At 47.6% G+C, this 143,137-nt stretch overlaps 5 protein-coding genes across 8 annotated transcripts; 3 read left to right on the top strand and 2 right to left on the bottom strand.

The window, feature by feature from the left end:
• Window positions 1-10,053: 10,053 nt before the first annotated feature.
• Window positions 10,054-12,178, top strand: Vkor (Vitamin-K epoxide reductase). Its single transcript, XM_077677322.1, has 3 exons — window positions 10,054-10,417; window positions 10,667-10,776; window positions 11,782-12,178. The coding sequence occupies exons 1-3, from the start codon at window positions 10,230-10,232 to the stop codon at window positions 11,991-11,993; spliced, it is 510 nt and encodes a 169-aa protein (XP_077533448.1). The 5' UTR covers window positions 10,054-10,229; the 3' UTR covers window positions 11,994-12,178.
• Window positions 12,179-16,725: 4,547 nt separating this feature from the next.
• On the bottom strand, window positions 16,726-45,492 carry Tfb4 (transcription factor B4). 2 transcript variants are annotated; one of them, XM_077677320.1, is made up of 12 exons: window positions 45,303-45,492; window positions 45,108-45,178; window positions 44,784-44,890; window positions 44,552-44,676; window positions 38,088-38,150; window positions 37,915-37,973; window positions 37,767-37,841; window positions 37,394-37,447; window positions 37,043-37,111; window positions 29,557-29,692; window positions 26,400-26,436; window positions 16,726-17,248 (listed from the first exon to the last, which is right to left on the bottom strand). In XM_077677320.1, exons 1-12 carry the CDS (start codon window positions 45,310-45,312, stop codon window positions 17,173-17,175), a joined length of 882 nt encoding a protein of 293 aa, XP_077533446.1. In that variant the 5' UTR covers window positions 45,313-45,492; the 3' UTR covers window positions 16,726-17,172. The 2 variants fall into 2 exon arrangements, with proteins under 2 accessions (XP_077533446.1, XP_077533447.1); XM_077677321.1 differs by lacking the exon at window positions 45,108-45,178.
• A 182-nt stretch (window positions 45,493-45,674) lies between these two features.
• On the top strand, window positions 45,675-46,942 carry Ox (ubiquinol-cytochrome C reductase complex subunit oxen). The gene is made up of 2 exons (XM_077677323.1): window positions 45,675-45,934; window positions 46,772-46,942. Exons 1-2 carry the CDS (start codon window positions 45,788-45,790, stop codon window positions 46,805-46,807), a joined length of 183 nt encoding a protein of 60 aa, XP_077533449.1. The 5' UTR covers window positions 45,675-45,787; the 3' UTR covers window positions 46,808-46,942.
• Window positions 46,943-56,083: 9,141 nt separating this feature from the next.
• Snr1 (SWI/SNF related, matrix associated, actin dependent regulator of chromatin, subfamily b, member 1) lies at window positions 56,084-88,036 on the bottom strand. 3 transcript variants are annotated; one of them, XM_077677324.1, is made up of 10 exons: window positions 87,877-88,036; window positions 87,642-87,747; window positions 83,527-83,653; window positions 80,514-80,636; window positions 66,443-66,580; window positions 64,814-64,941; window positions 62,711-62,877; window positions 61,513-61,703; window positions 58,217-58,348; window positions 56,084-56,792 (listed from the first exon to the last, which is right to left on the bottom strand). In XM_077677324.1, the coding sequence occupies exons 1-10, from the start codon at window positions 87,955-87,957 to the stop codon at window positions 56,753-56,755; spliced, it is 1,233 nt and encodes a 410-aa protein (XP_077533450.1). In that variant the 5' UTR covers window positions 87,958-88,036; the 3' UTR covers window positions 56,084-56,752. The 3 variants fall into 3 exon arrangements, with proteins under 3 accessions (XP_077533450.1, XP_077533451.1, XP_077533452.1); XM_077677325.1 differs by lacking the exon at window positions 80,514-80,636 and having other exon boundaries at window positions 87,877-88,035; XM_077677326.1 differs by lacking the exons at window positions 80,514-80,636; window positions 83,527-83,653 and adding an exon at window positions 83,750-83,876 and having other exon boundaries at window positions 87,877-88,035.
• A 4,684-nt stretch (window positions 88,037-92,720) lies between these two features.
• On the top strand, window positions 92,721-100,145 carry LOC144144312 (carbonic anhydrase 7-like). The gene is made up of 5 exons (XM_077675695.1): window positions 92,721-92,814; window positions 94,054-94,202; window positions 95,256-95,345; window positions 96,840-97,064; window positions 99,709-100,145. The coding sequence occupies exons 1-5, from the start codon at window positions 92,772-92,774 to the stop codon at window positions 100,000-100,002; spliced, it is 801 nt and encodes a 266-aa protein (XP_077531821.1). The 5' UTR covers window positions 92,721-92,771; the 3' UTR covers window positions 100,003-100,145.
• Window positions 100,146-143,137: the final 42,992 nt, after the last annotated feature.

The raw sequence follows: 143,137 nt of genomic DNA on the forward strand, positions 1-143,137 counted from the left end.
TTTTCTCTGGAGTACCTGTTTAGTCTTTCAAGGACGGCTATGACGAACACTTTAATTCATAATCTATTCCCCGTGCCTCTTTATCGCCAGCCATACTTGCGGGACCATACGAATAATGTTTTAGACTGTGTCAAGCGTATGTGCGTGCCGCCAAATGCCAAAACGTTTTTCTTTAAGCTTCATTCGCAAACGCTTCCAGTTAAAACATGGCTGCGAGACAAAGGAATGTCGATCCCTTGGTCAGACAATTGCCGCTTGTGAAACTAACCAGAAACTATTGACCACTGTTTTGTGCTGTGCCGTGACGCGGTGTTTTTCTGGGACGTTTTGCAACGGACACTAAAAAAGGACATTGACATCACCCCATACACCATTCGCTTCTTGCCATTTGATCAGGACGTTAATCGGGTGCCGTATGACGTTTTTGTGCTCCTAGGTTTGTTTAGCTTGTGGAAGTGCCGCATGACTGATCGGCATGCTGAACCCCCTAGGCCGACCAAGGTCATTTTTAGGGAACAGGCGGCGTTGGTACGGAGCGTTTACGTTGCGCAGAGTGATCCACCAGAGTGGCTGCATCTTTTGGATGCGTGCGTTTGCTTGCCTGAGTTTTGAATTGGTGCCGACCTTTGTTAGACTGACGTGCTTACCCTTTGCTGTCTGTTAGTGTTTATATTGTGTGTCAATTGTCTTGGCTGACTTCTCTCTAAAATTTCCATGTATTAAAGAAAAAAATAGTGTGTATAATTCACTTGACCAAACACCTGACTCAGACTGGTCCTCTTTTGAACACTTGTGTGTGTTTGCCTGAATTTTGATGTAAATGTGGTTCTCATAACTTCAGTGTATTCTTTTGTTTGCTCGACAACTTAGTCCTCGTACTGTCACGTCTGAGCGTATTCTCCAAAGAAAAAAAGAATTACCGCGGCGCAGTGGTTGAGCCCCTGGTTTCTAATCGCGAAGTCGCACGTTCGAACCCACTTCCGCCAAATTTCGTTATTTTTTTTTCTTTGTTTGTTGTGATTTTCTAGGACGGATTCACTCTGTTCATTTATTCAGAAACTCGGTTATTTTGCGGCATTCCTTCGTTAATATTTATTCAAGACCTGCCTTTATGTGTTGGGTTAGGTTAGGTTGGGATGGGAAAGTGACTGCAGGTTGAGAACGTTTCATGCACGAGTTCCCCGAAAGCCAAACATTTTGGGGGGCGTGTCTTACTGCCAGTTTAGGTACGCCGTGGCGGCCGCTAGGAGGACCGGTACTGGAAAAGGGATAGGCGTTTCGCACTTGATCTCACCCCCAGTGCTCTCTGCGCATGCGCCCTGTTGCTATAGCAACGGAGGCGCGTCGTCTGCATGGAGTTTCTCAACTCAATGGTCGTCTGCTTCCGTCTTTGAAGGACCACAGAACCGAAAAAGGCGGACCCAGCCACCAACAGATGATACCAGAGCGGCAGTTAACGATCAGCAACGTACCAAGACCTCTTGGAGTGAGTTTACCAATATTCCTCACGCCAGTAACGATCAAGCGCAAGGCCCCGCCAAGCCGCTGCGCTAACCCTAACAAGTGTTCCACCGAGGAGCGTTCCTGCTCTCCTACTCCCGCCAGGTTTGTGAACACTTGCATGCCCGTGACCCTCCTCGCGCCGCATGAGCACGTGCCACGCTGAGCCGCCAGGCCCAACGGGCGCGAGCCAAGTTCCCCTCAGAATGGAAATTTCCGTGGAGGGATCAGCAATAGACCCCGCGGAGCTGCTCAAGCCCGACTGGCAGCAGATCCGCCACAAGATCAAGAACCTCTCCCGCCAACCGGCGACGCATAACGAGCTTGTCAAAGGACGACGCCTCCCGCAACAGAGGAGAAGACCAAGACCCCCGCCTCCAGAGAGCCCACTGCCTGACGATGATGTGAAGATCATCCTCCGCCCTCAAGGTGGACTGGACCTCCACACGATCCCGGTCGCCACGCTAGCGGACTACGTTTTGATGCAGGCCGGCGTAGAACTACCCAACGAGGACCAAGTGAGAATCCATCACAAATCAAACTTCATCATTGTCAGCACCCCCTCTGAGGAGAGAGCTCTCAAGTACCTCGGCATGACCCAACTTCAACTGCCCAACGGCACGTACACCCTGTGCAACCACATCCCCCCGCCATCCGATACCGCGGTTGGAGTAATATTTACCGTGCCAGAAAACGACACTCCAGAAGAAATTATGCGCAGCCTGACAGCCTACAACCACGACCTCCACATACTAGACGCCAAGCGGCTGCGGAACTCCACCCTAGTGCAAGTGCTATTCCAGGGACCCCATGTGCCATTCTGGGTCCGCTACAGGGCGGCCACCCTCCGCTTCTACCCGTTCAAGAGAAAATCAGAGGCGTGCTTCAACTGTTGGCAGCCGGGCCATCGAAAAGACGTCTGCCCCAATCAACCACCTACCCAAAGATGCGCCGCTTGCGGCCTAGCGCAAGCCCCGGAACAGCACTTGTGCAAACCGAACTGCATCTTGTGCGGAGAGGCCCACCCAACGGGAGCCGCGGGTTGCCCCCGCCGCTTCCAACCAAGGCGTCGACAACCACACACCAAGAGCGAGACACCGAATGTACCAACCAACAGTCAACAGAGCAGCAACAGCCAAGGAAAGCCACACCAGACGGAGGGGAACCGCAACCACAAGCCTACCAAACCCCCCGAGAAGACGACACAGGGGAAGCAGCTGCCGCCACTGGGGCAACCGCGGACTTACATCCAAGTTCTCCAAGGAACGACCGGCACCGCAACAATGGCAACACCAGCAAAGGCGAGTACCCAAGGCCTTTTCGCTCCCAACTTCACCCCTACTCCCATACATACTACATCTCCTACATCTCAGGACAGCAAACTGGATCTAATTCTAAAAGAGATGCAAAATATGCGAGCCGACATAGCGCTACTTAGAAGCGAGAACGCCCAACTTAGGGCAGAGAACAGCAACCTTAAAGCGCAGATAGCGAAGCTAACAACCCACAATGCCGCGGAGACAGAACCCACCCCGCCACCGCTTAAGCGCAAGAACACCAGAAAGCCGGCAACTAACCCCAAGTCCGACGACAACATGGGCAGTGTAGACATGCAAGAACTGAAACAAGAAATGCTTCAGTCACTCAACGCCACACTAAAAGAATCCATTACGGCCCTGCGAGCGGAACTATTTGGAAGCCTGTCGAGCGCGAAGGCACCGGCAAGCAACTTAACCAACCAGGCGAGCACGACCCCTGTACCAATAGATATCGAGCAAGATGCCGACTTCTAGACACATCACCATATAGCAATTGAATTGCAGAGGCTACAGAGCCAAGAGAAGCCAACTGCAAGCCCACTTGTCCACGCTAGATAATCAACCCGACGTCATAGCCTTACAGGAGACGGGATCCAACACCAAGCTTCTTAACTATACAGCGTACACACACCCGAACACCCACAGCTAGCTACACTGGTCAACAGAAACATATGCACATCCGCTAGCGAAATAACCAACACAAATATACCGCACGTATTTATAACTCTATTGCCAGTCAAGAAGAGACAGCAGCCTCTCCACGTGCTCAACATTTACAGCCCACCAAAACAGACGACCCACAACTTCAAACCGCTCTTGCTGGAAGCCTTGAAAATAGCCGGACGCCAACCCTTGATAATAGTAGGCGACTTCAACGCTCCACACGAGGCATGGGGATACCACAAGACAACAAGCAAGGGAAGGAAATTGGAAGAATCAATCCAGACTTTGGGTCTCACCCTACACAATACGCCAGGAACACCGACCCGCATCGGAAATAGCGTACAAAGAGACACAACCCCTGACCTAACCCTAACACACAACGTAATAGCGGGAAAATGGGGGGTCTCTTCTCAAAACTTTGGGAGCGACCATTATGTAATAGAATTCGAAGCCAACTACAAGACGCGGCTGGCACAAGAGCCACCCAGGAAATCCCTCACCAACTGGGATCTGTTTAGACAGAAATGTACGCAAGTGGAACCGCCCAAGGAAATTACAGAAAGCAACATCAGAGAATGGATGCAAACCATTTTGAAGTGCAAAGAAGACAGCGATGCACCAATAGACCCCATAGTCCCGGCGCCGTATGTTGATTCTAAGCTACAGCACATGTGGGACGCATATCGCAGTATCGAAGCGAGATGGAAAAAACACCGGCACAGGAAAACACTAAGAATAAAACTACAGAACCTCAAAACAGCAATAGCCAAACACGCAGACTACCTGACGCGAATGCAGTGGCTCCAAGCGTGCGACGAAATGCGCGGCACACTATCGATGAAGCGCACGTGGGCGATCCTACGGAAATTAATCGACCCCAGCAACAACAAGACAGAATCTGCTAAGAAGATCACCAAGCTTATACAAGATTACGAGGGCACGGAGCTGCAAATGCATGGTGAGCTCATAAAGCTATACGCAACCCGAAGTGATAATACGCGCTCCCCACCTGCGCATTATATGGGCGCGAGCAACGAAATACTAGACGCCGAATTCACATTCGAAGAGGTGCACGCCGCCATCAGAACGCTCAGAAGAGCGACCTCACCTGGAGAAGACAAGATATCCAACAAGATATTACGACATCTTGAAGAGACAGCGACTGAGACCCTGACAGCCTACTTTAACAAGGTGTGGCGAGAAGGGGAAGTGCCCCCCGATTGGAAGCACGCAAACATATCACTCATTCCCAAGCCAGGCAAGCCAATCAAAATTGAAAACCTCCGACCAATATCGCTTACGTCGTGTGTGGGGAAACTCATGGAGCAAGTCGTGAACGCCCGCATAGTAGACTACCTCGAGACGAACGACATGCTACCACACAACCAAGTCGGCTTCAGACCAAGGCTCTCCACTCAGGACGCACTTATACAGATTCAACACGATTTACTGCACCACCCACCGAAAAAAGACAACGCGGCCATTTTAGCCATTGACCTCCACAAAGCCTTTGATAACGTATCACACGAGGCAATACTATCAGAAATCTCGACGCTCGGGCTTGGAGCAAGAACATTCGCCTATGTAAAATCCTTCCTCACAGGCCGGACAGCCAAGATGAAACTAGGAACGTCCCAAACACAAATCTTCAAGATGCCAAACAAGGGGACGCCCCAGGGAGCCGTAATCTCGCCTTTACTCTTCAATCTCGCAATTCGACCGATGGCCAGCGCACTTTTCACCATCCCAAAACTAAGATCAACGATATACGCAGACGATATCACCCTCTGGGTCGACCGGGGCAGCGACGCCGACATCGAACAGACGCTAAGGAAAGGCGCCGAAGTAATCGCGGAACACGCAACCAAAGCGGGCCTCATGTACTCGACAACCAAATCCGAACTTATGATCCTTCATCCCCCCAGGACGAAACCGGCCACCCAACCGCCCATCAAAGTCGACATCGGAGGGCAAAGCATACCCATTGTCTCGACCTTAAAAATACTAGGACTGAGGATACAGGCCAATAGAGGGACAACCGAGACAGTACGCGTCCTAAGGTCACATACGCTACAAACAATTTCTATGCTAAAAAGAATCACCTCGAGGCAACATGGCCTCACAGAGGAAGAAAGGCTAAGGATCGTACAGGGCTTCGTAGTCAGCAGATTCAGTTACCACCTGCCTTATGTGAATCTAACCCAATCTACCAAAGACTCGCTCGACGCGCTACTTCGGAGAGCCCATCGCACGGCCCTGCACATTCCGCACTCCGCTCCAACAACCAGACTTACAAAACTGGGCATCCACAACACCGTAGACGAGATAATCGATGCCCATCGCACGGCACAGATACACAGGCTGGCGCAGACCACGACGGGAAGGTACATACTGCAGCGGATCCAAATAGAACCGCCCAACACCGACTCCGCTGCGGCCAGGATACCAATACACATACGAGCCCTAATCAAGGTCAGACCCATTCCAAGAAACATGCACCCGACCTTCCACGCGGGAAGAAGAGAGGCACGCGCGCATTACCACTCGCAGCACTATCCACCTGACAAACACACCGTGGATGCGGCACGGTACCCCGACAGAGCAGCCTTCGCAATCGCAGGCATTGCCTCCGCCACAGAACCGCAACCAGCAATCAAAGCCTCCGTCTGTACGGCAAACCCCACCACTGCAGAAGAAACAGCCCTGGCTCTCGCCATAACCAAGACGCCAACACCGACCTTCGTGCTATCGGATTCACAGCAGGCGCTTCGCAACTATGAGAAGGGCAACATCTCAGCCTCGGCACTAAAAATTCTTCTAAAAAAACCTCCCGACCAGCCCGTGATGTTGCTGTGGACCCCGGCTCACACTGGCGTGGGAACCAACGAGGTGGCTAATCAGCAGGCCCGAGCATTAATACCCCGGGCGAGCACTCCTCTTGGTCTTACGCGTGGAGCAGTCGACGTCACTGGGTACGCCCTCACCACATACCGAGACATCACACAACACTACCGCCTCACCCGCAGAACACTACCCCCACCCAACGCCGAACTTACGATAGAGGAAGCACAGATGTGGCGCACTCTACAAACCCACTCCTTCCCCCATCGCACGCAATTACAGCACTCCCACCCACACCTCTTCCTCTCCGCAGGGTGTCCGAGATGCCGCAGCCTCGACACGCTGTACCACTCTTTATGCGAGTGCCCCGCGGACCCCTACCCCCCCTTCCCCACCCCCACCCACTGGGAGCAGGCCTTGGGTAGCTCTTGCCTCGTGGATCAACGGACCCTGACGCAGCGGGCACTACAGGTCGCTTCGGCCATTTGGGCTGAGGCCACCCCCCCAACCTGAACCCGGTGTCTCACCAATAAAGTGTTTTTCTCTCTCTCTCTCCAGGCCGCCGCTCCGCGTGCCGCAGCCCCGAAGTCAAATGGGTGGGCGTGGCACGTCGCTCGTCCAAACGCGCCGTCGGCAACGAGAAGCCTTGCCGCCACATGCCCGATCGAGATGTATGTATAAATCTTTATTAAGAAAAGGGGCGGCCAGTGGCCTCAGAGGGAAGGGGGGGGGGGGTTGAAAGGAGGTGCAGGGCTCCTCTAGGCCCTAAATTCTTCGGGCTACGCCTGACTCTTTGGCGAACTCCCAAAGGGAAAGCAATCTCTCCTTGGCATGACTAGGATTCATGAGCGTAGTCCACTCTTCGTATGATGGCACCTGTTGGGCGTGTCGGGCTCGGAGTTCACGGAGGCCCCCACAGTCCCACAGGAGGTGTCGAATGTCCCGCTTGACTGTGGACTCCTTGCAGTACGGGCAGGGGTACGGTGGGTCGATGAGAGCGGCGGAGCCGTTGCGTCTGTCTGGATTACTACGTGCCGCCGCTTTAACGTAACAGGGCCACTTGTGCAGCACATACTCGGTAAGGGCGAACCCTGTTCGGGCCTTGTAGGTGAGAACTTGAGCCCCTCTGGGTAAGCCGTTTGGAAGAGGGTGCTCATTTTTGGGAGTCATGTCTCTCAGGTTTGCCTTCCTTCGTTTTCTCTCTTGTTCGACGAGGTTGGCCGGGTCGACGTCAATCAGTGGTGGCACCGGGTGCTCGGGAAGCGAGTGGAGCGTAGAGTTTTGCGCGCTCGCCATCGCGTGAGCAACCTCGTTTCCGAGGCTACCCGCGTGTCCCGGCACCCAGTCGATGCATACCTGGATGTTGTGGTTGTTCTTTAGTGCTCTGCACTCCTTCTTAATAAGGTGGCACACTGAACCGTCGATGCTTGGTCCTTGAAGTCGTTTGATGGCTTCTGTGTTGTAGCACATTACGGTGATTTTTTTGTCGGGCCGCCCACTGAGCGCGCCGCCTCGGTGCGTACCGCGAGTGTCGCCATACGCAAGACATGGGGCTCTAGTTGTGTGCTTCTAGGCTCGTGATATTTGTAGGCCTGTGACCCTCTGTGTGACCCAAGGGGTGTGACCACTGCACGGGTGGCCTCCCGTGTCTCCTCATTCCAAGCGGCATCTGTGTACACATTAGTTGCCTGAAGCTCGGGGTCGTTGAAAAAAAAGTTCGAACATGCAGCGCCAGGCATTTCGCGGATTTTGCTCAGCCTAGCGACGAACAGCTGATCTGACGATTGATGTCGTATTTCTATATGCGCAGTTCAGTCTGTATAGCTAGGCTACTCGGCGCTGGCGTGAGCTTTCATCGCGATGGTCGCTTGAGAGAGAGAGAGAGAGAGAGAGAGAGAGAGAGAGAGAGAGAGAGAGAGAGAGAGAGAGAGAGAGAGAGAGAGAGAGAGAGAGAGAGAGAGAGAGAGAGAGAGAGAGAGAGAGAAGCTCTTTATTAACGGAGGAAATGCACAGAGGTTTTGCAACACACGTCCGTCGACATGCTACTCTGCAGGGAGGGGAATGGGGAAAGGATAGATGAGTAGTAAAAGGAGGAGTAGTAGATGAAAGGAGAAAAAAAGAGACAGCGTCATATATAGGGACGTGGGATGTAGCGAGGACTGTCCGCCATTGACACCACTGACGCCCTCATCTGTGCGCCATATCTTTGTAGCGCGTGCTTCAGAAACCGACTCCACTATACAGTTGCGATTTTTTTTTTTATGGAAATGATGTCCTTGGTGTATTCTGATGTATTTTATGTTCTTCCTGCTTTGTCGGAAACGATGATGGTCTCGTGTTGCTTAGTTTTTTTTTTTTTTTTGTTGCCCCTCCTGCCTGGGAATAGCGGCCTACTGTACAAACAAACAAACCAGCACAGATAAATAAATAAATAAATAAATAAATAAATAAATAAATAAATAAATAAATAGATAGATAGACTGAATGATAAATACATATGAAACACAAAACACGGGAGAAAAAGGCAAACGTATACCTGCTACTGCAGGGTTCAAGACCTTGCGCGCGTTGCTCGCCATGCGCGCGTTCTTTTTTTTCTTTTCTTTTTCATTCGGCCAGGAAAGATGCTTGCGGGAAGCGAAATAATTTTGTTGTTGACAAGATACACTTCATCCCGCGGTTGTTTTTTGGCTCCTTCATAAAACCCACCAGGAAGCACGCGGCACCAATTAACGCGAGCGCTCTCAGCAGGCGCGTCCGCATAACGCACGTTTGCGTCGTAAATTTGAAGATGCCAAAAGCACGGAGTCATAAAAAATAGTATACGTGCTGCTATATTGTAAACAAAATAGTGAGGGGTCCTAGACATTTCTTGTTGGTTCAGGCACTCATTGAGCTGGATTATGCTAATCAATAACAAAATGCTTGAATGACAAAGAATGGCTGGTCCCAGAATTCATGAACTATACATTTATTAAACAATGTATTTGCACACAATGTATTTGCACAAGACTGTGATGTGGTCTCTGATAGTGTATGTCAGTGATCAAGAAACCATGCCATTGATGATTGCATAATTTCATTTTTCCTAATTTTGTATTGGCAACTCCGTGTTTGTGCTCTCCACCTAGCGGCCGTCGAGAGAATCTCCCTAATCAGGTCCGGTTGCGGACTTCCTCATGGCGCACTGCACTTGTTTATCGTCGTAACTGCGTAGTTGGCGTGATACCGCCGAAAGGAGACCCAAAGACGGTAAAGCGGACGTATAAGGAGTTTTTTTGCGTCCCCTTCGATGTGTCGGCACGATGGATGTACAGCAGTGGATATTCTCGCGCGTCGTCTGCTTGACACTAAATTTGACACTAATTGTCAAATTGTCTGCTTGAAGCTTGACACTAAGCTAAATGCGCCGAATGCCTGGCGCTTTACGTCCGCATTTATTTATCGCGATCGTATATGCGGCGACGACACTTTTCGCTGCCCACGGCGCATTTCGACGTGCGACACCACCACGCCCTCCTGTTTGAATTTGGCGCCTTCGCGTCATGGAAGCAGACGACGCGGCGGGGCGCATGCGCAGAGAGCAGTGGGAGGTGAGATCAAGTGTGAAAAACCGCTGCCACTGGAAAAAGGTCCATTGTAAAAGTTGTCCGCGCAGCGCGTGCGGGTAGGGAAAGCCAAAATAGAGCCGGATGGGACGCTCCCGCCACCTGGTGATAAGTTCAAGAAAGGGTGCCATTTGCTATGCCATTGGTTTCATACACTAAGACCGCCAGATCTGCCAGATGTTGGCGTTCGTCCCATTGAGCGTCACGTCGCTCAGAAAGCAGTAGATAGTTGTGTTTTCACATTTGCCGTCAGAAGTTCTTGTTGCCTTCCGGGAACGTCCGCTAATTCCTTCTGAAAATGTCTCCCACTGACGTGGCGAAAAGGCGAAGGCGCCTGAAGTTTTTCAACAGTGCTGTGTGTGTCTGTGGTGTTTTGATTTCGATCTATGCGTACGTTGTGGAAACGCGCTTCGAACGCGACCCCAAGTACCAGCCGATGTGCGATATTAGCCCCCACCTCAGCTGCACGAAGGCTTTCAATTCACGGTACGTGCCAGGTTGACGGCGCGTCATTTCCTCGTCCATTGGTATACGATGTGCGTTGTGCGCGACTTGGCCGGCTGCCAGTTGTCGTCGACGCCGCTTTAATGATTATCCACGAATGTCTATGTACGTTGTTGACCAGGACATAAACAGAATGCAGATGTTATTGGTAAAGAAAAAAGATGTTACTTGAGAGATCTCATTGGTGGGCATTATTCGCTGACATCTAGTACTTTCCTTTTTCTTTTCTAGATATGGCAAAGGATTGGGCCTTGTGCAACGCGTTGTTGGACCCGATTCCGTGCTTGTGCAGCCGAACAGCGTCTACGGGGTTCTTTTTTACAGCCTCGTTTTCCTGTGTGGTAAGGAGCGAAAGCCGTTTGGTTTCCGCTTTCTATTTTTTTCTCCGCTGAAGATCTGGAGGTCTCCACATCTTCAGTACTCGTGATGATTTGTTTATATCTCGAAGTCTGCGACGACCTCGAGCATTGATTTTAATAAATATCTTGTCATCTCCCGGGGAAAAAAAGGGGGCGGGGAAGGGCACATTGATCACTGATCATTATATGCCATATGGCTCAGCAAACTTGACCAGCATTTCATTGCAGGATCACAATATTGGCAAATCGTAAGGCTTGAACAGTCATCCTGTACCCTTCACCGTCATTCCTTGCATGTCGTGAGAGGTGAAATTTTCCGTAAGCCCCGACTACAGTCCTGAGCGATGCACCATGTGAATGAATCGACTGTTAGGTATTTTCAGGAAGCCATTTACTGCTTCAGCAACTTCTCATTGCTGCTGCAATCAGTGGCCATACCAGTGGGTGTGGGCAGAATGCGGGTGAGACTTTTGATGACGGATGTCCGCAGTAATGGTTACGGGATCCCAGCCAGTGACACAAACTAACATTTGGAGGCGGGGATTACATGCCGAATCTACACCTGGTGTACGAGGCGCACTGTAGTGGAGGGCTCCAGGTTAACTTCGGCCAAAATCTCAACACGTTGCACTTTAATTTTACACATTGTCAAGTCTCGATGCCGTTTATTTCTGAAGCGAGTCTGAGTCCAGCCGCTGGCTGCGGCTAAAACACGGGGTCGAAATGAGCATCCCGCTCTCGAGCCAGGGACGTGAGCGCGTGAACGCCGAGCCCGGCACATAGCGGTATGTAGCACACATCCATTCCAAAACGGCCGCTGTAACTTGACATCGTAGCCACCGAGCTACAGTAGTGTGTGCGACAGTAACAGCTTCGCTGCAAAAATGCTACTGCTACGTTGCAGTACTCATTAAGCCACGCTCTTTATCGCTTCAGCCAATGTGCGAATTCCTGAATGTGTCGCTGTTATCTCCTCCTCTTTTGCAGGCATGGCTGACGGAAAGCGCTGGAAAATGGTGCACTTGGGCCTGTGTGCACTCGCCACCATTATGTCCTTCTACCTGGCCTACATCCTCTACTTGCTCCGCGATATTTGCGTCGTGTGTGTTGCAACCTACGTCTGCAATTTCTTGCTCCTGGGTGGAAGCGTGCGTAGCTGGAAGTTGCCCGCCGCTGTGCGTGCGAAGAAAAAAGAGTAACTGGCGATTACCTGCATTTGTGACTGTACACTACGCTCGTTATGTGCCAGTTTATTAATCTCTCAGTGTGGCTGCTACGTGGCACGATACTTTTGGGGGTCGGAGCCAAGGGTGGCTGTATTTGCTCCTGAAATCGCGAATTGTGATACAGTTGTCATAAAAGGTGTTTGTGAAAGTTTGGCAAACACGTGTCCAACATGCAGAGTACAAATGCTTTTTACACTTCATAATCTTGAAACTGCAAAGGTATCTCTCAGAAAATATTTTTTCATAAGCAGAGCACTTGGCAAGCTGAGGGCCTCAAGATAATTTGATGCACCGAAGGATTAGAAATGTTCCTAACTAGAAACTTTTATTTCAGAGAATATGCTTTATAACCTGGTAGCATTCAATGTAACGGTGCATTCACAAATGAAATGGCGATGTTGACTGCAACGGTCATCATTATTATGTAGCTTTTGTACCACACTTATTAAATGCAGAAGTATTGGTTAACTCTGCACATAAAAAATCTGGCTTCCTGGAACAAAAGTAGCATACAAAAATTCCAATGGCTGCTTCATGAATGAAAAACAGGGTTACTGAGTTGGAAAGACAGTTGTGTAAGTTTGGGTGTGGGTGAGATTTACACCAGGGACTTTGGGAATGCAATAATAACATGCATCCCCAGCACCACTACAGCTCAGCAATTGATTGATTGTAGGGTATAACGAGCCGACACTACACAAGCAATGAGGCGCGCTGTAGTGGAGGGCTCCGGATTAATTCTGACTACCTAGGGATCTTCAACGTGCGCCGAAATCTCAAACACACGGGTATTTTTGCTTTTCCCTTACATCAGAAAAGCGGCCACCGCGGCCGGGAATACAGCTTAGCAACTCTAGCCGACTAACGGTCGACCTAGTGAATGCCTCGTAGCCTTCGAGTTATACAGGGTGTCCCAGCTATCATGCACCAAGATTTAAAAAAAGAGAAATTGCGTAACTCGAAGAAAACCTAGTGCATAATGTTTGCAGTACTGTGAAGAAGCGGAGAGTAATTTTTTCGTTAATGAGACTTAATTAATTAATTGTAATTAATTATCTAACTCGAGAAATACTGTTCTAATCACTAAAGTGTCAATGAGGCACTTGTAGGTAACCACGAGGGGCATCTAACTGTGCTATTTTCAGCGACGAACTAATTGCGTACTCATTTATTCTGACTGATAAAGGAAACCCGCGAAATATGAAAAATACCACGTGACGACGCTTACGCGCGCATTGTAAAGCAGCGTCCCCAAACAAAGCTGATTGAAAGCAACTGCTTCGCGTGTTACCCGCCCGAAGAGACAGCGCATCACCTTGATAATAGCATGCATGGAAGGAGCAGCAGCAGCAAGATTCGCGGGACGCGTGTGCAGATAAGGAACAAACTCGGTCGCGATTTCTTCTTTCTTTCTTTTGTCTATTTCATTCTGGCTAACTCAGAGGCAGCCTGTTTGAGGGCGTTGCTTTACGGTGCGCGCGGAGGCGCCGTCACGTGGTATTTTTCATATTTCGCGGGTTTCCTTTATCAGTCAGAATAAATGTGTACGCAATTAGTTCATCGCTGAAAATACCGCAGTTAGATGCCCCTCGTGGTTACCTACAAGTGCCTCATTGACACTTTAGTGATTAGGACAGTATTTCTCGAGTTAGATAATTAATTACAATTAGTTAATTAAGTCTCATTAAAGAAAAAAATATTGTGCGCTTCTTCACAGTACTGCAAACATTATGCACCTGGTTTCTTTCGAGTTACGCCTTTACTCTTTTTTTAAATCTTGGTGCATGATAGCTGGGACACCCTGTAGACATGTGATAAAGTCATGTACTGGGGCATACATGACTAAGTTGTGCTAATTACAGAAGTGGCAATTATGGGAGTAGCAAAATACGTCCCCACTAAACGTACACTTTACTTGGCGATGTGTGCGCAGGTATTTACTGTCAACAGAACAGGAGAAAGGCGCGCAACGATAATGATATAATATGAGAAGACATGTTCGGCAATTGGACAAGTTGGACACTAGTGCTATTGCAATCTTTACACCATAAAGAGTGCTTAGGTGTCCTTGCGTTATATTTTTACTAAATCACTGCAAATGCTTACAACATGGCATAAAATGCAGTCTTTAGCTGCAGTGGTAACAAGAAAAACTACTTAGATGAACAAAATTTAGAGATGTGGCATTTTATTACAATCCTTTGTAGCTAATACTGCAACTTTTCGCAGTTTGATGAGGGCATGAGCAGTGAAATGCATCGTTACATTTGCACAAGGTAGAGTTTTACATTTCATAAAAACTTGATGTTTGCTGTCTAGTCACTTAAAGAGATACATATTGACAAATAACTGTATAGCACAACCTTAGTCATGTGGACTACTTGGGCAGTATTACATTCTTATGTTTTCTCTAATATCATTATAATTTGTCCTGCGTTCAAGAAGCACACCCCATTCCTTGATATTTGTAACAGCCATTTCATAGAGCATGCCGACACCCGTGTGTGTTTTACCTTTCCAGTGTTTCAAAAAATGGCTTATTGTAAATTCTTTTAATCATGAATTGATCAAAAAGTGTGTTTGTCATGTATAAAATGTGCACAAAAATGTGGCGTACTGTGTGTTTGACACGCTCTGGTTGTTGCTGTAGGGGCGAAGCACCTTAGGGGCTCTGGCTGTCGGCGTCTCATGTCGTCGTCGTCGTCATATCCTTATGTGGTCACGGTACTAAAACAGCAGGACACTCATTTTCCAACACCTCGCGCTAGAACGATTCATCTCCATGGGCAAAAACACGTACTAAAAGAACACACTGGGACACTCATTTTTCGTTCGCGCTTGCTTGCTCCTATTTCGCCCCGTACTCGCTTTAACGTTAAAATTTCCAGTTCTTTGTTTCGAACTTCACTTCTCCTCCGTCTTCGTAATTGGGAAGTCGCGTATATGAGCGCACACCATGCAGCAAGAGAGAGACCTACAACCTTTGAACACACTTATGCACTGCATGCTTTGCCCCTCCCCAGATTTCACGTTAGTGGAGGTGACCCGGTTTTTTTTGTCTATTTAATGAGTGCAGTACTGCTCACAGGGCGTGGTTTTGAAACTGCAGAAGAGGGTTCGGGGGAAAAAATAAGGATTGGGGTTATTGTACTGAAGTATAGCAGGTGCGATTTGCCATCATAAAACAAAGAACATCCCAATGTTACAAGCCCTGTGTACAAAGGCCTTGGCGGCTTGCATTCCAACATGATCAACTGATAGTTTAAAAATGACTAGCCTGGCATGACCGCATTAAACTACTTAAAACTAGGATACCAAGCACACTTAATTTCTGACTGACAATTACTCATGTTTGAATGAGTGCTTTCAAATGCAGCTTTTCTCCTGAGGCTGTATCACAAATAGAAGCCTTTGAGCTTAAAAATTTGTAAAATACTCTTGCAAGTACATTAGTGTGTCATGCCATTACTTAGCAGCATGGTTCTTTTATAATTGTCCTCTTAGAAGAAGTGCAATCCTACGTGCTTTTGGTATGCTTGTCTTTTCGTTTCAAGTGTCACTTTTTTTTCTCACAATGAATTTCATTTTAGGTCTTGTTTAACACTAACAATTGCCTTGATACTGTATGAATTGTTCTTCGTGATGCTGCTTTACGCTGTCACATGTAGCCTGTGTTGCTTGGGTCCAAATTATCGACGTGCAGTGTGTACAAATAATAAATGAATGTTGTGCAGCTAAATGGTTCAATCTGTCAAGCTTTGAGGAAGCTCCTATTTCCCACAAAGCCTTTTCTTTTCTTTCTTAAAGGGGCCCTGCAACACTTACCATCGACTACTCGGAATGTATTTTGGGGTATAATCTATTGTCCCAGCAACCTCCTCCCGCAAGAATTATGAAAATCCGTTCACTATCACCGAAGCTACGCGCGATGAAAAATCGTGCATAAATGTTCCCTCTCAACTCAACCACGGACAACGCGACGAAAGCTGCGAGCTCTCTCCCGGAGAGGGGGGCGGCGCACAGTGTTCTGCTCGGCGGCCTTCGATATGTCACAGGCCGGGGAGTTTCGTCCTTTTCCCCGCAACGTGGACGGGTCTATTTCTGGTCTGGTGCAACAAAAAAGCAGGCATGGTGGCCTGCTCGCAAGCAAGCGCTCAGGCTGGTAGGGCGTTTATGGAACAATAAACGTTTGTTGTTGAGTGGGCTCGTTGAAAGTGGAGTATTTAGTTCGTCACTCAAACTCCGCGCATACTCAAAACAAAAGAAACACCAAAAGCATGCGGACAGGTTCAGACATAGAAGAGGTTCATACACAGCGCCGACGACGGCTGATCATCACAGGAAATGCCAGAATTTAGCCGCGAAGTTGGCCAGCAACAACCAATAGGACAGCCATGGCCCGATTGACGTCGCAGAGGTGAATTGAATGAATAATGAGGAGAATTGAAGAGAGCGCGGTTGGTTTTTCCGCGTCTTTCACGGCGATTTGCGCGCTTACCGCTTCACGTGCACGTGTAATATTTGGCTTGGGTGTTCCTGGAAGTCTAATCTAAACGACGCGCAGGTTTACTTGCACTGCACGAAGAGTGTTTCAGGGTCCCTTTAATGAGAAATGAGCCCAGTAATTAGAATGGCCACCAATTTGATAACATTTAACCTATATGCCCACGCGATCTTGCATGTTGGTTCTTTAAACAAAGCGCAGTTTCTTATGATATGCAATATAAATTTATTACTTTAATACATTTTGACAAGCAATGCATTTGTGGTTTCTCAGCCAAAAGGGTGAATGACAGTGGCATCGTTGGGTGAGACTTGAAGAAAACACTTGACACTGTTGCTTGCACAAAGAACACTGATTGTGAATTTACTATTACGGCATCCCCATTCTCTAGAAATTGGCAAACAGCACTGCAACTTGAAAGAAGCCTTATTTACGATGCTGATTAATTTCTCCGGAGCTAACTCCAGCCATCAAAGAGCATTAAAAAACAGCCGAGCAGCTTCAAACAGGTAACATGTTGTGCAACACGACGTTCATTACCATGTAACATGTTCATGAACTGAAAACTTTTGAAAGGATGCTGATGACATTGTGTTGGGTGTCAGGTATCCCAAAAAGATGCAAGCATTGCTTATGCTCCCTCTAAACCTAGATGCCAAGCTTCTGTTTTTTCTTTTTGCCTTTCAACAATGAAGGAAGGGGCCCGGTGAACTTGAAGGCAGTTCTGAAAAGAATAAAAATATCAAACGATAGATCACAACACATGAAGCTGGCACTGCATTCTACTGCAGATGAAAGTAAAGAGTTTCAAGCAGTGGCGAAGCAATAAAGTTCAACGTCAGCCAGAGGGTTGGAGGAATAGGCAAAATTTACCAAGGTGCTAAAGCCAAGACAGCCTAACTCGATTAAATTGCTGCTGTTGTGGTCTGCAAAAAGTCCTGGCTGCGATTCAACAGTACCTCACTCGAAGGAACATCCAGTGCAGGTTTCAACTGCACTATATGGTTAGGTCACTCCAGACTACTTGCACAGTAGTATTTAGGTGGAACGAGAAGTACAACACAAGAACTAAGCCCCCTGCTATCATCACAATCAACTGGCATGTACTTCAGCCTGGAAGATGGAAAAGTGCAGTAAGTATTTAGAAGAAAACGAGAAGCTCTGTATATGCTTCCGTGTGAAAATGCTACACTTGGGAGCATTTTGGGAACACTGCCTTCGCCAACACATTCTCCGGTAGGAAGAATGGCAATGCAGGGCTAGACACTCTGATACTGCACTGCTACCCATTTGCAAAAGGATTGGTTTTTGATGTCGCGCGGGTCAAGTGTGGGGACATCGCTGTGGCCACCCTTGATGTCAGTCTCGCAGAAACGTAAATGCAAATTTAAGACTTCCTCACCAAGCACTTTGTTTCGTATGCACCGGAGCTGTGACTCCTGGTCAAGACAACAGCCATGACAAGCTGACTTTGTTGGTTTTCACTGGACTTTAACATCAACCTTCGAAAACTGGCAAAACGGCCTTCATGGGAGATGTCTATGGCATGCGACTCCCGGCTATCAGTCTTGCCGCTCGCCAGTGCCTACGTCAAGAACTGGTGATGCAACTGGGATTGAGACGAACATTACGTCTAGTATATCTCAACACACTTGCCGATGCTTCGTTTCACATCGATTCCCACCTATGTGCGGTGTCCTCCACCTTTCTTTAATGCAAAGCATTGTTCACAGCTTCCCTATGATATTACGGAGTCTCCGTTTTCACGAAGCTGTCAGGAAAGGAGCACCGGGACTCGCAATCTGACATTCAAATCTACAAGGGTGGAGAGGAAGCAGCAATTTGGCCTTCAAAAACTGAGCAGAGTACACAAAGCGGCAGCATAGTGGGAAGGTCTGCAGGGAGTGGAGTAAAGAGTAGGGCAAAGTGGGTGAAGTGAATTATGTTCAACACAATCCTGTTGCACATGTTCAACCGACTATGTTGCTTAGAGGCTAGAATCGCCAATGTTTTTGGGAAAGAGCTGGGGTGAATTCTTGAGAAGAATTCCTGTTTGGTTTGCTCTCAACGTGGGCTCATTGACATACTTCAGGTCTGGACAGTCAGTCATAGACATGCTAAGCTTGCTCATGCCGTTTCTGACCACAAGTCCGCTAACGAGCACAGCTCATCCACGGCAATCGAGGGGTTAATGACAATTAGGCACTCTCACTACATATCGTGCACATGCAACACGACCTAATAAGCCCACAACATGCCCTTGCATACACGTAGCTAGATTACTTACGGAGGGTGACAAGCTCGGCACACAAGCCCAGAAGCAGAGGTGGGCAGTGATATAGGTTATAAGTCCCGCCTCTCCCATACCTGCCTACCCACTCTTGCGCCAGGTACAAAAACACAGATAACTGGAATAACACGTGCTTGACTTTTGCACTGAATCGTTGTGTTAACATGTAAGCACGCCTTTACATAATGCACACGTGCACAGAAATGCAAACCTGGATATTTTATCCCAAACTTTGCCGAGCTAAAAAAGAAAGGCTTGTTTGAAAAGCCTAAGCCTACCAACGAAGGGCCTGGGCCAGGTGAATAGCACTCAAGGATTTTTCTGCACAATTGTCTTGAATTCTGTGCCCTCTTCTCAGTGGTGCAGCCTTGGCATTCACAGTTTTCAATGCACACAGTAAGAGCACTCAAAAAAATCTCACCACAGTGGAACTGCTGCCCCTTAAGATTTCATTTGAGCAGGCTCTGTGCCAATGGCTACGCTGGTTCAGGAGCTGATTGGCTAGGATGCCGTTTTGACAGTGCAGTTTCAAATACTTGCCGCATAACTGCGAACTTGGAATGGACTTACTGCACGCACATCCAGGCTGGATGGGTCGATGAAGGAAATAGTGCTAGACGATAAAATGACGAGGTTAGATTCTAACGCGATGACTGTTTCAAAACTAGGCTCACTGCTTCTGAAACAGCATTAGTGTTAATCTATGGGGAAAGGGATGTGCAGATGCATGCACAAACAGCGAGCTCGCTGAGGCAGTAGCAGGTCATGGTAGACGTTCAACTACAGTGCAGACCATTCATAACGTAACCGCTTATAGTGTGGGACCGGATGTGAATGAATGAAACTTTATTAACGATACGGGGGGGGCTTGGTAGCCTAGTTGGGGAAGAGGGGAGAAGGGAAAGGGAGTGGGGCGGCCGTCAGAGTCGTCCGGTCAGGTCTGCCGCTCGCACGAACTCCCACAAAGAAAGGATCGTGCTCGCGGCGTCCAAGTGAGGGGGCGGGGTTGTCCATTCTTCCAATGATGTAACGCCGGCGCCCTTGTGCCTGTTCCTCAGCGGCGAAAGGCCGGGGCAGTCCCACAGTAGGTGCCTTAACGTTGGAGAGGCACCGGTACTGCACGTGCAGCACGTCGCAGTGGCTGCCTGGTCGCCCTCCTCGTTCTGATCGGTGATGTCCACTTGTGGGTCACCGCCACGAGCTCTTTTGGATGCAGTGTGTGCTCGCCACTTGGCCAGAACATCTTCCGTAAGTGCAGCACCTGTCCTAGCCTTGTAAATTAGCACTTCCGCACCGCGCGGAAGCCCGTTGGGAAGTGGGTGGGGATTGTGCGGCACCTTCGCCCTCAGTTCTCGTTTGGCTTGCACCTTCATCCGCTCGCGTTCCTCGTCCGGGTCAAAGAGCAGCGAGGCCTGAGGGACTGCGTCAAGGGGGGACGAGCGGAAACGTAACAGCTCGCTCGCCGCGTCATGGGCGGCGCCGTTTCCGATGCTGCCCGCATGCCCCGGGACCCAGTCCACCCGCACCATCACGCCGTAGAGCTCGTGAAGGGTTGCGCAAGCGACTTTCACGTTGTGCGCCAAAGTGCCGGCTCTAGGTGTCTTCGTCAGATTTTTGAGGGCGTCCAAAGAGTCGGTAAAAATTGTGAAGGTTTGTCCTCGCACAGAAAGTGGGCTGGTCCTTGCACATTCAGTAAACTTCTCTAGTGCATAAAGGATGGCCTGCAGTTCAAGTGACCTCACAGGTTGCTCTTGGCAGTATTGAAACGCCTGCGCATCCCGCTGCTGTCCTCGGACGGCAGCGACCGCTCCCCGGAAAGTGTCTGGGTCCCAGGCGGCGTCCGTGAAGATGGCGTTGTCCTGGAAGTCAGCCCTCTCAGCAAGGGCGGTTCGTTGGGCCGTGTGATCCCCTTTCGTGCGTCGGCGCGTGACTGGCTTCGTGACACGAACCTGGACGTCGTCCCAGGGAGCGATCGCGCGGAGCACTTCTATCTGTTCACCCAGCTGTTCCCCGTCCAGCTCTAGGAGCGACTGGCCCGCTGGCGTGTAGAGACGGCGGCGATCGTGTCCTGCCTTGCGTTCTGCGATGATGTCTCTGAGCGGCGGGATGCGAGAGTAGCGGTGCAGCTCCTCGACCCGGGCATGGCGGGGCAGGCCCGTTATCACCCGAAGACACTCCCGGTGTAGTATTTCCAGCTTGTCGTATTGCGATTTTGTCAGGTCAAAACACACAGCTCCGTAGCAAGCTTTGGACGTTAGTATTGCCATTGTGAGGGTACGAGCTGTGCGTGTGCTGGCTCCTCCGGATTTGTGGGCTATGCGTCTTACAAGATGCAGAAGCTGTTTCCACTTAGGCTCTAGCTGCCGTAGCCACGTTGCCGCACCTCCGCTTTCATGTATCGGGATGCCAAGAATCTTGATGTGCCGGTCTGGAGCTCTCTCGAGTGTCTGGCCGGCGAGGCAGAGCTTGACCTTTTCGTTTTCAACCGTGGAGCCGCCCAGGAGAATATATTTTGTTTTTTCCGGAGACACTTCCATTCCCGTAGTCTTCAAGTAGTCGGCTAAAGTATTGAGGGCGTCTTGTATAGCGTTGGCTGCGTCTTCTGTTGTTCTGAGAGGGTCACCAGGCTCCGTCCACAGCGTCACATCGTCGGCGTACATGGTGAGGCGCACACCATGAATTCGCCGCAGGCGTGTAGCTAGCCCTCGCATCACCAGGTTAAATAGCGTGGGCGACAGTATGGCCCCCTGGGGAACGCCAATGCTGCTGCTGTAAATCCTAGGGTTCCTAATGTCACTCCGAATCTCAAAGGTGCGTCCCTCCAGGAATGACCTGACGATGTTGAGGATGCGGGCTCCTGGCTTCGTGTCTTCGAGTGCGGAGATTACTGCCTCGTGCGCTACGGTATCGAACGCCTTCCGCAGGTCGACGGCTACCAGTATGCCAGGAACCCTTTTTCTTCCTCTCCGCTTTTGAAGACAACGGCGGAGCAAGAAAATGCTGTCTTGTGTGCAGAGGCCTGGACGGAATCCTGTCTGGCCCGGGTCGAAGTAGGGTTCTTTCTGTGCCTCTTCAAGGTGGTAGTTAAGCCGGGTGAGAACCATCCGCTCCAAGAGCTTGCTGAGTGTTGAGGTAAGCGAGATGGGCCTCAAGTTACTGATGCTGACGGCTGGCTTCCCTGGTTTGGGAATGGGGCTCACCACGGAGTGCTTCCATTCAGCGGGAATTTCGCCTGACAACCAAACCTTGTTAATTTCTTCAAGTAGCTGCATTTTCCCGTGTTCGTTAAGGTTGCGCAGCATCTGCCAGGTGATGCCATCCTTTCCTGGTGCGCTCTTGGCGTTGACGGATTCGAGAGCCATCACTAATTCTTGCATTGTGAAAGGCGACTCAACATCTTTGTCGGAAGTAGGTGCTGTGCGTTGATAAATTCTGGGGTCTGGTGGCACTGATGGCTGCGGGAAGAGCGTCTCTGCTGCCTTTTTTTCGAAGTCGGACGCCGAGTCGCCGGTCGCCAGCCTGACGTTTTTGACGGTGTTTCCAGTCTTGCGGTTGCCTGACATGGCCTTGTAAGTTTGCCAGAGCTTCCGCCCGCCAGTCCGTTCATTGAACGAGGCGCAGTGGTTGTGCCATCGCTCCCGAGAGAGCATTTTGGCGTAACGGCGCGCTTGTGCGGTCTTATTGCGCACCTTGACAAGGTCGACATGCCGTTTCCCCCTGTCAAGGTAAACTCGATGCAGCTGGCTACGGGTGTCCCACAGGTTGAGAAGGTGCTTGTCGGGTGTAGGAAGGTGTTCATCCACTTCAATCTCTCTAGTGGCTTCCCGGGCAGCTCTGGAAAGCTTCTGAAGAAACGGGACGTTTTCGTCGTAAGCGTCAAAGCCGGATCGAAACCTGTCCCAGTCGACAGCTGCGGTCATCCGTTTTTTCCGCCCTGTGGCTCTTACTTCAAGTTCAATCCAGATCGGATAATGGTCGCTACCCATTCCGTCTGGACCGCACCTCCAGTCCTTTACAAGCCTGGACGTTGTCCAAGTCAGATCTGGTATAGTGTCGCGCTGCCTGGAGTGAAGTGCATGACGAGTAGGGTAGTCTGTGTCGTTGGCCAAGGTAAGTCCTGCCGCTTCGGCCTCTTCGTAAAGTCGGCGCCCCCTCTGTGATTCTTTGTCGTATCCCCAGCTCTTGTGTCGAGCGTTGAAGTCCCCCCCGGCCAGCAATCGGTCTTTGGGGTACCGATGTCGGAGTTCGCGTAACCAAGCGAAATTTGCAGTCTCCGAATTGCCCTTTCTGTAGCAGCTGCTCTCGGGACGTAGGTAGGCAGACACCAGGATGGTCTGGCGACCGCCGAGCTCACATCGCACGGCAACCACCTCTTGTATTCTGTTGCAGTACTTCCCAGTGTCGAGTTTGACGTGCGGAACATCTCTACGAATGAAGATTGCCGCCTGTGCTTCGACTACCTCGTCTGGCTGCTGACCTTGCTTCTTCTTGTTTGTCTGTGTGTGCACAATGGTAGGTTGAAAATGCCCTTCGTATCCCTGGATGCATGGATTAGTACCTCTTGTCTCCTGTAGTAGAAGGGCCACCGGTTGCCCTACGTGTCTGAAAAGTGCTCCAAGCTCGGCAGCGCAGGACTTGAGTGACCGGCAATTCCACTGCAGGACGTCTGGTGTCCGCGCAGCCGGTTTATTCTGGCTTATGGTGGGCTGGCTGGCCATGCTGTAATAGTACGGCTGTCACTTGGGCCTGCTGTTTTTGAAGGATTTCTCGGAGTTGTTTTATCTCCTCCTGCTGTGACTGGTGCATGTCGGTCCACTTCTGCATAGCTTGATTCGTTTGAATAGCTTGTGTTTGTGCTTGCGCTTGCAATCGCATGGACTGTGCCCTTGTTTCTTGAAGGAATTGTGTGACCCACGGAGGAGCTTCGTAAGCTAGGGGAAGTGCTTGCTGTGGCTGCTGCTCTTGTAGAGTCGTTTTCTGAGCAGTAGTAATTGCAGTTGTAGACTTGCCTGCTGACTTCTGTTTTTGTTGCGCGTCTGGGGGAGCGGCTACTAGGGCTCTCTTGGGCGATGGGGACTGCCTCGACTTCGCCTTGTCAATGCGCGCCCTTTCCTCCTTCCATTCTTTCAGTCGGTGCTGAAGAACCAGTTTTTGCTCGTTTCGCGCGTTGAGCTGTTCCTGGAACCTTGTACGGGTCACGTCTATGGAGCGCTGGATTTCCGAAAGTTGTTTCTCTAGGCGCGCCAGAGTGTTCTCGAAATCCCTAGTGCTGACTTCTGTTTCATTGTCCAGTTGCTTCAGCTCACTCTCGATTTCTTCCTTGCAACGAGAACTGAAGCCGGATGATCCCGGCTTGCTGGCTGAAATTTGGACTCCGGACGCTACCGTGGCGTATGACAACGCGTCAGTTTGAGGCAGCGACTGATTGTCCCTGGGCTCCGAGAACTTGCTTTTTGGTGCGCGTTGCGAGCGGCCGCGTTGCGGTTTTCGGCTCGTGCTTGTGCCGTTTAGTGTGTCGGTTTCCCGGCTGGCAGACGGTGCGAAAACCTTTCGCCGTCGACTTTTGCTGCGTGACTGACGTTCCTGCGTCGCTTCCTTGACTTTCTTATTGAAAAGCCTACGCGCTGGGCACTTTTTGTCGGTTCCCAGATGACCATCCTTCCCGCAGTTGGCGCAGTGTTTTTTGTCTTTCTGAGGGCAGGCGTCTGGCGTTTCCTTGTGGGAGGAGCCGCACTGCGAACACACTGCCTTCTCCTTTGGGCACACATCCTGCTTGTGGCCTGGTCCGTGACAACGAAAACACGCTACGGATCGCGGCTCGTAAGGGCTTACTCGTTTCAGAAAATCCCAGTATTTCACGTACCGGGGTGGATGACGCGAGGCAAACGTGATCAACACCGCCCCTTTCTTTCCCATGGGACGGGCTTGTAGCACCTGGACGCTCTCAGAGTCCAAAGCTTCAACCAACGTCTCTGATGTTTCGCCTGGAGTGCAGTCATATATGACGCCACGCGACATGCCATCACTGGGAACCTGGTGTACAGTCACGGGAAAGGATGGGTTCGAGGGAGTGTCTAACGCTCTTAGTTTAAGTACTGCCGACGCCTGCTTCTCGTCGCAGGTATGCACGGTGAGGGTGTTAGACTCCTTGTTGAAGCGCAGAAGTTGGTGCTTCGATAACTGCTGGTTGTGCGAAAGGGCACAGATAGCCCGTCTCACTTCCTGAGGGTTGAGAGATGTGATACGACATCGCTCCTTGGGTCGTATTGACAACACGAAGGTGCCGAGTTCGGTGCGCTCAGCGGCTCTTGCCGATTTTGCGGACGTCCCGCTGCGCTGTAGCGCTGCTTTTCGTTTGGCGCGAGTAGTTGCGCGCTCCCAAAGTCCGTCCCCTTCAGCGCCATCTTCCGGGTCTCGGCTGCACCAGTCGGCCTGGAAACTTGCCGCTTTGCGTAATGTGGCTTCACCGGCATCCTCGGATTCCGTTCGCCGTCGCTTGCTGTCATGCTGCTGTCTGCGGTCACTTCTAGTTCTCGTAGTTAGGCCGTCAGCGGCCGCTACAGATGGTTTACGCCGCATGCGTAGCGCTCCTTCCGTCGTCGGTGCGCCGCCCGGCGCGACCTCCATGAGCTCCGCTGGCTCCGCTCCGCGGGGTGGCGCAGCGGGCGGGTGCGACGTCAGTTCTCCTGATGAAATCGCAGGCGTGGAGTTGCCAGTTCCAGCGATAGATGGCGACGCCATCCCGCCGCAGGCGGCCCAGCCGCCGCCGCTGTCGTTAGGGTTAGCTTTGGTCCGGTCGTGCACGCTCGAAAGGGAAGTGGCGTAGGGTGCCCAACGAGTTCACAAAAAAGAGCGAAATTTTCCTCACGTGTGCGGAAGGTCAGTTTCCCCGATTGTAGAAAGGCACACCAATGTCCGAGGACGGGAACCATGAAGTAAGGCTTTCCTCTGAAGCACGAAATAATCGTGATCCTTCACTCTGGCGCTACTAAGTGCAGTTATTTGGCGGTCCCACTGATTGACCAACGCAATGGGGCATCGCTTTAGGGTTGCGAGAAACGAAACGATGGATTAAGCTATCTGATGCAGCGCGCACTCCCTGCTATTCATCCCTGCTATCCATTCCTAGACACTAAGAAATGCGGCCGCGCTAAACACAAACACAACGGGGGTTATAGCCAGGCTCATGGTTTGTAAGACCGTGTATAGCAGCTTCTGAGACCCTGCAGCAGCGGCTGATGAGTAAAAAAAACACAAAATAAAGACCGTGCCTGTTTTTAAGAGGCTTTTGTTTGAGTGATGACAAACGAAGAATGATTGAAAGGTAGGTTGCAAAGTGGTTGGATTCACGCATGTCTTGTTTACAGTGTGGCACCACTTACAGTGCGGATTTTCGCAGTTCCAGCGACATACATTATAAGCGGTCTACACTGCAGTACCTTAAAGAAAGACTGCAAATAAATTGTCGAGATTGTCTGCTAACATGTCTTGCCACATGGATTGATAAAATTCATGCAGCTTGTGGCAACGCGTTCACCATCTTGATGAGGTGGCAAGGGGTCTCCCAAAAACAACAGGTACTCACTGGCACGTGGAACAGATGGGGCTGAATGCGCAGAAAACTGCAATGAAGAAAACACAATGCTCAACGTAAAGAAGAAAAAATTGCTGTGGGGTTGAATGCTTCCATGCAACACTCTACAGGTGTGTCTACGCCTGAAGCAATTGTCAAAATGTCATGCTAATTTGTATCATTAATAATGAAGCCTACACATCAGTTATTTAGTTACACTTAAGAGCTGCTTTGTCTACAAGGCTGCAAAGGGAGAACTAATTAAACAAAATGGATAAAAAGTATGGACAGGAAGACTAATATTGCACTTGCTTTTTCTTTTTAATTCAAACAAGGCGTGTCCTGCTGCCTCGCAGTGGACTCCATTTGAGCAAAACGAAAAGTTAAATAACTACATTCCAGTTACGTAATGTGACAGTAACATTGTTGACAAGGATTTCGTCGATTGTGGGGTTTAACGTGCCAAAGTGACACTTCGGCTATGAGGCACGCTGTAGTGAAGGGCTCTGGATTAATTTTGACCACCTGGGGATCTCTAACGTGCATCGAAATCTCGACACACGAACATTTTCACTTTTTTCAGCCCTATCAGAAAAGCAGCCAACACAGCCAGGATCAAACTCGAGTCTTTGGGCTCAGCAGCATAATGCATTAGCCACTGTTTTAACGCGCCGAAACTACCTGGTTATGAGGCGCACCATAGTGGAGGGCTCTGGATTAATTTTGACCACCTGGGGATCTTTAACGTGCACCGAAATCTCGAACACACAGCGTTTTTGCTTTTAGCCTCCATCAGAAAACAGCCGCCGCAGCCGGGAATCGAACTTGCGTCCTTGGGCTCAGCAGCACAACGCCTTAGCCACTGATCCACCGCAGCGGGTTGCATCAGCCACTGAGCCACCGAAACAGGTATCGTACTTACACGATTGTAAGTCAAATCGAACGTAGGTCAACCCCCCCAAAATTGCACCTCTCTCTCTCTCTCTCAAAAAAAAAAAAAAGTGAGCACAGAAAGCAGCTCGTTTGAACGCTGCTGTGAACGAGCACCGAGAGAGTTCTTTGGGCCCAGGGCACTCATGACAGACAAAACGATTCAGCACATCACGAAAGTGACACAAGCACGCGGCAACGCGGCCGCCTAAAAAGTCGTATCACAAAGAGAAGCTCTTCCCTCAACTACCAATACCCCCCATACGGCGGCTCTTCCATCATTGATCGATGCTCCTACAAGAGCCGTACGCTTGTGGTGCCACAGTAGATGATAAATAAGAAAAGCTTTTGTATAAGCACACAGCATAACCATGCAATGCGGGTTGATCGGGAAACTTCATCCCCAATCATGAGAACACATTCACTGCGAGATAACAACCATCGAAGCAGCGGCCACTGCCGCGTGATATCAAAACAAACAACATGGCGGCTGACAGAAGCGTCCGCTCGCAATTTCCTTTGATTCACAAGTACGTTACTCGCATTCAAGAAGCGTTTTGTTCGTCTCTAGTAAAGAAAATGAGTATTACCGAATCCCTAGAATCAATGCACGGCGCTGACGTAGACACAATCATATCATGTTCAGTACACTTCCGAATGCACTGGTAAAAGGTTAGCCGCTCTAGGTACGGTGGACGAAGGGCACAGATCGGGAACGCCAACTTTCAAAGTCGGCATCACCTTTATTGACGCCAGAATGTATGCAATGGTAAATGCTACGCTTCGACTGTAAGCATAGAAACGAGGGTGTTGCGCTTTCCCCAGCTCGTAGCACCCCTGATTTCTTATTTGTCTTGCCGTTACAAGAGGCACAAAGTTCGATTTCGATTCTAAGTCGACCCCCCAACACCAGATTGTCAAACTTCAAAAAAAAAAAAAGGGTCGACCTACAATCGTGTAAATACGGTACATTGTTGACAAGGAAAGAAGGCTGTTAAGTGGGGGGAAGGGGGGGGGGGGGGGGGGGTACTGTGCGAACTTCACGCTCCATTTTGGCACTATGTTTGCACTAACACCATGCATGCCTGTAGGGCTACAAGGCAACCTAATATTCTATTTTGCCTTCCTGTTTCTAGTGTAAATACGAAAGCTGCACTACATTACCTTTGTCCTGAGGACCAGCACTGTCACAAAGTGTGAAGTAACTTTCCTCACTGGCCAATGAAACGATTGATTGATTGTCGGGTTTAACGCGCCGACGCAACGCAGGCGATCAGGCGCGCCGTAGTGGAGGGCTCCGGATTAATTTTGACCACATGGGGATCTTTATCGTGCGCCGAAATCTCGTACACACGGGCGTTTTTGCTCTTCGCCTCCATCAGAAAAGCGGCCGCCGCGGCCGGGAATCGAACCCGCGACCTCGTTCTCAGCAGCGCAACGCCTTAGCCACTGAGCCACCGCGGCGGGTGGCCAATGAAACGGGTTCCAATGGTTTGAGCAGCAAAGTTCAGCTATCACCACCTATCAGTGGTTGCATCATAAATGACGTACAACCTGGGAGTCCTACCAAAATATCAAAATAAAGAGCGTCGACTGAACTAAAAAAAAACAGCATTGGCAAGTTGCTACAAGCGAAACTCCCTGTATATCATAGTGTGAACGACTGTGTATTCGCGTTTAGTCATTTTCATCCCTACACAAAAGGTAAGAAGGAGGTATAGACAGAAATAAAAACTGAAATTATGGGCTTTTACACGCTGAAGCAGCGCCTGGGCTGTGACATGCACTGTAGTGCAGGGCTCCGGATTAATTTCGAACCCCCGGGGATCTCTCATTTGCGCCTAAATCTCGACACGCAGGTTTTTTTTGTTTTTCACCTTCATCGAACCTGCGTCCTTGGGCTCAGCTGCACAATGCTCTTCTAGTCACTGAGCCACCGCGATGGATAGTGATATGGTGCAGGGAGAGAGATATATACAGTAGTGCAGTGTAGAGTTAATTTCTCCGGTTGTGATGTGTCCCTTAATGTTTGGAGACTGACAACAGTATTTCTGAAGTCACAGAAAGTTTTTACACTGCTCAACCTCAGTAGCAAGAAAGTTGTTCAGACTAAGAGCACCTGATTACATACAAAGCATATTATAATACATCTCATCATAGAGAATTGGCCACACAAAGCTTTCAATTTTTACGTTTAAATGGAGTCCACCTAACTCATAGCGCATTGAGAGACGCTTACTGGAGAGGCAGACGGAGCAAACGTAGCCAATCTCGATGAGGTTCCGGTGACAGAAGCAAGCCGCTCGGTAATCCACGTGCACGGGGGGTGGGAAGACCATGTAGTCCCTTGATGTCTTGTCTGGAAGAAACAGCCACTGCAAGGACGACACAAAGGGGTTAGCTGCTGCTTCTTCTGAAGCATGCTGAGGGATCCTGGTGAGTGTTTGGTCTACCCGCTTCACCCTTTACTTCACAACCAACCTAAGCCCTGGATCATCATGGTGGCTTAAAGGGACCCTGCAACACTCTTTGAGCAGTGCAAGTAAACCTGCGCAACACTTAGCTTACACTACCAGAAATACCTGACCCAAATATTACACGTGCACGTGTAGCGGTGAGCACGCAAATCGCTGTGAAAGACGCAGAAGAACCAATCGCGCTCTTTTCAGTTCTCCTCATTATGCACCCCTGGCATGGCCTAAACAACGTCAGAGTCCGTCAATGCTTTTCTGGTCATGAAACTCCCGGCTGAGTTTTGTTTGAGGACAAAGGCTCCCGCGAGAGGCGCCGCCGCAGATCGGAGGGCTAGAGTACCTACATTGACGCGCGTCCGCCGTACAGAGCGGAGACACGTATGCATTGCACCGCCATTTTGGTTCGCTCGCTCGCCGCCGCAGCAAGTCCTTGTAACAAAACCGCACCGTAATTATCTCCACAACGCGGTTTACTGGCAAAGTTTGAACCATCGTATCTGTATCGCATTGCTGCGTCTTGTGGGAAACAAAAAGAACAGCGCGTTGAGCACTTCGACCCAATAGGGGCGGCACGGGATCGTTCAAAGGGTGTCTCCACCCTGTACAGCGGTCTGTTCTCGAGGTATCCTACGGAGGGCATCGGGCCGCCGCCGCTGCAGCGCGCGTTCAGCTGTGCGCGGCAGAACTTGCGTACGTGTTTGGCGGCACTTTTCTGGATAGAAACGGTATGCTGGCGGTTGTGCCTTCAATTGTGGCTACAAAACAAAGCCGTCAGGATTGCAGCCCTTGCAGGGAAGCCGTATGCGGCAGAACGCACGCTCAAAACTGCCGACTGCTATCTGCGCATGATTTTTTAGAAGTCCCCACGAGCCCTGCTAACACCGCAAGGAGCGTCTGCTATGCGCCGCGCTCCCCTCCGACCGCTTCGCCGGCTGCCCTCCGATCAACGCCAGCGCTGCGGCGCGGCCTCCCTTAGCAGCGTACGAAGCTCTCCCATAGCGTGACGGCGAAGTTTCACGACTAGAAAAGCATTGACGGACTCTGACGATGTCATTGAGGCCATGCCTGTCCGATCGGCTGTCACTGGTCAACTTCGTGGCTAATTTCTCGCATTTCCTGTGACGATCTGCCATCGCCAGCGTTGTGTACGGACCTCTTTTATGCCTGAACCTGTCGGCACAGTTTTGCCGTTTCTTTTGTGTTTTGAGTGCGCACAGAGTTTGAGTGATGAGCTCAATACTTCCCTTTCAACCAGACCACTCGATAACAAATGTTTATTGCTTCAAGAACACCCTACCAGCCCGAGCGCGCGCTTGCGAGCAGGCACCCATGCCTGCTTTTTTGTGGCACCAGACCGAAAATAGACCCCCTCCACGTTGCAGAGAAAAGGAGAAAACTCCCCAGCCTGTGATATATCGAAGGCCGCGGAAGAGAACGCCGCGAGCCGCCCCCCTCTCCGGGAGAGAGCGCACAGCTTTCGTCGCGTTGTCCGCGGTCGAGTTGAAAGGGAACGATTATGCGCGATTTCTCATCGCGCGTAGGTTTGGTGATAGTGAATGGATTTTCATAATTCTTGCAGGAGGAGTTTGCTGGGACAATAGACTTTACCCCAAAATACATTCCTAGTAGTCGGTGGTAAGCGCTGCAGGGCCCCTTTAAGTTTACGGCGTCGCATTAGATAAACCAAGTTTCAACTAGTTCAGCAACCATCCCAACTTTTTCAGCAACTGTGGCAAGAGCCACTTATAACAGGGTGTACGCAGCGCAAGACTACTGTATTTTTTTATCTATAAGTCGCACCCCCTCAAAAACGACAGTTTTTCCATAAAAAAAGAAAAGGAAAAAAGTCGCACCGGTGTATAACACGCACCGGTGTACAAAACGAACTTGTTAATCAGGTAAACTCATAGAGGATCAGTTTGTTAGAAAGTACGGCGAAAGTACATGGCTGCGGCGGCCGCCGCCTCTGAACGCATCCCCCGGTAAGCAGTGCTAGGCATGTGCATCTATTGTCCAAAGTCTAGAGAGAACTTTTCAAAAATGGTTTATTTATACACAAAGATGGCACGTACTTACAGACGTCGTTTAGGCAAAACCATCGAAGACTTCTCCCTCCCACCCACTAACAAATAATTCATTCATTTAGACCATAGAGCTGTGTCTCTTAACATGCGTTGACATCACGCAGCACATAGGCACCTTTTCGTGCGTGGACCACGCGCGGCCGCCCCGTACCGGATTTATTTCATACAACAAAAATTTCAGAAAAAATTCCCCCGCATTTCCCCGAGGGGGAGAATGTGAAAGTGCGAATGCACGGTTGTCGGCCCGCTTGCGGCGCTTGCGCTCGGCCCCCGCAGCCCACCGCCTTGCCGCCTTCTCTTCCATCTCTTCCATCGGGTTTGTAGTATCACGTGTACACCACGCAGTTATCAAGCCGCTATAACGCCGCTGAGTCGCCAACGCACGCCGCTGACGACGTAGTTTGAATGCGTTAAAGATATAAGGCGCGTCACTAACACTGATATCAGCGTCGCGTCCGTGGCTTGGTCGGTAGAGCGCCGCGCTGCGGCCGCAAAGTCCTCGGATCGAAACCTGGCGCCGGATGCTGTTTCTTTTTTAAATATAGAGGAGCACTGCGGACGCCGCCGCCGCCGCCGCCGCCGCCGCCGGCGGTGGATGGTTTGGGGTCGCTTATAAAGTGCATTCGCACTTAAAAAACCACGACCTATACACTGGAAAATACGGTAAATAAAATGATGCATTCCTCCATCTAATGACGGTGATGGTTGAACGCGAAGCTTTCTCGTGAAGGATTCCTCTGTTGATACGAAAGCCTAAAGCAGGCTTCACCTGTGAAAAGGTATAGTTGAGGCAGAGTATGCTTTGCAGTAGGGGTGTGCGAATCTCAATTTTTTAATTTCGAAGCGAATTCGAATAATAAAAACAAAGTTCGAATCGAATATTTATCGAATATTTTTCGAATACGAATACTTATGGTTTTTTGTAAAATTAATGTTTTCACCATCTAGAGACACAAAAACTGCAACTTTATTGCACAACAAATCGCACTAAGTAAAATTAGGAATTACACAATACCATTGCACTCAACAACTCACTTAAATGTTAACATGGAGAAAGGTTAACTGCTCGACATGTTCGGGGAGCAGTGACAACCTCCTGCTCGTCACCACTTTACCAGATATCGAAAACAGCCGCTCACTTGAGACACTAGTAGCTGGCATGCCCGAGCCCGTGCACATTGCCGCGCGCTGATACAGTAAAATCTTGATTATACTAATCTCGCGGGACTGCGAAAAATATTCGTATCATCCGAAATTCGTATGAACCAACACAGACCAAAAAATTTAGCGCTGAAAAAAGTTTTCGTTTATTTCTTTTCCTACTTTTGCGTGAAGAAATTCGTGATTTTTCTGCTTTTTTTAACCCCCGTGTCGCAAAGCAGTCCTTTCTAGAGCACGTAAAGCTTCGCGCTCGTCTCCTCACTCGGTGTGCCCAAGCTCGCTACACGCCGCAACAGCCAAGCGTGAACCGCATGATGCGGTTTTGCACGCGATTCGCTCGCCTCGGCTCTGCGAGCGCTGTATTTTCACGCCCACATCGACGATTTCGCGCCCGCTGTAGCGCCTACCTCGGTCAGAAAATGACGCAGTACGCGCGCGGCAGAATGGAGGAGCCTGACTACTTGCGATGAGATCGAGACAGCCGGCTTGGCTCCGCCAGAGACGGTTAGGCTTAGCACCCCGGCAAATATTTTATGGGCGCTTTCACTAGCGGCGCGGATGATGTTTTATAGTACCGTTATCGCATGAATTATCAGCTCCTTTACCGCACAAGCAACTTCGTGTCTCCCTTGAGCCGCATTTTAAAGAGCGGTTAGAAGCGGTCGCTCGAGCGTCCGCGCCAATTCGCGGCTGGAGCCGACGCCATGTTGACGTCGCCGGCCGCGCCGCGCGCAGCGTGGGGGTAGTTTCGCGGCGGTGTCAGCGCGTTGAGCGTGCGCAGAGCGTTTTCGCGAGCAGAAAACAACAGCCCGGCCGTTTCTGGAGAAAGAGTGACAAACAGGGGAGCGAGAGCCGTCACTTGCTCGTTCAGCAGTCGGGTGCCTTGCCGGCTCGTTCGTACCTTCCGCCGGGCCGCGCAGGTCCGTTCGTAACAGCCGAAATTTTTCCCATTGCAAACGATGCAATTTCGCCGGGACTTTTCGGAAATTCGTATCATCCCAAAATTCGCACCCCCAGAATCGTATCAACGAGAGTCCACTGTAAATAACACCGATACAGACACGCTCTGAATTTTTTTTTTAGTTTTGGGTGGTTCGAATATTTCGAACAATAAAAGTGTCGTTCGAATCGAATCGAATACCAAAAAATTCGAACCGAATATTCGAAGTTTCGAATATTCGCACACCCCTACTTTGCAGGTCAAAGTTGGCTTTCCTGCAGTAGCTTGTGAGGTAGACTACAGATGCCATCAGAGAGAGAGAAAGCTTCACTTAAAGCTTTGAATGTTGGAAAGGCACATCGAATAAACATCGGCTCCATAAAGCGAGGTAACCAGATTCGATTCCGACCACAGGAATCGTTTTTTTTTCTTTTACTTTAGACGCGATTATCATCACAGTTCGAGAAAGTTGGCTTTCCTGCAGTGGGTTTTGATATAGACTACAGACGTTATTAAAGAGAAATAAAAAGCTTCACTTTAAAACACTTATACCCCTCCTACATGGGCGTTTCGAAGGCCGTTGAGTTGAATGTCATTTGATTCAAATGCCACCTTTGGGCTGATACATGACGTTTTTCAAAGGCATTTCGTTGAAATGCCGTTTGAGTCAAAGGAGCACCACCATTGACCTTTGAGGTTTTCAAAGGCCTTTGAAACGCGAACGGTTGTACTCTCGGGTGCAGTTTCTGCATGCCATAATTACAAAAACAATTATTTATGGTTAAAAATTGGAATTTAAAGCGCACAATCATTATAAGTTTCACTTGTTTTTGTTTCCTATTATTCGCTCTACGATTACAAGGTAACTTGGTACTCTCAACATTGGTGGGGTGAAAAAAAAAAAGGGACTGTTAGTGCATGTCTTGTGCGCGCTTGTAGATTGTTATCAATTTGATCACTAATAGTTTTTATGCTCATTCTAACTCTCAAATTTGTGTCAATAGCGAAACAGGGCAGCAGTGGCAACACCAAAATATGGTGGGTGAACACGGAAACTTTCAACTACCTTCGAGAATTGTCGTGTAAATCGATGGAACTCCTTCCAGTTTGAATGGCATTTGAAATTTCGAAGGCCATTCAACTGAAATGGCATTTCAAATGCTCGTGTAGCCCAGGCATTACTGCCATACTGCTCAGGATCAAACTATGGTTATCACGGTCGACAGTTAGGTGCACCTGCCCACAAGGACATTAGAATAATCAGTTGCAAAGGCAAAAGGAGAAAAACTATGGCTACGTGCACGATATAAATCTGGTAAAAATGCGGCCCAGAGAAAGACAGGTGGTCTCTCTTTTGCTTAGTCTACAAACATACCTTACAACAGGCAATAAGGTAAATTTGCAGGCGAACATTAAACTGCAATACTTACTGATAGCCCCCGCCTTTGATTTAGCAGGAAGGACAGAGGCATCAATCAATTTTTAAAAAAGCTTTGCTATTGTGAGAGAGATGAGGGCTGTGGCTTGATTGATTGAAGGGTTTAAAGCGGCGACGCAACGGCGGCGATGAGGCGCGCCGTAGTGGAGGGCTCCGAATTAATTTTGACCACCTGGGGATCTTTAACGTGTGCCGAAATCTTGTACACACGGGCGTTTTTGCTTTTTGCCTCCATCAGAAAGGAGGACGCCGCGGCCGAGAATCGAACCCGAGATCGTGCTCAGCAGCGCAACACCTTAGCCACTGAGCCACCGCGGCGGGTTGAGGCATTTGTCCAAATATTAGGCCTTTTAATGCCTGTGCTACGTGGCTGTTTCAAGGCCTTCCAAAGCCGTTGAACCAAATGTCTATCGCGTGCGCCATTGTGAATACACAGGGTGCAGTTGTGGGCGAGAGTTCAATTGTCAGTCGAAAGATACCATGCAGTACAGGCATAAAAGAAACAATTGCTCAGATTGGTGGCATAAGTCATGGCTGCAGCAATGAGTCCTGGGGACTAACTAAAATGTAGTTTATTAATGAAAGATTAGGTGCAAATGCATATAGTTAAAAAATTGGTGCAGCTTGCGCTAGTGGTGCAAGGCTGGAGAAACAGCAGAGCTGGCGGTCCCACTCCCTTCGTCAGAGACCTGGCTCTTGCATCATCAGCAGCAGCAGCAGCCCACTAGGTCCACTGCAGAATGAAGGCCTCTCCCATCGACCTCCAACCTCTCCTGCCCTGTGCCGGTCGAGCCCGTTCTTTTCCTTCAAATTTTCTTATTTCATCCCTCCATTGAGTAACAGGCCTTCCTCTTTTTCTAGACCTGTCTCTCACTGTCCACTCTCTTACCCTGGTAGTCCACCGACAGTCATTTCGCCTAATTACGTGGCCAGCTCAAGTATATTTGTTTTTCCGTGTTTGGACTATCATATCTTCCACTCTAGTTTCTTCTCTGATTGAGGAAGCTCGTTTCCCCTGTCTCTAAGTGTTACTCCGATCATTATTCGTTTTATAGCCCGTTCAGCCAACCTAGGTTTGCTTTCAAGTCGTTTAGTAAGGCACCAAGTTCCCGCTCTATATGTCATCACCTCACACTTATTTCCAAAACTTTCCGCTGAAAGTTTCCGTGACTGGCAGGCCTGGATCGTTTCGTCAGCAGGCTTTCACATGTCTCCCAAAGTGGACCCGCTTAAGCACGCGCTAGAACCCGCGGCCAAGTCCAAAGCAAGTGCCCACGCTACGAATCCAAATGAAATGCTGTGTGCTTGGAATGCGATGACAGCTCTATCAAAATAGACGGTTTCATGACATGAGGGACCCAGGTTCGATCTTGTCAACAGAAAGCGTATCTTTTTTTCTTTCAAATTGGCTGCAGGATATTGTTCTCCACCGCTGCTAACCCGTACCCCGCAGGCCTTTGGGGTGGCCCAGTGGCTAGGTTGCCGGTTTCATGGCGCAAAGTTCCCGGGTTCAATTCCCGGGACCTGCCTAACCACATTTTTTTCTTGAGACTTCGGGGTATTCTGTTTACTACGGTCAGATTTGTGTCGGCCTAAACAGCTCGGCTGTTAAAAAAACGTAAACATACCAGCAAGTACTGCAGCAGGCCCGTGTGATTCGGAATCTTCATGTACTTTCCACCCGTGATGTCGCATCCCTAAGAAAAAAGGGCAACAGCACGTCACACAGGACAAACGTACTTAGAGTATACAAAAATGTGCAGTTGAAACTTTCTTAGACACGCCAATACAACAAGGTTCACTCTTTGCGTCTATGGACGTAAAACAGGGTACAAAATATACTTCTCTAACTTTACTATCTGTAACATTCATTCTTACGGAAGATGCAAGGCGAATCCGCTCCATGTGCAAACCCTGGCCCCCAAAAAGACAGCTGGATAAAGACAAACACCATACGAATGATCAATTTGAAATCTCACCTGTTGCAGTAACCCAGAGTCTTTTTCGAGAACGCACGCATCAATGATGATGTTCTGAAAAGTAAAATTTTAGTTATTTTTTGGTCCCTGCAGAAGGAGCATAACAAGATGCCTGAGTGCGTGATGCTGCAGTATTTTTGCAAACACCTGTCAATAATAACTAGGTACTCCAGAGAAAGCTTACGAAGGCACTGCATAAAACAGCGTAGTACACACCCAGCTGAACGATGCTGATGCACACCTTTTAAACGCATGTCTGTGATTCATAATCATCCCTGGTACATAATAAAGGGGATGACTATGCCTTTAGGTTTTTAGAGAAGAGATTCAGAGGTATACTCCTTTTAAAGAGCCCGCAGTGGCTAGCACTAACCTTTTTCTGGCAAGTGAAGAAGACATTCATGAAGTTGAGGTACTGCGAAGCACTTTCTCCAGATGCAGACAGAACCTGTCAGGAAGCGATGGGGAACATTTCGTCAGCACTGAAGGACATTGCGACGTGAAATCACAGTGGGGCTTACGAGTATCCGGGATGCTATCTTCTTCTGCCCGGTCGTCTCTTTTTCTACCCTGTTAATGTCTGTGGCATCATTTCTAAGCTAAGGAAGATGCAGACTCAAACACTACCACAAGCCACACGTGCACGCAAGTGAGCACACAAAAAACATGGCAGTGCAAAAACAGCAAAGGATACAGCAAACAGCAAGGCAGAGCCCTCCTGTTAGCAAGGTTTCAGAACCCTGGGTCCCACTTTCATCTGTGAACAAAGGATAAAAAACCACATACAAGAGTTTGTCATGCTCGGTTAAAGGAAAACAGGAACAAGATGTTTCCATATTTCTATTTAAGCTTGGTCCCCACGTAATAACAACCTAAGACATCATAGGAGTGCAAATTGCCAAAAGTTTTGAAATCACAGCCCTTAAAAAAAATACGGACAAACTTTCTGTACACACACTGTAATCTACCACAAATGTTTGAAACTACCCTAGTAACTGCGAAATTTCGAAGTCATAGCTTTCTATCGTAGATCACAATAAAGCAGCCTCTGAAAGGAAAAATCAAAAACATTCAATCATGAGGACCTTGTCTCAGACTAATAGCTGTTGCATCATTCTTTTTTTTTTTTTTTTCAAGAGCTACTTGAAACTAGGAACATAAAAACTTCTTTTGGCAGCCCTGTTAAACAAAAAAAGGGTGGGAGGAGACGTCTTCTGATTACCGTGATTGTGTTTGCAACCCACAAAGTCTGAAATTTATTAACATGAACATAGTAATCGAGAAAAACAGACCAAAGAAACTAGTCTACCCCTGACACATACTCTTCGACGAAAAAAGTAAAGTTGCTGCATGCTCTATGCAAACAGCTGTGAAGCCGGCCGACCTGATCACTGTGTTTAAGTATGTAGTTTTAATGTGCATCATCCTTTGCTGAGTACCCCTACAGTCAGGACCGCGTAACGCTCTGCATTTCCACAAAAATGCAGATATTGTGGAAGTTCCGCCTGTAATCCTTATAATAGTGTAAATTCAGGTAATTGGTCGAAGAAAATTTTGAAAAACTAAAAAAATAAGAAAAACATATCAAAAATTTCGTAAAATGGCAAAACTGTGTAACGCCCTGCATTCCCACAATAATGCAGATTTCGCGAAAGTTCCACCTGTAATCGTCATAATAGCATAAATGGAGACAGGACAGGATTGAGCAAAAACAAAAAACTCTGGCTGTAAAAAACTCAAGACAAGCAGCATAAGAATGCTATGCATTAGTAGACAATTCTTTGAATTTCTGCCGAATTTTTTGATTTCCCAAGCAAAAAAAAAAAAAAAAAGCATTTTAAAATAAGTCATTATTACTTGCCTTGACAATTGCAGAGCATTCATTTCAAGAAAATAAGCTTGCACAGCCTGAGAACTCGTCATCGTCAGCAAAAGAATTAAAGTACACGAATATTCTTTGGAACATTACCGAAGCTTTATTGTTATCAAGTGTAATACTAACACAGTGTTGCATTTAAATGTGGCCGCAATCGACACCAAGAGTAGCTCAAAGTAAACTGCAATGAAAAGCTGTTACTGCAAGGCAGCAGCATCTCTTCCTTACGTGGAGAAGGTGCTACAGCCGGGTCTGGAATAGGATTACTGGCACAGTTTTCACAAGAAATAAACAAAGATATTTACCTATTATTGCTGCCAACAACATTTCTGCCTGAACAAACAAGTGAGGTGCACTATTACAGACATATGTAAGAGAATGTTTATTTGTTGCACCCTCAATTTTCTCGTTAAGATAGCTGCACGTGCGTTGTGCCTTCAAAACGTGAATGCAGTCTATTCTACCCATTCCCCCACCAAGTGGTATATCAGCTAAAACGGATTATCTTGAAAGCGGCCATGCAGACAAAACACAAGTTTGGTTCGTTCGAAAGGTTGCGTCGTTGGAATCATACTGACACCACCATTAACGCACACTCCGCTCAGATAAGCCACATAATAAGGAAAAAAATGGAATGGCCATGCGACCCAGTTGCTCATTTCCCAAAACAGATTCTATGATGTCATATGTGCTCAGCTGTGTGATTGGCTGAGGCCGGCAAAAGCAAACACAAATAAGGCACGGCTTATAAGCTTGCCAAACGAGCTATTTGTGCTTAAATGTAATGCACATTCGTTTTACAGCAGTAAAAATGGGGTGGTGTGGGGGGTGTAAGCAATGAAAGTTAATAAAATGCATGTAAAAATTGAGGTTCCGATGCGCATTGCTGTTGGTACGGGGTGCACTATGCTTGTTTTAGCTGTACAACACTTCGCCGCTCTGGAGTTGTCTTACACGACCCTCACCGATTGGCGTAAGCAACGTTGTCTTACGTGACCCTGTTTGCTGAGCATACCCCATGTCTCACGAAACAATTACTTTCTACCGTAACAAAAACAAGCCAGGTACAAATACGGTCAAAAACAAAGCAACAGCGGACAACGGGCTGTGGCTGAGTACAATAGCGCCCTCTGGGACGACTGATGGTAAGCAAGGCTGCACAGCTGAGTGACGCACTGGAAGTTCAGTTGGATACCCGCTTTTGTGACTTCATGGCAGACGTCACCAAAACACACGATTTGGCGGGAGAATCGAAATTTTAAGCGAAATTGATTCATTTCTCAGTGAATACGGCATCATTTGCTGCCGGACAAGCGCTGGAGGCACTATTCGCCGCGAGCTCGACATGTAGGTGGCGACAGCGTCGCGCTGCTAGTGTGGATGCTCCGCTGAGCGGCCCGTACGAATGCACACTGTGGGCGCGCTTCGTGCCTTTTTCCCGCAGTATGTGCGCACGAAAGGTGCAAACAAGAGTGGTATGCTGTAGTTCGGTTCCTCAACGTTCAATCTATAGCATGAAAGCGGCAGTAAGTTTTCATTACTACGCCAGAAAAGCGACGACTCATCGGGAATCTCAGAATGGCCGTAATTGTGACAATGAACTTGTACACTGTGGCTCGTAGCAAGCTCGATCTTTCCAGACTATGGCTTTGAGCCTTCAGTAAAAGCATAAATAGAAATAAATCAGGAAGCCTCGATCTCTGAAATTCAGTTTACAAAGCCTCAATCACTTTCACTGGCAGCATGACGCATTCTCGCATTTGTGGGATGCCCTGAAATGGTAACACTACTTAACTGCCCCGAAATTCTTTCTAAGAGCTTGCGATATTTTTTGTGCGTTCAAAAGGCGACATAAAATTACTGAATTTTGATCAGCGCAGAGATATAAATGTAACCGCTCTAACGGGTCTTTTAAATGAAATTTCAACGACTCTGAAAGAAGGTTTGATGAATAACGGTTTCGGATCACTTATTTACGGATTTCGTCGCAAGTGAACTTGCGAATTGAATTGTCAACGCACGCAGTACAATCAACATCTCATGTTTAGCTAGGTTTTCGCAAAGTGACAAGCAGGTTTACAGTGTGCAAACCAAGCTTCTGGGACCTCACAGTGAGCACAAATTTTCTGTTACGGCTGCTGTTGACCATTTGCGTTCCTTTTAAAATCTAACAGGTGCCTGCAACAGCGAGATGTGTTTGCATTCTTGCGTATAAGGTCGCTTACGAACCCGAAAGATGGCAATAAATGAAGTTGCACTGTTGCAGATGTAGTAAAACATTTCCTTTTTATTTCTCGTTGCGAATCAGCGCAACGGGTTCCCGGTAACTACTTTATTTCGTAAACTGAACTTCGCCTTTGTCTTAGCATTTAATTCTTGAGGATTGGTTAAAAAATGAAATTCTGTGCATTTATTTTTTTTTTTCGGGAAGGGGGGGGCGGGGTGGGGGTCCTGCCAACGTTGCAAGAGCAGCGAGAAGAGAACGCATGTAACGCGGAAAACCAAACTATGGTTATCAGTATTACTTACAATCGAAACTGCACTAGGCGTCGTGTTCTGTAGCGGTGAAAAAGCAGTACGTATTTTCAAAACTGATTAACCCCCCTTTGTTCCGGGATTGTCCAGGAATTGTGGCTCGCCTTTTTCAAAATTGTATTGAAAGCAAGCATTGTGAAAAAAAAAAACAGCGAGTCATGGCACACACCCCTCACACATGTGGGCAACAGCGTGCATTATATTACGCGTTTTCTTCTCTTTCTTTAAACTTAGGTCCACCTTTAAGAGGTTAAGACGTGACCATATTAGACATTTGGTTATGCTGAGTGAGACACGTTTCTGGACAAGGTGATTCATGTCGGATTTGAAAATGATATATATGAAAATGACACACGAAATGCCACATGACAGACGCAAACTCACAACTGCTTAATTTTACCGAAAAATCCCCCCTAAATACTCTTGCGCATCCATAGAAACGTATTTTAAATAATACGTAAAATTAGCAACGTGATACAGTTGAATAAATATTCCTCCTCCTCAGTATAAACAACGACTGTCCAAAAACGGTACTTATTTTAGAAAAGGTACGGGAAGGACGTGATCACACAGGCGCTTGCGGGTGTAAAATACGTGTCCGGTAATGTATGGGCGATAGCGCACGGGTCGTGTGCAGTGTAAATGTTTTTGTTCGTTTCTTCTTTCTGTAAGGACACAGCGCAATTTTACAAGGGTGTGGAATTTGCACGCGTGTGCACAGGTCTTGTCGCTTCTTACCCGTTTCGCGTACTAAACTTTTATCCTTTAAATAATCACCACGCCACCTTCAAAAAGCACCCTTCGACGTTCCCGAAACGGCAGACGACTGCACTCAACAATACGAAAAGTGCAATGTGTGGAAGCAATTTTATAACACGTTTCACACTCAAGCGGTAACCAGGGCGAAGATGTTTCGTGGAATTAAACCAGCGCATTAACCCGCAACGGCAGCTGGTTATTGCGTATCTAGAAGAAATGCGCAAGCAGATGTAACTATGTCATTGATTACTGCCAAACGAGCCCACATATTGGTTGTTTTGTCGTGTGCAGCACGCGTCTTGCTCCGCACGCAACGTGAAAAAGCAGACGACGCGAGAGCGCCATCCACACTAGGAGCGGTTCGTCCCGCCGCCGCCAGGGGCCGACTGTGTTCGCGCTCGGGGCGAATAAAACATGGAATCTTGCGAATGAAACAAACTTGTATTTTGTGTGCATGGCCCCTTTAAAGAACTGTAGCAATGACAGCGCACCCAAATACTTATTAATTTGTACTTCACTGCTTAAACTGTTGGTGTAGTATTGCAGCGAGGTTATGGTAAAAAGTGGTGGTTAGCTAGCAGCGGTGATGTAAGGGTGCTTGCACATGGTTTTCCTATTATACCTTCATCTTCCCCAAACAGGCTGCTGTGGTTCGAGCATAAAAGAGCAACGTCTGTGCTCAGAGGCACAACCCACTCTGTTACTCCAGCAAGTAAGCTGTCAGTCATTAAAGTTAAGCACTCAAGCATGTATTGGCACAGCAGACGTAAAGGAGGCCCCAGAAAATAAAAACAAACTCCAAGGACACCTAAGTACTTCTTACAAGCTGTGAATGCGAAAGTTTCCAACTCAACACTGCAGAGTTTTGTGTTGTGAGTAATGTTTGCAAGCTGTGCGATTAAACTGGTGTGAAGCACATGCCATGGAATGTGTCACATACAGCACAGTCCTTTTCTATGTTTTATAATACAAAGCACGTGCTATGGAATGCTTCCCAGTTACACTAGTTTACAAGCCACCGAGCTGCTCCAGAGGCTGGCTTGTTTGCTCAACAGGCCGTTTAGTGCTCTCACATTAAAACAGTGGCCAAATTTCATGGTTACAGCTTTGTCAGCTTGGCGTCATTCAAAAGCGCAGTCTAGGCCTTGCATTCACACAGCCCGTGACCTTCTCTGTTACGGCACTGTCACGTCAAAAATTCACGACTGAGACGTAAACGGAGTAGCGTTCGTACTGGAGCTCTCCATCAGAGTACAGGGTCGTCTGCCTAGTGATCAGTTTAGCCTAGAATTGGGCGTGCTTAATCTAAAAAGTAAAGAAAAATGGCTTAGATTTTTACGTGTGCTCAGTTTTTGCTAAATTTGGCCACACAAATTTGTTTTCTGATTGACTGGTTAACCACGGGGCAAGGTCCCGTCATGTTGTCAGAACAGAAACATAGAGCTCGGCTTCCCGTCACCGTCGCACCGTTTTCGGTGAGAAATCGGCCGAGAAACCGTCGCCCATGACGGAAGAAGTTGACATGACGGTGATGTGATGGGGTGAAAAACGACTGTGTGAATGATGCCTTAGAGTGGATTTGCGCCCTCACAGCAGGACTCCACCGCTGTTTTCATTCATAAGCTGTTCGGCAGGCCTATCTCAGCTTCTAAAATCTACAAATGGAACCTTCATTCATGCTGGAGGCTGCTGCGAGTGAATCAGCTTTGTACTACATGGTTGGGTGCCACAACACTAATGACAGTGGTTTGAAAAGGACTGCTGGTGTCAATTACAAGCTTGTCTTCATTGACGGACCAACAAACCTAAATAAAATTCCAATTGGGGTTTGGGGTTGGAATGACAGCTGGAAAATCACTATGCTAAGCATCCAACTCTGCGAACATCGCACTGTAAGCCTCAACAAACTGCGCAATGAGATAGATGCCTTGGTTTAGCTCCCGAACCATGTGGGGATGAAAACAGTAAGCATTTGCGCCGTCACTTGCCTGAGAGCACCAATTCTTTGACGCCGTCCTTGATGGCAGTTGTGACGTCGGTGAAAAGCTCGTACTGGCCATCTACTGCGCAGCTATCTTGAGCGGAGGCTTGAGCTTTGGGGTACAGAAAAACGCTGGAAACGACAACAACAACAACAACAAAAGTCAGATACAAATGAGTCAATTTACAACCAACAATGAGATTGAGGACTGGGGTCCGTCTTAATTATACAAGCAGTACCTTTTGTGCGAGTGGCAGGCGATGACAGCCAATTTATTGCACGGATTGAGCATGAGATGGGAGTTGCAGAACACGGTCGCAGCATCGAGAAACTTGCCCAACATTCCCTGCAACAACAACAAACGAAGTAAGAATTTGCGAACCGCAGCGTAAACCACTGCAAGGAACACGTATTATTCTGCGTCTCAGTGCTAATGTAGCGATATACCGATCTTAAGAAAAAAAACAAACAGACAAACAGAAACAAAGCTTAGAAAATAAATTAAAAGTGAGTGTTGCTGTACAAATTCGGCCCGATCGCTACCTGGTCGCATCGCCACTGACCTCTTCCCCCTGAAGTAAACTCGCACACGGGTTAGTGTCAATGATCGTGACCAGCAAGCTTCCTTCATCCTCTGTAACAAAAACAAAAAAAGCGCATTATTTGCATGCTTTCTGTCTGCAGAGGCGACGGACAATTCCGTGTGAAAACTTGAGTAGACAGTTTTCTCGAGCACAAACACAGATGAAATACCGCACCACAAGGCATCTTTGCAAATTGAGAGTCTCTTGCGAGAGTTGTATTGACGACTACAAAGTTGTATTAAACAGGGATGAATACTTCGTTCCACAATTATTTGTTTCTACGCGGTACTGGCATACGACAGAGCCGGCGTGCATTTCGCCGGCGTCGTGCACTTCGCGAACTGCGCGAACTACGCAATCGCAGTCTGAGCTCAAATGATGATGATAATTTGCGGCAAAACAAAAAGGGGGCAAACTATCAATCTTAGACAAAAGGTGTTCCAAACTACAAGGCACCGCATAAAAATATTTTAAACGTTTCTCCATAAATTGTGTGGTATTTTATTTTACAGTTATAAGAAAGTAGCCGTAAGCCGAAGGCGGAAGCAGCCGAAGCCGAAGCCTGTTCTGTGATACCCTCTGCAAGTTCTGCAGCTCGCAAGGTCGCCGGTGTCGACTTCGTTCCGTGCACAGCGTGCTGCGTTTAGAAGTTCCTCGCCATGGCCGGCGGTTTTATGACCACATTATACAACACCGTCTTCAAGAGGACCTCGACATTTGCGTTCGCAACCATCGTGGGCGCAGTCTTCTTGGAGCGCTTCTCGGACGCCATAGCGGATGGCATCTTCGAGTCTGCGAACAAGGGGGTATGTTTGAACTACGGCTATGTTACCCAAGTATTGGACGTGAGGTGATGAAAACAAAGTTAATAGTTTGAAATAGTTCGTTTTAAGCAAGCATCTCTAGCTGGCCCGACATAGCCAACCAACCACGTCTACCAAGACTCGTTTTAAGCATCTCTAGCTGGCCCGACATAGCCAACCAATCACGTCTACCAAGACTAGACCCATGCGGTCTGTACGCAACAATGTTCGATTCGGTAGCATAGAGGATTACACTAAAAGTGTTCTGGCGTAATTTTTGTTTATATAGCTATGCCGAGTCACTCTTCGCACTTTTTTTTTTCGTCTTCGTAATGCTAGAGTCTTCACCCGTGCACTTCTCGATGTGGTTCGTTGCCGTACCATGCCTCTGAACGAACCGCTTTCGCTCACTGACTAGCCATTCACGGTTAATTATCGGCAGTGACTTCAGCTAGTCAAAGAGCGGAATCGGTTTGGCCGGTTAGTAAAAATCAGAATGCTCCCGTACAAGACGGGCGGCACGAAGAAACTGTATTTAAATGACCCAATTGCTTTAGGGCTGCTGAAGAGTGCGGCTGGCGTATTCAGCCACACTTTGCAGCTCTTTGGACCATTTTAAGAAAGTTGACCGATTTAAGAATGTGGACCATTTAAAGGCTGGTGTTCAACAACCCATGCATACTGCGAACTGTGTTGTTGCGATTTCAGTTGTGCACTTCATTTGGCAAGTTGTTTGTTGCAGCGACAAACCACAATGGACCGAAACTTTATTATTTATCCCTGAAAATGAGATATGTGGTGCCTGAACTCTTACGAAAGTGTTGTCTCTTGTCTTTGCAGAGACTGTGGAAAGACATCAAGCATAACTACGAGTAGCAGCGGCGTCAACACAACCGGCATGTGCAGGACTCCGGAAGAACCATTGTGCAAATGAAGAACTTGGAACTGTAGGGAAGCTTCTGGGAAACAACAAATTTACATCTTCCCAGTAAATGCCATATTGACATCAAAGTTGCAGTTGTTTTTCAACATCTTTACCTGCACCTGTTTTATTGATATGCTTAAGTTCCAGGCATGAGTACGAATTACAACCAAATGCAGATATGCCCGCATCTTCATTGACCACTTGCGTTCAAAGTAGACAAAACAAATCCATGGTGAAAATGTGGTTAAGAAATTGTTCTCGTGGAAATCATTCTTGGTAAAGTTTGAAAACACTCGCTTTACTGAACAAAGTAAACAATAGGGCTCTCGCTCTGGAACAATGTTGGCTAGAGTTGTTGACGATGATGATTAGTGGGCCGTCCCTTTGAATTGGGACGTTGGTTGTCAGCTACCGACTTGCCTGTTCTATTCCTTTGGTTGCTAACGGTATCCCCTATGTAACAAGCTAATGACATGTCATCTTACCAAAGACACTAATGTTTCTATGTTTTATACTCTTTGTTTAATTATAGCGCTAGTCGTAGGGCATGCTCAAAATACTTTTTTTCTGTCAGAGGTGGTAGCTGTCCTAAGCCATATTCCCCTCTCTGCTTTTCGTCCACCAGCATTCTAATCTTCCTTTAGTCGTATGGACAGCCTTGAAGCTAACTCCCTCTGTGCTACCCTTAAATCCTAGGGCTTCTGGTTCCCTTATGTAGATTTGGATGGATACACTCACATTCCAACACAATATGCCGTGTAGTTTCTCTTCCTTTTCTACAGACCACACATACCTCGTCATTTTGTCTGCACTTCCCCACAAAGCTCTTCCTTAGTTCTTAAGCATCATTTGGCGGACATGCAGCGTCCTCTCGAGATTTTACGGTGTGGGTAGTACAAGAGCAGACGGCCCGCGTATGTTTGCATTGACCAGCAGAGAGAGGCAGTTAAATTTTGTTTATTGGCAAGTTTAGCAAGCTTTATCGGTATCACAATGGTTTAGCTATCACAACTGGATTCAGTGGTCGTACAAAGTCCAAAAGCTGCGGATTTCTTTTTTCTGCAGTAAACAGCGCAGTGAGCTCCGGTAAATGGTGGAATGTGCGTTCGTTTGGTGCTTTCAAGCCGCTTTTTCATCCATGGAACCGTGGTGTCATCCCTTGGGAATAGGTCCTTCGGCGGCGGGCGGTGCATCAAGCGGAACTGAATAATGCAGAAGTAGCCTGGCCTGTACAAATCGCCGCAGTCGAGGCACTGCTGCCATTGTTAGCCCCATTCACACAGAGGCCGGAATTATGGCGTGACACCGTGCAGTCGGCTTGATTTTCATATTTTATGCGTGTGTGTACGCCCCAATCGATATAAATCTACGGGAATACCAAACCGGTCGATAAAGGCCGACCTATATATTTACACGGGGGCACGAAATCTTGGAATTTTGGCCCTACATATTGCTTGTTGAATTTGTTGATGTGCTTTATTTGTTTCTGGTGTAGCTGCGTCAGTGTTTTAACGAGCGTAACCTCTGGGAATGGTCTGTACTGTTGTTCATTGGTTCACAAAATAATATCCACACAGGGGTTACCCTGCCACGACTTACAGCGGCAAGCATGTGCGCAGAAATGAGCACTCTAATGCTGTGCAATGCTTGAAGCACGGATGAATTTTACTCGCCCTGAACTGGCCCTGAATTTTACTAGCCCAGTAGCGTACAAAATGGCTACAGCATTGCAAATTTGGGCTAAAAAATTTACAATTAGGTATTCCGCAAGCCCAAACTCGCGCGAGTAGATTTTTAACACGCACCTGTCATGTGAAAGCAAGGTGCCTGATTCATGTGAACAGAAGCTGGGCGACATAAAAGGGCTAATTAGGAGAAAGGGCCAATGAGTTCAGCAAAAGCTTAGATCGCGGGCTTAGGAGCCAACATACGTGATTTTGCTTACTTTAACGACAGGTCCAAAAACTAGATTGTTCTGTATTTTAGTGACTCGCACGTAAAAGTCAGCCTGAAAACGTGACGCTTGAACGCTTTCAAAATGTCTACCATTTTTCTTGTAGGATTGTAGTCCTCACAAAGCATCAGGTATTCATTGAAAAGCCTGAAAGCTTTTAGTGCCAAACCCTCCAAGTCCCGTTCCAAAGCGCGGTCAACATGAGCCAAGAAAATGTCACTAACAGGAGAAACTTTTGAACCTATGCAGTTTTCAGACCTCTGTGCATAGACACTGTCATGCCATCCTACAATAGTTGATTTTAAGTAGAAACCAAGCAACTCCAAGAAGGCCTGCACTGAAATCCCACAACTTTGCGTAAACTTATCCTCGTCGTTGACTGGGATGCACTCTTTTCCAACACACTTTGGCAGTAACTAGTTACTGGTAACACATTACCAGTTACTAGTTGCTTTTTTCAGTAACTTGTAACTGTAACCAGTTACTTTCATGTTGGAGGAACTTGTAACTGTAGCACTGTTACTTTTTTACACTGTAGCTGTAACTTTAAACACCGTTCCCAGTCTAAGATCACAACAGGAATGCCGCAAAAACCTAGAGCCACTAGATCAGGTTTCACAAGAATTCCTGTTGTACGACAAAAAACTTTTTTGTGACAACAGAAGTCCTGTTGTTACTACAAAGCCATCTTGTTACGGCACATATTTCTGTTGTAACAACCAAGTCAATTTTCTCAACGACAAGCATTCCTGTAGTCGCAACAGAACTGCCATTTACGCTACTCTTCACAATGGGCAGTACCATTCAAACCATGTGCAACTACTGATGGAACACCAGGAATTCGGCACGACGGAACATCAAAATCAGGACAGGAATACGAAACACGGCAGAACACCAGAATCACGCACGACAAGAATACGACAAGACAACAGTACGACACGTGAAAATATGACAAGCTACAGAAATTTTTCTTGTCTTTTTCGACTAGGTTACACTTCCTTTGTATAAAAAATACTATCCTGCAGCAACATTCGTCGGAGGTTGAGGTATAGATCGCGCTTTCCACTTTTTCGGACTTTCTTCTTCACCATATTCTCCCCACCTTTCACCTTTCTACTACTCTGCTCTCCCAGTTTAGGTGAGGATGTCGCAAAGAGGACTGAATTCCCTACAGAAGGCCGATGTTGGAGGTGGGTTTTTAAGATGATTTCTCAAACTTTTTCTTCTTCTTGAGGGGGCAGAAACAAGAAAAAAAATTAAAGCCGTTCTACTCAATGTAAAAGCTATTGGAAGTGCAAAGCAGTGATTCGCCGTAATGGGCAGTAGCGCCGTTATCCACTCACTGCTACTACCCAATGCAATTCAAATTTCCCGCCTTTGCAGTGCTCACGAGTCCCCTGCCTGAAACTGCGTCAGCGGGAGTTCTGTTCTTTTAGTGCTTGATTTTCGTCCCGCACGTGTCGGCATTGCACTGCCACTTTTTTTCGCTTAGAGTTTTCATTGCACTAAACAACGGGAAGATGTATGACAAGTGCCAGCGGCTCACAAGTTCCGAACGCTTATAACTATAAACCACTTAACTTCCAAAGCCTCTGCGTTACGCCGCGACGACGGAATGCCGTGTGGCTCTACTTTGGTCCAGCGAGCGAGCTACAATGACAGGGCGAGCCCCTAAAGTGCTCTGCACTTAAAAGGAATCTGGCATTTAGACCTCCGCCTAAAAGGAAGCTTTACAAAATGGGCAGAGATTATACTTGCAACTTTGTGGTGCAGTAATGTGAAATATCGTACCAAATAATCTCCAATCAATAGCCTGTATAAAAATTTGTACGAAAAAAAAAGGAAAAAAATTGCGAATGAGTCATAAATCTCTAATTTATTCTCTATCACACGTCATCCCGTTACTGTAACTGGTACTTGCTGCTCAGCTAAGCATCTTAACAACAGTGTATACTTTGTGAGAAACAATGTTAAAAAAATTTAAAAGCCTTTCCTTTGGAAACTGCATAGGTACCTGCAGGTCTGACCTCTTCTCCCCCCCAGAAAAAGGGACGAAAACGTCTAAGCTAGCATTCCTTTACGGTGTGAGAAGCATATGTTAGGGTGGGTACGCTGATGCTGCTGTCATGGGGTTGGGGAATTAGCCTAGAGCCTTTGGTAGCTGCTGTCATTGTCATTAGCCAATCCCCTAGCTCCAAGAGCGATGTGAGAATTGCGAGTCGGTATGCTGATGTCGCAGCTGAATGGGTACTGGCGAATCGGCTACAAGCTCCCAACAGCTGTTGTCATCACCCTTGGCCAATTTCTTTGAGTGGTTATGTGGGAGTTGTGGGTTATGCCGACTTGGCAACCAAACTGAAAGTGGTGAACTGGCTGTGAGCTTCTCACGGCATTGGCCAATCCCCCTGAGCGGGCCAATGATGGGTGGGTACGTTGATGCTGCAGCTAAATGGCAATTGGTGAATCGGCCATTTGCTTCCAACAGCAGCGCCTGTCATTGGCCAGTCTCCTTGAGTGGATGTCAGAATGTTATTAGGCCTAACAACGTGCCAGGCAATGTCGCTCATTGGACGTCAAGCTGTGGGTACCGGTTGACGACACTGGCCCTCAGAGCACAACATTAGGGCTAACGTTGGCCTGCCATTTACCTTGCTCGTAGCCACACAGGCATTAATGATGATGATGATTGCTATTGGTTTCCCCTTTGTAGCGAGGTGATGATGTGTCATCTTACCAAAAAGGCCTAAATACCTATGTTTTATACTCTTGGTTTAATACTAGCGCTGCTTAGGGCAGGCACAAAAAACGTACTAGGCACACAATACTTTTTTTTCCTGTTACAGGTGGTAACTGTCCTAGGCAATATTTCCCTCTCTGATTTTTGTCCACCAGCATTCCAATCTTCTTTTCGTCGCCTCGACAGCCTTGAAGTCAACTTCCTCTGTGCTACCCTTAAATCCTAGGGCTTCTGGAAGCCGAATACTTTCCTCATGTAGATTTGGATGGATACCCTCGCATTCTAGCACTATGTGCCGCATAGTTTCTGTTTCTTTTCCGCAGACCACGCATACCCCATCATTTTGTGAATACTTCCCCACAAAGCTCTTGGTTCACAAGCAACCTGCTCTAGCCTACATGTTAAACCCATGTTAAAGTTGGCTTCATTACTACACTTATATGCACTGCTAGGAAAGCTGCATTGCTACTTAATTAAACGCGAACATTTTGGTCTGTCTGTCCCTCAATTCAGCCGCCAGGCCAAAAGTTGAAGGAATACTTGAACTGGACGTTTATATCGGCAACTCATTTCTAACGTACTACACCTGGTCGCAATATTATAGTGTCCTAGAGGGAACACTAGAACCCCTTCTAGAACACTATAGCCCAGCAGAGCTCAACCGGTTCTCCTGGCTGGTGGGAGGAACAAGCACCCGGCCGGCAGCAATGTCACTTGCGCTTCATGGCTGTACGCATGATCCGCCGGCAGGTGCAGTGTCTGCGGTGGAGCTATTTTAAACATTTCCAACTGATTAACAAGGCATTTTATGGGGCAGCCAGTGACGCCCCAGTTAGTTTGGTGGTACGTACTGTACGCTCAAAATAAATTTGGCTGAAGTGAAATTTTACTGCAGTTGGCCTTTAATTAAGCCCTGCAATTTGAACAGGCTTTTCACAAGTGGCAACCCCCCCTTCCCCCCTTTTCAGGAAACTAGCGGGATGCACCAGCCTCCATCTTTTTTAGTTGCATATATCGAGATAAGGGCAGACACTCGGGGCAAGTGCAGTGTCACTTCCTTGGCTACATTGTCTTCGAACATTTAATGTCATGTCTCAGCTCTCCTCTAGAGCACACAAAGGGCAGTGTAATCCCTAGCGCCAAAAATCTGCAGGTATTAGAGCAGTGCGCAAACATCAGGTAGGCAAGGTTGATGGGCTAACCTGTGTTACTGGTGGCCGTGCGTTCCGAAAGCACTTGTACAGTGCCAGCCTGCCTTTGGGGGGGCATTGCGTTGAGATGCTGCCATTGTCCGTTGGTTGCTAGAAGTGGTGCAGCTACAAGGCTGCTCATGTCCAGGAAATGGTTCATTTCTACCACCGCAGTGTCTGCATTGGATTCGCTGTGGGCACCCAATGCTGAAGTGTGTTGCTACGTACAAAGTTGGGGGTTAAATTCCCAGCCATGGTGGCCGTTCTTCTTTAATGGGTACGAAAAAAAAAAAAAAAACCATGCATCGATATTATCAATTCGAGATACTAAGGGTGACCCCAAACATCAGTAGACCTGCATATAGTGCATACCAGTCATGGAGTAAGATAAACAGGAGCGCCGACTTCGCTCTCTTTGACGGCCCCTTAATGTCCCTCAGCCGCGGAGCACGATGTAGATGGCGCTACGAATGGCGCAGCGGTCCCTATGCTCCGAAGCTGCTAAGTTCACGGGGCGTGACGGCGAGGCGCATTCTGGATGAATTTGTCGTCTGCTTCGGAGGCGGTTCGTTTGGCGCAGCTTCGCGTCCGTTGCGGGCCTGATTAACTGGTTCTACAGCGCCTTCTGCAGGTAACCGGTACCCGACGGAATTAAGTTGTCGTACGGCGAAGATACGTTAAGTATTTGTTTGCGGAACGGGAATACGAAATATAGCGACCACATTCAGACATCTGGCCGCTAAAGAAACGCTTCCTTTTCCGCACTTCGGGCCGCGAATGGCCCTACATTCCGTAAATTGGCGAATGGGAATTCTGTTGTGCGCTACATGTATTACAAAAGCCAACAGAAGCCAAGTAGTTCTAACAAATAGCGATTTTAAAAGTGCCCTCCACCTTCTCGCCACTTGCAAACTAAACTTGCTGGCTCAAAATTGGAATGAATGCTAAACAGTGAGCTCACATGCCGAATTGTTTCAGTATCTCTGCTCGTATCACGCGGGAGCTTTTTTTCTTCTCTTTTGAAACTGCATACGACAGCATGCATTGCATTATGCGTACTGCTAGTACTGCATACCACGCTACTGTATAGCGCGTGGCGCTCCAGAGAACTACATCCCCACAGACGAAAGCAGCTTGCTCCTTGGTGCAGAGCGCACTTAAATTGCGGAGTGTTTGAGAAATGATGATTGGGGCTAGGTGCTTTTCAAGGCAACACTGAGTTTCAAATCAACTTAACGATTTGAACTGCATGAACAGCTGCTTCTTTCGTCAATTCAGGCTAGTTGTGAGTAGTGCCAGAACAACCACGCCAGGGGCACGCGGGGGACGCTTCGATAAATGTTTCCGTATCACAACTCCACTTAGTACCAATATGTTGCACGCTTTTTCGACACATCACTTGCCTTCTCCCCTCCCCCTCTAATTTCTGAGTACTTGCGACCCTTCAACTGGTTGTGCACCTGTTAATTACGACAGGTAGATACGACATGCACGGGGCAGACTTCCGTCAAGCCATTAATAAGATAAAATAATAAGACAGGTGCAGATTTGGCACATGATACAAATTTAATTTAATTTAAATTCAATGTAATTTTAGAAAACACGCAAGCACTTCTTATGATGCACTATAGGTCATTATCCGGCTTTGTTCTTTATTCCAGAACAAATTTATTTTCACAAATCAGATCATCAGAACACGTTGCTCAGCAATGCATCTGGCGGTATCCGCTGGCGGCATCGACAAGATTACATGACCGCACAGTGACAGTGAACATCGGGCAGCAAGTTACGACGCGGGTTGAAGCTAAGATAGCGTTAGAAATTCTTTGCTCGCGTAATGACGCGACAGCGCCTTTCCATACTCATAGCGAGGTGGCAGCTGTACATTTCTTGAGTGGAACTGTATGCATCATTGCCGCACGCCAATGTCGACTGCGGACATAAACGTTGCGTGTGTGCAGAAGAAGCATAAATCGTTCAGCGTGCGGCAGGGTAGCGCACACCAAGAAGGAGCGATATTTGCGCTGTACCGCTTTAACGTAAGCCGAATCGGGCTAGAGTGCAAGTTGCAGTGTGCGATATTACTCTGGCTCATTTCTTGTGTGGTTCTTCCGAAATCGTTGTCGTACGATTTCATCTCAGATCCCCTAGGATATATCGATATTTTTCAGCCCACCTTGACTATTCCACACTAAATGCTCCCTGTTAGAGAATAAGCAGTCATCACATAAGTAGCGGTACGCGATTACCCCGCCGCTCATTGCAGCCGCGCATCGTGATTTAGATTCCGCGTGCGTCTCGTGAGTGCGCGCAGAGTTCGGCATGTTAGAAGACAGATGTCGCGGCGAAGGGAAACAAGCCGCTGCGGAGAGCGAGCAAGGGGAGAGCAACGTAAAAGCCGCAACTACGAGAGGGACGTGAAAGAGGAAGAGAGCAAAATGAAAGTTGGGTGGACGGTTGCGCGGGGACATTATTGTCCCTCGCAAATGATTTTTTCTGGGCCACAGTCGGCGCTCCTTTTTATCTTACTCCGTGATATCAGCCTTAGTGCAACTGCAGCACTTAAGGTCCTTAAGTGCTCCCCTAAAGCGACATCCACTGGCGGTTCGCGCACTACCCAGGCACTACTTCGCTCTCCCTAATGTAGCGTAACGTGCCCTAACCTAATGATCAGAAAGCAATAATTTAGAACATCAAAAACATACCTAAGCCATGAAAATTATAATTAAGAGGAGGCACAAGCTGCACTCGAACTACCACTCTTGGGAATCTGTAACCCAAGACGGAACCACAATGGCACACGCTCTGCCCTGTGCCAGCCTAGTCTTAAATACTATTCAAAAGTCATACAAATGGCCATAGTGCTGAGCCAGAGTGCCATAGGATGGCGCTCTAAACAATGGGATATTCACAGTAGAAAAAAACCTGCGTTCAGTGATACTGCTGTGTTATCTTTAACTCCAGAATATTTGGCACCTGACGTAATCTTGCCCTCAGTTGCATCAGTATGACTCTCGTACAATTTCGGCGTTTACATTTCTTCGAAAGTGAAGCACAAAAACTAATTGCGCCTGTAACCACACTGGCCATTTTGTGGTCGAAAGGCAAGTTGCAGGGGCTGCACCACCCAGTGATAAAATAAACTAGTGGGGAAGGGGGGGGGGAGGGGGGAGGAGAGAGAGAGAGCAGGCAAGTCTCCACATTAGTTAATATGCCAGAAGCTGCTACTTCGGTGTTGGCAATGCAGCTCAGTTTGGTGCCCGTGTAGGCACCCCAATTTGTAAAAGGGCACATCTGCCAGGTGTGACGGTCCGAATATACATCAGAAATCACAGACAGCCAGCCGTGGTTGCAGTTTTCCTTTTTTAATTTACACAGCTCAGAATTGAGTAGCGAAGGAATGACAACATATAAATGCTACAACGTCACTGGTTTCCACTTCCAGGTGTTCAATGACATGCAGATGCGCTTTCCTTATGTACAGACTTCGCAGGGAAAGAAATGCCCGTACAGGGCGGGCAAATATTACGAACAACAGAGTGCACAGGCCAAGGCAAATAAAAAGGCAGGCCTTTAGCCCTGAACTGCAGCAACCCTGCCAGTGGAGAAAGAGATTAGTTACCCTATCCAGGCATAATCATGGAGAAATTCGGCAACGAGTACACTGCCTGCAGGCAGGCTGCAAGAACGACTAAAACAACAACCTATTTGAGCTGCGCTATTAACAGCATACTGACTCGCATGAGGCTGTCTGTGCACAACCGAGCACCTAATGGCAAGTTTTGAGGTACTTCTGCAGTGAAAAGCACAACCCAACATGCGTATGTACAGGTGCTCTGAACCATGCCCCAACATATATGCTCAAATGGTTGGGTAGAAATGCCCGATAGCAGCCGCTGTGTCTTTGAGCCTGAGCACTCTCTCGCATTTTCCTTTCCAGTCACCCTGCAATCCATGGTTCTGCAGTGCAGTAGTCGGCACATGACGATGACTCCCCAGAGGCATTGCTGTCGCGTTACCATGTTGGAGCTGTGTTGGCGAGTCTTCTCATGCGGCTGCGAGAGAGAGGGAGAGAAGACACTCAGAACAGCCGCTAGTCTCTGGCAATGCAGTTGCCAACAATAATCTCCAGGCAACACAAGTCGAAGCACAGCTGAAGGCCAAGGCCGAGAGTGCATTTACCCTTCGGCCCTGGTGGTGTCAATTGACCCCATCACCTAAAAGTTCTTCTAGCGCATAGGGAATGAAATCAAAACTGATAGTTCTCTGGGGAATCGTTCTTCAATGATGCCTATTACGACAGATATAACTGTTGTTTAATTTTAGTGGAGCTGGACGCTACAAAGAAGAATCTGCACTGAAGACGTAAAAACAACAGTGAGGCTATAAAAAAAAATGGCGGTCCGAGTTTTATTACCAAGCCTGTAAATCTATAAATACGTGTACTACGAAGCCCATTTTTTGTTTGAAGGTTCATGTAGTCATAACGTTTAGGAAAATATGCAAATGTGATGTCTTTGCTCAACATAAAATTTGTTATTGCCAGATGTCCTATTATTTACCACAATAAATGTTAATATTTGCACTTCTGGCTCTATTGTTTGTTTGTGGGCTTATGGGACTTTAAAACTTAGAAAAACACACAGAAAACATTGTTTTGCTTGAAATAAAAAAAAATTAGGGCTGAAAATGTTAAGAAAGGAATGTGTGCACTGCGAGAGAAAAGAAAAGTTGCAGATGGCATTTATGAGCAAGTTGTAGCAGCGCAGCTTCAAGTAAAAAATTAAAGGCACGGCTTATGGAGTCACCGTTTTGTCCTAACATCACAGAGAATCTCTAGTGTGCTGCCAAGAACAGCCTCGACAAAGAAAACTTGCAGTTGTCCACAACAAACCACACTCCTTTCTAGTGTTTTATCCCAAACTATTGCTGCAATGTTGCTGAGCCCAAATATGTGGGTTCCATATCCTGGCTGCAGTGGCTGCTATTCAGGTGGAGGTGAAAAGCAAAATGCTGTGTGTTGATATTTTGGCACATGTCGAGGATTACCAGGTGGCCAAAATTTATTTGGAGCCCTCTACTACAGCATGCCTCATAGCCCATGCTAGAATCCCACTATTCCTTTTTTTATAAATTGTGTTTGTGCACACTGACCTCTTTAGGCAACAGCTATGCCATCAGTCATGCATCACAGCTGCCAAGCATCGAAAAAACTCTGTGCAGCCTTGCCAGAAAGTTGTTTCCTGCGTTTTCTATTACATTAGGCCACAGTTTGTATTGTCCGTGATTGGCTGACAAAATTAAACTCAGATAGGTGGCAACACGCCATGTAACTGCAAATGCAGCTTTCACGCCACTCAAGCCCTTGCTCCGCACAGTGATGTCTTGGAAGCTGACAGCTCTTCAGTGATCTCTTTCCCCTATGCATGCTATATAACCCCTTTCAACTAGTTCTGCCCAAGCAAGTCCTCCTTCTCACCGAGTATTTCTGTCCTGGTCCCGGATCTTCTTCTCCATCTCGGCGTCTGTGAGTGTCTCCAGGAACGGGCACCACTGGTCGGCCTCAGTCTGGGTCCGGAATGGAAGCTCTACCGTGGGCAGGGGTGCCTCGCTGCACAGCAAAGGTTGACACACACACACATGGGCTCAGGCAGGGGGCATTTCTATGCTGTACTAACATGACAAATGGGAACACACTGTCTCCTCGAGGGGAGCAATTACGAATACGCCCATCATTCTGCTTAATAGCACATCACTGCCTCGTCATGAAGGGGGATGAGGGAGAGGACAATGGAGAGTCATTCTACTTCATACCTAGGTACAGTGTAGAGCGCTCATACCGTATGCTGTGGGAGCCGCAAAAATCCACACTATAAACAAACCATGCATGAATCCAACCATATCGCAACCTACCTTTCACCAAACACCACTTAAAAACAGAGGTAGAACCTTTATTTCATCTTTTGTTTTTCACATCAGACGCTGCTGTGCAGTCTCACAAACCGTGAGCGCGACAACTTATACTTTGTGTTTGTGTTTTGGGGGGATCTGCGTTTCTTAGTGTCTAGAAGAATGGACGCCGCAGGGAGGGAAAAAGCCAGACTTATGCCAAGGACACACCGTGACAAGACACGAAAGAAAGCGACCCGAATTTTGTTTTTCACTCCGCCTTGAGATGCTGAAGGCTGTTGCAGCACAACGTAAAGGTAGTGGAAACCTCAGCTCACCATCTCCAGATGTTCAAAAAGGGAAAGGGCAGTTGCTTATCTGCACAATGGGGGGGCTCGCTATCTTCAGAAGTGTGCCGAGCCCAGGGGCGGTTGTGGTTATCGCAAACTAAAGGGTGTGAGCGCGCATTGTGTCGTACGGTTCAATCCATCATTCTTTCTTTCCTTCTTCCCCCCCCCCCGACCCTAAAGCGACACCCCAGCTGCGCTGCTCGAACAGTGGACCCATCCCAAGACTGCACTATAAACGGTACTATGCTCCAGGCAACTGCGTTTGAAGCGGTATGCTTATGCGTGAAGTTCTATGGAAGGCCAACCAGCAGTGGTCATAAAAACCCGCGTTATATTTGGTCCTGCACTATAAGCGGTTACGTTATAAACGGCCTACACTGTACTCGCCTCTTGCTCAGGAGGTGCCAGTCGTCTTTATTGGAAGTTAAGGGGTGACTCATAACTGCCTCTGATGATAGAGAGGAGCAGCACATAATGGCAATGACGATGCACCATGTCATATGTACGTTTTTTTTTTTTTGCAATAATGACATTGTCTTATGAAAAAAGAAGGCGTAAAAAAGAGCTTCACTCAGCAATTCTTATAAGGTCAACTAAGCTTTAAATATCTTTCAATTGCACCACTTCTTTTAATCACACCAGTTCAAGCTGAAAGAGGCCTGATCTGTATGACAATGCCAAACAGACTATGGGGCACCCATCAGAACAGACAACTGCCATTTTCATAACAACTGTCTGTGGGCACTCAGAACGTTGACGTAATATAGTATTTTATGATGATGGTAGGGATGAGCGAATATTCGGTATTGTCGAATATTCGATCGAATAGCTCTCTATTCGTTATTCGCTTCGATCCGAATGCAGATATTCGATATTTTCGAATTATTCGATGCTCCCGAATAGGCAGCTAAAAGCCAAGCTTTTCGGTCAAGCTTTCCGAGAGTTACCCCAGGCTTGGCTCAAGACCCACCAACGCGGACATTTCTATTATCAGTGCCGGCACTGCCGAGTTGCTGCCTTGCCTAGAGGTTCGACGAAGCTCTCGGCCGCCAGCACACTTTAGGTTAAAAAAAAGGCGGCACTGAAACGACACCGCTCCGAACATAGCGGCACCAAGCCAGCAGCATGCCAGCAGACTTGTACAGGCCGCCACTTTGAATAGGCATGCCGCCATTTTGAATAGGCTCGCTCAGTGCCGCACTAAGCGAGCCTATTCAAAATGGCGGTCAGCCACTTGCGCTTTGCTTGGCTACGGCCGAGGATACTAGTGGCTACAATACTTCTTTTTTTAGCGGAGCTTCTTGGCGGCGCTTAACTCTGCGAGTTTCTAGGCGGCACTTAAACTTGTGAATGAGCAGCCGGCGGAAACTGCTGCACCTAGAGCATGTGGCGCAAAAGGCATTTCTTCATGAAAACTTGTGAATACAGCAAAGGAAAGCTGTGTGTAAGATTTTGCAATAAATGTTCAACTGGTAATAGTTTTACACAATGCTGTGCCTACGTGAGTTCTTATTAGAAAAAATTGTGTACATTAGTCAGGTCACAAGTTGCTCATTTGTCTTTGTGATTTGTAATGTGTACTATTCGAACTATTCGATTCGAAATTATTCGACCAAACCACTATTCGCTTCGAATTCGCTTCGAACCTCAAAATCTATATTCGCCCATCCCTAGATGATGGTGGCTTAACAGATATATTCTTCGCGACTTAATCCAGACCCTTTATAGACACATAGTTCAGAGCCACAAGAAAGCAGTGAAATAAAACGACGACCATTAATGAATCGTTTTACTTCCCTTTCGATGCTATTTTTTGTAGCTTGGTTGAAAAACTTGATATCTGCAGCGCCTTGCCATATATAGCATATCTAGCACCAAGAAGCTACAGACGATTTAGTGCAAATACTTTCTTTGTGAGGACCACTTACTCATTTTATACCTTTTGTAAACACAGCAAGCACCCTTAATAGGGCAAGAATTTGTCAAATTTATACAGTTAAATCCATTTAAATTTCAAAGTTTTTATTAAGCAGTACACTGCCAAACAAGTAAAAGTAAAGCATTGTTAGTACACAGCCAAAAATATAGGCTTATAAATCCTAACACACTATTCTGCATCAAGACAACCTCATCAAAATGCCTTGAAAATGTGGAGGCAGCGTGATTAAATGCCTCACAATGGTACAGTACCCACTTAACACGTTGCACAACTCAACAAAACAATCTCAGAATGTTCGACTTATAATACATCAGTGTCATTTGTTTCCAAACACCTTTCTTATCTCTGGTAAGTAAAGAAAATTTGTATGCAGCACAGACACATATTGTGTATCAAAAGGTTAAGCTATCTTAGAAAGCCTTGCACAGGGAACTACATCAAAAAATAATCAACGCTCAATTTGAGTAGAAAGGACGGAAAGAGCAATGAAAAACACAGGGTAAAACAACTGAAAATACTGATGTCTGGGCGAGCAGTGCCACACAGCAGGCCATTAAGAGGGACGAAATGTTGCAAACTTGAAGGGCGGCCACCCACCTGAAGGCGTAGGTGCGCTGGTGCCAGGAGAGCTGTCCGCGGATGCTGTAGGCGATGGCGGTGACGAACTCACCGCCCAGGCCCAGCTCGGAGCAGAGCTTGAGCGCAAACTGCTCGGGGCTGTTCTCCTTCTCGGACATGTCCCACTCAAACTGGTCCACCAGCGAGATGTTGCCCACGTGGATGTTCAGCTGGAAATTTGGAGCAAGAGGGGGCAATGGAATGAGGCAGGTTGGCCTTTTGCGAGTGAAGGGACACCTTTTGTGTTAATTGAAAGATCACGCATTCCGTAGCTCTCTCAGGGTTTGTTCAACAGCCAAGGATGCTTTGTTTGAGGAGCGACAAATAATTAATTAAAAAGCTTGCATTTCTCTCCCCTGCTTTCCCTTCCATTTTGGGGTGATGTTCTTTTAATTAAAGAGCACACCAGAAAGCACCCAGAGTTGATTGATTGATTGATTGCAGGGTTTAATGTGCCGACGCAACGGAGGGGATGAGGTGCGCCATAGTGGAGGGCTCCAGATTAATTTTGACCACCTGGGGATCTCGAAATCTCGTACACACAAGCGTTTTTGCTTTTCACCTTCAGCAAAAAAGCGGCCGTGGCGGCCAGGAATCAAACCCGCGACCTTGTGCAAAGCACCCAGAGTGAGCCTTAGCCTTTACTATATTGTTGCCATCTTTCTGATAATGTTTCCTAGCTGAAGCTTGCTTCTGTTTAAGAACATATCTCACTCTCTCTCTCTCTCTCTCTCTCTCTCTCTCTCTCTCTCTCTCTCTCTCTCTCTCTCTCTCTCTCTCTCTCTCTCTCTCTCTCTCTCTCTCTCTCTCTCTCTCTCTCACACACACACACACACACACACACACACACACACACACACACACACACACACACTTCTATTACGTATACATGTCCCTACTTTAGTGAATATTTAAGAAGAATGCTTAGGCAAGCTTTATCGGAATCGTTTCACCAATAACTTTTTGTGATGTCACAAATCACGGTGTGGGAAAGTGCACAAGCCAATTATACCTGTTTTCGTGCTTTTGGCATTTTCTGCGTTAATAAACAGTTGCTGCTGCAAATGGCATACGCGTATTCATGGCACTCCAATCTACAAATATAGGCTAACTTGATTTGACACTTTAGTGTCCCTTCAATATGCTGCATACAAAATGTCGAGAAAACGGAACATGCCTTAATGATGACCCGTTGGTCAGTCTGGTCATCAAGCAGGTTGTCGGTCGGGAAGGCGTCAATCTGCTGACGAATGGACTGGGAGATGGCCGGCACAAATGACAAGGGGGGCAGGTCCAAGTCATCACAGAGGATCTCGGCAAACTGCTCCGGTGTAATCTGCGACTCTAGAAACAGAAAGGCGAAAAAGCACAAGGTAAGAGCTTGAACTTAGTGCCAGAGAACCACTCAGGAAAACCCCATAAAGTCAAGTCAAACTTTTGACATTACACTGGTACACCATGTATCACCATGTATCAAGTATGACAACCTTTCTGACCACACTACGTACAAAGCTTTCCCTCTACTGTAAAATACACATTACACGAGGCCTGCTATCACACAACAGTGCCCGTGTGCATGATTTCTTGTGGAAGTGCTGCAGCAGGTGTTGCGAAACACGGCCTAAAGCAGCAGCAAAGCCCTGACAGTGAAGCATAACCATAAAATGCGAAGGCAAAAATAACCTGAAACCCACAGTGAGCAAACCAAAAAAGTAAAAAACAAGCCCAGATGAGAATGAATGGCGACATGTGTTGCTCATGGTCAATAAGGACACTCCTCAGAAATAATACCAAAAAAAAAAAAAAAAAGCACAGTAGCACAGATTTCCTCAGCCCTCCCTGGAGAAAACGATGTGGAGATTTGTAACACAAAAGCTTCAAGGCCACGCCACAGACACGTGTGTAGGAAGCCAGGGTCCACATGGACTCCGCTGATCGGAGCTGAGACGTGTTCTAATTTCAACACGAGCATCCAAATGCAGGAAAGAAATGGACTCGGGCCAGGCAAATAATGGAGAGACTGACAACAGGTGGAACATCTGGGTAACAGGGGGGCCACCGAGAGATGGAACTAGAAACAGGTGAAGACCGCTCAATGGAGGGTTGAACTAAGAAATTTTGGAGGCAAGGGATAAATTTGCACATCAAGAAGTCTATGCGCGGGGCCTTTGTCTTGCAAGTATCACAAATAGGATGATGATGATGACCCAAACACCACCGCATAGCACTGAAGACGCTGAGCTCAAATTCTGCCCAGTGCATGATTTCTCAGCTTTAGTAGCCAGCCTATGAGCTTGCACTAATTCACCCACAACACATCCAGTGGATGGTACAATGGGGAACGAGACAATGCTTTTTGGACACGTATTACACTCATGCCCATGAGGTGAATACTATCACATTCAGAGTTACAGTAGAACCTTGTACACTTGGTTATGAGGGACATTTGAAAATGGTTTGGTTGGTTTTCCTACGTTCACCATGTTAGCAACATTGCATACAAGACATGGTTACAAGAGACACTCTGTTACTAATGGCAACTTTTTGTGCTCCCTTGAGTAAATTCTTTAATATTTAGAAGAGACACGATGAAGGGGGGCCTTATATGAAGGACCTTGAGGAAAACTGCCCTAAAGAAGAAGGCATCCAAGAGGCTGCAGAGGTTCCAGAAACTTTTGAAAACTGTGTGTTCGAGAAGCCTACAGATCATGTGATCCCGGCACAAGTAAATAGTGCCCTAGAGGATGAACCAGAGGAGTAGGATGACGAGGGTATTGTAGGACAGAAAGGGTCGGCAGTTAAGGCTGACAATTGTCTAACAGCCCTTTAACAGTATAGTGAGATTGTGAGAACAGGAACACTTGCAAAGTGAAGTGCTTTACCTAAAAGTTAGGAAGGAAGCTAACACAGTCTGCAGTCCCTAGAACTACTATGAATGACTTTTTACTTTTTTTAGCCATAGTGAGAAATTTATTGTCGACCCGTCTGAATACGCTTCGATTTATAACAAAGTGGTCATGTTCGACTACGCACTGTTTTAAGAATTTTTGGTTACAAGAGACCTTGGCTACAAGAGACAAGTTTCCTGGGTCCCTTGAGTGTCTCTTGTAATGAAGTTTTACTGTACCTTGAAATACCATTGCAAACAATACTGGACAAAATTCACTTGTTTTCTGTTCGGGCAGGCAAAAGTGAATGGACCCAAGGCAGTGACAGCAAGAAGGCATTTCATGCATAATGATAACAAAAAAAGAAAAGAAATTGGACACCAGCAACTCACCATTCTTGTTCCAGGTGAAGGTGTCACGTAGCTTGTGGCCCTCAATCTCCATGTCCAGACGAATTGGAACAAGAACCTCTGGCTGGGCAGAGTTCTCGTGCAGTGTAGCCGGGTCCAGGTCATCATATCTGGGCAGGCATATTCACAAATTACCACCAGAGGGAGAGAGAAGGATAGACCAGAGCCTACTAGTGCACAGTGGGCATGGGGAAAAAACAAATTCCTCCCTTTCACCCTTGCCTTACCCGAAAATTTTCAGAAGAAATGGCCCCAAGTAAACAAAAACTAGAAAAGAGTGTGCTCAGTGTTTGGCATTCTGCACGACTTAATCATGAGGTGTATGGGTTTCTAAATCATATACTGGCAGGAAAAACATGAGGGCATAAATGAAGGGAAAGAGAGAGGGAGAACAAAAAGCTGTGTGATTTTCTGGTGACCACAAGAGCTCTTCGAGGGCCACTTTTGCATGCCTATCATTCAGGACCACTGCTTATAGGCAATTTGATCTGGGGACTTTTCTTTCTTTCTTTCTTTCTTTTTTCAGCGTATTTTCCCACTCCCAACTACACTGAACATTTCCCCCTGAACTAGACTGAGTGGGTGACAGGGTGACAGCGCATACAGCTTTGTGTATGCTAGGACACAAATTCTTCGGTTGTTGTGGCCGTTGCAAAAATGTCCACTTTGAGTGGGCCTTGACTGGCTCAAGACAGGCGACACAGATGCGACACAAAATAAGCAAGGCATGGGTTTCAACACAAAACAAGCAAAGCATGGGTTTCAACACATATGTAATACACCTGTCACGCGGGCACTTCCCATCCGGATTGAAGCAAACCATGATTGACTTTTCAAGCGCCCTCGACGCATCGCCGCTGCTACACGGCACATTTCAATCCTGATTGAGAAGTTGCCCCAGTTGCACTCATGTACGCCAAAAATGTATTTTGTGGCCGGCGCCTGGTAACTTTGCATGGTTTCAGGTATACCTATATAAATGCTATTGCACGTTTATTTGAGTTAAGTTATTTGATACAATCTGTGGAGTTAGTTAAAGTTGTCACCTTCTGTGCCATTACTCAGTGGGGACGAGAGTATCACCGCTTTTGTTCGATCGCGCTTGAGAAACCAGGATTGAGTTCGAGCTCGATCAGGCTCGATCGCGATTGAAACTGGCGTGTAGCAGCGACCAATCCGGATTGAGCTCGATCCGGATCAATTCAATTGCGATTGAAAGTGCCAGTGTGACAGGGGTATAAGAAGCTCTGCAACTAAAACTACATGATGACTTGAAACAAACTCTAAACAGACAACTTTAGAAGAGACACGTGTGACTGAGAATTTATTCTAGCAACTGTAAAGTGCAGTGAAACAGATAGAAATTTTATAGAAAGAGAGTCACACTGTACATGCATGAAGTTTACAAATTTAACACGAGGAAAATAGAGTGCCTTTCAAAGCTTGCTCTTCAGAGCATACCTCAAATCTTGAGAAAACCACACGGCACACAAGTAACTCGTTCCGTGCTCACAAAACAATGAATGTGGCACCGGTGCAATAGCTACCTTGACATGACCGCTGCTTCCTCCTGCTATGCTTACTCGTAAGGGGCTAGAAAGCGGTACTCACAAGAGTGGGAAGGTGCGTATCTTCTTGTGGGCAATCCTGTTCCGATTGACCGGTGTAGAGCAGGGAACGGCATCGAGGTGGTGGGAGCTGTTTGGCAGAGTGGGCATCCAGGTGGAGCCACGCTTGGATTTGGTCTCCCTGGGGGGGACGAGCAGGTCAGTTAGCCAGGAGGACCACCCCACCCCTGTGCTCAAACACTGTCTACAGTGGCACTATCACTTGGACTGCAATGGGGCGAATTTTGGTAGGGCGTTACAGACAACCGAGCAAGCATCTTATTACATACTTTGCACGGACAAGGCCACATGGATGGTGCCATTCAAAACTTTCAAAAAATTTTTGATCAAGAACTCAGTGAACACTAAAAGGTTTCCCAAATTTCAGGTGCGTGCTAAACTGCTGTTGGCATTGATCTGTTTGTTATTGTGAATGTAGTCAGTAATACGAAATCTGTCCAAGCCAGTAATCTTAAATCTGTCTATTTACATACATATTCCCAAGAATGGACCTTTCTCCAGTACCGGTCCTCCTAGCGGCCACAGTAAGGCACGCCACCAAGAAAGTCGTGCTTTCATCTCACTCGTGCACAAAATATCCTGGTCCGCACCCACCCATCGCCCGTACCTTTCACATGAATGTCACAGTAGCGGCGCACGTTCCCGTGACTAACCTGCAGTGGTCGAAAGAGCCCCTTTTTCTTTATTTTTTTTTTATTTTAGTTACTCCCTCATTGGCAGGCATGTGCTTGCAGCGTGGTCAGCCTCAAAAGCCTTTTTTTGTGTGCCCGCACAAACCCACCACGAGCTGCCAAAAAAGAAAAAAATAAAAACACGCAGTGCTAGACAGCATAGCCGTTCCTCAAGCAGAAAGCTAAGGGGCACCCTTTTATTTATTTTGCCAGGGGCGCCTGCCAAGAATGGCGGACCGGCAGCCCACGCATAGAAGATTGCTACTGGAAATAGGTCCATGGCAGAATTGTTTCCCGTCACACAAGAGTGTCATAAGTGTGAAAGGCCCATGTAGCAGAGCTTTGTGTTGTTTCAGTTAAGTGATAAAGCTTAAAACTTGATTGCTTTGCACAGATTAATATGCTGTTCATTGATCGATCTGATTTATATTTAGTGTTGTGCGCACTTTACAAAACAGTGATGCAAACTGGGTAAGAGTGGGTTTGGGCACCATTATTTGAACCCACAAAAAAGTTGATGACAGAAAATCTGGTGAACAAATTCACACGAAATGTTACAACATTGTCCGCACTCTTGTTTTTTCCACGAATACTCCCATGGCTTAGAACCAGGCATATTTTTTACCCCACAAATTGCGACACTAAAGATATGGCTAAGCAGAAACACGCATGCTGAAAAAGCGACAAGTTTGTTCACACAACAAAACCAGTCATAAATTGCACCAAAGCTGCATGATTGCTGACAACTATCACTGCAACAGCATAGGGAACACGACTTTCAAAGTCCACAAGCACCCAAACACAAAGCAAAAACAAATCTACAAACATAACAAGAGGCAAAGCAATACAATGAAACTTTAATAGTAATGGATTGGCTTCGTGCAATCTTGTAATTTCTAACTGCTTGTAATTTTGGTACCAGTGCATGTGGTTCTCAGATAACAGCCATCGAACAGGTCACAAAGGGACCAGCCAGTACAATTGTATCCATTTACACTCCAAGCATCATTGCCATGTGGCTTCATCACTCCAGTGCCCCAACAACAACAGCAGCTGGAGCTTTTGCTAGCATTCCCATACCCAGTGAAGAGAAGAGGAGGCGGTGACAACATAAAAGAAACACTGTCAAGAGATTTATGCTGGCCTTGAGCCATCACTGGCTGCCCAGGGGAGGGTTGGGCTCTCGAAAAGCACAAGAGACCACAAACATAGACAAAAGGCACATTAACTCAGAGAAAAGCCTAAATACGAGCATTACCTCAATACAGCGGCTCACATGGACTTTTGACAGGATTGATTGAGTGATTATGAGGTTTAACACACAGATGCTACACGGGTTATGAGGCATGCCATGGTGGAGGGCTCCGGATCAATTGCGACCACTTGGGGATCTTTAACGTGCGCTGAAATCTCCAACACACAGGTTTTTTTGCTTTTCGCCTCCACCAGAAAAGCGGCTGCCGTGGCCGGGAATTGAACCCACGCCCCTGTGCTCCGCAGTACAATGTCTTAGCCACTGAGCCACTGCGGTGGGCTCTCTTGGCAGGATATTGACGAATAAACTGTTCGAACGAACATGCTTCTTTGAGTGAACTTAGACGTTCACCAACAAAAGCAGAGTTCCTACAGTTAGCCTACAGCAGCTTTCAGGTAGTCAGTGACCAATGGTGCGCAAAAATGGAGCCTGCCGAGACGTTTTGCGCTGAGCACCTTCAAAGAAATGCGAGGACAAGAAATTCTAAGGCTGGAAGTTAAGACAATGGTCGACCATGCGGTCCATGCCATTGCAGGAAATGCTTTTCGGATGTGAAGCAAGCACAGGAGTCAAGCTAGCAGTCACCCCACACGAAAGAAACAAATTACAGATATGGAAAGACTCCTGCTTTCCAATGGGAGTACAATAGTTGGCAAGAGTACTTGACTACACATGCCAGCAGTGCCGCCTGTTTTCTACTTTAACCAAGAAAAAAACAAAAAAATGAGGGAGGTACTCAAGCAAAAGTTGGCTGCAGAACAAGGTGTTTGTGGCCACAGACAAAACATGGATACACCATCCCACCCCCTGCGTAGAAGCCGCAGTCAAAGCAGTTGACAGCGCCAGATGAAAGTGCTCAAAAGAGAGCAAGGACCATTTTGTCAGTTAGGATGGTGATGGCCACTGTTTTCTTTTTGGGTTTTTGGGATAACCAAGAAATAATATTTATTACCTACATACAATATGGAAAAACAATAAAAGGCTAGCATTGTGCAATGTTACTGAACGGTTCAAAAGAATAGATAAAAAAAAATGGCTGATTCGCACACCAGAAAGTGTTCTCTTACCAAGACAACCCACTGTCCCAAGAAATCAATTGCCACAATAGCATAATTGCATGAATTTGGTTTTTAACTGCTTCCTCACCCACAATGTTCTTCAGATTTCATCCCATTTGCTTTCTTCCTGCAAACTTGAAATTCTGTACAATGGCTCTAACCTGTGCGATTTGTACATTTCTTGGCAGAAAGCAGCTTGAACTTCGATAAAACAAAGGACAAAAAAAAAAGGACGCACTGCTGGCTAACAGCTAAAAATCTGGTTTCGCAGGAGGAAAAATTTTATCCAATGAAGACGTCAGCACTGTCAGAAATAAGTATTTCACTGCACATGGTAACTCCTAATTATGAGATGAGATAAAAAAATAAACTCAATAGACAATGTGCAGCCCTTAATAGAGATTATGTTCCAAAAAAGCTGTCTAACTTGAATTGTTGACCAAACTTATCAGACTGCCCTCTGAACACCATATAAAGGAAGACTTCAGGAAAAAGGTCCAATATTTGAGATTATGTGTGCTTCAGGCACTGCTGCCATGAAAACTAAAGTACAGTAAGCATCTCTACTTCTCAATAGCATTATAGGGGCACCTATAGCCGCTATTCAATGGCGTGGAATGCATGCAGGCAACCAAGTGTGCGCCGCCATAAGTGTGGCCACACGTCTGTTGCTAGGCGACGTTGTGCGCACACAGCCCGCAAATCAGGCACACCTCTTCTCCTCCATGCAACCGTGTGAGTGCGCCCACGGCCGGGCTAGAGCAGGGGCGTGCGCGCGCTGGTGGCAGAACTTTACATCGAGACTGGGCTGCATTGTTCTCGCCGCCGCTGCAAAGGCCATATCAACACATCACGCGCCGCCACTCTAGTCCGGCCGTGGTGCGCCGTCACTCGTTACGTCGGGCTCCGCGGGATGGCGGTACTTGTCCATGCTAAGCATGACTGTGAAACACATGACTGTGTTTCACGTTAGAAACTCCACCTCACCGAACGCAAAGTATTGCCTCGAGTTCAATGTGAGTGCGATTAATAACATCTCTGTTGACGCCACCGTTTAGAATCGGATTGGAACGGAGCAGATGACGCATGCCAGTGTTTTCTTCAGCGTGCGGGCGCAGTGGCCCAAGCCGCGCCATGTCCGTGGCACATCGGCCATGTCTGTGGCCGTTTCCAGTGTTGCCAAGCGAAGAAATTGACCGCTTAACTTTTCAACGAATACCGCCTATAGGTAAAGCAACATAAGATCTCGGTGGAGAATAGTGATAGACTCAGTAAAATCACTGACATCCCTTTCCAAATCGAGTTATTACAAACCAGAGCAACATCAGGGCAACGCAAACGTGACACAATGGAGGGTTACGGATCAATTTACAGCACGTGATGGTTTTCAACGAGCGTCCAAATCTTGATGTGCAGGTGTTCGGACACTGTCCTGCCCGACACCAAAGTGATACACCCCACAGCACACCTGAATGCTCAGATTTAAATGCTTGAGCTAGATATACATGGCAAAACAGATTTTGTAGCGTTCCCTAGCGTCTATTTTTATCCAGATTTTTACGAATCATTAGTAGTTCTAAGACAAAAACGCAAAAAATGAAGGAGGCACAAACACAATGGTCCTGTTCCAACCTCCCTCCTTCCCAGTGTTTTGTTTTTGGCGCCGTTGTTCGTTTGTCATGTAGGCCAGCTCTCCTGATAGTCAGCTCTGAGGTTTTTATGTTATCTTTCTTTATTCACCATCACACAGTTTTGTTTTCCACCAATTACGTTGTGGCCCACGCAACCAAATCCAAAATATGCTGCTCTATGCCATTTCGGATTCGTGCAGCCTCATTGCACACACAACATGTTTACTAACGTACAGCTAGAAACGATTTTCAAGCCCAACCGCTGGGCCCAGTAGTCTTGCTGCATGCATTGTTCTCAATGTTCTCCCATCAAGCAAAATGTTCCGATAACCAAAACACATTATATCTCGTGCTGAAACATACAGGCAATGTGGAAAAATAAAAGTAAATAAAAAAACTGGAGCGAAACGCCGCACTTCTTCCCAGTCCCTGTGTTCACACCAACAAAAAGTGCCCCCCCCCCCCCCCCCCTTTTTTCAACCAATGCTAACCTTTCTTCTTTTCTGCTCATAAACCCTTTGAGGGTCAAATTTTTTTATTTAAGTTCTTCAGCCGAATTTATTTCAAGACAAAATTACAATTTTTTAGGGTGACCATAAAGTGACAAAAAAATAGTTTGTGTCGTTACATACACGTGGTTTATTCATGAGTAACACAAGAAAAATTCTAAAAAAGTTTCGCGGGCACAAGAAGGGGGACAAGCGCAAGAATCCCACCAGATTCGCGAGCGCAAGAAGTAGGAAGCGCCTGGAGGACAAATTTGAAACTAGCCGCTGCGCACCCGCACGTTACCGGATGCGCAAGCGATAGCCGGCGTACCGCTGTAGTAAAGCATAAAGAAAGAAAAGAAGAGCCATCGACGCAAGAAAGAAATTCCATGTATTTCCGCAGTATGGCAGCAGATGCCAAGCGAGAGAAATAATCGAAAAAGGTGCGCTTTTTAAACATACAAGCGATGACGTTTGTAGAATTTCGCAGTTCGATATCTCGGAGTACGGATGTGCTAGAAGAATTGTGCCAAATGAAGCATAGAAACATGATTGCTTCCAACTTTTCAATACAAACGTGCCTGCTTATTGCTGCCACTAAAAAGTTAATTACTCAATTTTAGTTAATTAAGCCACTGACATCGATAATTACCACCCAATCATATGTCCCCCTGGGCGCATAACCTCACTGTAGAGATGGTCTTCGCGTAAAGCTAAGCGCCTAATTAAAAAAAAAAAAAAACCTGTCGAATTAATTTTGATCACCCTGTATATTCTGGTTCACTTTACAAGCGGGGAACAGCATGAAACCTCAACAAGAGATGTGCTTCACCTGACGTCTCCTTAGCAATGCTGCCCTCCCCACTCTTGAAGGCAGATATCTCCACATGCTCTCTCTACTATACTTTTGTTCCATACTTCCGCTTCCTTGCAGACCTACACAGAAATTCTGCCAACGTGCCCCATCTATTGCTCCCACGATAATAAAAACCAATGAATCTGGAATTGTACAGCAGGCTTAACATTGGCAATCTTGGTGTCGGACTACTACATTGATGCCTAAAAGTGTCAGTACAGGTGGGCTTTCCCACCTGTACACTGCAAAAAGGCAATTGGTGGTCTGGTGCCTCCTCCAAACAGGTGGAAACATCCACACCAAATTTCAGCTGCCCAAGCACTTTTTATTCCTAGGCGCTATCGACAAAAGATTTCAAATTACAAAACAACACGTGTACACGTGCCGTGCTTCTCTTCAGTAGTACGGGCAGCTCATTTCTAGTTGTTCCTCAAGATGAAGATCTTCTTTCAGCCTGGTTAGCAAAGCTCCCTGTTTTGCAGTCTTGGCCACAATGGTCACACCATGGTCACAATGGTCACACGTCGCCTCAGTGTTTCCTTAAAAATGCTCAGTTTAGTAATTATGCAGGAAAAAAAAATAACACAATGAGTATAAAGCTGTGCTTTCAATGTAATCCGGCTTTTGGAGTGAAAATATGCAGTTCTATTTTACGCAACTTTTTTTTTAAATGTGGTGTGCAGAGGTGAGACAGCTCAATCAGATTTGGGAGCAGCGAAATCTCAATTTTGGAGCAGAAGAACCTTGATTTGTAGCAGGAGAACGCCTTTTGTTATGTCACCTTAGGATCCTAAAACAAATTTTTGGCAACTCGGGAAGAGGAGAAGGGGGGGGGGAGTGCACTTTTTTTGAACGTACATAACCCTGAAACAGTTTTTCAATAAATTTTTTTTTCTACCAGAGTATCACAAGGTACGAGCTGCACTACGTACCTTTTTACAGATCATTTTTAAATTCTTAGGATCTGTAGAGCCTAAGAATTTAAAAATGCATGGATACGGTGGAGTGCCCCTGAGAATATCAAGTTGAAAAAGTAAGCAATTGTAAGGCATTTTTATTATCATGTGAATGCCGAAATTATTTTTGTAATCCAGACTCGGCTTTACACACAAGTATAGAGCCACGGCAAAAGTTGCGCGAAGTGAAGTGACAATCGTCATTTCGATCCCCAAGGTGCATATTCACTACGATCGTAATTTGAGTAATGTTAGTATGTTTAGCCACCTCGCTTCTGGCATTAAATTTCACTTCAAACAGATGAATCATTAATACTAGCGTAGAATAATAGCCGGTCCCGCTATCGGACACTGCTTGAACATTTTGCAGCGCTGTAGCTTGCGCCGCCACTTCTGCAGTGTCGATCGTCCCATTCCCGCCGCTCGCAAGCTCGCTGTTAAAGGCACCAATAACTCGGCGTTTTATAACACCGCAATGAGTCCGAAATTTCACTTCAAGCACGCACTGCACCTCCCACTTAAGGCCGAAACACGGCGAATTCGCGGGCCCCACGTTGTTTTTGATGAACTCCCGTCTTTCGGGTCGCGCAACTACCAGCAACAGATCAAACAACTAAATGTAAACGTAGCCACCCCCATAACCAACACCATGGTAGAAATCGGCGAACCACGAGCCTGAACCACGAGCAACTGCTTGGCCCGGCGGCCATGTCTTCCAATCTTCACCACACGAAGATGGCGGCGCCCAGTGAGGTCGTTCCGGAGAAACGGCGCTCCGAAAATTGCCCTTTCTTCATCACCTTGCACAAGTAGTTTGTCGCCTCAGTACGCATAAGTATTTTTTCTACAGAACTTTCCATTGGTTTTCAACGGGAAAACTGTGTGACTCGATATTGTGACTTTCGAAAAAGCTATCTCGGGGACAATGTTATGCAGGTTATTTTATTGAATGATCAATCAATTAAACCTTTACAAACAGCATTACCTTGCGGGTGCTGGAAAATTATGCCGTCAGTAAGCATTTTTTCCCACTGACACTGATGGGAGCGTTACACTCCCTGGCTCCCAAACTGTGTTGGAGCAGTTTGGCACAATGTTTGCAATTTTCAACCTTTTGGAGCAGCCTGGCGCAGGATAGCAAATTTGTATCAAAACTGCGCAATATGCACAGCAGTCTCACCCCTGGGTGTGTTATCTTGCTGTGGATGTGCTTGAACCTTGCCGTAGAAGTCAAACGTTTAGCGAAATTACTATTGGCGATGAGATGTTTGAGTGGCGCCCCCTGGCTCTGACGTCAGCTAAGGGACTGGGGCCGCTGTCGTCTGCTACACTCCGCTTGTGAGGGGCAGCAGTGCCTGCGCTATAAATCGCCCGCTTTGATGCTTTAGGGCATCAAAAAGCGTGTTTCTAGTAATCCAGTTATTTTTGCCAGCTTCTGACACATCTGAATAACTTCAGTCTGTATCCCCCACAAGTTTGCAATACTTGGAGAGAGAGAGAACAACCTTCTTGAGAGCCTCGGTCAGAAGATCGTTTATAACTCGTCCTTCCTTGCTTATTCGCGGGGTTCAGCGCTCAGAGCTCCTCGATAAGTGTTCGAAATGCATAGGCTTCTCTGAATTGTTTTTGAGATGCTCTTATGAAGACTCAAGAATCTAATGCTGCGCGCCCAGCGGCGGGTCCCTCCGTATACACGCGCATCGCACAGCAGGAAATAAAACGGCCGTCTTCTATTTCTTTCATTGTTGTTGACTAGTATCAGATTAATGTTTTTTTTTCTTCTGTTCCCAACGCATTAGTTTTTCTGCACCATCACAAATGTCTTATTAGCACGTTTGGGAATGTTTGGTAGGCTCACGAAGATTGTGTGTATATTTTCTTAAGGCTGTATGGCATACATTCCCTTTTTCACAAATTGGCTTTCGTTATGAATGCGTGCAAGAAGATGCATATCCGCAGCGTGCGTTGCGTATTCACATGCAAATACAAAGAGAAGGTTTGTGCTACGCCACTGCGATCGCGCCCCAGGCAACGTTGTCCAGAGTACTCGAAGGCAGCTTTTGTGCTCTGAATTTCTCTCGTAACCATCGTTACCACAACGAACTGACTCTCAACCCTACCAATTATGACATGATTACGGTGTTGAAGGCTTGATATACACGCTAACAAACACAATAAATAGCATACGTGCATATATTACTGCAATCGAAACCGATAAATATTTCCTAGCAGCTCTTTATCGTTTTCCAACGCTTCCAGGTGTAAAAAATAAATCGTGGTCTACTCGGGATGACCTCCGATGGACTGAAGAGGATTACTTTTACTCTCTTGTCCTGGACTGATGACCCAGCCCACTAATCAGCTCGATTTTAAAGTTAAAGTTTCCCCCTCCTCCCCCTCCTGATCTTCCATATTCTCTTGAGTGCAGTTTTCCTATAACGCATATCTGAATATTGGGAAGATATGGCTGCAGGAAATGTAAAAAAATAGCCCCCACAGGTCTGAACAAGCATAGTGTCACTGCATCTTTACCGTAGACGTGACTTGTTTTGTTCAATGAACCTCCATATTGGTTGGAAACCTGGTATAAAGTCAGCACACGCCTGTACTTACAGAAGGTTATTTGGAACTCAATTTACATTTTTTGCGTACCATAGCGCATGTCGGCATACTTTAATGTCATGACAACGTAAAGTGATGTGATGCAACACTTTCGAGCGTTCGGCAAGGTTGCAAAAACTGTTCTACCTTACATATGATTACCGGGAATCGCAATGCCTTCTGCCAAAGCCGACAGCCCCAAAGGCCTGGAATTTGTTTTGGTCTTGTATTTTCGTTGCTGTCGGTTACTAGCACCTGGCTGTTTTCTGTGTTAGAAAGATTGCTCAATACAGAAGTTGACGCCTAGCTCCGACTCTTCCCGCTCCGCATAGGACCGGCTTCGCAAGGAATGGGGTGACGCCGGCAATGTTTCTTCCGTAGCGGTATCCAAAAGTATACTTAAACTCACGCCCTGAGCTAGTTTATGTGATTTTAAGTCTGTTGTTATGATAAAAAGTTGCGCACTCGCAAAATCTGGTGCGCACAAGCATCAGACGTCAACTGAGCGCAAAGAAATAGCGGGGAGAGCGAGCCCGAGTGAAGCAGACGACATATGCGAGGATCCCTAAGCTGACGTCACGGAGGCGCGCTTCGCAGCGCCGCCCGTGGTCGAGCTCACCGCCAATAGAGGGGTACACACCATCTACACTGTTTAAGCTGTGAATGCTCCATATAAATGACACAAGATATGTGACCCTGATAATGTGGCAAAGTTGGAAAGTGAGCCCTACCGAATTTTTTTTATCCCCCCCCCCCCCCCCCCCCTTATTTATAACATTTCGAACCTCTGGACAGAAGAAGAGAAAGTGAGGTTAAACTTCCACAAGGTTTGGAGCGACATTTGTATAATACGAGAATTCGGCCAGAATTTGAGAGGCTCCAAAAAATTAGAGAAAAGTGGAGTGAACATAATTACCAGAAGGATGCCTCAGCAACAAATCATTCTTCAAAAACAAACAAAAACTGTCGCTTCTAACGAGAGAGAGACAGAAATAACTTCTACATGCACCCGTCTAAAATGACGAGGGAGAGAGCATTAGCTTAGACCCTCGTACATCCCTAATTATTGGCCGGAATTCCTTGGGATTCGGCGGCCGTCAGGGCGAGACCGATGATTTTTCGTTGCTCTTCTGCTTTGTGGTTGAGTAATAACGTCTCCCAAGATTCTACATTACTGTTCGGGTCGTTATAGGACTGGGAATGTCCAGACCATTTGGACGAGCTCTGCAATGCTATTGCAGTGAGTGCATCTAGGATTAAGGACTTCCAGATGCCATTTACTGTACAGTTGAGGGTATGAAAACACCCCCGTTGGCAATTCCCTCCATATAACTTCCTTTTTTGCTGAGCTGCTTATCTGCTGCTGGATAGCATCCTTAAATCCTAGCATCCTGTAATGGCATCCTTGCATATCAAGGATGCTATTACAGGTTCACAATACCCACACACAGTGCACCTCTCTACCTACAAAATTAAAAACTGCAGCAGCGCAGTCCTGAGGTGGACTGCCATGCAGATAAAAATCAACGTACAAAAGGCAAGTAAGGAAATTAATGACTGCATTCATAGACGGTTGGAAAATGAATACTCAATGCAAACATTTCTAATGGTTTGCGGGCCCTCCCTTTCTGTTAAAGCGATGAGAAACAAGAACCAAAGTTCTTGTTATAGCTTCAGGAGCCAACCCACTGAGGAGAAGAATGCTGACTGCATAAATGCTATCGCATTTACTACAGTTAAGCCTCATTATAACAAAATTGGAGGGGCATCACTACCTGCTCTTATAACTAATATTTCCTTACAGCCATAGCGATTATTTACTCCAAATATTGGGGGACATAGCATCTCGCACGCATGGCAGGACAAAACAAAATAACTGCATTCGATCCGGATATAAAAAGGAAAAGTGATGCACCTACTTTAATTGCCGTTCTAAATACGCAACTCATATTTCAGCAACTCATATTTCAAACAGACTTAGCTGCAAAGAAGTCCGTAATTGGATATTGATGCATCTTCCTCACTCGAACGATGGCTCACTCAGCTTTGTGCCCGATGTGACAGCTTTTATCATAGCCGCCTTCTGGCCTAGCGTTTTAGTCTCTCTCTCTTTCACTTCCCGCCTGGCACATTCATGTACCTCGAGTCACGTGCACAGCACGATAAAGGTAAAACTAAAGCAACTAAAAAAAAAAAAAGGGCGCAGCTTCTACTAGTGGTGCAAGGCTGGAGAAACAGCAGAGCTGGCGGCCCCTCTCCCTTCGTCGCAGACCCGGCTGTTGTACCTCGCATGGATTCCTGAACTTGCCACTGAAAGTTCTCCAGGACTGGCAGGCCCAGATCGTTTTGTCAGCTGGCTTTCACATCTCTTACAAAGTGGACCGCGAGCACACGCTAGAACCGGTGACAACTGCCTTCCCGAACTCGCATCCGTAGCGCGAACTCGGCGTTTGTGCTTCCCACTTCAGGCGCGAACGCATGTGAACTGGCGAAGAGAAGACCACGCGAGAGATCATGCCACAAACACTGGGCAGAGTGTTCTGGAAGGTCGAGTTGGACAAAACCGGACGCTCGTCACGAGGTGCACGCTCACGTGTGCTCGGTTATTATTTCCTGGTATTTTTTTTTGCGAGTTCCTCACACGGCACAAGCACTCCTCACGAGAAGCACGCTCAAGTGCGGTCGGTATTATTTCCTTGGTATTTTTTAGGTGAACGCAGACAAGACTGAGCTCAAGTTTAAACAGCACTGCTCTTAAAACACGCACCGAACTTAAACGATACAGCTCCTGCGACGCAAGTCGGCAGTGAGGTGCCGCCAGCCATGCATACTGCCGGCATTGGCTGCTTGTTGCGTGCAGCGAGAAAGGTGGGAGTGGCTTTGCGGACGGAGCGTGCGCATGGCGCGCCGTCCAGCTTTGCGTGCATTGCTGGAGGATGCATGGCGGCAGTTTTGAACTGCTAAATACAGTTGCTGTGTTGCACACCGCCTCAAATCTGCGTTGGCACTGTCGTGAAATTGGCTGAAAATTTTATTTCCTAACGAAATTTGTTTGTTATATCCCGTAACAAACAAATTTTACCTAGTTAAAACAATGTTCTAAGTACATGGGTTTCTACAGAAACTTTCAAGGAGAATTACGATTTGCTCGTTATATCTATTATTTTGCAATAGTCCATCTCATTATAACAAGGTTTAATGGTAATTGTACGTACCATACTATGCAAAAACAAAAATGGCTTCACAGAAAGGCACCAGACGGGATAGTTACAAAAGCGCAAGCATGAGACAGATGTCAGAAGATTAAAGAAAAGAAACCTAAGTTTTATTAGGTAAGTAAGAGCTGCTGTTGTATGGTCACAAGAACATGGTGGTCTTCGTTTGAAGTTTTTCTTTGGCTACAACTACAAAGCTCACTCTCACGTATTGTGGGTGACTTAAATTACTGCCTGGATTCACTGAGTGCTGGAGTCCAAGTGTATATTAACAAAATAACAGCAACCTACATTACTTGTTTTTTTCTATCCCATGCCTCTTTGGTGCCATAAACAGATACAATAAAATTTCGCTGCATGCGAGCTGTAATATCGTATTCACTCGCATTATGATCGCACCCCTGAAGTTCGTCGTCAAAATATGACTTTTTTTATTTCCCGCGCAATGATCGCACCCGGAACTTGCCGCACCCTGAACTTGCCGCATCATCAACTTGCCGCAGCCATATGTCGTTGTGTGCCAAGTCTAGACGACGATGGTGCTGCTTACGCTAGTTTCCTCCTTTTTCAAAGCGGACATGGCTACGTTATTGCCGCAGAATTGATAATATTAGCGATATCGGCAAGCGTGCATGAGTTCATTATTGGTGCGGAAGAAACTCTCACAAATGCACTTAATGTACTCACAAAACATAAAACAACGCGCTCGGCTTGCTGCGTCGGCAGCCGTGTCTCTATCTCCAACACTGTGACAGTAGCAGCCACTTATTGGTTGACCTGTTCTCACCTCACAGCAAACTAGTTCCGGCACGTTCCGTAGTGAAAACACTGCATTTCGCATCACTCGGTGGTCATTCGGTGGTCAGTGGAGTTTTTATTATGTTTTTATTTGTTATGTTTATTATGTTCATGAGACTGATCGTAAGCATTCTGACCTGCAACTTGCATTTTATGCGCTGAAACTTTTTCCCAAAAAATTTACCTTGCATAATGATCGCACCCCTAACTTTGCATCATATTTTTGGAAGAAAAAGTGCGATCATTACGTGAGAAAATACGGCAATTGACATCTGTTTCATAACCCAGAGGTTCCAGTTACAGGAACTTATACTAGCCAAAGAACTTTACTTCTAAAATCAACAACTTTGAGGGTGCTGTTATATCCTTAAGCACTCACTGTAGGTGGCCTTCCCCCCCCCCCCCCCCCCAAATATCCGTTTTAAAATTCAGTAAAAGATGAACGTACAAGACCAAACACAAATCTTCAAACGCGTTTAAAACATGAACGGCACCAATTTGAAAAGTGACAGAACCTATACTTACTTATCTGGGGTATGCGAATTAGCATCCAACTTAACTGACAATTTAGCTTGCTGCCTCCTGAGCATATGAGCAGTGCCATTTGAACTGTCCATGCGTTTGCCCGATAGATTTTTAAATATAAACCTTGGTCCGTATCCCAGCCAGAAACAAAAAGAGAGCAGGAACAGGTAAGAAAGCACTGTGGCACAGCCCATTAAAAAAAAAAAAACAATAATTTCATTCCTGCCAACAACCCTTTCGTGATAATGTGGTGTTTGCAATGAACCACACAAAAAAACTGCTATCAAGTAACATCTATTTGCGCCGGATTAGCATCATGGAAAAGATGTTTTAAGGGCAACACCAATACGCCTAGGAAAAATTAATGCAGCTTAACAATACAACTTAAAGAGGGTTAAAAAACAGGTATCAAACTGACATTCATAGATTCTCTCCAATGTACTATAATGATAGTGATAATAATAAAAACACCGAAATTAATCTACTAAGGCTTTTTACCACTGAGCTGACAACTACATGGTTTAGGAGTACTGTTAAATATTAATAATACCTGTGCCTCTAGAGTGAATGTTAACCTCACTTACTCTGCATTGCACTTTGCAGCCAAACACAAGAGCAGCATGGGCAACTCAATTTGGACAAAAAAATCCAAGGACACCTAAGCACTGCTTATGGGTTCTGAATGTGACAGCATGACGTACACCCGAACGCTCAAGACACCTTGTTTACCTAGCTTCACATTGTCAAAGGGCTTAGCAATCTTGCTGCTGGAGGTGCTTTGCTTTACGATCTGCCTTAAAGGGGCCGCCATGCAAAAAAAGTACACATTAGTTTTATTTGAAAGATTTGGTGTTTTATAGTGCCCCCAGCGCTTGCTTTATTCACTAAGAAATTAATCAATCAAAGTTTTAGTCACTAAGAAATTAATCAATCCAAGTTAATATTTTGATTCTCTCACCAAGTCATGTGTTTTGCGACGTCTGTGATAATGCAACAAGGACAGGACTTCAAGCGAATGTTAGTACACCATATAGTCTGCAGCAGACTCTGGAATGTCTTGTTTACTGTCAGTCCTCCTAGATGGCACCACCATACTATGCAGTACAGCTATCCACCCTCCCTTTGCTTCTGACTATATCTGCACCTGGCTTGTTTTTGTTGCGGTTGGAAGTAACTGCTTCGTGAAACATTGGGTATGTTTGACAAACAGGGTCACGTAAGACATGTCGCCTATGCCAATCGGCCAGTGTCATGTGAGACAACGCCAAAGCGTCGGACTGTGGTGCAGCTAAAACAACATAGGGCGCGCAGAACAAACAGCTTCACAAACGGGTACTTCACTTAGAAGTACCCGTGTGTACAAGCGTGTACTTTCGTAACTTCCATTGCTTAGCCTATCCTTCTTACCGCTATAAAAGGAATATGTATTACATTTAAGCGCAAATAACTCATTCTGCAAGCTTGTAAGCCCTGCCCAACTTGCATTTGCTTTTGCCGGCCTCAGCCAATCACACAGCTGAGCAAATTACGTCATACGTTCTAGTGCGGGAAATGAGCTAGCGAATCGCATGGCCATTCCCTTTTTTCCCAATTATATAGCTTATTTGAGCGAAGTTTACTTTAAAAGCAGTGTCAGTATGATTCTAATGAAGCAATCTTTTGAATGAACAAAACTTGTGTTTTGTCTGCATGGCCTCTTTAACGCTTTTGAATGGCTTCGATCTGCCTCCTACAAGTTGTGCAGCTGTTGGTTCATTTCACCCCATAAAGGGAGAGTTGATGATGGTGAATTTTGCTGCCTGTTCTTCCCCAATTTTTATCTGCAGCCTACTGGTGGGGCCAACGACCTCTTACTACTGCCAAGTGTAAGCTCGCGGTGTGGAATGCCTCATGAAGGGGCTGTTTTTCTATGAGGGATGGCCATGCTGGCCCGGCTTTCTAGCTCAATCGTGTGCCACGGATTGCCTCGTCGTAGAGGACACCTTGTGCTATAAATGTCACCGAAGGAGCCGTTTTTCTGTTACGAAATGAGTTTTGTTTACTCAATAGGCCAATTAAAGCATCTGCCTTAATTCTTATAACGAGTGGCAGCTGACCCTTCTCTACGAAGTGCACGATATGGGGGAAATTGTACACATTCTTGAACTATGCAGGCTTGCCAATACAGCTACAATTCCATCGTCCACAACAGTAAAGGCCCGGTTGCTGACACTTCAGCTGGGTCCCTGGGAAGGTCAGTGGCTGCTTTTATCATTTGCTTAGGTCTGCGGATTGCGTTGGAAATGCTGTGCTTGGGTTTGGCTCCTTGTAGCACTGGCACGTGAGCAAAGCTACTACTGGGTTCATTTCCCCCTTCGACCCACTTATTTTGTGGAAGAATTTTCTGAAAATAGTGCTAATGGCCTGATTAGTTTAGTGAGCTCAAGCTAATAATGAATGATGTCACTGGCTTATGGCAAGAAAAAACAAATCTTGTTGTTAAATTGAGCTTTGCAAAATCCGGTCTTCAACTTTGTGCTGCTAACAATTACGACTGATATGCAGGCTAGGTGAAGTCTCACTAAGGGTTTTTGCTTTTACCCCCAAAATAACTGCGGTTTCGTGCTACCAAAAATAGTGGTTCAGGGATACCTTCTTGCCTTTGGTTCAACCCATCACCCTTGTGCCACACTCTGCATGCACTGAGCTGGATGCTGCAGACAAGACTATCCATATCCGGTCCACAGTGAATAAATGCAGGGGCAAACAGAGAGCGACAAAGAAAACGAGTGAGAGAGAGAGAGAGAGAAAACGCAAGACTCCAAGTTCAACTCTGGGAGAACACCTCAGGCCAGCACCACGCAACAGCACCCGCACTCAACATGTGTCGAAGACCGCTTACACCAGAGGGCCAGTTCCCACCAGACATTCCCGGCTCCGAAAGATAACCTTTTCCGAGACCGCACCAGGAGAACAGCAAGGTGGCCCCGGAAATGTGTCTGCCACAGCGTGACGCAGTCCAGTCCCAACTCACCTGGGTGCCGGAGGCTCTGTGCTCACAGAGACCGCCCGGTACTTGTCGTCTTTGCCGTCAAAGATCTCATCCACCTCAGTGGCCCTGAGGAGGCTGATGCTGGTCGCGAGACTGTGCGGCCCCAGGCCTGGGGAGGGGGAGGGGGAGGCAGCGGCCGAGAGGTGGGGGAGAGAGAGAGAGGAGGAGAGAGAGAGGGCGCGCAGAGGAGTGAGCGGCAACTCACCTGGACACAGGGGGCTCAGTGCTCACGCACACTGCCTTGTACTTCTCATCGTTCCCCTCTACTACCTCATCCACCTCAGATACCCTCAGAAGGGAAATGTTGGTCGCCAAACTGTGAAGCCCAACACCTGTGGTGGGAGGAGACACACAGACCGCCACACCATTGCAGCACCGCCTCTCTGCACCATGCTTCTTACTTATGTTCAACACAGCAGCCAATGGGAGACCCAGCAGGCAGGAAGGCCGCCAAAGAGAACGCCCCGCACCCGGACACACACATACACACCTCCGTGCCTACTCACGCTACGCCCTGACCCAAGCATATCCGTACCACCACCCCCTGGGAGAACAACCGTTACCAGCACACAGCCAACACTGTGCTGTAGACGACCCATGCTGTCATTTAAACGGTCTGTTAAATTTATGAGGCACTGGAACTAGCGGACTCTGTGCATCAAAAACTCAAAAGGGTAACGACAGGAAAAAACCCATCTAGCCAATAAACCATCAACAGATTAAATATAACGGCCAGGGTGTTTTTGTGATGAGAGAACTGACAAAAAGCTGTGTGCGCGCAAAATGTCTTCTATGCAAAAACCGCCGTGGCTACCTCAGTGATCGAGAGAAACCAGAGAGAGTGCAGAGCCCTTGAGAGACACAGCACAGAGCAATACAGCAACAAGCAGGACAATTTTGAACACACACACACACACACACGAGAAAAAAAATGAGGCATGGTGCAAAGAGGCGTCACTACAAGGACTCTCCGTCCACCACAGGAAGATGGGTTGCAGTTGGGGGATCAAGTGATGACTGCTTACTCTGTATTTCTTTTTTAAGGTAGAAAAAAAAAAAAAGGAAGCGGTGCATGTTAGAGCCATGCAATTTGAGCCAAGCCCCACCACAATGTCTCGATAGAACATGTTTATGCCATATGCACAAATAGGGGAATTTCCTGGTTGAAAATAAGCATTAGACCCATGCAGCAGAACATTCAAATCATTACCATAGACAAAAAAAAAAAAAAAAAAGCAAGGGAGAGCAACTCTGAGCAGGTTAGAAGATTGGACACTGGAGCAGGCATTCGGGCTTATAACACACTGTGTGTAGAGGGCAAGAAAGCTGACACAAGAGGGCTTTGTGGTAGTTAATTTTCCTCTTATTCACCTGCATATTTTTTTATGCTAATGAACACAGTATGTCAAACGTTCAGTCAGATAGCCAGAATAAAGCACAGCATGCTTCGGTGCCAGCTTTGCAGCAAATTTACCAATGTTCATGCACAATAGGACACACAGGAAGCCTTGGAGATAAAAAAATAAACAGGTATTAGGATCACCCACCTAGCTAACACACCAACAGAATCAACTTGCACAGGGCACAGATCTCGGTGTCTATTCTATTTGAAGCCCTGCACAGTCCAATACTTCCTGTCACATGGTGTACATCAAGTACCTTCTTGTTTCCAATTCAACAACAAGGCCAGAATTGCACGTTACTTTTGCAGTTTTTTTCTGTTAATCAACTTTGCCCGATCAAAAAAATTTTTTGAGCAAATGCACTTGAAGCAAGCGTTGTTATCACTTTGATGAAGGCAGTCAGAGACTGATGCATGAAACTCTGTTAGAGGCTCTTTTACGCTGCGGTGCCAACAGTATGTGGAGTCTTGGCTCATTCAGAGAGCACAAATAAGAAGAATCTCTTTGTGTATGACCTTATAAACACGCAAGAGCACTTATTGCTAAACTGAGAGCACATAATTCTCCTGAAAATAGATGACAGGTTAACAACACCAATAAAATTTAACCCCGACTTTGGACTGCACCAGGCACATCACATGAAATGGAAAACTCTGGCAAGGCAACATGGTGCTGGCCTGGACAAAAAGAAAAACTATGATTTACTAGTACATCATGAGCAAAGACAAATAGGCACCAACTCTTCAGAGATGAAAATGTTGCCATCCGATTGATAATGGTAGAAACATTGCGCTTGAAAAAATTTAATTTTTCAGCTGTAGCAGCCTCTTTTCTTCTGATCAATCAGATTCAATACTCTAAAATGTGAGGTGAAGTTTGCAACGTCGTGAAAATAGCCCAGAAATTTAGGAAGAGTTAGCAGCTAGACTAACTGGTATCTCCCAAAGGCATTCTAAATTATCAATGTTTAAAGCAACTTCAAGAGCTGCACCTGTGCGGATAACTTTAGGACACCGGTGCGACATAAAGCACCTTAACTACGAAGTCTTCGTCGCCCTCGTTTATGCGAGTGTGAAGAAGGGACACCTTTTCTTCTCAAGTTTCTGTGGCCGGTGGTTATGCACATTATCTTGACTGACAGCTGTCTGGCTCTGAAACTAAGGAGCCCATTTATCGTATTGGCCTATTCTCCGCAAGAGTATATGATACCACAGCATGGCACATACGGGCAGCCACACCACTTGAGTCTTCTATAATCCAGTTCAACCGAGAGATGGGTGTCGCTCTGGGAACAGGATGTTACGAAAGTAAGCGAAGACTAGACGTTCTCGCAGACCAACAATAAATTTTCCCAACATTAATTGCGATGCTGTAAAGTAACTCACTCAATCAGAAGCATTAGTCAGTCACTTTTGGTTATGATACCACTCATGGTGTCACATCCAGTATTAGGGGCGAAGCACCCTAGCGGCTCGGTCTGTCGGCGTCTCCTGTCATCTCATGTAGTCACGGCACTAAAACCGTGCTACACTCGTTTTCCAATGCCTCGCGCTAGAGTGTTTCATCTCCGTGGGCAAAAATGCGTACTAAAAGAACACACCGGGACACTCATTTTCAATTGCCTCCTGCTAGAACGCATGCTGCGGCGTGCGACACGAAGACAACTTACAGCCAGTCTGTCTCTCACTTAATTGCTTAAATCCGGTTCAACGCAAGAGAGGGCGCCACTGCCACAGCAAGCGCACGATTGCTCCTCCCACCAGCACGCGCCAAGTGGCAAGAGAGAGCCTTACAATCTGTGAATATACTTATACACTGCATGCTTTGCCCCTTTTCAGGTTTCACGTTAGTGGAGATGGCCCGAGATGCTTCGCAGCAACTGCTAAGCATATACATTGTTGATACTAAGCATTTCAATGTGTCACCACATGACAAATGCTGTGCTGCCATATGCGTAATCAAACCTTGTGCTACAAGCTCGGAAATTTTCACTATTACAATTATGCTGGGCTGCCCCCATTGGTTACAAGGGCGCGACAAATGATGTAACTTTCATTTTTCCTTTGGCACAGAACGCATTTTTACATATGGCTCTACACACAAAAGTCGGTGAACTTTTCCGTGCAACTGTGCCCCAAATTTTTGAAAAAGCCGCTACTCAAAGTGCTTTGCGAACCAGCCATGTGACAGAAGTATTGGACGCCCTACACAGCAATAACCAGAATGCAATGGCAAAACAATCCATTTTTCTCTGCCTAACATATTTTGCTAGATTTTCTGCTGACACCAAAACTGCTGTGGCCCATTGTGTAGCATTCTAACCCCTGCTATTTTTTTCTTCTTAATGCAGATCATCAAACGTGATTAATGAAACAAAATAAACTCGGCGTAAAGCATTTGCCCACTCTGGTGTGACTGGAATTGAACTCTTAAGACTAACTTTTAATTGCAGTCCTTTATGCGCAAGAAAAAAATGTTGGATAACACAAACAAACGACACAGAAATGTTGCCCAAAAGGGCGTCTTAATTCTTCAGTAGGAATCCGTTGCTGTGCCATGACTTCTACCACCTCCAACGTAAGCGGCCCTCTTAAATACAGTAACTAAAGGTGAATTTTTCTGGCAAAGACTTACACACGTTCAGAAAAGTGAGGCGAAAAATACCTAAGCAGGCAAGAGCAAATGAAAGGTCACCTAAAGAAGCGATCTTCTTTCGTTCGTCGACAGTCACCAAACGTCGCCACAGTGACGGATATTTCTTGTACAGTGAACCACGGAACATGCGAAGGTAGTTGCCCACCTATAGTGAAGGAATAAGACACGGTTATAAGGTATATAATGCCGGATCGTCAGCAAATAGTCATCGAAGAACTTTCGTCCATTGAAGCCGGCGTACGCAGCGAAGACGTGTGAAACAAAGCCTACCCACCTCGGAGCCAATGTAATAAAACTCGCCATCTTCTTCCAGTTGGAAGGCTGTCGGCTTGTCTCCGAACGTTCTCATCGTCATTTTGAACAGTTTTCGCGAAGCTACGGGGCGCTAAAATTAGAGGAAAAGATATACACGCTAACCGACTCCCAAAAAGCGACGCTAATGGACACCGCCGCCAATGGCTTCGGTTGGCTGGCGTCTGGCTCACATTGGCTGCTTATTTGTACTTCTGCTAACTTCTGCCTCGACGGTCATAGAGTTTCATACTAATGAAACATATTAGTATGAAACTCTATGTCGACGGTGGCTCGTCCGGTTTGCGCAATTATGGCGCGATGTTCAAAGTACAGTGGCTAGAATTCTAGCCACTGTAGTTCAAAGGAACGTTGATCGTTGATGTTCACTGTACTGTTGCGCACATAAAAATTTTCAGGAAATGAGTGGTTTTCTAGGCCACTTTAGTTTTGGTCACGGTTTTTGTCTCTTGTTTTGCAATATTCATTCCACTTTATTGAGCTTTCTGTGAATTATTGAATATATGATTGCGTAGACAACGTAGTGCTCAGTACCACACCAAAACGCGCACACAACGTCGGGGATACTCATAAACAGATAGACAACACCGTTGCCGAACACGTCTTCGTGATCATATTAATCGAAGAACCTGAAAATCAGGGCGAAGGGCGAGGAGGACGTGTGTGTATGGGGAGGGGGTGGGGTGCTAGTAACTGGGCATTTCTTCACACCGGAAGTTCACCATATGAAGGAATGCTTACTGATTTTCGTGAACCAACTTCGTAATGAAAGCAGCAGTAACATAAAATAAAACGTATTTCCTGCCCCACTTTCACGTCCAGATAATTTAGTCGAGGCCAAAAATTTTGCGGAAAGCGGCTTGTTACCCACCACCTGTGCTCAAACAATTCAATCACTCATTCAGTGTATATGCTGCATGTCTGCGGGACCTCATCACAGACAACCTGCCGAGGTGACTCAGTGGCTGGGGCGTTGTGCTGCTGAGCCCAAGGACGCGGGTTCGATTCCCGGCCACGGCGGCCGCTTTTCTGATGGAGGCTAAAAGTTAACACGCCCGCGTGTCCGAGATTTCGGCGCATGGTAAAGATCCCCAGGTGGTCAAAAATAATTCTGAGAAGTCCTCCCCGACGGCGCGCCTCATTGCCTGTGTAGCGTCGGTGCGTTAAACTTCATAACCATCATCACAAACAGAATGCTTCAAAAAAGACTTGTCGTCGAGGTGTTGACAATATCCCTTTGTCCAGGTAGCTCTACCGGAGGCTTCACAAAATTTCTAGATGAGATCGGGTGATGAGCTTTCCACCTCAAACCATAATGAAAGCACTATTATAGCGCGAAAGCACGGAACAGGAGACGGAACACAGTGTGCATCATCTGTGCCTGTCACGTGCCCCATATTTTCGGCCGCGATTCCATTTTATCGTAGCACCGACTTGCTCAACAATACACGCCCACCAAACCACCCCTTATCCTCTCTCCGCAATTTGGAGACGTCAGAATCTCCAGAACGCTCTTACATACAAACACCGTCTCCCTGGCGAAATGTTAGCGATAAATGCGAAGGGCTGCAAAGATTTGAAAACAAATGCTTTTCTCACCACCGCTACGGTGTCCGTATTGCAATCTCAATTCTTCAAAGTAAGGGCTTTAGGTCAAATAGGAGTCACGTTTTGCGACTGAGTTGCTACATTGTAAGTAGAAGTCCCTGTGCACCAGCCAATCTACAAACTGCACCAATGGCAGGATCATGCCCGGTTAATATTAGAGAGTTTTGGCTGACCGTTTTCGACGGTCCGCTCCGGTACCGACGGCTCGCTCTGCGCGACCGGAGCCTTCGCTTCCAAACGCGCCACGCATGCGCAATGGCGCTTCCGCTCGCTGTCGGAGCGGAGCGGACCATCAAAACGGTCAGCTAAAACTCGCTATTGTACACAAGATCGCGCCTGGTCGAGAAGGCTGGGTATGACTTTAGCGGGGCGGTCCGATCCAGGCCACGTAGAGCCTTCAGGGGCCTCTTGGTTAAACTGTTGAGGTAAGAAGCGCGTAATCTTTATGGGTATGTATCCTTTCTTGATACGAGGAAGACGAAGAAGGTATGTTGCAAAAGAAGGGCAATGGTATTTTGCCTGGAGATGCATTTAGCATTTTCGTTCTTATAGCTGCATCGGCTCCCTTCTCCTTCGCTGCTATCGACATGTCTGCAGGTATGTCGCACTAAACAAATGCACGCCTTTGCCCCATTTTAATGGCCCGTTTTAATTCTAGCTTAGGTGATTCCCACTGCCTATCCGCACAATAGAAATAACAATTAGTCCTAATTGCTGCCTTGATAGCCCTTAGGTATTAATCATTGGTCGTGTTAACGCAGGACAGGGCGCCTTCGATTGGTGCGTTATATAGTCCGCAGCTAGTCCAACTATCAGTCCCATCAGTCCCATCAGTGCTCGCTCGTAGCACTACATGAGAATAACGAGTACAAAAAAAAAAAAAAACGCAGACAAGACCTGGATTGAAGATTGAAAAGAGCAGCAAATGCGTTGATTCTAAAGCAAAGCGTATATTTTGATATCGAATATATTGCAAACATACGTTACCCGGTAAGCGTTGCACACAGCTGACTGCAGTGTCATTTAGTCCTACTATGGTGGATAATAATAGCTTAACTGCTAGCGAGGCGCAATATCATCATCATACTTGGAGCCGGGCACACAAAGGCACACAAGGGACGAACACCATCCCCAGGTCGAAATGAGTTATACCTGTGCTACACGGCCATTTTAAAGGTCTTCCGAAGGCCTTCGAACCAATTGTGTATCGAGTGCCCATTCGTAAATGCATAGGGCGCACTTGTAAGTGAGCGTTCAACTGTCAATTGAAAGTCACCGCGTAGCAGATGTATTATTCGGAGCTAGCCTCAACGCAAAAGCGAACTTTCCCTCTTGCAACTTGTTCCTGACCCATTGCGAAAAGATGTTAGAATGTGTGTGTATGTATGTATGTATGTATGTATGTATGTATGTATGTATGTATGTATGTATGTATGTATGTATGTATGTATGTATGTATGTATGTATGTATGTATGTATGTATGTATGTATGTATGTATGTATGTATGTATGTATGTATGTATGTATGTATGTATGTATGTATGTATGTATGTATGTATGTGTATCCATTAAAATTATACGCTTGTTTATCCCCTGTGTTCAGATTGTGCGTCCGTAAAACGGCTGAACTCTTGAACGTTTGTTCCTTTGCAGCGAAAATGAAGGAAGAGTATTGCGACGGATACAGATGGATTCACACAAAGCCAGACTGCATGAAAGGAAGGCCCGACTTCACGCTTTTAGGTACGTTCTAGTTAACTGCGGTTTGACTACGGAACTTTCTACTTTCTAAAAAAATCTACAGTGGGGAAATTAGACCCTTTTATGCCCGCTGGATGGATACTCTATGCCCTGTCCTTGTTCGGGCGGCGTTGAATATTTCGGTTTAGCCAACCAGGAAAAAAACTTTTTACGTTGAGAAGGAAAGGGATGTAGCGATATGTAGAACAGTCATTGTTTGCTGTCGTAGGAGCGCGCTGGAAACTTGCTGAAATTTCACGCGCACAGCATTTGAAACCAGCCAGGAGTCCTGTGGCTCAGCTCACCAGCGGTGGATAGGTCTTAACAAACAGGTCACCAGAAATACTTAATATTATACCAAAAAGATCACACTTATTCACGAAAAAGTTCGGCAAAAGAGAGCAAAAGTTTATATCGAAAGTTGACTATACGACAAGATGACTTCCAGCACTTTGCGCGTCGTCACTGCCGCTTTCCGCCGACGAGACACGAAAAGCTCGGTGCGCAAAAGCCTACCTCATAGCCAAATGCCGTCATCATCGTTGGCCTGTCACGAGTTTTCCTTGAATTCGCTCAGTAAAGCGCTGAGTTTCTGCCCTGTTACGCATCGGGTTGTTGACACTGCGCCCGTGCTTCAAAAACGCGCAGAGCGACTCGGCGGCGAGCTCTTCCACGGAGGCTCCGCGTATTGAGGAGAAGCCAGCGGAGGACACTCGCGTCGGGGACGCCGGGCGATAAAACTTTATTTTTTAATTTACTTTTTTGTTTTTCAAAATTCTGTCGGTCCAGCCATCTCTATTTACTCTATTATAACGATTAAGGGTTAAACTTCCATCAAGCCTGCATTTTTCTGGGAATGCAGGGTGTTACACGGTCCAGGCTGTGGGGGCCCCACTCGGCAAAGAATGCTACGCAATAAAATACAGAGCGCACATAAGCCTGCGCCTTGTGAGGAGCGCCGGCGTCTGCCAGCTCGACCTCCGCGAACACGTACCCTGCCCCGCGAACGCGGCGTGATCACTCGCGTGCATTTCTACTCCCCAGTTCACGTGCGTTGGCGCCATGAAGTGGGGAGGCCCAGACGCCGAGTCCGCGCTAAAGACACCGAGTTCGCGAAGCCTATAGTTACCGCGGGTTGTAGCGCGTGCTAGCGCAGTCCACTTTGGGAGAGCTGTGAAAGGCTGCGGACGAAACGATCCGGACGTGCCAGTCGTGGAGAACTTTCAGCGGCAAGTTCCGAAATCCATGTGAGGTGGTGCTCCGTAAATGCGAATTATGAATGCGTATCTTCACTTCACTTATCTATGTATTACCACGCCCTAGTTTTCGCTTATTTCTCAGTTCGAAACTCGCCTTCGCTTCTTTCTTGGACCACCGCCGCTCGACGCAGAGCAGCACGACTGGAAGATCAAGTACGAGGCGTGCGGAGACCGGATGCAATCGCCCATCCACGTGCACTACTTGGACAGCGAGTTCCGCCAGTTCAAGCCACTCTATTTCACAGGATTCATGGACCACCACAACTTCACCGTTGAGAACGGCGTGCACGCACGTGAGGGATGCTTTCGATAAAAACCTGCTGTCCGGTCTCTTGGATCATACTTCACACTTCGAGAGGAGCCGCTCCTCGGTGTAGCCGTCGCTGGGCCAGCGACGGCTACACCGGTGACGAGGCTTGACCAGCGGTGATTTGCAGCTGCTTATATCGTAAAACTAGGGATCCACTCGTTTACCCTCAATGACCCTCAATCCCTACCCTCAATTACCCAATCCAATCCCTTAATTACCCTCAATCCCTAGAGAAGGCAAGCATTGCAGGGGGCGGCAGAAAGTTAGATGGGCAGATGAGATCAAGAAGTTTGTGGGGATAAATTGGTCGCAGTTAGCACAGGACCGGGGTAATTAGAGAATAATGGGAGAGGCCTTTGCCCTGCATTGGGCGAAAATAGGCTGATGATGATGATGATTTCGTAAAACGGCAGACAAATATCCTTTAGGGAGCATGCGCCAAAATACCAGCCTTTGGGATTGCACACACATACACTAAACGTATCTTGGAAAGCATGCTTTCTTGCATGAATCGATATAAAGGTTGCGCTCTTGCACACTGAGGAATTACTTGTAACAAGGAATGTGTTTCTCCCGCTCACCTTCCACGAGGTCTCTGATATTTAACATCTGAGGTTTTCGAAGCTCGGGAACACGACCGCACGTCTTAGTGTGAAAAATTCAATGGGAATGTGAATTATGTTCAGTGTGTTAAAATTTGGCGAATACGATGCTCTAGCGTTTACATGTAGCACATCGGCTGTCGCTCCGGGCAGCAAAACCCTCTCAGGGCTCCCCTCTGAGCCAGCTTCCATGTGCCTCCCGCACGGTGCGTCCACTGCAACGAATTGAACTCCCCCCCGCCTGGAGCAGTTTTGGGCTGCGCTACTGTCACATTTATGTAAACGCGCGTATTGTGGGAATAACTGTAGGGGTATGCCTGCCTTGTGCCTTGAAGAATAATTTTCCTGCCCTTGCCTAAATAAACCGTTGCTAGTCAGCGACTAGCTGGCATTCCCCTTGTCTCCCGGCGCCAAGCGTTCTTCTCGCATCGATATTTCCATATATACACCAAAACATCAAGGAATAAAACCAACCTGGCCTTCCTGTGGCCGTGTCGTGGGTACGTGGTTTTACATTATTTTTTGTTGACGCTTTTAAATTAGGCAATGGTGTTCAGTCCGCAGATATCATTCTCCCTGCGATGAACTGCGCCCGTATTAACACTGCATTCCCTCTGCAGTCTACCTCACCTTGATGGAGGGCACGGTCGGCGTGTACGGCGGACCCCTGCCCGTCCGCTACAACCTGTCGCGGGCCATCCTAAGATTCGGACGTTTCACAAAACGCGGTTCCGAGCACCAGATCGACGACGAACTGCACGTGGCGGAGGTGAGAGGTTGTTACTCGGAGAGAGAGAGAGAGAGAGAGAGGAGAGAGAGAGAGAGAGAGAGAGAGAGAGAGAGAGAGAGAGAGAGAGAGAGAGAGAGAGAGAGGAGAGAGAGAGAGAGAGAGAGAGAGAGAGAGAGTAACATGTTCTTTTTTAGAAATGAGGCACGTTCTTTTTTAGAGCTTGACACTTCTTTGCGTACTTCTGAACAATGGGTCAACGCATTGGGGGAATCGACAGAGAGGTTGATTTTGCGGAGAGAATCTGTAGGCTGACCAGTATGGCTTCAGCGAAAGAGGAACGCGAGAGCGATCACGCCAGAAACACTGGTTAAGAAGAATGTTGGTAGACAGTCCTTTCAGTCACGGCGACGTAGTTGGAAGCACGTTCTGAAAGCACATTCTCGCACCATCGGCTCTACTAAATACCCTTCGTATAACCCCAGGGTTGACGGAGAAATTTCGGGCTACGGAAACAAGGCCAGATTCATCTGCAGACTTCCTCCAACAACTAACCGTGGACGGGAACTCTGGTAGGCAGTTCAGGTTAGGCGGACCGCGTTCCACAAGAATCAGCCGTCATGAATGGGTGAAGGCAAATTTACGCCACTGGCAATGGCATACCACGGGCCCTGGCACGAAAATTTGCTAAGCAACTATAGGAAGGGGTAATTTCACAACAGTAGTGAACGCTTGGAGATCGTCCGTTATTGTCTTCACAACTTGATTAGGTTGATGCGTTCCCACGAAATGGCGCTTAACCATTCAGAATAATTGCTGCCGACTGGATTATTCGGAATCGGCGTGGGCTTCGTGCTCCAACGGGGATTCCATTCGCGACAACCTAATACGCCCATCACAGTCGGGTGCTCACTTGAAAACCTAATATTGGAGCATCATGAAGTCGCCACAAAGAAATATGTGATGCGTCACCAGCACAAATTCTTAAGTTTAAAGTAGCAAATCACTCACACAGGGCGATAACCTTTCTAAGAAGTGTTTCTAAATGTGTGAAAATGGGTCTGCTAAAAACTTGATACTGGGCGTTTTTTGCAGTTACAGCTGCTGCTCTCCTCCAGGAAACCCACTCCTACCAGCTGTCTTTACGAGAACGCTGGCGTCGCCGTAATGTCCATCCTTTTCCGTGTGAGTGCACACCGCGGTGATCGTATAACAACTCGGGCTGCCGCGATTGGTTTCTGCCAAATACTGCAGCCCAAAAGTTTGGATTCATCCGCCAAGTTGTTCCGTATACGTGTTGGTTAACAACAGCCTAAACAGAACGTGGATGGTATATAATAAATTTTGAAGAGCACCCATCCACCATCTTCCCTTCATAAAAAAAGACCGATTATCAAGACGACATGATGCTTAATTTATGACACGTGGTACGCTTGAAAGCGCAGCAAATAACTGCGTAGTTTTTATTTCACGAAACAGAATAAAAAGCTCTGCAAGCTAGGAATGGGTGGGGATGTCAGGTTAATCACTTGAAGGTGTTACGAGTCGCCAATTGCCGCATATGCTGTCTTCCACGAGGTCCGAGGGCAATGATACCTTTGTTCGTGATTTTCGCTGTGTTGCAACACGGTATGATACCGTGAACATCTCAGCGTAGAGACAACTGTGTCCTAAATTCTCGAACATTAGACGTATTCGGTAGTAGTAATGCGCAGAACTTTCGTAGTATGCTACACAAAGGTTACAACGAACGGAAAACACATACGTAGCGATATCCATTGTCTATCGTCATTTCCAAACCCCCTTTAGTTTAAGCAGAAGGATAGGTTTCACGCATGTAATCCGCCGCGGTGGCTAAGAGCTAAGGCGTTGTGCTGCTGAGCCCAATTAGGCCGCGGGTTCAATTTCCGGCTGGGGCGGCCGCTTTTCTGGTGGAGGCGAAAAGCAAAAACACCCGTGTGTTCGAGATTGCGGCGCACATTAGAAATCCCCAGGTGGTCACCATTAATATAGCGACTTTCACTGCGGCATGCCTCAACGCCTGTGTAGCATCGGCGCGTTAAACAGCACGGCCAATCAATCAATCAATCAATCAATCAATCAATCAATCAATCAATCAATCAATCAATCAATCAATCAATCAATCAATCAATCAATCAATCAATCAATCAATCAATCAATCAATCAATCAGTCAGTCAGTCCGCCAATAAGTCAGTCAGTCGGTCAACAATCAGTCAGTCAGTCCGTCAATCAATCAATCAATCAATCAATCAATCAATCAATCAATCAATCAATCAATCAATCAATCAATCAATCAATCAATCAATCAATCAATCAATCAATCAATCAATCAATCAGTCAGCCAGTCAGCCAGTCAGTCAGTCAGTCAGTCAGTCAGTCCGCCAATAAGTCAGTCAGTCGGTCAACAATCAGTCAGTCCGTCAATCAATCAATCAATCAATCAATCAATCAATCAATCAATCAATCAATCAATCAATCAATCAATCAATCAATCAATCAATCAATCAGGTTTGAAGCATGTAAAATGCTAAACGTGATCCTCCACGCCGATACAGTCTGCTTGGTTTCGCTCCGCGTACACTCGCAAGACTGGCTCACCTTGTTTAGGGCTATCAGTTGCGCATGCGCAGAAATAGCCTTGTTCGCACATTCTGCAGGAGACCACGGACAACAACCCACACCTGGAGCCTCTAGTGCAGAGCACGAGGCAGGTACGCGGCGTGTGGGGCGCGCGGGCGCAGATCTCCGTGCGGCCTAGCTACCTGATGCCGTGGCAGGCGCAGTCCTACTACGTCTACACGGGCTCGCTCACCTTCCCGCCCTGCACCAGCAACATCCCCACGCTGGTGTTCGCCAGGCCCGTGCTCATCGGGGAGGAGCAGGTGGGGAACGTATACGCGGGCCCCGCCTTGGTGCTGTTTGTCTGCACTTCTCGTCTTGATCATATCCCTTTCAGTCCTGATTTTTTTTTAGTTTCAAGCAAAACAGTGTTTTCTGTGAGTTTTTCTAAATTTTAAGGTCCTGTAAGCCCACAAACAAGAAAGTAGAGCTGGAAGTGCAAGTATTAACAGAGTTATTAATAAGTCAATTATTTAGGACATCTGTCAATTAAAAATTGTACGTTGAGCAGAGCACATCATTTGTGCATTTTTTCCTAAACGTTATGACTACATGAACCTACAAAGAAAAAATGAGCTTCGTGGTGAACGTATTTATAGATTTACAAGCTTGGGAATAAAACTCGGACCGCCATTTTTGTCAGCCTTAATGTCATAATTTCGTCTTCACCGGAGCTTCTTCTTCTTTGCAGCGTGCAGATCCACTAAAATTAAGCAACAGTAATATCTATCGCAATAGGTATCACTGAAGAACCCCACCCCCAAACTAGCAGATGCAATTTCGTTCTCTAAGCCATAGAGTAACTTTTATGTGGTGGCGTCAATTGACACCACCAGCGCCGAAAGGGACATAGATGTAGGTATATTAAAAACGATAGTGTTTCTTGGGCTACTCAAACCCGAAAATGTAGGTCTGTCTGCCCGTCCGTCCGTCCGTCCGTCCCTCGATACAGCAACCCGGCCAAAAGTTAAAAGAACTTAAAAGAATTACTGAACGAGACGTTTATACATGGAAAACCTTTGGAAACTACTACAGCTTGAACCACGCCTCATACTTGCAAACGTTGAGCCTCCTCGATTATCATTCGTGGATCGTCCGCGGGCTGCCCCGGAAGAGATCCTGCTCTACACTTCCCCCATGCATTCCTACGGAAGTTCCGGTATGAAGGCAGTCCTTGTGCTGCCCGCGGACCGTGTGCTAAACTGAGGAGGCACATTGCTGAGCGAAAAGAAAGCATTGGGCAAAGTTGAGGCCAAGCACAGGTACTAGGCAGTGTTCTTTTAATTCTAAATAAATGTGTGCTCGATTTTTGCGATATCAAATTAAAAAAGAAAACCGTTGAAAACAATGTTTTGACCTGAAATTGGCGTGCGAGCCGATATCTCGAAGTGAATTTCAAGTACAACAGCAACGGAAGGTTCAGATAGATGGCGCACGGGCAGTGCGAAGGCGCAAAAATTGAACTGACTTGAGCTAACCAACAGCGTATTAAGTAGCATTCTTTGCCGAGTACCCCCACAGCCAGGATCGCGTAACGCCCTGCATTTTCACAGTAATGCAGATTTCGCGGAAGTTCCTCCTTTAATTGTTATAGCAGCGTCGTCATCAGCATATCTACGCCCACTGCAGGTACAGTGAACTAGTTCGCTATAACTGCAGGGCAATAGCCTCTCCCAGGTCCTGTGCGAACTGCGAATTATCCAGGTCCTGTGCGAACTGCGACCAATTTATCCCTGCAAAGTTCTTGACCTCACCTGCCCATCTAACCTTCTGCCGCCCTCTGCAACGATTGCCTTCTCTAGGGATCCACTCTGTTACCCTGAATGACCAGCGGTTATCCTGCCTTCGCGTGCAGCGGTGGCGAAGAGGTAGATCATCCGCCTCGCGTGCAAAATGAACGTGTTCAAATCCCGGTGCCGAAAAGTTCCCACAGGACTTAAAAAAAAAATCTGCGTGTTGATGGAATTGCAGAAGGAGGCTTGGGGTACGGCCTGATCCCGGCGACCATTGCCAGTAACGCGCTACCTCACCACAGCAGGATTAGCCACCCTGGTGTAGTAATGGCCACGACTACCCATGACTCGCCAATTAACCCTCGGCCCTCAGTCTCCAGTGGCAGTCAATCGACTGACCCCTGCGGCGGCCAGACCTCTGACGCAGCAGAGGGTGCTAAGAATCCCTGGATCCGGACGCCATTGGAATCTGAACCTGGCAACGTTTAACACGAGAACTTTATCTGTAATAGCGTAAATGGAGTTAATCGGTCGAACTGAATTTTGAAAAACCAAAAAAAAAAGAAAAATATAAAAAAAATTGCGAAAATTGCGAACCGTGTAACACCCTGCAATTCCACACACACACAAAAAGCAGATTTCGCGGACGTTCCACCTTCAATGGTTCTAATAGCGCAAATGAAGACAATTGGTCGGACAGAATTAAAGAAAAAGCAAAAAAAAAAATGGCTGTAAAAACACACTGACAAGCTGCGTAACAATGCTACGCATTAGTAGATTATTCTCGGAATTTCTGCAGATCCGGGAGAGGCGATATGGGAGGGTAACAGCGTAGCAGGTGGGAAGAGCAGGGAAGAGAGTCATTTCCGTGCCACAGGTGGCAGAAGCTACCGTCTTCAGACGACAATAGAGAGTTATAGCAGAGCGGAGAGCCGGTCCCGGTAAGGTACCCGATCCACCTGCGCATGTGCACAACCAGTTTTCCCGCCTCTGCGCACGCGTAGTAGCGCCGGTGACCTACCCGGTACAGTACCAGGACCGCTCCTCCGCTCTGCTATAACTCTCTATTTTTTTCTTAGCAGGCACCGCCCTTCTATCGGTGGGGATCACCCCTTTTCGCGCCGTTTACTGCCCCTTTGAAGCACGAGCGCGCACTGTTGCTCGTCGTCCGCAGATGAACACCTTGCGGAGCAACATGTACGTGTCGCTGAACTACTGCACCTACCATCTGGCTGGCCAGCTGAGGGCTTCCTTCGAGACGCACGGCCGCAGCGTCTACAGATCCTTCAAGTACTTCAGCAGCAGCGGTGGCGGCGTCAACGTCCGCTCGATTCGGTGTCCGGGCCAGCTGCTGATAGTCTCTATGCTGCTGGCGCACGCCTTCGCTCGTGCTGCGCTCCTCCTACCAGTGTCCATTGGAAGCTCAACTGACGGAACGCTAGTGGCCACTCGTCTTCGGTCCGGCTGATTCGCTGAAAGATATGTGCGCTACAGACGCACTGAACAACGAGAACAGCAAGCTGAGGACTGCCGCAAAGACCATCACTAATGATGTCTGCAGCGACTCCTGTAGAAGTTCCGATAGCGTGTAACACTGTTGGTAGTACCCCAAATACGGATAGTATATATTTCCTACCTTTCCATCGCCTCACTACTTGAACGATTTTGAGACAATAAATAATAAAATTTGTGTATGGATAGAAACGTCTGGATTACGAGATAAACGAAATAGATTGAACACACGAGGGCCCGCTGTGTGAACAGGCCTCATGAGGGAAAACCATCAAGGACCGGACCACTTTATTATAGAATATTTTTAGCTCTGTGACCAATCCCCTATGGTCGTACTGGCAACGCAACGGCTAATGATGATACTTCTGCGACCTACCGTTATTTTTCCAGCTGTACAGAGCCCGCACTTTTATCAGGGTTTAATGCGTCAAATAGATGCAGTGATAGGCTGTGCGTTGCATTTAAAACAACATTAGATATACCGGACCACCCTTATTTGCGAAAGATGCGTGTAATTAATTTGAAAACCTTTAAATAAAAAAACACGGGCCATCTCCACTAACGTGAAACCTGGGGAGGGGCGAAGCATGCAGTATATCTGTATTCAAAGATTGTAAGTCCCTCTCTTGCCACACGGCACGCGCTGATATACGCGACATCCCAATTACGAAGACGGAGGAGAAGGAAAATTCGGAACGGAGAATGCAAATTTTAAAGTTAAAGCGAGTGCGGAGCAAAATAGAAGCAAGTAAGCAAGCAAGCGCGAACGAAAAACGGGAGAGAGAGAGAGAGAGAGAGAGAGAGAGAGAGAGAGAGAGAGAGAGAGAGAGAGAGAGAGAGAGAGAGAGAGAGAGAGAGAGAGAGAGAGAGAGAGAACTTTTATTAGAAAAGCATTGAAGGTCTCTAGTTTTATGGTTGCCCGGTAAGGGAGTAGGAGAGGTAGGAGTCCCCCGCCCATTCTCCCTCAGCCATCAGCCAGGAGCTCTTGGTCCCCGGCGGCGGCTTCGGCCATCCCAACTACTTGGAGCTGGATGTCAGCTTCCGAGCAGAGCAAGGCTGTCTCGCAGGGCTGGGGTGTGTTTATGATGAGTGTTTTGTGATCAGTTTTATGTATTTTGGAGCAGGACCAGATGATGTGTTCCAAATCCGCTCTCTGCTTGCAGTGTTTGCACTTAATTGTCTTGTATGGCTGGGTAGTAATAGCTATGTAAGACTGGGTTTGCGTACGTCCCAGCTTGAATCTGTCTCCAAGCTGTGGCCTGCTGCTTGTTGAGGGTTTTATGCGCTTCTAGGTAGTAAAGTATGCATGTTTTGTAATAATAAAGTATTTTGCTATAGGTTACCATGCGATATCTGTCTGCTCTGCGGAGAGTGAGTGGCTCGGTGGTTTCATTAGTGCTAGCCTGGTCTGCGAGTCCTCGGGCTAGCTGTTAAGCGTTCTAATTTCCGGCTAGGCCGAAATGTGCTAAGGCCCAAACTAGTTGAATGTTTCGGATGTTGGTAGTGCCGTGGCTGTTGAGTATCTAAATCAGTGCGATGTTAGAAATGCGCCATTTCGCGAAATTAGGTATCGCCGTCTTAGAGTCGCCAACTATGAACTTAGCCTGGGTCGAGGCAATGGCTAAGGATATGGCTGCTGCTTCTCCGATCTCTGTAGTCGTGGAAAGTACTGTTACTGACGTCAGGAGTTGTCCCTTTTGATTTAACAACCTGTCATGCCTGCCTGATTAGAGGAATCTGCCGCGTCTACATAGACCACCCCGTGAAGGTTTTTGAAGGGTTTATGGAAGGCTTTGGATCTTTCCATTCTTCTTTCTTGATTGTGAGTCGGGTGCATATTACGGGGTGGCGAAGGTATGTAGATTTGTGTCCGGATTTCAGCTTGGATTTCTTTATTGGGTACGTGCTGGGCGTCGCATACGATGTTGAGGTTTCTTAGTATGTGTCCTCCTGTGTTGCTCTTGGTAATTCATCCGAGCTGCGATGTCTGCTGGGCCTCTATTAACTCACTTAGTGTGCTATGTAGACCGCGTGCGTCGAATTTATTATTGGGCGTCGTTATAGGGATACCCAAGGCTTACTTGTAATCTTGATGAATCATGTTATTGATCTTAGTCTTTTCATCCGTAATTAGTGATAAGTAAGGCGTGGCATATACCACTCTGGAGAGGATGAAGGTTTGTATCCGCCTGATTGAGTTTGATTCCTGGAGTCCCTGGTGTCTCTTTGCTACTCACGATCAGTCTTGTTGTCTGCAGCACACTGTATTCGGGTGTTTTGATGGCTTCTGTATTGTAACCGTTATCTTGAATCTTGAGTTCCAGCACCTTGAAGGTAGAGAATGCTGGTATAGGCTTGATGTGTGTTCTGAGCGTAATCTGAGGGGTCTTGTGAGCTTTCAGTCTACTCCTACCTGACGTGCAGTAAGATCTCCGATTTCTCTGGGGAAAATCTTAGTCGTCTAGGTTTTACATACGATTCTACTACATCGATGGTGGTCTCTAAGGTTTCTTGGGTATGACCATCACTGCCCCCAGTTACCCGGAGTGTGAGGTCGTCCGCATAGATGGTATGGTGTAGGCTTTTGATCTTATTCTATTCTTCTGGTAGTCCTATCATAGCGATGTTGAATAGGAAGGGAGAGGGTACGGAGCCTTGCGGTGTACCTCTTCCCCCAAATTCAAATTTTCTTGATTCTATGCTTCGTACTTGTAGTTTTGCCTTTCTGTCTGTTAATAAGTGTGCTACATAGTCGTAAGTTCTGTTGCCAAATCCCGGTTTCTCAATGTTTAGTAGCATGGCCTGTGTCGAACTTGATCGAAAGCTTTGGTTAGGACCAGTCCTAGGATGGCTCTGGTGTTTCTGGGTGAGCTACCCTCGCCATCTATAACTTGATGCTTAAGTTGTAGTAGTGCGTCTTGTGTTGACAGGTTGGCTGTAAATCCTATCATAGTATGATGATACAAGTATTTGTCTTCCACATATCTATTCAGCCTTTTCAGGATAACAAGTTCTAACAGTTTGCCCAGGCAGGAGGTATTGGTTTCAAATTCTCTAGTAATAGTTTTTTCCTGACTTGGGTATCATGACCATATTGGCAATTTTCCATTGATTGGGTATGCAACCCGTCTCCCATACTCTGTTCATGCTTCAACGGAGTCCTTATCCAGTTTACTTATTATTTTGCTAGCTATGCTAGCTATTATGTCAGGTCCAGGTGCAGATCGCGTCTTGAGATATTGTATGGCTAAGGTCGCGGGTTCGATTCCCGGCCGCAGCGGCCGCTTTTCTGATAGAGGCAAAAAGCAAAAAATTGCCCGCGTATCTGCTCCCTTCGTTGGAAATGTCGTCAAAAGACGATAGTCTTTGTAGACATTTGCCAAGGAAATGCCCCCCTTTGCTTTCCCGCTCACCTCTCATGCTGTTCCTGTACCGTGGCGCTCATTCCAAGGTAAACACACTAAAGGTTTGCGCAAGGCGATTTGAATTTACCGCGTTCCGCTTCTACAGGCCGGGTTCCTCGATGCCAGCGCTGCAGTACGGCGGAGACGCGCGTGAATGGAGGCGGCCGACTAGAAGGTTTATAGCAGGGGTCTCAAACACGCGGCCCGCGGGCCGCATGTGGCCCTCGGACCCTTTTATTGCGGCCCGCGGCCCTCTCATGAGTGTCTTGGTTCATTTATTTTTGTTTTTTACACAAATGCGTGACTGCGCGCCGTGCTTGTGTAGCCAAAGACGCAGATGGCCAGAGAGTGCTCGAAAACGCGTGGATATCGTCTTTCACGGCTTTGCGTTACCACAGTGGACACCCCTGTTTTCCGGAGGCCCCTCAATTCGGGCGCCATTAAGTTGGGTGCACAATGGTTGCCAGAAACTGCGACTTCTGAATCGAGCACTCTACAGTGCGCACAAGGCTGGGCGAGCACAGGCCGCGGAGAAACTGCCCGCGGCGTTTTATGACCCCGCAAACGGGCCTGCACGCCGCTAATGAGAAGACACGCCTTGACCGGAGTTTTCCAGGCTTCGAGAAAGTGCAAAGGTTTCCGGGCGTTGTGTAGTGTTTGCGAATATTTTCTTTCCTGTTCGTCTTCGTGTCAAACACTTTCAATCCGCTGCAGCTCTGGTGAAAATGGCGCAGCCACACGTGGGATTCTGCGTTCGGGCTCCAAAATGCGCCCACGTGCGTTTAGGGGCGGGTCGCAGCGTTATTTATGGCCTGGGAGAGAGCGACGTCGCGCTCCTGACGAAAAGACTGCACATTGCATACCGAAACTGTGTACTTCCAGATATCAACCGCTCCATATCGAGACACAAAACTAAGCGCCTCTTCTCCGACTCGCAACCTGTTGACAGCACTGTGAAAGGTAGCGGCGCCCCAAGTCAATCATGATAGAGCGCACTACATAATTGTGCTCCTACGCTCCTGTTGCCTCTGTAAATGTGACAGGTGTCTTTTTGACCTGTTATTTTTTGGAAGATCTGCAAACGACGAAGGTTTCTGAGGAGGAAGTCTAACGGGCCACAATGTCGTTGTCCAAGCAGTCTGCAAAACGCAAAGTGGAAGACGAGAAGAGGTGCTTTCAGGAGCGATGAGAACTTTCTTATTTCTTCCCGGAATCAAGAGACAAGGTGTTGTGCTCAGTCTGACACCAGACTGTGGCTGCGCCGAAGGAGTACAATGTTGAACGCCACTTATGTCTTGCCATCACGAGAAGTATGGTGCTCTTACTGGCAACGTTCGCGAGCACACCGTGACTCAACTGAAGGCGGCGTTGGGAAAGCAGCAAAACCTGTTCAAAAAGGCGGCCAAAGCAAGCGACGAAACGGTAAGGGCTTCGTCATTCGTGAGCCTATCGCCAAATCATCCAAGCCCTTCATTGAAGGTGTGTTCGTGAAGCAGTGCCTGCTCGGAGTCGCTGATGCTACCTGTCCCAGCATGAAAAAGACATTCGAAAAAATAAGCCTCTTTCCAAACACACTCGCCCAGAGAATTAACGAGATCAGTGGAGACATTGAAAGAGGATTAATCAACCGATGCCACGAGTTTGAAGCATTTTCTATTGCAGTAGATGAAAGCACTGACATTACAGACAACGCACAAAGTGCTATTTTTGTAAGGGGTGTCGACAAAAACCTGAACGTCACTGAGGAACTCCTGGACTTAATCCCAATGGAGGGCACGACCGCAGGGGCGCATAATCTTTCTTTTCTCGAAAGAGTGGTCGAACACACTGGACTACAGTGGTAAAAGTTGGTTTGTTTGGCTACAGACGGTGCGCCTGCAATGGTGGGATGCAAGAGCGGGCTTGTTGGTCGATTGCGGACGAAACGCGCTGCACTCGGAATCACCAATCAATTTGCCGCGGTTCACAGCATTTTGCACCAAGAAGCGGTGTGGTGCAAGTGTCTGCAAATGAAGAGCGTCATGGAAATCGTGCTCAGCGCAGTGAACTTCATCCGTTCAAGAGCTCTTAACCACCGCCAATTTGTATCTATTTTAGAAGCGGTTGGCAGCGAATATGGTGAAATTGTGTAACATACAGAGGTGCGATATCTGAGTCGTGAAAGATGCTGAAACAATTTTTTGATCTCCGAGACGAAATTGACGCCTTCATGAAGAGCAAGAACAGGGTCATTGTTGAGCTGTCAGACGAAACGTAGCTTCTCTCCCTTGCGTTCCTCACTGATATCACTGATCATTCGAACTGCCTCAACGTTAAACTTCAGGAAAAAAACAAACTGATCACAGAAATGCATTCAGGCCTTTCAATTCAAATTGCAGCTTTGGGAGAGACAAATAGGAATTCAGAAGTTTGATCATTTTCTATCCCTGAAGTCGCTGGAGAACGTGGGTAAACAATCCTGTGATAACTTCGCTGCCCTCTTTCATGATTTCCAAAGAGAATTCGAGGGATGCTTCCAAGACATCGCCAGCCTAGCCAATTAATTCCGAATTTTTTCGTTGCCATTTTCGGTGCCGGTGGATGACGCCGCGCCTCAGCTGCACATGGAACTTCTTGAGCTGCAGGCTAACACCCCGTTGGAGCAGACATTCCAGGACGTGGCTGTACCCGACTTCTACAGGTTTCTTGACGACACAAGTTTCCCGGCGCTACGTAAACAGGCTGCCAGGATCATTGCCATGTTCGGAAGCACCTACTTGCGCGAACACCTGTTTTCCTTGTTGAAGGTGAACAAGTCAGCTCTCCGGTCGAGGATGACTGATGAGCACCTGCGATCGACCATGAGGATCGTTTCCGCGCAAGAAGTTCTTGCGGACATTTATTCTCTATTCGTAGCGAAGCCTTGCCAGGCGTCAAGCCAGCATGTTTAGAACAATAGTAGCTATATTGTTCTTCTCGAGGAATAAGGTTTTGTGACTTTCCTGAATGATACTCGCAATATTTTCTCGTCTATTACTATCAATAACGCTTTATTCTAGTAAGGTACACAGAAGCAACTGCCTTCAAGCCTTTTTTTTTGTGAGGCACCCAATGCGGTCACCATGTGTTAAAGCACAATTGTGGAACAAATATTTTATATTTCATAATCGGCGTTCCCGTTTTAGTCATCCTGTAGATCGGTATCGATATGTGTCTCAAATTCTGACGCCAATTCTTTTCAGGAATGACCAAGCATGTGTACAAAACATGTGGGAAAGAAGGAAAGACGTACTTGTTTCTTTCAAATGGCAGCGTTATCTCACATTTTGGTAACACACCCCCCGCCCCTTCGTTTCAATCTTCTTGACTATCCCGGCCCTTGCGGGACTAAAATTCGGGACTGCGGCCCGCTAACTCATGTGAGTTTGAGACCCCTGGTTTATAGGGTTTATAGAGCCGCGTGGCCGTGCTCAACGTGCGTTCCAAGCAGAACGTGGAACCTAGCTAGTGGAACCTTTCGCTGGTGTTGCCGCGTGATTTTTCATATGCCGCCAGGAGGCGGCGGTTTTCTGCAGTAGATGTAGAATATCATTTTGTATCGAAAAACCAAGCATCCATGAATTTTTACATAAAGAACACTGTAAATATCCCTTGTGTACTAATTTCCTGTCTTATATTTGCGTAATGTCTTGTTCTTGTTCAACAAAGTTGACAAGTGTGAACCGGGCTTTGGCCGGGTGGTGAATCGAGTCACATACAGACAGACCAAAATTTCTGGGTTTAAGTAGCCCAAGAAAGACTATCGTCTTTAAAACGTCCATGCGTACGAGATTTAGGCGCACGTTAAAGATCCCCAGGTGGTCCAAATTAATCCGTAGCCCTCCCCTACGGCGCGCCTCATCGGCTGCGTTGCGTCGGCGCGTTAAAACCCTACAACCAATCGAGATCTTGTATGGCATCCTTAACTTCTGCTACTGTGATCGATTGAACTAATGCTGGGTTAGGCAGCCCCTCGTATGGTTTTTGTTTCTTTTTTGGGTCCCCATTGATGTACCTGTGCTTAACTTCCTTGATTAGGTCGTCGTCTGTGTTTGGGTATCCGTGGATGAGCTTATTAAGGCTTTGTCTCTGGGGCAGTCTTACATTTCCTGGTATCAATGAAATGACGAAGATGTTCCAGGTTCGCTTTAATCCCGTGTGCAGATCCATCCTGTTGCATTGTACTGTACCAGTTTTGTCTTGTGAGCTGATTTCCATACTCTTCTATCTCTCTGTTGAGAAGTGCTATTAGTCGCCGTAGACTTCGGTTCAATAATTTCTGCTTGCTCATCCTCTTCTGTAACTATTGTTCACCTCCCACATACGTAGCAGTTTGGCATCTAGTTCTTGGAGGTCTGCCCCTTCAGGAATTGTCTTAGTTGCTTCGCTGGCATCTTTCTGCAGTTGCTACACCCACTCTATGTTTACTATCTTGTTGCTTGACCTGTCAACATTGTTTTCGGCCATCCTGATTTCTATGAATCTGTCCCATTTTTAAAATCTTAATTTATTTCCCTCGTTTGTGTTGGGCTGACGCTGCGCTCACTGTGTTTTCCACGATATAATGGTCACTGCCTAAATATTCTTGCAGGTTAGTCCATTCTATGTGGCCACCGATGTTTTTGGTGAAGGTCAGATTTGGGGTCGTGTCTTTACAGACGCTGTTGCCAAGTCTGGTAGGGTAGCTCGGGCCAGTTGCTAGTGTGAGTCCTCCTACTTGTTCGTTTTGCCAAAGATTTCTGCCTTTGGCTGTTTCCTTTCTGTATCGCCAGGTAGGATGATGGGAATTGAAGTCCCTAATGATAATAAGAGCGTGTTTCTTGGTGATTTTCAATACTTTTCAGAATTTCCGAGAGAATTTATGCTTGCTCCTGGGACTGCTATATTTATTTTTAGTATAAATAGACTACCATCTCTTGTCTTCTTGATGGGCCCGATTTCTGTCAATATATATCATCAATTGTATCAAGGCCGGTGTCGTTCTGTATGACAGTCGTGTTGCTTTTAACTAAGATAGTGACCGTACATTCCCTGTTTGCCCCGCTATTGGTATTGCTTGTGGTTTCAAATGCTTCGTAATTGGGCAATTTGGCAATTCTACCTGTTTCTAGTAAGCATATGGCATCTGGCTTGCTTGCGTCATCGTTGGTTAGTATATACTGCGCAAGGCTTCGGCGTTTGCGAACAAATCCCTTGCAGTTCCACTGCCAGACGATGAATTTGTTGTTAGTGACCATGTTTAGTCGACTGCATGTTGTCATGCTGGGCTCTAGTTGCTTGTGCCCCATGGGGCCTTGCATATGACCTTAGGGGGCCTTGCATATCCTTCTGACCTTATGACAGCTAACAATATTTCACCCCTTCAGATACGAAGGAAAACATTCCGCCTGGATTATCTCGCCGAACTTGTTAACAACCAATTGGCCACTGACGTCACACTACATCTCTCCCCTTTAATGACTCGACAAACGCGCCATCACCACCCTCATTCCCTAACACCGTATTTCGCTAGAACAGACACATTTCAATTCTCTTTCTTCCCTCGTACAATAGCCGAATGGAATTCCCTTACAGATCCCATATTATTTCCTGCTTTGATACTATGTAAACACCCACCCTGCATGGAGCTTCAATGGTCCGCAGTATGTAATAAATAAATAAATAAATAAAATATGGTTTGGTTGTTTTGATCGGACCTATTTGTCCTTTCAATCCTTCAGTGAGTCGTGCGCTTTCTAGTGCGACGAGCCATGCATTGCTGTTGCCAACAAATTTTTCCAGCATGCGCTCTAGCTGGTCACTAATGGATGCATGCAGGGCTTTATTTTTGCAGTATATCTCCTCTCCTAGTACCTGTAGGCGCGTATCTAATGTTTCCTCGTCTACGTATCTTTCCTGTGATGGCTTGTTGTTGCCTTCTTTCTGAGTGTTCTGGGTTGTGGCCCTTCTTGACTGGCTCCTGGGGCCTGCCTCTGCCCTTGAATGTCTGATTGTTGCATCACTTCCACTTCCATGGCTTTGCCCTGCATACTGGGTGACCCATTTTGTTTTAGTCTTGCGATTTCAGCTTTGAGATTTCTGTTTTCTTCCATCCCTAATTCCAGCATTTTTTAATCTTCGCTAACTCCATTTGGCTCCCATTTTCCGCTGATGTTATGTTCTGTTTATAATGATGTGTGGAGTCGTGGGGAATGGCGCTTGCCCAGCTCACCTTGTTGTGGTGGTTATATTCATCCCTACGGTGGTCTCCGTGTGATGCCACGTTGGTCCCGTTCCGTGCTTAGGACTTGGACGACCACCCGGACCTGGATTCATCTCGAGGCCGTGATGGCGATCTTGAGGTTCGTTTGCCGGATGACGGGGTGCCCCGGAATTTTTCTATCAAGCGGCCGGGGCACCCCGGATGACGGGGTGCCCCGGCCGCTTGATAGAAAAATTCCTCTTCTCATCCGGAGCTTGTCTCTTTAACAAAAAAGAGCCGACATACTACAACACTACACACAATACATACTCACACATAGACTTGGCGATCGGCTCTTCTGTCCTCTTTCCGGCTGTTGAATGGGAAGTGGACGACAACCCCTATGGGAGCGACCACTTCCCTGTCATCTTGAAAGGCATTGATAAAGCCCGTAACAGTTCCATCTGCCATAAAAAGTTTAAGGAATCTGGTGCTGATTGGTTAAAATTTAAACAATTATCTCAGCTTTCATACACGTCCTTAAGCTATTTGGGCATTGACGAAGCCTGTGAACTGGTGACTGCACACATTCTTCATGCTGCCGAGGGCTCAATTCCGCAAACATCTGGTGCCACACCTAACACTAGGAGGCCGTGGTGGAATGAAGAGTGTAGGCTTGCACGGCAGGCTCAAAATAAGGCGTGGGGTGTCCTTCGCAGGTACCCCACTACGCAAAACTTGATTTCCTTCAAACGTGCAAAAGCGCAAGGAAGACGCATTCGCCAGCAAGCAAAAAGAGATAGCTGGCGCTCTTTCGTGACTTCTATCAACTCGTACACAGATGCAGGCAAAGTATGGAACAGAATTAAAAAGTTTAATGGACGGAAAACACACACCCTACCTTTGGTCAACAGTACAGGCGATACCCTAGAGGACCAGGCAAACACACTTGCGAAATACTTTTCATATGTATCGAGTTCTGTTCATTACACGAATGCTTTCTTACGACACAAAACATCTATGGAGAAGAAACCGATTCGTGATAACAAAAGATCTGACGAACCATACAACACGGAATTTTCCATAACAGAGCTTTTGGTCGCCTTGGGAACATGTAAGGCTTCAGCGCCTGGGGCAGATAGTATATCATACACAATGATACAACATCTGCACCCAGAAACTCTCCGAACACTCTTGCACTTGTTCAACAAAATATGGGCGGCAGGATACTTTCCGAGAGCTTGGAGAGAAGCAGTTGTAGTTGCCGTATTAAAACAGGGGAAAGATGCCTCACTACCTGCCAGTTACCGACCAATAGCTCTGACAAGTTGCTTAGGAAAGGTTTTTGAAAAAATGGTAAATAAGAGGCTAATCCATTTTCTTGAATATAACGGCATCCTGGACAGTTGTCAGGCTGGTTTCCGATCAGGTCGAAGCACAACTGACCAGCTAGTTGCCTTTGAGTCGTATGTCAAAGATGGTTTTATCCACAAACAGCACTGTCTTTCTGTTTTCTTTGACTTAGAAAAAGCATACGATACAACTTGGCGTTACGGCATACTGCTTGATCTCAAGGCATTCGGTGTGTCTGGACATATGCTAAACACTATTGAAAGTTATTTGTCGGAGCGGACATTTAGGGTAAGAGTAGGGACAGTGGTATCAAGAACATACATACAAGAAAATGGGGTTCCCCAGGGTGGAGTATTAAGCTGTACTCTGTTTATAATTAAAATGAATTCACTTGGGAAATCGCTGCCACCCTCAATCTCCTACTCAATGTATGTTGACGACGTCCAAATAAGCTTTAGGTCATGCAATCAGTCCATATGTGAAAGGCAGATACAGTTAGGTGTGAACAGGCTTGCAAAATGGACGGAAGAAAATGGTTTTAAATTGAATCCTCACAAAAGTACATGTGTTATTCACAAGACAGCGTGGAATTCGTCGAGAACCCGATGTCACACTGAACGGAGAACGGATTACTGTCAAGAAAGAACACAAGTTTTTAGGTGTTGTACTTGACGGAAAACTAACGTACGTACAGCACTTAAAGAAACTTAAACAAAAATGCCTAAAAACCATTAACATTTTAAAAGTGTTGTCACATCAGTCTTATGGTGTTGATAAAGACTGCCTTCTACGTCTCTTTGTGAGTTTAGTTAGGTCACGTATAGACTATGGAAGTGTAACATACGGGTCCGCGTCTAAAACTGCCTTAAAAATGTTAGACCCAGTACTACATTTGGGCCTTCGCCTTGCCTCTGGAGCCTTCAGGACAAGTCCAATCCAGAGTCTTTATGTAGAATGCGACCACTGGTGCCTAGAGCACCAGCGTGCTTATACAGCACTCCTCTACGCTATTAGGACAATGTCTATGACGAATCACCCATGCAATTCTATTGTGAATGACATCTCATCCGCCCATTTGTATTTAGCGCGCCCGTCGATCCCTGCCCCTGTAGCCTTGCGTGTCAAAGGCCTTGCAGAGGAGATAGGGGTGTCTTTAGATGATGGCATAAAAACCTGTATCGCCGATATAGTCCCACCTTGGGACATGTCAACTATTCATTGTGACACATCCTTTAAACAAATTGACAAGCGTCGTGCACCCCGCGAATTGATTTTACAGCATTTCTTAAGTTTACAACACAGATACCCATGCGCCTCTTTTTACACAGATGCTTCCATGTCTTCTTCTTCTGTGTCCTGTGCTGCACATGGCCCGGACTTTGCCAGCACAAGGACATTGAACAGAAATTGTAGCATCTTTACAGCAGAAGCCTATGGTATTCTAATCACAGTGGAACACATTACACAGAAGAAAATACAACAATCAGTCATTTACACAGACTCCCTAAGCGTAGTAACTGCATTGGATTCCTTTAAGCCCACAAAAAACGTTATTCTAAACCGCCTTTTTAAAGCTCTTATTACTGCCTATAAGCCAAAGCTAAAAATACTTGTTTGCTGGATCCCTGGACACAGTGGCATTCTGGGCAATGAAATTGCTGACCAGAACGCCACTTTGGCGGCCCTACGTAGTGGTGTTGATGTAGCGCAGGTCCCTCACCTCGATCTGAAACCAGTAATCCGGAGGGGAATCCGTAAATGCTGGCAGCACATGTGGGACACACACACAGACAACAAGCTCCACTCAGTAAAACCAAACCTAGGAAGATACACAACAGAAAAACAAAACAGATTCATTGAAGTATCCATTTGCAGACTGCGAATAGGCCACACTTACGCTACACACGCATATCTTTTGAATGGAACACTCCCACCTGTTTGTAACAAGTGTGGGGAACGGCTCACCGTCCTCCATGTATTAATTGAGTGCACATTATGCAATGAAGCCAGAAAACGCCATTTCCCGAAAATATATACCTACAGCATTCCACTACATCCTTCACTGTTTCTAGGAGATGAACCTATGTTTACAAACAAAAGTCTTTTAAGTTATCTTGCAGACATCAAGTTTTTAAAACTCATCTCGTACAGTGCGTGACCTCAGAGCCTACGAGCAGTGAGTGAGGCCCTCATGCTCCCTTTGTCCGCACGGGAGGCCCACTCTCGTCGCATGCTCTTTGGCTCGAGGTGCATCACGTTGCACCCATAATCCATTTCAGCCACCATTATGAACATCTTCATGCTTTAGTGGACGGGCCCTCTACACCCATATATACAGTATTTTAAGATGTATCATACTCATTTCATACATATTTTAAGCACAAACATGACTATTGAAAGACCACATAACATAGTTCTGGCGCTCTTTGGTCTTAGAAACCCTTGCGCCAATAAACCACAAACATACATACATACACTCTCAAAAACTATCATGGCTGAATTTGTTTACCCCATCCGTCTTCTTGCAGGTTCTTTGGGTTTTTGTCTGTAAACTAGGCTGTGGGTGATGTCATCATCCCTGTCTTCAGCCTGAATATCGTGTGTTTCACCCTTGGTGCACTCCTCTGGCGGCGTTACATAGGCCATGATCTAGTGCGTTTGTCCGCCAATGGACAGTTCTGTAGACCTATTATACTTCACTGCGCGTTCCAGGCTGGGGGTGCTAGCGAAGATCAGACCAACGGCCGTCAAGTTACGGCGAGATCTCTAACCTAGGCGAGCCGAGACTCGCCGTGAGGTGACGACAGCGCCGACGCTTCTTGGAGGTCGCCCCAGGCACCCCGACAGCGAAATGGCGGCAGTGCAAGTTGAAGGTGAGCCAATTACACCGGAAAAAATTCTTAGAGAGGCGGAAAGGATGACGAGCCATCGCCAGCGGGGCGCAAAAGCCCTGAACGAGCTAAGCCTAACGCGAAAGCAGAATAACATTAATGATGGCGGCGGCTCCGGTGCTGTGCAAGGAAGTCCAGACGGGCGCTTCAGGGGCCGCAAGGAGGTGCGCGCGCTGCGCCTGCCGAATCTTTCAAAGGAAGATATTGAAATAGTGTTGGGGCCCAGGGAGCTCGGGATCAACGTCTCCAGGATCAGCCAAGCACTCCTCAAGGACGGGATACTGCGGGTAGCATCCTTGAAAGCCGAAGAATGAATGAATGAATGAATGAATGAATGAATGAATGAATGAATGAATGAATTTATTGTAAACAAGGAAAGGAAAGACCACCAGCAGGCGTTGTTTGTCTCACCTAAGGGTGGACACCGGAACGCCTGCTGGTGTGGGGGGTGTTGGGAATGGGGAACACAGTTGTACAGGGAAGGGAGGATAGAGAGAAGAAGAGGTTACATATATACAAATATAAAGGAGACGCGGAAGTTACTTTTCGCACCAACAACGTTAAAAACGAAAAACGAATGCTCCGGTGTGTTCTGTTAGTGCGCGTTTTTGCCCATGGAGATGAAACGTTTTGGCGCGAGGCGTTGGAAAGCGAGCGTCCCGATGTTTTAGCACCGTGACCACATGAAAATACGACCACGAACGACGACGACGACATGAGGCACGGACAGCCCAAGCCACTAAGGTACTTCGCCCCGAAAATATGACTTACGTGGACTTGAACCACACCCGTCACAACTTAAACCAGAGACTGCACCTCAAATCCGCTAAGGTCGAACGGCGAGTAATTTTCATCAGTCGATCAAAGGGCTGCCAGAATGTGATGATGATGATGATGATGGTAGGGTTTAACGCGCCGACGCAACGCAGGCGATGAGGCGCGCCGTAGTGGAGGGCTCCGGTTTAATTTTGACCACCACGGGAAATTTAACGTGCGCCGAAATCTCGTACATATGGGCGTTTTTGCTTTTCGCCTCCATAAGAAAAGCGGCCGCCGCGGCCGGGAATCGAACCCGCGACCTCGCGCTCAGCCGCGCAACGCCTTAGCCACTTAGCCACCGCGGCGGGTACTGCCAGAATGTCACTAGTGTTGAAAGCAAGCCGGTAGATGGCGCTATGTGCCTGCAGGAAGTGTCAGTGATGTACCGCTTAGAAAATGAATATTGCGACACTTCTCCTGACCCACGGACGATGGCCGATTTTCAAGAACCGTTGAGTATCAGCAGTAGGAAATCAGCAGCGGAAAATAGAAAATTTTACGGTCTGCGCTGTGAAATTGTTGACACTTGCTACGCAGCAAGAAACGAAATATAACCACTGCATGATAACATGCCTTAAAGGTGCATGCGAGTGCGTGGCAAAGTAGAAGAAGACGCACGAAGTCGGCTTGAAAAAGCAGATGAAGAAGAAGCAGAAGCAGCATGGAGCCTCAGCCTTCGTCAGGTGAAACAACGACGGGAGCTTCGACCTCCAAGACCCGCAGGCGGCCTAGCAAGTCTCTGAAAGCCGCGGATAAGACCAGGAGAGGCTCCACGACCAGTTCACAGCGGCGTGCCGGCAGGGCGCGAGCACCGAGCCAGGCCGACGTCAGTGGAGCAGATGAGACCAATTTTTTGACAACCGGCTCCAACGCAGAGACGTTGGGGCATTCCATCCAGTCCGAAGCAGATACGCTGGGACGTTCCATCCAATCCGAACCATCCCGGGTCGACCGACATCGTCCCCACCGGAAGCGGCGATCGGGATCCTCGGGGAATCTTCCGCCATCCGAAGGTACGGCAGTGTCGGCTGGCAACGAAGGTGGTCGCCCCAGCATTCACCCTCAGTGGCTAAGGCGTTGCGCTGCTGAGCACGAGGTCGCGGGTTCGATTCCCAGCAGCGGTGGCCGCTTTTCTGATGGAGGCGAAAAGCAAAAACGCCCGTGTGTACGAGATTTCGGCGCACGTTAAAGATCCCCAGGTGGTCAAAATTAATCCCTAGCCCTCCACTACGGCGCGCCTCATCGCCTGCGTTGCGTCGGCGCGTTAAACCGGACAATCAATCAATCAAATCCCAGCATTCACCATCGTTTCCATTTATGCATCCAAGATTAATGAGAGGCGCTGAACCCAAAATTATCATTCGTTTAAAGCAACGGAATGAACAACAGCCATTTCATTTCTTGCTCTGCGGTAAGAATTTTTTCGCGTAGATTGCTGGCTGTGGTGGCATCAGGAGGTGGCCTGTTGAGGTGGCGTTCTCTGTATCTCTACACAAAAGAAAGAATTAAAACAAATAATTAAATAATAAAGCCGACGCAGTATGAATTCTTCATAGGCAGCGATGAGCGCTGATTATAGCATGTAACGTACCCCTCAGCATTGAACATTAACTTGTCGAGGGGCCCAGCCCGATTACCATCTTTGTACACTCCGTTACTCGTCTCTCATTTATCCTGGTTAGCGCTCTCACATTTGTTTTTGCGGCAGGTCGTCAACCGTTTTTTGTTTCTGCGGGACGTACAGGCACCTTTCTTGCGCACTGTGTGTCAGATGAAACTAGCTAGGTCACTGCCTGATTTTATTGTTTCGACAGCGTGTTTTTCATTTGGCGCACCCAGAGGTTTTTTCCGGGAAGTGGTTCTGGCAGTCCAGTTCTTACAAGCCGGCCGCTTCACTCTTGAATACTTGTCCAGTGTGACGCGCAAAAAACTTTACCATGACCTTGCAGATATTTTATTACCTGTGCCATTGCACCCGTCGCCAGCTCTAACCCCGTACGGCCAGGCGGCCGCCTTCAGCAGCGGGGGGAAATGTGTGGGTATTGGGGGTGTACTGTTGTGATATTTATGCGTGGAAGCGACATGACCATTGTTATATCCAGTGTGGAACACGGCGGGATCAATCTACCGCGCAGGACCAGGCCAAGATGTTCTTAAGCGTGTCAAAGGAATGGCGGTACAGCCATAGGTGGAAACATTTTTCTTTAAACTTCACGCTGGCGTGATACCCGTAAAGACGTGGCAGAAAGAGAAGGGTTTGTACCTTCCAGGGGGCGTTCAGTGTTATCCGTGCAAGAAACCCGAGTCGATCGAACATGTGTTTTTAGAGTGTTGGGATGAGGTATTTTTCTGGGATGTGCTTCAGCGCACATTAAAGAAAGATTTCCCGCTAGACGCACACGGAATCCGGGTTTTGCGCATCGAAAGTGAGGATGGTGTACCGTACGACCTCGTCATGGTTCTGGCCCTGCACGGCATTTGGAAGTCGCGTATGGCCATACGCCATCGTGATGTTGCTGCCAAACGCTCTAAGGAGTATTTTTCTGAGTCCATTCGGTTGATTATTGAAGTATGGAGGGCTCAGCCCGAGCCTCCAGAATGGTTGCTTGTGATGGAAACATTAACAAGCACGAAACAATTTTAGCTGGCTTTCTGCTACCCAAGCGTCGGTTAGCAGTTTTATCAATGTAGTGTTTTGTTGTGGGTGTTTGTATTGTCAAAGCAAGGCAATAAAAACAAATTATCCTGCTTAGCGTGTTGTTCTACACGAGAAGTGTACGATTCTGCGGCCACAGGAGTACTTCTGCATAAATATTTCTTTGTTCGTAGTATATATACCTTCCAAAATTTCAATTTGCTATCTGTGCATTTTTTTAAAAACACCCAGCTTTACGTGGGAGCTGCTACCGATGTTATCAGAACATGTACGATTCTGGGCGGACAAACTTTTTACGGGGTTCTTCTGCAGTTTTCTTGGTAAAAGTGATTTGGATGCGAATGCGGAAAATGTTTTCTCGATCACGCCAGTGCTCGAGGAGCCGACTGGTCGCGCGCTGCCCTGTGACATCCGGCTTGTTTTCCCTACCAGGCCAGCCATCCACTGACCAGGCGGAAAAGGTCGAGTCCTCATCGGCTGCAGCCCGCCGACGGTCAAAGCATCGGCCACGCGTTTCGTTGGCCACGCACGAAACAAACCCACCATCCCAGCCGGACTCACAGCTGCCCGTGAAGCCCCGCCAGTCCGTGCACTCCTTGGAGGAGGCGCCGTCCGCTCCTCACCGAGCAACCACGCAGTCACCGCCTCTGCCCGAGAAACAAGTGATAGCTGAGCAGAAGAGCAGAGCTCCGGGAATACCGACCGTGTATAACCGAGCCTCTGAGCCGCGGATCGCTGTCAATGGACTGGCGAAGCCCGTGGTTCTCAACGCAGCTCCAGGGAATGGGCCTTTGCCCCCTGCGACAGCTCGTCGCCCCAGTTTTCTCCCCAAGAGCGAAGTAAACGAGGGGGTCAGCCGGCGCCCTTCTTCAGGGACATTTCGGGAGAAGCAGGCACTGTCGGAGCTCGGCCAACCCGAGATTTCGGAGCGGGCTCTGGGCGAGGACCCGTGGTCTTCGTCGGGAACTTGCCAGACAACGCAGCCGCAGTCACCGACGTTTCGGCTCTCTCACTATGGGTCATCGGCGTTTCTGCTGCCTCACTATGGAGAGAAGCGCGGGACGTGGCGTGGTGCTCGAGCTTGGAAGCGCATCCGCCGCGCGGGAGGCAAATTGCGCCGAACAAAAGAGGTTTGGGCATCACATACCATTAAGTTCTTGTCTAGGGTACCTAGCCTAAAATAATCCATTCAGAACCGGTCCACACAAATTAAATGCGACACATCCAAGATAAACCAGTTAGATAATGTAATATAGGTAAGGCCTTGTTTCAGACAAGTACCCTTTTAAAGGCTAGGGAGTGACACAGGAGTAAGTTTTGGTTAAAGATCCTGCTTCGAATACTTGCAGGAAAGTTTTGCGCTATTTTACCAGAAACATTACGTGGCACTTCCTCGTTGACTTCTTATTTAGCGGCCTTAGAGGGAATGTAAATACCCAGCGGGATGGCCTCTAGTCATTGCATAAGCATGGACCACCCTCGAAAAAATTCAAAGCCTGCAGGTGAACGTATATGACGCATCCATTTGTGCGTGACCCAACGATGCGCCACAAAGTTGTCTCGTAATTCTCAACGATGGCGAAAGACAGAGCCGGACTGGTTAACAAAGGCGCATAGTCTATCAACCTTCATGTGGTTGACCAATGGTCCCGACTTCCGCCAAACTCCGTCTCACTCAATCCCATGTCATGCTACACACTAGACAATCCCGTGGTTCATCTTCGCCTCAATGCCCTTTACCACAGTTAGCCCTTTACGGTTCACTGTATAAGGTTTTTTTTTGCATTAAAAAGGCTAACATGCGTGAAACCGTTCACCGGCGGCAGTTGTAAGAAAGGTTAACTTGCATATACCTCTTATTCGTATGCAATGTGGTTGCTGGAGTGATTTTCGCCGCTATAGTATTGCGGTGATTTGAAATTGGCATAAAAATATAATGCCGAAATAGACATACGATATTTGTCAGATTTTCGCACACATATTTTGTGTATGTATATATATACACACGGTGCAAACCTAATGTCTATATCTTGTTCGCAGGTTGTCCAAATGCCTGGGTTTAACTATTACCTGACTGCGACCGTGGTGGGGCTAATACTGGCGGCAGTGATCTTCATTGCCGTTGCACTGGGCCGGCTGACGCTCGAGGACGGCAGGGACAACACGTGCCACACGCACGAGTGCCGAGACTACGCTCGGCGCCTGGCCTTGTCCCTCAACACTTCGGTCAGCCCCTGCCACAGCTTCACTCGCTTCGTGTGTGACGGCTGGCAACGCGACAACAGGATATCGGTGAAGCGTGACCTCGACTGGCAGCTCCTGGACCGCATAGGGCGCCTGGTGCGTCGCATGGACATTCCCACGACAAACCAGAGCGAGCCACAGAAGGCCGCCGCTTTGTACGTCACCTGCGACGACATCGTACACGGCAATCGAGACGACCTGGCTGCAGTCAAGGCAACACTGGCAGAAGCCGGAATAACGTGGCCCCATCGAGGACAAAGCATCGATGTCGTTCGCTTGCTGCTCAGTGCGAGTGTCAAGCTGGGCTGGGACGTTTACCTGCGGGTAGTTCCTGGGCGATTCAAGGATCGCGACGGGGTGCTCATCGATCGCGGAGCGTTGTTCGGGCTTGTTGCAAGGCGGCCGGCAATGCAGGCCGCGGACAAGGAAGGCTACTTCAATGCTCTGCGGGAAAGCTTCGCAGACAATGTCACGGAAAGCGGAGACAATAACATGGCGAGCTTTGAAGAAACGATGGCCGCGGAGGACATACTTATGCCCATACTTCGGAGGGCGTACGGTGAGGCGAGGAATCCCATTGAGCTGTCTGCTGGAACCCTGAGTGGTAGTGAGTGGGGACTAAAAGATCTTGAAAAGCGGTGGCGCCAAACCCTGGAAGAGTTGGGCTTCATTATACCTGTTGACACCAATGTTCATGTGGCGAGACCAGCCTACGTGAAGACGTTCGCGCACATCTGGCGCCTTCTGGGTGACGCGAACCTTCACGACTTAGTCTCTTGGGGAACGGTGCAGGTGGCAGCCCTTCACGCAAACCGGAATCTGACCCTAAACTTCTACCGAGGCCACCAGCCATTCCTGAACCATGGCGCCTTCTGTCTGAGCGTAGTCTACCGCCTAATGGGGCACGCGCTCTTCCGGATGTACAGCGCCAAAGTTCTAACTCGATTCAGACTTAAAGGGGCGAAGTTAATTACCGGGAGTGTTCGCGAAGCTGTGCGCCAAAGGCTATCGTCGTGGCGTCATTACGCCGACCACATCACCGTAGTTGCGAATTGGACGACACTCGATACGGCCTTGGCTGCATTCTCTTATACGAGCAACGTAACGCGCGTCGCTGACTTCAACATGAATTATTCGCTAGTGGCCAATTGGCAGAGGTTGGTCCGGATGGCTGATGTCGACGATAGGGATATCAGCATCGCTGACGCTCTTGCATCGCGGCAACTCACCGCGTTGCTCTCAGGCGATGACTTCCAGGTGATGCCGTATTCCATGTGTTTTCTTCACTTCCATCCAGACCTCGACGTAGCTCTTAACTTTGGAGGTCTTGGAACCGTTGTCGCCCTTGCGCTCGGCAGGCTCTTCATCGCCGCATACGTCCACGATGCGTCCAAAAGCAGACTCTTTTCCGCGTTCTCTGATTGCATCGCATCCGGCGCCTTCTCCTGCGGCCAGGACGTGGATATCACCATGGCCGAAGTTTTCTCCTTAAGAGCCCTAGTCAGTGCCTACAAAGAAGTAGTGGTGCCAGGCAAAAGCGGGATTGTGGATTTGGAGGCGTACAACGGTTTACAGCTGCTGTTCATTGCGGCCTGCTACCTCAGGTGCGAGGGAAGTGATGTCGGAAACTCCGCCAGGTTATGTGACATCAGCTTTCAGTATGTGCCTGAATTCGCTGAGGCCTTCAGTTGTGCCCCCGGAACACCACTGAACCCATTCAGGCAGTGCACTCTGTCCCAAAAGTAGGTAGTTTACTCGAAACTGGCTGTATCTCGGGAAAGATGTCCGAGAACCCGAATGTCTCAGTGCCAATAAGAGCACTCATCTGAGCGCTCATGTGTACATGAGGCATTTAATTTCACCTAAATAGTAAATGTCTGCATTTGCTTCAGGATATTCAGGATATTGACCTTGCAGCGCGGAATGCATCATTTGACAGTGCTGTGTATATTTTATGCTCCCAAGTAAATATTGTGAGCTTTGCGGCTACAGCTTGTCTTGTCTGCCACCGTAGGTAGCAATTGCTCACTATAATCCCCACCGGCTTGAGGTCATCACTTCTTCATTCCTTGTATGCATACTCATATTCATCGACGATCCCACTTCATTGGAGGTAATCAACAGTGCGTGGCTTGATCGCCACCTTGGGTTTTCTTCCGACTCGCCTCCGAATAAAGAAGCTACGAAGCAACGGTCTTGTCGCCTCCTATCTACGGCCTCACATTTTTTAATCGTCAATCTTCAACTTTGTTATCTGAGCAACAGAAAAAGTATTTAAGAAACCTTGATCTAATCGACGCTTGCTTATACATTATGACAAGAGCTGATTATCACCATTACAGTCGTCCTGCTCGTCGTCACGGACTTGACTGATCAGCAAAAAGCAAGCAATTAGAAGTTTCGTGATCGCTTTTAGTGAATAGGAGGCATTGCATGACGGTCGGAGCTTGGAAAAGGCAAAAATGACTGAAAACGCTTGTTTCAGCAAAACGAACAAACCATTGAGGCAGAGACAACTTTGTATTGAAATAGCTAGCTTGAAACCGAATCCAACAATGTCCGCTCATCATGTACCCGGAAAGTTTGTCCCTGTGTGTCCTTCACCTGGTTCCATAGAGCTGCGAAAAAGCAGGCTACCTAAAGGACGCAGAAAATTTACTGTCCGGACTGCCCAGTTTAGTGTGTTTGGCCTAACGCAATGGGAAACTGACGTGAAAATATAAGTTGCCGTAGATCTATACTGGCTATACTGTGCAAACTACATCAGAAGTGGTTGAAGTTGCGTGACAAATATTTTAGCAATATGCTTTCACAAGTTTGTGAACATTTAACTGGAATTTTTGTAGTGTCACGTTCGATCGTCGAAAACCAAAAAAGGAAGCTGGAAACATCACGGCAGCCCAGCTGTTAGGTCACGCAGTGACCCCTAACGCCATGAAGTTAGTTTTGTTTCTGTGCAATGAGTGGTGCAATACTCGGCCAGATAATTGTGTGACCCGCATACAATACTGTTAACAGCCGCTTTTATTATAAAATTCTGCGTGCTGCTTATTCTGGCTAAAATCAGTGTTTTGATGTGTACGCAACATCTCGTGTACGCAACGGCTCCTCTGACTGCCGCTGGATGGCGCTACTCAGCCACGCTTGTAACGCTTGCGCCGATACAGCTATGCGGAGAGGTGCGCACGGACGGTTGGTTAGACTCCAACATTTACGCTGCCTAAAAAGGACATTTTTGCAGACACAACGCAAAAGTTGACACTGGACGAGTCTGGAGATGGAATGTTGAAGAAGGGGGCTAGGAAGAGCCAAGAGGCCCACGGCGTAGCAGAACTGGGAAGAAGCGTGCTTCCACTTTATTTGCGTGCTACGCGCCGCACGCACGTAGTCTACCTCTAGTTCTATGACATCCTCCACAAGGCTCTTGGCGAGCTCCGGAGGATAGATCTTTTGAACAAGAGGGGTCAGGAACCGTCCATTCTGGGTTCGGACCTTGCACGCACGAACTATGCCGTCACGACCGGGATGCGCTTCCGCTATGATTCCTGACGTCCAAATTCCACGTGGAGCCTTTCGTTCGATGCGTACGACGTCTCCAACTTTAAGAGATACGGTCTTTGATTTCACGCGGTGAAACGCTGACAGTTGAAGGACGTAGTTCTTTGTCTATCGTGACGAGAAAAGGTTTAGTAGTGGTAGTCAGTAATACCATTTTTTTGTAATTTATGCAAGTTCCTGCCCTGAAAGTTGTGCGTATACTGTTGACAATGATGTTAAACTCCTGCCGATGATAAAGTGAGCAGGTGTGACGACTTCTGGCTGGTTGATGGAGCTTTCCACGAAAAGTAGGGGCCGAGAGTTAATGACGGCTTCAATCTCGCACATGAGTGTGCCCAACTACTCTTAGGTTACAGATGCCTCGCCCAACGTGATCGTACGGCTAGTTTTACAGAACCGACCAGTATTTCCCAAAATTCACCCCACGAAGCGCAGTTTCCACGCTAAACTTCCATGGGATGCCACGTTCAGCAGCAAAGTTCCGCATTTCGAGAGAAGAGCAGAGTCTGTATAGAGGACGCAGCTCTTTGCTTGCGCGCTTGGACGTGAGGCTGTTGTCTGAACAAACTACACTTGGCACGCCTCTTCGAGCTACACACCTCTTGAAAACATGCATGGATGCCTCTGTGGTCATACTTCAAACTAATTCCAAGTGTATAGCCTTTAAGGCAGCACATGCAATGAGGAGGACATACACTTTGACATTTTCTCCTCTAACCAGTAAGGGCGCAGCAATGTCAACTCCGATTTTACAAACGGGTTGGACTTTCGCAGGATTTCGGCGGGAACAGGTGCCATTGGAGCTGAGGCAGGCTTTGCCTTGTATTTTAAAGCAAAGCTTTCGACCTCTACCAGCCAACGGTTCCTTCGTGGCGTGCGGGACAAGAAACTCCCAACGCGGTTGTGGAGGCGGAGGGCGCTTTTCACTCACGGAGCACAGTGTATATAGCGATAGGGCGCGTTCCGCAATCCATCCCAGTGTTCCCCGTGCTCACCCCGGTGGACGCGTCGGCGGGACCCTTCCGTCGGCTTTGTCATCTGCTTTAGCGACCGTGCTGGGCCTGTCTTGGCCTAGCTTCGCGTCCATTGCACGCTTACTTCGCACGGCTTGATCAACTTGTCCGACATAATCTCCCGGGTAACCCGGACCCGACGGAATTAAGTGGTCGTACGGCAAAGATACGTGGAGGATTGGTTTGCAGGGCGGAAAAACAAAATTTAGAGACCACTTACAGACGTCTGGACGCTAGAGAAACGCCACCTTTCACGCACTGCTTGTCCGGCATGGGACGGCGTTTTCAAAATTGCTTAATACCAATTCGGTTGTGTTTTAACAGGTATTACAAAAGGTGACTGGAGCAACTGGTTCTGCTAAATAGAGATTATAAGAATTCCCTCAGCTTTCTTGCAATTCCCAAACTTACGAAACTATTTAGTTTAAATCTGCATAAATGGAATATCTAAGCTCCCATGCCGGATTGTTTCGGTGTCTGCGCTGGTGTCGCGCGGCGGTGTAGCCCCGAGCTAGCACATCAGGATGGCTAGGTTCTGCTTCCTCACCATTCGAAACACGCGCCTCTCCGTTTTCTTCCGACGCACGGCCGTCCCAAACGCTGCAGCGTCCGCCGCTCGAGCCCGGCCATGGCCAACGCTGCTGCGTTTGGGACGGCGCCCCCGAGAATTCCAGGTAACGGCTGGCAGAATCTCTGCTGCAGGTATCACTCTTTCTAGAGCGACGTGTATGAATTCAAGTGACGTCGCATGTGTAGTTGTTAGGGGTGGGGGGTCGTTCACTGCTTTGCTTTCCAACCATCTTCACAGCGTTGATTGGAGCCATTTCTATTTTTCAGGCGAAATGTATTATTCTCGCCATGATGGTGCGTGCTTGCGGAAACGGCGGTGGGAAAGTGGGAACAGGTTTGCGCGACACGTCACCAGCGCGTCATCACACCCACCACTGCCAATTGGCCTTTGCCGTGTGCGGAACGGCAAAAATGGGTATCGGTTTTATTCGCTCTGCGGCAAGAAAAAGGCACCGTTCTCGGCGAAAACAGGTTTTCCAGCCAATGCCGACGTCTGCAAGCGGCGCGCGGCACCACCGCTAGTGTGCACCACTGCCCTGAAATAACTCAGAATTACGACTGATAACGTTTACAACAAAGAAGTACGATTTGCGCGATTGCGACCTCCACGTCAACCACGAGCACAGGTTGCTGCGGAAATCACTCCTACCTGAATTCGTTTTTGTACCGAGCCGCCATGTACCGAAACGTCCGTGTCCCGCAACGTCCGTATCCCATCTCACGCTCTCCCTCTCCTGCCTCGCTCCTCCCATCGTAAACGCAATGATCATTTGGTGAATTCTTTTCTTTTTGTCTTCAGAGGTGCTATTGTTTTAGGCCATGATGCAGGCCTCGTTTTTCGCGCGCTCGTCCATCGATGTGCTGCTATACGAGTGCGTCAAGGTGTACCTGAATGTGACCTATGGTGTTTGTGTAAACCTCAGTGAATTTTAGCAGTAATAGTGTGAACGCTATACTGCTAGGAACTGTGGTAGAAGTGAAGTGTGGCAAAGGGTCGGTGTAGTGGTGGTAATGTGAACAGTGGTGAACTGTGGTGACCCAAGCAGTACTGGTGATCTGTAGTAATGTAGTAGTGTGTAGCAGTAAATATCTGTTATGATCTCGCCATCTGCTTTCTAGCAATGTGCCACAAGGACGGGATTTATAACCACCGATGCCTCACGTGTGTAGGCAGGGATCCCCGCTCAGCTGATTGTCACGCTGCTCAAGCAGGGACTGCTGTTTCTTAAGCCTGATAAAGATGTTTTTATATCCTGCACGGCTCGTTTTAAGCGCACTCCATGCAGACTGCGATCAGAGTGGCCCATCACAGTAACATTAGCCACTGCTGCAAGAGCACAGCACGACCTATCGTGAACAGGCTGAAAAAGAAGTACCAGATGATGATGATGATGATGAAGAAGAATGATGCTACAGGTGCTATAATATATACAGATGCCTCTCAACGAGAAGAAAAATCCGGTATAGGTATCTTTTCCCTTTCCCTTAACTGGTCCTTTTCGGTTCGTCCGGTTGATTTTATCCCCATATTCTTCGCGGAATTCCTGGCAATCGTCCTGGCACTACGAAAGCTGGATGCATCAATTACATCTCCAATCATAATTTCAGATTCTTTTTCTGTATGCTTAGCCCTTTCTTCCCCTAAAACACTCCCCTTCTGCGGACGTTTCGATCACTCCTGCCACCTCACCTCACTGAAATTAACCGTCTTTGGGTTCCTGGTCATGCGAGGATCACACTCAACGAGACCGCCGACTCTCTAGCGAGGATTGCACTTTCTGGGCCTGTAGTAGACGTCGTAGAGCCGACACCTTTAATAACAGCAGCTAGGTACCGTAGGATGCTGAAACTCCAAGAACAGCAAGAATCAGTTTTATTGTCATTAAGAGATTTTAATTATCTTAAATTCTCATGGAAACCTGAATGGTGACCTTCACGCAACTTAGAGCTGATTATTACAGCCCTACGTTGTCGAGTACCCCAGTTAAATAGGTACTTACACAGGTCTCGTCTGGCGCCAACAGCTTTGTGCAGCTATTGTAACGAAGACGGGTCTGTAGAACACTACCTTTTGACATGTCGACGTTTTTCACGACTCAGACGTCAGTCCCTGGAGGTACCGCTTTGTAGTTTTGGGATATCCCTAACAGTGCCGGCTCTACTATCGTTCGGGGCATCCGAAACGGGGTTCTGCCGCCAAGGTGTATGCTCTACCCTACTGCGCTACATTGAAAATTCCAATAGATTCACTTTATGATTGCGATTGGTGACCCTCGCCTTGATTTTCCAGTGTTTTTTCTGTCAGTTATGGCACCTTAACTTTTTTTCAACCGGTCTAAATGATCTTTTCTAAGCGTCTCGTGATTAGATAACAATTTAATTTGTTTTAACCATCCTCTGTTGATTGGCCGATCCCCTGATTGGGTATTTGCCATATCCAAATGCGCAACAACAACAACAACAACAACAACAACAACAACAACAACAACAACAACAACAACAACAAAAACAACAATAACAACAACAACAACAACTATTGGAGGCGCGGTGGCTGTCTGTCATCCTCGGTTTCTGCATGGTTAGCAGTAGGAAGCTTTTTGTTTGCCTTCTTGTGTTTGTTTCAAATATTTACCACACGCAGCCTCACTCTCTCAAGTTGGAAATTACAGCTTTTGGCTTCAATTGTGGCATACGCGAATAACTGCGAAAGCCTTGCGTGTTACCCGTTGCCAACGTGACCAGTTTTCACTAATGATGCAGTCCAAACCTAGCCGAAATTTGCGTTTCGAACACCTATGCACCTCGCAGGCTATCTGGATGTGCCACAACGTGAAACTACAAATCAGTTTAAATTAAAATGAGTTCAGTCTTCCGCTGAACCAGGAACATGATTAATTCGTAATGTTAGTTGAAACTCTCCCAGTTCAGAGAGCGCCGTCCATGCACATGACTGGTTGATTGCGCAAGGCAGCCCCGACGTCATATCATATGCCCAGGCATACCGTGTGTGAGAATAGACCATCATATGTCATGGTGCAATCATGTATGCTATAGTACGCCATCATTTTCCATCATACACGAAACTGGAGCTCTGTTTGGCGCGTTTTTATTTTCTCGGAAATTCTGCGTGTATTCTTATTTGTTTTTGTTTTTCATTCGAAGGATGTTTACGTCAGTGAACCTAGCGGTTTCTCAGGCACACGGGTGGGACTTACTTGTTCCTGTACGCCATCCGGGCGGAATGGCGCATCTTGCGCTAGGGAGAGATGGAATGAAAGAATGCCAACTCAGAAAATTTTGCTTCAACATAATTTCTCGGTAGTGATTTGCTGCCCAAACACGTCGATTTCGTTTTCGTAATTCATTTGTCTGATTCTAGAAAATCATAGAAATAAAATTAATTATGATTGTGTTATTATGCTAAGAAAACACGTACTCAGATATTTTTAAAGCTTATACTTCATCATTTCGACGTGCACATTGGGCTGTACAAATGTGTTTCTGGGTTTGTTTCTGCTAGGTCATAAACAGCTTGAGCTTGGGTCGCTACATTGTCGGACGCTACAGACTTCTCGCGCGTGAATATGAAAGCTGGCACTGTTGTAAATCTGATTCTCCATATTTAAATTCTGAAGACTCTTACGCGTTTTGTTATGCCATGACCCGTTTTCTATAAAGGCCATTATAATAGGGCCAATCAACGAACCGTTCACAAAACACGCAATGCAGCGCATCCCGCCATGCGCGAAAAAGTAATCGACTTAGGATTTTACTTCGGACAGTATACCTCTACCAGCGAAGGAAATTTTCGTGTCCGTTTCAGCAAAAAAAGTAAACATCCCCCTCGCGAGGGGCACGATCAAATGCAGAGCATTTCCGTGGGGGGCGCGCCTGCAAGTCGTATGGATTACGTATTGGTTGTTGTTGTTGTAATTGTTGTCTTCCAGCGTAGACATTGTCGATGAAGTCGATGGTGAAACGTGAAACGCGCCGTGAACCCCCTGCCGCGGCTATGACGCAACGTGGCGCGGCTATGACGCAACACAATCCAACACAATCCACTGTAATCCAATCCAATCCAAATCCAAACCAATCCAAGCCAAGCCAAGCCAATCGAATCCAATCCAATGCCCATCGCGAGAGAGTGTTATAGCGCCGAAATCGCGCCACCGCACGAACTCGTGATGTTGCCGTCACGATCACGCCACAGATGTTAGCGACTGGAGCGCGCGCGAACGACATATGTGGTTTAAGCGCGAACCGACCGCGGCGAGAGAGCGCGATGCGAGCGCCCCCACCTGTTCTTGCGCGCGAACCGACTGTTGCTCAGCGCGAACCCAACGCGGCGAGAGAGGGTGTTGCGCACGTCCCCACCTGTTGTGCGCCCGAACCGAACGCGGCGAGAGAGGGTGTTGCGAGCGGAGAGAAGGGGAGGAGGACGCGGGGGAGAGGGCGCACCTGTGGCCGACGGTTGAATGAGTCAAGGATATAAGGCGCGTCCGTTACCTTCCATTCTGTGTCGGCTTTGTAGGTAGAGCACCATGTGCCTTGCGTTCCGCCCGCAGAGTCGTGGGATCGAAACCTGGCGCCGGTAAGTATTATTTTTTTATATAGTGTAGGGGGAGCGATGCAGACTACGGACGTCAACGCCGGTGACATCGTGAGTTACTGAAATGCTCTGCATTTAAAAGAAGTAGAGACACATTTATTTGGGAGCAAGGTTAGTTGACGATGGTGGCAGTCTTTTTGGCGGCGACTGCGGCCGCCCAGGCGACCAGTGAAGCTTGAGCCTCCTTGTCTGGGAAGCACAACGCATCCTACCACTGCTCACATGTGGTTATTTTCGGATAGGGATCTCTCGGACATCCCCACATTAGGTTCTGAAGGCTGCCGAGGGACTGGCAGGCTGTACAGTTAGGTGAAAGGTATGCGGCTGGCTGAATTAGATGTAATTTAGTGGTTGAAAAACCTCGGCGGCTGAAAAATACCCAAAAGCAAACTGTTCATGCACCTGCGAAGCGGACGCCGCAGCCGAGATCTCCTCACCCCCCCTCTCAGACTCAACGAGCGCCGCTAAGGCCGGCTCTCACGAATCCGGGAAAGAGCCTTTGTGTGTGTCTATACTATTTTAGGGCCGCGTGCAAAAGCACTTGGAAATTTGTTTGACCGTTAGCGCTTTGGGAATAAATACGCGGTTCTTCCTAGGGCCGAACGGCATTCGATTCACAGCGTCGGATCCCGTTGTCGCTCTGTTCGAGTCCTCCTGTAAGCTCTCCCGTAAGGGTGATGTTTCTATATCGTCACTGATTATCTCTCGCTGTGCAGTAAACCAGTAGAGTTTGCCTTCGGCTTCTTGTCGTCATCACCAAGGCAGCAAAGTTTGCTGGCCGCTCAACCACCACGCTACCACACTTGACGGAGGCGACGGAGCCCGGTTTCGGGGACACCTTCCCGAATGTAACAGTACGGACACAAGAAAAAAAGGGACTTGCGCTAAGTGTGCCCGATCTCTCTCCCGCCTGCATTTCTTTTTCAGCAACCGTACTCAAGTTATGGATCGCCAAGTTTCCGAGAATGCTGTCGCTAATACTTCCGTGCTGTACTCTTCCCTTTCTCGCAGGCCTACATCATGCAAGGCAGCTGAAGAGAGCCAACGTGACCCCTCTTGTCTTCACAATTGAAAGATACGACCTGGACATTGAGAAAGCGGTGACTTTTACCGACTATCACTCACAGAGCGTCACGTGTGCGGCTAAGGAGTTCGGGATTAGGGAAACGACGAGGTCTGAAATTGAAAAAGTGATCTAGCAAAAAAAAATGCCAACGTGTTCGTATCTGGCTCTGTGAATGATTACAGAGTGGGTATAATCAGAACGTTTACACGATTTTATTTTAAGTGCAAGTAGAGAAGTCATCATGTGGCCGTGGGGGCCATCATGCTGAGTTTGAAGCATTATAATCGATTAGCTCCCGTACATTGTTTTCGCTGAAAGAGAAGGTTGTTGTGCATTGCGTTTTGTGGCTATACGGTAATGGCATTTAAATAAAATAGCTAGCGCATGCCCTGCCTTTATTTATTTCACTTCATTTTGAGTGCGAAGCTTCACCACTGTTGCAAATGCCGAATTTTAAGCACTAGCATGAAACCGGCGTCATTCATTATCTCCACTCGAAAGAACAGCTTATTGTTTCCTGAATTTTTCAGTATGTGGCTAGACGGTAATAACGCATTGCGAAAACAGCGTGCAGCGTGGCTTTCTTTTATTACCTCAGTGTACTGCTGGGAGCGCCAGATGTAGCCATCATTGCAAAATTGCTTGGAAATTTTTGTCAACTATTACGAAGCGTTCTTTAGGTGCCTTGGAGGGTTTTCTATCACAAGAAATTGCAAACTCGCTTGAATAATTTTGCTAAATGCTCGACGCTACATCCTTTACACCTTGCGAGATGGAGTGACGGGAAGTTTACCGACAGTGACTGAGGCGTCGTGCTGCTAAATCACAAGTTTGAGTGCTGGCAGCAGTGGCTGCATTTCTCATTGACGAAAATTTCCAAAGCCAGCACCTCATGGTAGCGCAATGTGTATGAGTAATGCGAGAGTAAAAGAAATTGGCTGGCGATTACGATAATCCCTAATGCGGTATTTGGGGGCAGCAGCAGTGCGCTCAATCGTGGGTTCTTTCGACAGCAGCGGTGATGAGCCCTCTGCGCCGGCGGCGGGAAGTGCGTCTCAGGAAGGGACGCTACCGGCGTCTTAGGCAGGGAACGCACACCATCGTCACGCGCACGCTCCGCTCCCGTTTTCGCCAGCGTCGCGCGGACCAGCCTCTCGTGCGAGCACAGCATACTGCCCCCAGAGCCTTCTATTTATAGAAGGCTCTGACTGCCCCCCTCCTCCACCGCACTCTTTCGGAGAGCGCTGGCTCGCTCCGTCATGGCGAACCACCCTCCCCTCACAATTTGGCGACATTCTCCTCCTTTGCTTGCTCTGATTGATTGTAGGGTTTTAACGCGCCGACGCAGCGCAGGCGATGAGGCGCGCCGTAGTGGAAGGCTCCGGATTAATTTTGACCACCTGGGGATCTTTAACGTGCGCGGAAATATCGTACACACGGGCATTTTTGCTTTTCGCCTCCATCAGAAAAGCGGCCGCCGCGGCCGGGAATCGAGCCCGCGACCTCGCGCTCAGCAGCGTAACGCCTTAGCCACTGAGCCACCGCGGCGGGTCCCTCACCTATCTTCCGTTTTTTTGCTCGCTGAATCGTCCTCAATTTAAGTTTAACCCTTTCGGTGGGCCTCCAAGTTTCTTCCCTGTTGGTGGGTACCGGCAAGATGCGGCTGTCATACACTTTCTTTTTCAGGGACAATGGTAGGCGGCCATTCATTATTTGAGGAGCCTTACGAATGCACTTCAACCCATTGTTGTTATTTTAATCGTCTCAGCCTCATCGACCTGAGGCGGAGATCCTGAGCGGTTTAGGCCGACACCAATCCGTCCGGCGCAGAGAAAAAAATGGCTGCGGCATGGCTCAGCTAACCTCGGATACGCAAAGCGAAAGCTTGGCTTAGTCTGGTTGAGTCTTGGTTTCGCTTGGTTAACTTTTGATGTAGTTGTGCCTACCACGGCTCCAAGCCGCTCGGTCCCGGGCAACGCTCACAGAAGGTGCCCGGGCCGCGCTTTCAATCACGGCGATCGCGCCCTTCCTTTCCGCAGGGCGTAAGGCGAGTCACGTAGGCCGAGGCGACCCAGCGGCGCATGCATGGGAGGCTGCGGGGGTGGTCGGCCGCCGCTCATGCTGAGCAGAACGACTGAAAACGGGGCCTTGTGCGCAGCACCGAAAGTGGGCCCGGCGAATCACGCGATTTGCTTCGAGGGGTGTGTCGCAGGTGGTGTGTCTGCGGTCAAAACGTGAAATTGCGCATCCGCGACGAAACCGCTGGACGAAATTAGTAACACTTTGCTTTAAAACCCTCAGCAATCGTAACCGCGTGCCTCGCGGCGACCGCCCGGCGTCGTCCAGGCTTGCGCATGGGCTCACGCCACAGGACGACGATCGTCGTCTTCGTCGTCGTCGTCATGTAGCAACCGCCTCGTCACGGGGCCGCCGCGCAAAAGACGATGACGACGAATCTGTCAAGCCATCCCTTCATAATCCACACGTGGAAACAGCATGCGAGGTAGCAATCACTAAACTTCGGTGCAAAATTCCCCCACTAAATTTTTATCTTTATAAATCTCGTCTGGCTCCATCTCCGCAATGCCCTTTCTGTGACGAACTGGAAAATAAAATCGATTTTGTAGAATTCAAATTTGCCGCCCTTGGAAGACCGCCTCATAGTCTCTATAATGGCAGAAAGAGGGCGCCAGGAGTCCGCTAGAAGTAGGAGTTCCTGTATAAACATCCCCCTCGCGAGGGGCACGATCAAATGCAGAGCATTTCCGGGGGCGCACGACGTTAAGTAGTTTGCGTTACGTTAATGTTGTTGCACTTGTGGCAACTGCTGACGAGAGAGCGCTCGTCAGCAGTAATTTGAATGAGTCAACGATATAAAGCGCGTTAGTAGCGTCCCATTCTGTGTCGGCTTTGTGGCGCAGTGGGTAGAGCACCATGTAGATTGCGTTCCGCCCGCAGGGTCGAGGGATCGAAACCTGGCGCCGGATACTATTTTCTTTTTTATATAGTAGGGACAACGACGGTGCGGACTACGGACGTCAACGCGGGTGACATCGTGAGTTACTGAAATGCTCTGCATTTAATAGAACATTTCCTATTTAATTGCCGCAGCTTCTCCCCAATGCGACGCACGCATCTGGAGTCAACCTTTAGACGCCTTAACCTTCCGCTATCTAGTTCCGAGGTCCTGTCACTAGGCGCTTCCGCCCTAGGAGTCTGCCACAGGGATGTTGTGTCTGCCCTCCATTCTTATGTTGCGGCGACAGGCCGGTTTTCCTGCTAGCCAGCTAAACATTCACACTTAGCTCATTTTTCTTCCTGAATCTACTTTCATGTTGTACATATTAAAAAAATTCTGTTGGGTATTTCTTTTTCTAAATTTTGGGATCTAAAATAATATAGGTCACATCCTCACTAGGCACAAAACTTCTTGGCCAATCCCCCGCGTGGGTATGTGCCATGGTGGGAGGCAACCAACCAACCAACCAACCAGCGCAGGACGAGCTGACGAAGAAGTGGAGCTCTACCGAGGTGAGGATGCGCTACAAGGGGATTTGCCCTACGCAGTTGTGCCGTCGGAAGACGGCGACGAAAGGTATGACGAGGATTGCTACAGAATAAAACACTGTACACACTTTATATGTCTTCGCTTTACAGCGCCGCCCAAAACGGCTTTGCAGTGCTGCGGTCCTGCTGCTCCCTCTCTCCTGGGATACGCTGTCAGTGTGGGGAGAAGCAAGGTCCATCCCCAGCTCTGATGTTTCTCCAGCCATACTACCACTAATGCAAGCTGCGCCAATTTCTTTTTTTCATTCCGGTATAGGATGGGCACCCATTGCGCCACATTTTAACCAAAATTCCTTCCCCTCTTTTCTCAATAAACGTTTTAAACAACACAAACAACACTGCCCCCGCTTCATAGCAACTGGACGATTGCGTTTGGACGAGCCGATTCGCCACGTGTGGGCGACCCTTTCTATATCACTCAATTATTCTTCTGGGGCAGCGAATTCTGGTTACGCAAAAGGGAGATTTGTGGTTTTATCCAAGTTTATCCTTCTGTTACAGGCCGCTTGAATAGCTAACTGCTGATTGCTAATGGCTAATAAGCGATGCCAGAGGGCTGACACATTGACGGTAACGAGCTCAAAATCAACCCACTTTTAGGGGCGAAGCCCCTTAGGGGCTGGGGCTGTTGGCGTCTGTTTCCGTCGTAATCATCGTTCGTCTCACGTAGTCACGGTACTAAAACACCGGGAAACTCGTTTACGTCTCGCGCTGGAACGTAACGCGTGCTAAAAAAAACACAGGGACACTCGTTTACGCCTCGCGCTAGAGAGCATCGTGCTTCAGGGACAAGAGACTTTTACAGCAAAGCTGTATACCTCTACCCCCCAACGGTTCCATCTTCTTTGACAAAAACACCAAGGCGCCAAGGATACACTTATACACTGCATGCTTCGCCCGTCCCCATATGGTTTCACGTTAGTGGAGATGGACCACGATTTCTTATCAAAATGGCTGCGCCATTTTATATTCGCTCCATGGGTATCCTGAGTGTAAGAAGCTAGGTGCATAATTGTCCCTTTCTAGTGGTGATAATGCTACACAAACTACGTATAACAAATGTACATTCACAACAATCCAATGGGCAAAATGACTAAAAGAAAACACCTAAGTATGGAAACTCTGGGGACTTGTCTGATCCCTTTCTTCTGTTTCCTTCGCGGGGCTCACTTTTTTTACAGCGACAAGTTTGCCTGCAGCCGTACACGTATACGGTTGTTGCAAGTGTGAATAAACGTGCTGGAATATGTTCTACTCGGACATGAATTCTGAAGCGACGCTGTTACAAGTGTGAAACAGACAGCGCTTGTAGACTGGTGTTCAGCCGGCATGCAGTTCCACCCTAGCCACACTAGTCACTAGCCAAAAAGCCGCGGTAGGGAGAGCTGATCAGTGCAAATCCAGAAAGGGTAGTTAATGCTTGAATTCGATCCCTGCAAATAAAACAATGGAGCAAAGGAGAGCAAAACAGTTCTCGTCGAAGCAGTGACCGGACCCGTTCCTATTCATGTGTGCAAGCTCAGGCTTTTGCCTTGCGCTCTGTTTTTTAGATGCGGAGCATCTCATGCTCGGGGGTGTGTCCCTCCCTCTTTTGTTGTCGTTGTCCGCCGTCCGCACTCTACTGCGCATGCGCGTCTCTTCAGCCCCGTCAGCGTTTGGGCTGACGTCAGCGCAGTCCACTATAAAAAGAAATAGCTAGGCGGCGTCCGGTTTCGATCCCACGACTCTCTGGCTGCAACGGGAGGTACGTGGCGCTCTTCCCACTGCGCTACAAACCGAGACGGGAGCATGTGCTACGAACGCGCGTTATGTCCTTCACTCATTCAAACTACGTCAAGAAGCTACTGATACAGCGAAGGCACGCGAAGCTGAACGCCAACGGAAACGACGAACTGAAAACTAATGTGAACTTCAGTCGACCCCATGGCTGCTTCGCATATAGGGTTTCCCTACGGGAAGATGTGCTACCGGCGGGGCTATTTTTCGTTTGGGGGGGGGGGGGGGGGGGGGAAGGGGGTGTCCACCGTGCCAGCCGATCTAACAGTTCAACTGGCTGAAGATGCCGCTCTCGCCCAAGGGATGGAGGCCGCCATGCGAGGGGGAGGAATCCCGGAAGACTCCCGCCTCTCCTTCCTGCTATCACCCACTTTTGGGCAAAATAGAGTTACCATCATCAGCAGCAGGGAAGGAGTAAGCACGTCGAATAAAGAACTTGGGTTCGGTGCGCACTGGTACCCTCCACCGCTCCTGTGGCTGGGCTTGGCACGGCGGACACAAGTTAACGCGTTAGGCTTTTCCAGAAAAGATATACTAATTGCAATTCTGTTTTGTGCTGACTGGTCGACTATCCTGCACGCTGGCGGTTTTTTATGCACGTGCGTTTTTTCCGTCTTTATGCCTCAATCTGCGCTTAAAAAATGAAAGCCATGGCAACAGTGGCGTAGCTAGAAACAGTTTTCGGGGGGGGGGGGGGGGGGGTGGGGGGGGGGGTTATACCCAGCCGGTAAAAAGACAAACAAAAAAAAAACCGGCACCCAAATAAAATCTTAGTCATTCTTCTGCTTTAATGACCTGACGCCATCGTTATTTTTAATTTTGCATAATTTTACATCGATGCAGCGTGTAAACAGCATGGGCAAGACAAAATGAAGGAAGAGGCAAAGGCAGCGCTCCGAAAATTTCGAAGGGTGTTTTGACACCGAAACATCCCCCCCCCCCCCCCCCCCTCCCCTGGCTACGTCCAGGCAGCTCGGAATATTAAGATCGTAAGGCCGATGTACCGGTCTCTACCGGCGTGAGTAAGATCAGCAGTTGCGAAGAACAAAAATGCGAAGCAATCCGGCGGGCTTGCTGCCATCATTGCCTCGTGGCAAAGGTTTCAAAATTTATTGCGATGATGAGGCTGAAATTCCCCGAACTCCTTTGAAAGTTACTAATACTTACCTTTCTCGTTGGCGGATCTATTGTGTACTTCCAGAGAACCACCGTCACGATCACTGTGGTAACGCTGAAGAAAAGGAAGAAGAAAGCTGCGTGCTCACGCGACGTTACTGCTGCCGCTGCCCGTCCCGCCTGAAGACAAAACCTCGCCTGCGACGTCGTAATGGGTGAGACCGGTTTCCTCTAAGAAGGGCTGAGATACTTGCTATAGCGCTCACGCGAACACATGCAGAGTCGGAGGCCAGGCTGATGCCGAGGGCCGAGGTATGCTGCCAAAGAACAGGTTGAGGCCATGAGCCAGCCTCTTGAAGCCTTCATGAAGCTGGCCTGAAGTGTGCTGCAGTGGAATAATTGGTGCATCTTGGGTTCCTTGGTGTTGGTATTCGCACCTGCATCATTTTGCCGGACGTCGTCCGTACTAGCCCACCTTTTGGTAGTGTCTATTATCGCGGCAACCGTGAGAATTACCGTCAGAAATTTCTCACGGCAGTCGCCTCTCATTGGCAAAGAACGCTACCCGCAGATTATATGGGGTCAATATTCCCCAAATAGCCATGTTTGCAGCTACCCTTGTAGCGCTGTGGTATAGTACAGTCGCGTGCGATTTGAAGGTAATCGCGCGAGCATCGACCGGCACGGCGATAGCGCCCCCGCGCGGCTTCTTTTACTGCGCCTGGTTCCTTGTCTACACATTCTTCTCTCCCTCGGTCGCTGTTTACTCAAGCGACCATCACTCCCACGGCAAAACCAGCAAGTCTTTCTTTTTTTATCACACGCGCAGCGATGACACCCCACTTGTCGGGTCTTACAGCAGCTCTCGAAAAGGTGCGCACAAACACATTGTGGGTAAATACTGCGCATTTATAATAACGGGTGTTATCGCTGTCCACAAAAACCAAGAAGAAAGCCCACACGTGACTACAACCACACAGAATCACAACAAAGTGGAAAGGGTGGTTTAGTAGCCGCGGGAGTGATGACTGCTTGAAGGAACAGCGACCGAGGGAGAGGAGAATGCATAAACTAGGTCCCAGGCGCAGTGAAAAATTCCGCGCCGGGGCGTTATCGCCTTTATCGGTTGAAGCTCGCGCGATTACCTTCAAATCGCACGCGACTGTACCTGGTTTTAAACTAGAAGGCTCAGGTTCGGGTCCTACATTGCGATGTTGTGTTTTTAGCTTTCAGAATTATTCGGTCATCGTTATTTTGGTAATTCTTTCATTTACTCTAGTTTTTACTATATCAAGAGATCGGCGCAGAGGACTTCTAGAAGGGTTGGAATTACGTTTAGTATAGGTTATGTTCTGCGTCGCTGGGCTCAGTTAGTTTAGTTTTGTTGGAGTTTGGACGGATTTGGGTAGGTTGCGTTAAGTGAGGTTATCTTACGTTAGGTTACGTTGGGACGTAATATTATTGAGCAAATTTTAGGCCAGCCAGCTTTTATGAAAACTGCCATGAGAATATCCCGGAGGTAATTCTCACGGCTGCCGTGAGATGAGACGCAGCCCCACCTTTTTCGCTGGCTTTGCGGTGATCTTCCAGTTCTCTCACACAATATTTCTAGGAGTTGTACCAGGAGCACCTACGGATACCGATTTGCCAGTCGGTCTGTGACGTTCGCAACAATATAAGGTTTGCAAAATATTCCAGCTTTCATTCTGTTGTGCTAACAAAGCAGCAGCAGTTTTTAAAGCCGAATGTGATTTGATTGGCGGGTTTAACGCACCGACACAACGCAGGCGATGAGGCGCGCCGTAGTGGAGTGCTCCGGATTAATTTTGGCCACCTGGGGATCTTTAACGTACGCCGAAATCTCGTACACACGGGCGTTTTTGCTTTTCGCCTCCATCAGAAAAGCGGCCGCCGCGGCCGGGAATCAAAACCGCGACCTCGTGCTCGGCAGCGCAATGCCTTAGCCACTGAGCCACCGCGGCGAGTTAATTACGAATGTCATGGCTTGAACAGAAAATACGTCCACATGCACGTTCTTGAGGATTCAAGGTCGAAACAGGAAAACATTTTTCCGCTGTGTATGCCTTCTGGCTACATTGATGAGGTCTACGGTGAGAAAGCAGACGAGGCTTTACAAGTCCTATGTTGTTTTCCTTTCGTCGTTCAATTTTACTTTCTTCATATATGCCTATAGAAGAGGACTCGCTTAGTTGCCCTATTACATGCAATCCCCAAACGCCCCAAAATGCAATTAGAACTGGAAACGTTACGTTGAACACGCGTTATTGATTCGCACGTGACCCGCCACGGTGGCTCAGTGGCTAAGGCGTTGCGCTGCTGAGCACGAGGTCGCGGGTTCGATTCCCGGCCGCGGCGGCCGCTTTTCTGATTGAGGCGAAAAGCAAAAACGCCCGTGTGTACGAGATTTCGGCGCACGTTAAAGATCCCCAAGTGGTCAAAATTAATCCGGAGCCCTCCACTACGGCGCGCCTCATCGCCTGCGTTGCGTCGGCGCGTTAAACCCCACAATCAATCAATCAATTCGCACGTGTTTTATGTACTTGAATGGCTGGACAGCGCTATCAGCTTTCTTTCAGGTTTTGTCTTAAGCCGCGCACTACTAACAGAGTCGTGCAGTGCCTTCCTTTGTGCTGCAGACTGACCCGGAACTTGGGTTCCGCAGCCGCAAGCCAACGAACGGGAGACCTAAAACTTTGGAAACAAATATTTTACATCACTATCTAAAACGTTTACGGCTAGATTAGTAATTTTATAAGGAGTCTAACTTGTCACCTATTCACGATGTTCGTAGTGCGAGTTACCACTGAAGCAGTTCAGGTGGCATAAAATAGAATTTGAAGTGTGGTAGTGTTTTCAGCGGGGTAAATGAGAAATAAGAAAAGGTATGAAACACTTGAAACTGTCACGTCGTGTCTTACCAAGTTTATTAAAGGCGATAGCCTTTTTTGGGCTACTTAAACCGAGAAATTTTGGTCTGTCTGTCTGTATGTCTGTCTGTCTGTCTGTCTGTAACTGGATTCAGCCATCCGGCCAAAGTTAAACAAAGTCTGCGCAATAGTCTTATATACTCACAGCGAAATCTGAACGTCTAAGTCCGGTTCATACGTTCATGCTTGTCAACATTGTTGAACAAGAACAAGACGTTACGGAAACATATATAAGACAGAAAATTAATACACAAGGCATATTTACAGTGTTCCTCTATAAAAAAAATTCGTGGATGCTTGATTTTTGCGAAATGAAGTACTACATCTACTGCAGAAAAAGAAATCACACTGTCGCCTGCTGTCGTCGGCGCCACTATACGCCTCGAGCTTCGCGATCGCTGCGCCGCCTGCCGCCGCTTCTCCGCGGCGTTGACGGGATTTGCGCTGCGTGGCTGATAGGGGCGCGTGCAGTGTTTTGGTTCTGTTTCGCTTCGTTTCGCCCTTTCGCGCCCTAAAAAAACTTGTTATGGTGACGTCTGTAGGCAAAGAGCACGTTTAGGTCCCTTAAAAAGCAGCTGCGTTTTCGTAGAGTACGCGATTGCCTTCAAGAGCTACCCGGGGACGCGGTTCTGCGCGCTTCGTCGCCGCTGTTACGGGCGTAGGAGACGGCCGCAGTATACCACCCCTGTCACCTCCAAAACATCAGGCACAAGTGAATTCTGCTGTCGCCTCGTTTAGACCTGATACTGGCAAAATGAGAGGTTGGCCTTTTTTTTTTTTTTTTTTTTGCAGCGTGGACAACGTATGCGGCTTCGTTTCGAATATGTACGTCGCAGAAAAATATGTTTCGGGGATGCGATTACCCAATCCCGGACAATAACTTATGCCTTTTATAAGAATATAAACCATGCGAAAATGTTAAGTATATTCCAAGCTTGTGCGTCGTTAAATATGTGCCCATACACGCCAAGAACCAAAGCAAGTTAATGAATCCACGAAAAAATAACTGCTGCGCAAGTGCGGAAAAGAAACATAATAGCTCTAACGGAAATGAAAAAAAAATGCAGTGCTACTTCTGACATGCTTAAGATGTTCGTCCAAACTTAAGCCAGGTAGGGTTCACTAGACCACGCGAAATGCACTTCTATTTCGCGAGACATCGGTGGGGGGGGGGGGGGGGGTAGGGGAGGGGGACGCTGTGTACAAATGCGGAGCGGAATCAAGCAATGAACTTTTTAGTAATCACACACACAAATCTCGCGTTCACTTCCCTTTTGTTTTTCTACTTCAACGAACAGCTAATCGTACGGCGGACGCATTTTTGGAAGTATATAGAGGACAGGCTGTTCAACAAGCGGTGAAAGGTGTCGTTGGAAGAGTGTGGTATATGTGATAAGGCCCTCTAATTTCAGTTTCTGCTTTATTCTGCTGGCTCCCTGTGCCATATGACGATATTTCGAAGTATTAGTCGCGGACGCGGATTATATTCTAAGCCCGTCGCCGCGCTGCTCGCAAAGTATATGTGTAGCAGCTATGTTTGCGGGCGCTCACCTCACGAAAAGACGACTCTGTCGTGTGCTGATCCCCGAGTATAATTATGCGGTTCCATCGCACTTTTGTTGAATATTCCCGAAATTAACACAGACTGGCTTGTAAATGGTGGTGATCAATATCTCAGGCAAACGTAACTGGCGTGCTGTCAGGTATGAGTGCTCCGCTGATTATGTAAGCGCACAAAACCGATCTAAATCGTAGTGTATAGCCGTAGCATGAGCATCTGAGGAACCGGTGGTTACGGAGAGACTGCTAGTAAATTCAGGTCATTGTAACTACAATCGGCTCCATCATACGCCGGTTCCGCGACGCTGGCCTTGTGACACACACCTAGCGCTTATACAGACCGAATATACCAAACTAAGATCGCGTCAGAAACATTTGCGCTCTCGTAAACACACCCCATTTGCGAACAGAGTGACTGCTCCACATAAACATGGATTTCCAACGCCCGCAAACGGTAAATGTCAGTCGTGAACGTGCCGCAAAAGCAGCGGCGGCACTGGGGAGCGGGACGCGGACTCCCGCGCCTGCTTTCGAAACGGGCCGCTAGGGGGATTTCAGTGGCGCCCCGACAGGCCGCGCTCGAGGCGTATAGCTTCTGGCGGCATTTTAAGAAATCAAGCGTCAACAGTTACGAAAGGTTCCTCTAGATAGATTCCACGTTCTGCTTGGAACGCACGTGGACTAGCGCAACGCAGTTCTATAAACGTTGAAGGGTGGCGCCTCTATTTACGCCTGTCTCCGCCGTACGGCAGCGCTGGCATCGAGGCACCCGGCCTGGAGAAGTGGAACGTGGTAAATTTAAATTGACTTGAGCAAACCTTCAGCGTGTTTAGCATGGGAGGAGTGCGACGAAAGAGGAACAACATGAGAGGTGAGCGGGAAAGCGAAGGGAGGCATTTACTTGGCAAAAGTCGATAAAGACTATCGTCTTTTGTCGACATTTGCGAAGAAAGGAGCAGATACGCGGCCAATTTTTTTTGCTCTATAATTATATCAAGCAAAATATAATTTCAGCGACTGTGAAACGAAACTCATCAATCACGCTTTTTACGTTTATTCTTCCCCTACCCGCATTTTCGAAGGGCACCTTTCAAAAGGGCGTAGGGCACATTTTTTTATGTTAATTCGGAAGTTATACGATGAGACGTTCAGCCGCACTGGACCTGTGCCTCTGGTGAACGGCAATGCTGTTAGGCAAAATCTTTTATGTTTTTATTTATGGTCTATGCGAATTTAAAAAAAGGACAACAAAAGCCTTATAAAGCCCTAACAATAAATCTTTAACTGTTTCTTTGGGTTACTTTTAGCGCAATAGCTCCGACGGTTCATCCGAAAATATAGCATCCGTATTCTGGGTCCTCTGAGCGTACTCTATGGCCTGCCAAGGTGTCACGAATTCATAGAGTATACCACACACCCTTACAAATGTATTGGACAACGCGCGATAAGCAGGAGTGCAAAGCGTACAACGGCATGTAGTACATTATCATCATCAGCGAGCGAACGCTAGGATCGGCTCACTCAGACTCGCGCTATACAGCGACTACACGACGCATCTCAGGTGGTGCGGGTTGACTGTCACGAAATCGCTTGCCTCCCGTTTCAATCCCGCCGGGTGATTTTATTGGGGAATTCTCTCGGACCTCATTTTCATTAAAAAAAAAAAAAACGCGCTGCTTTGGCACTACACTCTATCGTGTCATCCGATAGCCAACCTTGGCGCTCTGCCACAGATACGGTGA

The sequence above is a fragment of the Haemaphysalis longicornis genome, unplaced genomic scaffold, assembly GCF_048455015.1.
Source record: "Haemaphysalis longicornis isolate Haplotype H1 unplaced genomic scaffold, Haemaphysalis longicornis Haplotype H1 scaffold_7, whole genome shotgun sequence".
NCBI classification, from domain to species: domain Eukaryota; kingdom Metazoa; phylum Arthropoda; class Arachnida; order Ixodida; family Ixodidae; genus Haemaphysalis; species Haemaphysalis longicornis.

Excerpts from the sequence above, each read along its gene's own strand:
- Vkor (XM_077677322.1), top strand. The coding sequence starts at position 10,230 with ATGTCTCCCACTGACGTGGCGAAAAGGCGAAGGCGCCTGAAGTTTTTC. Across the intron at positions 10,418-10,666 it reads ACGAAGGCTTTCAATTCACG|ATATGGCAAAGGATTGGGCC; the intron begins GTACGTGCCAGG and ends TTTCTTTTCTAG. Across the intron at positions 10,777-11,781 it reads CAGCCTCGTTTTCCTGTGTG|GCATGGCTGACGGAAAGCGC; the intron begins GTAAGGAGCGAA and ends CCTCTTTTGCAG.
- Tfb4 (XM_077677320.1), bottom strand. Across the intron at positions 37,842-37,914 it reads AGATAGCATCCCGGATACTC|GTTCTGTCTGCATCTGGAGA; the intron begins GTAAGCCCCACT and ends GCTTCCTGACAG. Across the intron at positions 29,693-37,042 it reads GCCTGCTGCAGTACTTGCTG|TGGCTGTTTCTTCCAGACAA; the intron begins GTATGTTTACGT and ends TCGTCCTTGCAG.
- Ox (XM_077677323.1), top strand. The coding sequence starts at position 45,788 with ATGGCCGGCGGTTTTATGACCACATTATACAACACCGTCTTCAAGAGG. Across the intron at positions 45,935-46,771 it reads TCGAGTCTGCGAACAAGGGG|AGACTGTGGAAAGACATCAA; the intron begins GTATGTTTGAAC and ends TTGTCTTTGCAG.
- Snr1 (XM_077677324.1), bottom strand. The coding sequence starts at position 87,957 with ATGACGATGAGAACGTTCGGAGACAAGCCGACAGCCTTCCAACTGGAA. Across the intron at positions 80,637-83,526 it reads ACAGAGCCTCCGGCACCCAG|GTTTATATTTAAAAATCTAT; the intron begins GTGAGTTGGGAC and ends ATACGGACCAAG. Across the intron at positions 66,581-80,513 it reads AATTCGCATACCCCAGATAA|GGAGACCAAATCCAAGCGTG; the intron begins GTAAGTATAGGT and ends CGTCCCCCCCAG.
- LOC144144312 (XM_077675695.1), top strand. The coding sequence starts at position 92,772 with ATGGACCACCACAACTTCACCGTTGAGAACGGCGTGCACGCAC. Across the intron at positions 92,815-94,053 it reads TGAGAACGGCGTGCACGCAC|TCTACCTCACCTTGATGGAG; the intron begins GTGAGGGATGCT and ends TTCCCTCTGCAG. Across the intron at positions 95,346-96,839 it reads TAATGTCCATCCTTTTCCGT|GAGACCACGGACAACAACCC; the intron begins GTGAGTGCACAC and ends CACATTCTGCAG.